We start from the raw sequence: 144,179 nt of genomic DNA on the forward strand, positions 1-144,179 counted from the left end.
GGGATGGGATTGAAAGTTCTTCCTGTTCCTGTTCATAAGGTGTATATTGACTGTGACCTTGTTAAAGGTGAAGTAGCTGTTGGTGTACGTTCAGCTTTGCCAATCGAGGGGATACATTTTATTCTGGGCAACGGTTTGGCAGGTGGCAGAATCTGGACTGATGTTCCCCCTGCGCCTTTAGTGATTGGTGGTCTGATTGAGTCTGGGTTTGAGGAGAGCTCTACAGTGGTGCCAGAGGTCACGTCCTCCTGCGTGATCCCGCGTGCTTTGGCCAAAGCTATGCTGTGTAGAAGCCAGAAGGCCAGGCATTGCTCCACTGGTCAGGGTGGTCGTGGTGGCGGCGGCTTTGATGGTGGTCGTGGTGGTGGTGGCTTTGATGGTGGTCGTGGTGGCGGCGGCTTTGATGGTGGTCGTGGTGGTGGTGGCTTTGATGGTGGTGGCGGCGGATTTGATGGTGGTCGTGGTGGCGGTGGCTTTGATGGTGGTCGTGGCGGCAGCAGGGGTCGAGGACGTGGCAAGGAGATGTTCTGTTATCGGTGTGGAGATCAAGGACATTTGGCCAGGGACTGTGACCAAACGGAGGATGTGTGCTAGATAGATAGATAGATCGTACTTTATTGATCCCAAATTGGGAAATTGTTTTTGTTACAGCAGCATAATAGGCATTTTACAATAAAACAAAATATACAAGAATAGAAATAAAATAAAATAAAATATAAAATAAAATATAAAATATACATGTCAAAATACAAAATAGAAAATATACATACAAATATTATATATATATATATATATATACAAATATATATATATTCAAAATATATGGAATTATGGAGTATTAAATATGAAACAGATTATGTGTGAGTAAAATGTACAAGGTGGTTTTATTTCTAGAGAAACTATGGAGCAGAGAGTTCTCTTCCAGCCAGAGGTGATTTATTGTACAGTGTTATTGCAGTGGGCAGGAATGTTTTCCAGTATCTGTCCTTGTGACAGGGGAGCTGCAGCAGTCTGTTGGAGAAGGAGCTCCACTGACTGTCCAGCTGCAGGTGGAGAGGATGGGTGGGGTTATCCATGATGGACAACAGCCTGTTCAGTGTCCTCCTCTCCACCACAGCTTCAAAGGGTTCCAGCTTGATGCCGATGACTGACCCAGCCAGGCCACATGGCTCGTGACTGTGGGCATGCCAACGACCGGAGGTGCTACTCCTGCGGGGGGCTTGGTCACATCCAGAGACGTTGTGAGAAGGTGGTATATTATAATTAGGGTTCGTTGAGACGGGGTGCCAGATGTATGTTTTGTTTTCTATGACTTTTTGTTTTTGTTTGGGATGGGGTTGGTTCGTTGTGCCGGTGGTCTGGGGGACACCGACTTTAAGGGGGGGGGTGTGACGACCCCTGCTTTAAGGTCTCCTGTGGTGTGTGTGTGTAGGGCCCTTTAATGTTCCTCCTCTGCTTGTGTCCGTCTGATTGAGGACACCTGACGCCCTGATTGAGGACACCTGGCGGCTGGCGGAGGATTAAGAGGGCTGGGCCAGACTCTCGATCTCTCTCTCCCGCAGAGGACCTGACCGCGGAGCAGCCACGTTGCTTAGCCTTTTTGCTAGTTTTTTGTGGTTTACGTTAAACTTTTGTTAATAAATATATTTTTCATATATGTTCTTGTCCTTCCCACGCTTTTTGTTATGGCCAAGAGCCAGGCCATGACAGAGGCAACTGCCGTTATTACACTTCACGTTTTGAAATATGTGTAGCCTAAATTGGTATATTTATTTATCTTGCCAAGCAACGCTTATTGTTTAGGTCCTTTGATAAGCAGGCAGTCATATAATTAACTAGAACTAGCTAGATCTGATAGATTTGGACATAAACGCAACTGAAGTATAACCGGACACGAGAGAGAGATCAGAGATCAGATCAGACGGAGAACGCGCAGCTCTTCCGGATCACAGCTCAGCCGCTGTGACGGACCGTTGAGCTGAGCAAAATACACAGTTAGACCTAACACACTTAGCTAGTTTATCTACTCTGGAACTAGCTAATTATTAATTCTAATATGTATTCTTTACTGTCGGGTCACTTATTACAGGTTCAGCGAGCTGCACGAGACTGACGGGCTGTCAGGAGAGAGAGAGGAAAAGAGAGCACCCCGTTTATTTTTCCCATTTTATTATCCTGAATTACTGTAAACTTTTGAATAAAGTAGTTAATCTACTATTAGTAGTTTGTTTAAATGCATTACTTATGTTTTTTTTCTTTCATTAACATAAAATAAATCTCACGTACCCCCTGCAGTACTCCAACGTACCCCTAGGGGTCCGCGTACCGCCATTTGAGAACCACTGCCTGTGGGAGGGCTCTGTGGAGGTGCGAAAGGGGGGCGGAGGTCGAGGATCTCATTATTTGACCTTAAGGGATATAGGCCTACACTGTGGCCCTAAAGCAACTGCTCCATTATCTGTATCAAATGCACACATTGATGCCACCAAATGTCACAATAAAAATAGAAAGTACCACAAATAAACAGGAATTCATTTACATCTTAAATTATTAATATATATACACAAAAAAAGCTTTACAAATATCCAACCTTCAAATTCCTTTTTTAAATCAACGCTGCTCTGCACAATTGCTAAAGAACATTTGTGTGGAAATCTCAATTCATTTGTAGGGCTGCGTGAGTATGGCCAAAAGTATGGGAGTAAATCTCACTGTAAACTATTTAATCATCACAAAATTCTGTGTGTTATTTATGACCGATCATAACTCAGCTTTATGCAGACATACATTTAGCATGGTGTACAGGGCTGGTTTTTGGCATAGGCGACATAGGCGGTCGCCTAGGGCGCCAGATCTGGGGAGGCGCTGCGCTGGCAGCTCTGGGAGGGGAAAAAACATTTTTGACTGTTTGCGCTCATCCTAATTTTCAGGCTTGATGTAACAACATTCATAATTAAGTAAAGGTAACACCCTTTTCACCCCGGTTACACTTTTCATTTGCCCTGTACGATGGGCGCTGTAAGTGATGAAAGTGGGGGGTGTTGGCTTATCAGGCGTCCGCAGCTCACAGCCAAAGTGGGCGTGGGATCGAGCAAGAGAGATAAATGCAATTTATGTAAACAAATATTTCCAAGGCACTCCTTTATAATTATTTGGATAAACAGGTTTGAAATCATTTCAATGTATACTATAGGACAGTAAACCAAAAATATCGTTTAAAACTTGAGAGATACACAAATATGCATACATAAATGTTAACTAGGTAAAATAAGATATGAATGAACAACAAAAATAGCTAAAATCTCGCCTAGGGCACAGGAAATTGGTTAGAACCGGCCCCTGATGGTGTAGGAAACGGGCTCCGTGTTACAAGACGGGTCGGGGGTTTGGCGGTACCGCTGCAGACTCTCTGCACACGCACACGCACACGCACACGCACACACTGCTGCAGACTCTGCAGAGTCACGTTCACTAAGCGGAAAAACTATATCCTGTCACAGAGATCTGCTATTTTAAAGTGAAATCAACACATATCGACCCTAAATAAAGTCTATATTAAGAACGAGAGATGTTTTAACATATGGCTTAAACAAATGACAAATGAGCGAGGGTGATGACGTCAGAGCATCGTCCTATGTGCCGGGGCTGAGCCCCGGACAGCCCCGGCCCAATTTAACCTCTGCATATATATATATATATACACACACACAAACTAATTTTGCAGACCCTATCCCTCCGTAGTCTTTCAAGTAGGAGGAGAAATGCCAGCGTTCTCCTCCGGTTTACAGGCACTGTGTAAATTATATATATAGAATAATTATGATGATGAATGCATTTTTTTACCACTAAAATACAGCAACACATCTTTGATTTATGTCGTTTATAACTGGAATATTACAGTTATTATTAACTTTGTCTGTACAAAGTAGCCTGTCCAGGACATATGCCCAAATCAACAAAAACTGCGAGCCGGCAGGCAAGACGCTCCGCTTCTGAAATGCTTCTGAAACGCGCCTGGTAGGGTATGACGCCGGAGGAGGCCGGACCAAAACCGCGGCGCAGCCGTAACGCGGCGCAGACGGACACGGTGGAATCTAGGGGTTAGAGATCTAGATTTAGACACTATAGATACTGAAGCCATCATTATCATTACAGATTGCCTACCAGCACGGTAAGGCTACATAAAGGGTTACACTAGCAATGCTAACTGCTAGCTGGCTGGTGAATCTGCAATTAAAAATGTTGTTGAAGGCCTGATAACATTTAAATATTGTCCTCTTCCTGGAGCTTGACTCACTTTTTATTTGGATCATTCCAGAATTGGAGGACATTGATGGCGCGTTTCCACTACAGCGCGGAGCCCCGTTTAAGAGAGCTGTGACGTCAGCGGCCCGTCTTTGGTTGCGTTTCCACTTGGCCTAGTACCGGCTAGCGGGTCCTACTTCACAGTTTTTCTGGCCTCATAAAATCGTGGTTCTAGGGCCAGGAACAACGAGGCTGAGTCGGGCTGAGTATGCTAAACTAGAGAGAGAATCGCTGGCAAGGGGGCTACAACTACAACAAGATGGACATATTTGACCGTGATTTAATTGTAATACACGTTTCAAAATTATGCTGAAGTAACAACATACTGATACCGGTTAGTAAAAACCATGAATTAATGCTTTGACAAGTCTGCAGACAGACGGCAGGCGAAAAACCTTTTAAAATGCGTGTTTTCTAAATGGAGATTGGCTAAGCTAACGCAGTATATGCTCCGACCGTCCACACTCACAACAACGGCCTATACAGACATAAATAAACCAGCGACTGTATTCGCCATGACACAGGCAGTCTGTGGTTTGTACTTGTTTAACTTTTGTCTAGTTTCTGAACAGATATGAGGAGCTGTGAGCTCTGAGTGCTAACAGCTAACGGCTGTGTTGTTTTTCTGGGGTTCTCATTGAAGATGACGTCACGGCTCCGCCTACACTGCGTTACTATAGATACTACCCCAGTTCCTAAACTGTAATGGAAATGCGCCATAAAGTGAGCCAGTCCTAACGAGGCCTAGCCATACCGAGCGAGGCTGTGTCGTGGAAATGCGCCATTAGTCATCAAAACATTGGATTAAATTAGGCCTTTTTTTGTTTTCTGTGTATTCAGTATATTTGAGAAATATTATCAAAAAATTGATCAGTCCAGCTCAGGCATCAATGGTTCACTTTTTATCTAATGTTTCATTTGTTGCTTTTAACAGCGCTCAATGGTGGGTTGAAATCATTAGAAATCAATTTAAAAAAGGTCTATTACCACTTTATCATTCAATTGATCTAACTATAATTTGAAAACAGTTGTGAGCCAGGACATTTTCAGTGGGGTGGCCAGGATGCAGTGGCGGCCGGCCCATAGGGGCGCTAGGGGCGCCGCCCCCCCTCTTCCCACATTAAAAATAAAAAAAATATATTTCAAAAATATATTTTTTATTTTTATTTTTAATAAACAAGGTAAATATTATATAATTGGTATCAGTAAAATGTACAATCTACAATAAAATCTTGTTTAAAATTGTGTTACGATGTCTAAAGTTACTGATAAGTCACATGTTTCCTGCCTGGCCTTGCCCGTGTATCATTACTCCCTCTCGTCTGGGCGCTATGCACAGCGCCCAGACGAGAGTGCAGCAAGTGCAGCAGAAGCCAACTGTTGCTATCTTTAAACTATGCCGCCGAAACATAATTTCAGCCAATCAGCGTCGTCAAATATGATGGTCACAGGGCTCCTACGTGAGCGCCCGGTGCAGTCTGTGAGTTGTTTGGACTCGTATCCAAGGAGACATAACAGGAAGCTGTCATACACTCTGGAAGCTACCATTAGCAGCTAATGAAAACTCAGTTTTTGACATAAAAATTGAATTATGGATCATCAATAATTTTTTCAAAGTGACAGACACATTGGATTAACCTATGGATCAACCTTCAGCTGCGTTTTTCTCGTTTTTGATGAAGGTTCAAGGTTCAAGGTTCAAGGTTCTTTATTGTCAATCTGACATAGCTACAGAGTAATTATGCAGTTGAAAATCTTATGTCACAGGCTTCTCCAACAATGCAACATAATAACATAACATAATAACAATAAGAGCATGAGCAATACAAAAATAATAATAGTTATAAAAATGAAATAAAGTTATGATGTGGAATAGTGCAGTATGAGTCTATATACAAGTTATTGGAATGATATATATATATTAGGTATTAGATACATACTACTGAGTAGCAGTTGAATGTTTGAAGTTTGAAAATGTTTGAAAATGTTTGAAAATGTTTGAATGTTTGAAAAGGTGAGCATATCTCCGTGTTTTGTTACCTAAAGCTACGTCGTGTGATGTCTGTATTTGCTTCCCCTGTTGCGAGTTCTGATCGCTCAGTGATGATACTTATATTTCTAGAATCTGTGGAATCTCAGCTTGTTAGCACAGTTTATGCTATAGAAACTATGTCCAGGACAAGGTGTTTGGAAGTTTTGGAAGATTCATAGCTAACCACACTGAAGTTATGGAGGTATTGATCAGTCTTCTCATATTTTTAAGCCTCAAATTGTCCTTCCCCCCCCCCCCCTCTAACATCATCAGAAGTCATAATTTAGGGGGTCTTTTCTCAAAAAAATGCCCCCTAGTATTGTTTGATCACCATTTCCACAGCCCCACCTAAAATATTTTCCACCAGCCGCCACTGCCAGTGATCATTTTGGGGTGGCATTGAAATCACTATCATATGAACATAAAAAGGGTGAAGTGGGGGGGGGACACAAAACAGGGGGTCCTCCGTAATGAAACATTTTCTCGATTCAATTCCATTTCCTGCATTTCTACAAATATATTAGGGACTATGGTGTTAACAAATCCAAGAAAAATGTGCAGTACATATAATGAGTGTGCACACTTGATCCTATCCATGTGAACCTGTTTTATTTGTGATTACCTCACATCCTCTAGGGGGGTCCGGGGGCATGCACCCCCGGGAAGATTTTTTTCTTTAAAGTGGACCTATCATGCTATATTTAAATGATATATTGTAGGGCCATACCTATATAAGGTATATTTATACGTTTCTGTTTTCAAAATACCAAACAGATCATGCATTTTAGCCATGCCTCATTTCGCTCTATGTGCTGTTTGCTGTCTACGGGTCTGATTCTGCTGACCACGCCCCCCTGCAGGAGAGGGGAGCCGTGCTCTGATCAGCTGCTGGGCTGTCAGAAGAGGGGGAGAAAAAGAGATCTCCGTCCTCCGTGTTTTATTATATAGAGTCGTTATTCATTTGTTTTAAAGCTCAATAAATAACAAAGAAGACCTTTGACCGGCACTTTTCTAATTTTGTCCGGAAGATTTAAACTTTAACGGACATCTTGACCGGCGAAAGTAACTGAAACTGAAACTCTGCCGCACGGTCCCCTCGTTCCTTGGAAGAGGCGGAGAGGTGGGTGTTTGTCATCTGCTGGTGGACTAACCGGAGAGAATTACAGTGCTTGCCTCGACGGGGAGGGATTGCATTGAATTAAAGCAGCGGGAGCAAACGCTTGCCTCGGGGAGGGAGAAAAAAAGCCACAGCGGAGAATAAACAGAAGGGTAACCATGGTAACTATGGGCCGGGAAGTGTTCTTCGCTGCTTTTGTGGCAGACTACAGCGCCACTTACAGGCCTGGCATATGTACTACAGCGTCTCCAGCGCTTTCGAGCGGCAATGGCCGGCCGTGGCCCAACCCCACATTCCCCTGATAGATGGAGAGTTGGCCCAATAGCCGTAGCGCCACCGTCCTGACGTCAGGACAGTGTTCAAATCTGGATCAGTTTTTATCAGATCCGTTGCAGCCCCTTTTTTAGAGATTTGGGTATGGAGGAAAATAGAGAGGGTTGTGTTTTCTGACACTTGGTGAGTTCCCTGGAACACCGGGGACACATATTCATGTATAAAAGACGTACAAAAGTGCATTTTGCATGATAGGTCCCCTTTAAACACAGTTGTGTTCGTCTGGTGCCAATAACAAAAAAGGCAATTCATATTATGGGAAAATACAGTAATATGCAATAAATGCAGCAGGGTTATTAATTCAGAAACAAATATATATATATATATATATATATCAACACAGTCTCACGGCATTTCGTGTTATAGTCACGAAATTAATCTATTGATTCGTGTTCACCAACACGATTTCGCCATTTTTTTCGTGTCACACAGAACGATTTTAAAAGCAATGTAAATAATAACAAATTAGAAGGAAAAAGACATTTAAAAAAATACAGATTTCAGTATTCTGACACAGAACGATTTTAAAAGTAATGTATTTATATTGGTAGTATGTTTCGTGCCTGCACCAAATAATAACAAATTAGAAGGAAAAAAATATGACATAAAATACAGATGTCAGTATTCTGAGGCTCTGAGCCATTTCTTTTCCTCACTGACGGCAAAAAAACTCAGACATTATACAATTTAAAATAAAAGGGATAGGGTTAGGCTTAGGGTAAGATATTGAGTAAGAACATGTTTTTATGAACCACACAGCTTCTGGTCTTCCAAGACCCGACCAGACAAAAAGACGTGGTGCAGGCACGAAACATACTACCAATAGAAATACATTGCATTTAAAATCGTTCTGTGTGACACGAATCAATAGATTAAATTAATTTCGTCACTATAACACGAAATGCCGTGAGACTGGGTTGCAAATATATATATATAGGGAATAATTTAATGCACCATTACCACTAGAGGACTAGTGTACTAAATATCTACACACTTTAACTAAAGTAAGGTTTTGAATGCAGGATGTTTACTGGGTGATTTTCACACTGTGGTTTTAATATGTTTATTTCAATAACTTTGTTGAGCTTGTGTTTAGCTCTATTTCTATCTCACTGAACAAAGTCCCTGTGTGTGAACTGGTTCATCTGGTAAGGCTGGTTATGAATCAAGAGGAGGAGCTGCAGACAGGAAGGGAAGTTGAAAGTGAAAGTATGAAGTCAGACTTGTCAAACTGCCAGAAGCCATTTTACAGCTCGAGGAGCAGGAGGACAACAGGGTGAGTGTTAACACCAGGATCTGCTTTTTAACACATTATTTACTCTGTTTTACTGGATGTCAGAACATCAGCGTCCTAGAGTCCAAAGAGACTTCTACAAGTGGTGTAAACTGTTTGTATTTCCTGTTTTCTGATTCATCCACGCAACATAACATGCGACAGCCCAGCGAGGTCAAAATGGAGAACGGCCTGGCTGTCTGAAGTCTGATTTGATGTATTCTAACCAGGCCCGCCCCTCCCTATACGCAGATCACGCAGACTGCGTGGGGCCTCGCCTCACATCGCGGAGGTGGGCTCACCTCGCGGAGGGGTCCTCACCTCGCGGAGGGAGCCTCATCTCAATCGCAAATGTGTATGAGGTGTGATTTGTGCCAAAGACTGAACTAACTGAGCAGCCAATCGTGTCGATCGTCGCCTACCATGCCGTGAACTATTTGCTGTTCAAGCTAGACTCTATTTCAATATAGTTTTGGTATTAAAATAATGTTACACCTCTTGTATGCCCTGAATGCAAAAACAACCACAATATATATTTTTAATTATCAAAATGATAACAAAGGCTGAAAAAACAGGAGAAGCCTGTCTTCCCTTGGTCTCCAGGAGAAAACGCCACTGTATATCACCAAGTTTTCATATAGTTTTATATATCTGTTCTAAATGTACCTTAGAGGGATATTTTTCAATGTTTTGCGTTAACGCGCTATTAACGTGTTAACTTGATAGCCCTAGTATATATATATATATATTTTGTATAGATGTTGCAACTATACAGAGCTTTGGCAATACTATATGTAACTATGGTCATGCTAATTTAATTGAATTGAGTATACCTTTAAGTGACAGTGTTTCCCCTAGGTTTACTGCCTTGGCAGGGTGAATTAATTTCTTTTTTTTATCCTCTGGAGCAGAGAGGAGCTGTGGATTATTGTTATTGTAATCGTACAGTAACAAAGTATTTGTACATTAAAAAGTAATAAAGTACAGTGCAGAGTTCCCGTTAGAATATTTTTTTGCCGGTCAACATGTCCGTTAAAGTTGAAATCTTCCGGACAAAATGAGAAAAGTGCCGGTCAAAGGTCTTCTTTGTTATTTATTGAGCTTTAAAACAAATTGATATGATTCGATATTAAACAAACTAATTATAGTAGATTAACTACATTATTCAAAAGTGTACAGTAACTTACAAAAACGCGGGAATAATAAACGGAGCGCTCTCTCCTTCTCCTGACAGCCCGTCAGTATCATGCAGCTCGCGGATCCAGTAATGAGTGACCCGACTAACTAAACATATCTATACTGTAACTAGTTTAGGTAGTTTGAGAGGTAATTGAAATAGCTACGTGTGATATTCTAACCTGAAGTGTGTTTTGCTCTGCTCGCCGCTGCAGGGGATCATGCAGAGCTGCGTGTCGACTCGTCAGCAGCAGCCGATCTCTCTCTCCCGTCAGATTAGACTTTACTCGCGTTTATGTCCATATCGATCAGATCTAGCTAGTTCTAGCTAATGATATGACTACCTGCTCATTAAAAGACACCTAAACAATAAGCGTCGCTATGCAACCGGGTGAGGCCACAAAGTATAGCGCAGCATTATGCATTTGTTTACATGCCCACCGGAACCCCGAGGCATTACCAACAGATCAACGCACAATCAACCCATACAGGACATCTCTTTCTCCACATTAAGTGTTAGACATTATAATTGACTATTCTTGTCTGTCACATACTCTTCTTGTCTGTCACATAAGTGGCGCAACTGATGCGGTATTGCGCTAAAGGAAAATTATTTTGACCGGACATTTTGACCGGAGAGATTTAGATTTGCCGGTCTTCAGCATATTTTACCGGTCATATTCGGTAATTACCGGCTAACGGGAACTCTGGTACAGTGTTACACTGTACTGTATTACTTTTATTCAAACTGTATTCCCTTCTTATCATGTAGCCTACACTTCTTCCTTTCATTGATACATTTAAATCACCTGACTACAGCATATAACATACCTGCTGCAACCCTGTGCTGCTGCTGCTTCTCTCTGCCTCATTCTCTATTGCTGGAGGCAGCTCCACCTCATCTGATCTCTGATATGAAAGCAATCGTGTTATGATCATATTGAGCTATCGGTGTGAGTCTAACATTAAACAAGCAGTCTGCTTGTCATACATTGCTGACGATACATTTTAAGAGGCAATTTGTTGAGTCACTGCCGCTAAATGCCGGTAGCATCAAGCTAGCAAATCCTGCATTAGCCTCACATCAACAGGTGTAGACAGAACATCCAAAAAGAGCTAATTTACTGAATAAACCAACTCACATCTCCTGTCTTTTTTTTCACCCAACTCATTAGACTATTCTTCTGCTGGCGTTTCAGTGTTGTTTTCTGTCAAATTCAATACTGTAGTTCAAAACCGCGGTACCTGCTCACCATCTGTGAGCTATTTTTAGAATGCGCACGCTACGTTTGTTGTCGCGTTCGCGCGCGTCCACCTAAGCAGGCTGTGTGTGTCGTCCTCCGTGACACAATAGGCGCGTTCACACCGGAGTACTTTTCCCCGTACTTTTCGCGTTTAGTTCCGTTAGTACCCCTTATGTTGCGTTCACACCAAAAAGAGCACTTAATCCCGGGAATTTTTACCCCCATTTTTAGTGCCTGCTGAGAGATGGTACTTTCCTGGGGGAAAAAAGTGCCCCAGTTCTGATTGGCTGGGCAAATTGCAAACCACGCCCCGTAAAACTCTGAAATGTTTTGTAGAGCCGCCATTTTATTATCCTCACATTAGCATTATTAGCATTAGCATTCGCTAATCCGCATTAAATATAAATAGTATTTGTGGAATACTTTGGGAATGGCTTTCTTGGAAGTTTGTTGTGGGTGGTTGGCTGAGGGCGAGCAAAATAATCAAAAGGCCTCTCTTTGTCAACTTCCTGTGCCTCTCTTTCGCTGTCTTTCTCCTCAGTTGCAATTGCCCTTGTGCTGGACCCTGAATCTTGACTTGTCTTGTCAACCTCCTCAGCATCTGCTGGTACTGAATAAGAACCAGCATTGGGATGGATTAAACTCTGATCAATAACTATATAGTAACTTATTGAGAGAACATGAACATAGCTTGCTTATACTGTTGTCATTACATTTCCTTTGGTTTTGTTTAGTGTTTTCATAGTCATAGCCTATTGAAACAGTTTCCTCTGTACCTGCCAGTTCTGTCCTAGCACTGAGCTCTGCCTGCATCTCTCCCTCAGGGTCATCACCATCAGCATCATCTGATAGTGGAACTGAATAAGGAGAACATGTAATCATTACATTATCAACTATTTATGAAATAACATTATTCAAGAACATATATTATGCAACACTTATTTTATCACTTAGTTGACCCTGTATTTGCATGGCCTAATACCATCATGATTGTCTCCCCTTTTAGACAACATATCCATCTCAAGTTATTCACTCACAGTACTAGGGGTTTGTAGCCCCACAGTTAGCTGCAGTCTAACGGTTATATTACATATATTTGCCTTGAGTAACATTAAGGACATGTTTGGGTTTTTTGTAGCCTTATAAGGCGCGTTCACACCAAGTACTTTTCCCACAATAGTTCATGAGAACTTTAGTTCATGAGAGCTCTTTTAGTTCTGATGAACTAAAGCAGATCGCGTTCACACCAAAATGAGTTCCTGGGGGTGGATTAGGCAAATGAGCTGCTGACGTCACTTCTACTTCTTCTGCTTTGGGTTTACTGGCAGGCCGCAAACAACTTCACGGCGAGTACAGTAGGTGGCGGTATGCACCTTAAAGTTGCAATCCGCCAAAAAAACGAGAGAAAAAGAAGAAGAAAAACCTCCCGCGCCCACTTGCTGTAAATGAGGCGTCTGTTTACCTTCCGACCTCAGACATGAGCTTCGTCTGAGTTATTTAAGCAAACACAAATACAGATCGTCGACCAGTCAAATGCAATAGCAATGCTGATTCGGAAGCGAAGGCGGTTAAGAAGGATTGAAAAAAGGATTGGACGACGACATGCACGCGCTACGCTACGTGTGAAATGAATAAACTGTGCCAGGTGTGTCGTATGCACACTAAATAGGCTCAGCAGCTAACACACCTTTATTATATATCCTCCTGAGAGCAACTGCATCTGTCTGCCATGAACCCTACAGAAACCTACGTGTTAGTTTTGGCCCATAGTGGCCTCCATTTGTGTTGTGTAAAATGGGGGAAATCAAAAGTTAGCAAATGCCCATGACATGTTCATAAAAACATTTAGTTTTAGATCAAATAATTATTACACTGCTCTGAAACTCACTACACTAACTCCTAAGATGTTCCCTTACTATAATTAATAAAAAATATTGAACTCACAACACTGGTAATAACAAACTTAACCATTTCTCTTTCTATAAATAAATAGTGCTTGTGTTGGACGCCATGTTGAAATACAATGAAATTATCTTTTTGAAAGCCACAATAAATAAAGCTTCGCCAGTTTATAACCGATGAAACATGATGGTATCAGAATAATAAGCAAGCTTAGTTACATGAAATGTAATGAAAAATGTAAGATACAGGCTCTGTTTAATCACCATGTAGGTTCTCTTTTATTGCACACTCAAGACAATATCAATAACAGCATCACGCTGTCCCAGGTGTGTCTATGCATGTAAATAGAAGTTAACATTTTCAATATCAAATATAGTGTCAGTAGTATCAAAACATATATATATATATAATAACAATATAATAACAATAGGTAGGCTCAGCAGACACACCTTAGTGCAAAGTGAAGTGTCAGTATTAATAACAGTGGCATATATATAATCACAATAATACAAAATTAACTGTCCCAGGTGTAGGCAATTTGGGGTGAAGTGTCTTGCCCAGGGACACAACGACATGCTGACCAGTGGGGTTTGAACCTGTGCTCCCCTGATCCGAACACCAACGCACCAGACCACTGCACCACACGCCTCCCAACAAGTCATTGTACAGTTTATCAATGACGACAAGTATTTCTTTATTTTTTTATTGAAGGCCTGTTGGATTTAATCAGCTCGCTTAGCACTGCCAGAAGCAGTGGGCCTCGATTCCTGGGCCTTGTGTGAATGTAGCAGCCGTTCGCCGTGCATCTCCTTGGCACGCAGGTCCTCATTCTCCTTGCTGACCATGGCACGGCGGTCCATCGCCATGATGGTGTCAAGGTAGCTGTCATCCCGTGCCCGCTTTCCTAAGGAGAAATAAGCAAGATACAAGATCAGTTTAATCGCCTAGTAGGTTGTCAACAAAGACAACATTGGACATGATGCAGACAGGGACAGTGTACAAAATGCAGGTGTAAAGTAGAAGATAAGATAGGATCAAATAATATCAAATAAATATCAAAGTGCCCTTATTTATTGTTTTGTGCTTAATGTATGCTTGAACTTTGTTTTATAGGGATTAGTGGACATCAGTTAGATGCGTAGCCTTCTTTCAAGGCCAGAGTAGTTACAGTGTAAGTGGATTGACATCTAACATAACATGGCTGAGTACAATTATAACAATCAATAAAAAAAAGGAAAAATAAATTGAATTTCAATTACATTTTTGCTTAAATGTGCAAAATATTAGAACATCAGTCTTTGTGGCATGCAGGTAATCAACTGTTTAAGCTTTTACCATTAACATGTAGAATGAATGTTGCAAATGATGAAATTATAGCAACTACAATGTATTGTTAGAGGTAGCATTATGTCCAGCTAGCATGCTAATTGCTAACGTTATATTATCGTTTTATACCGGAGGGAAAACCTAACTAGTTTCCAATCCAGAGAGAAACACCTCACCTGAAACACACGATTAGTGCCATGAGTTAGTGAAGCAATTACAGAACATTGCACACTTATTCACAAGTCAAAACGTGTTCATAGCGGGCACGGCTGAGAATAGCTAGCTAGCTAGATGTTGTTAGCCAGCTTGGACCTATGTTAGCCAGTTCTAGCATGGCTAGCTCGATCTACTGAGCAAATAAAAGTACATCTGAGACCAGTATTGTGCAGATTAAAACAGTGCAGTGCATGTATTTTAGTTTACCTTCGTCCCGACATGACTTTGCCAGGTCTGCTAACTTTGCTGAACCACGGAAACTGCATTCAGTAGAAGCTTCTGAATGCGGCGCTTCGCGTCCTCCGAGTAAATCGCCAGAAGCGCCGACACATCCTCATCACTCCACCGCTCCGATGATTTATTTAGTGTTGCCATAATAACTGCTTTCACAAAAGTAATCCACTCGTTGGTGCGCTGTGCTGAGCTTAATGCGAGCAAATACAATGGCGGCCTTCAAAAAAGATTCTAGAGATTCACGGGGCGTTGTTTGCATTCCGCACAGCCAATCAGACGTATGAACTATTTTCTCCCACAACAGTCCCTGCTCTCTAGCAGGGACTGAAAAGCGGGTCAGATTTGAACTACTTTAGTTCCTGGGGCTTTTTGGTGTGAACGCAAATATATCGTAGTTCTGATGAACTATTGTGTGAAAAGTACTCCGGTGTGAACGCGCCTATAGTCTCCAGTCACACAGGGCCTGCCACTAACTTAACATTGGACTGAGAAACTGTTTTGTTGACAGTCGATGTGCACATCAGGCTACAATATAGAAAGAAATGTGGCTCATAATGTTCGCTCACTTACTCTCTGCTTCGTCATTCTATACCATACGGGCAATTCTGAATAAATCAGTGATTTTAGCACATTTCGCTACCTTTTGTTGCAGGATGGGGGTCCATCCTTCCACAATAATTAACCTTGCCGTCAGTTTCAGTCGGTCCAGTCCACACTAATGTAAACAGCAGCGCGCTGGTCTCGTGAGAAACGGAGAGTGAACAACCAATCACAATCGCTAGTCTGACAGGTGCGTGGTTCTCACTGCGCTTCATACCGGTGCAACTTTGAACACCTTCAATATATGCCGCATTCATTAATGGATTTGGCCTGCAGTCACCGCATCTGTGCTGAATTAAACACATATTATTTTAGTCCTGTGTGTTTATTAGAGGCCATGTTAGCAGGCCACATCATATTATGCCAGCGTTGCGTTCACAAGACAAGACATACAAGCCACAAACTGGCAATCGAAACATGCCACAACCTGAGGGACAGTGAATGAGACACACAGACACACCAACACACACCTTGAGGGAGGGAGGGACAGCTGATCGCCGTGCAGCGGTCAGCTGTTCCCGAGCAGAGAGAGAGAAAGAGAGCTGCTAGACACAACTCTTATTAATCCCCGTACCGGACAATTGTTATTTGTTCCAAATCGGAACCGGATTTCGGTTCCCGACCCTCATCACATCCCCAGCCACAGCCGTGGTCTTAACCGGTCTTGACATAAAATCTTGAGTCCTATAGGTCCGATACAGAGACAATACGAAACCAAATGCAGTCGATTCCGAGACAAGACCAATACCGTTAAAAAGTGGTCTGGAGACCGGTCTCGAGTACAACACCAGCAAATATTCTCATACTAATGATTATTAATTATTATTCCCCTCTCTTCTGATACCAATACTGTGCCGATGAGAAAGTGTACTGTAACACTCTCCAAACTACTGTAGGAGCAGAATCATTCGAAAAATATAATATAGGATAATGCTATACAATGCTAACGGAGGCGAGACGTATGTTATTCACGCGCTTATCCACACGTACGTTATTCACGCGCCTATCCACACGTACGTTATCAACACGCATATCTAAAATAGCGCTTTCTAAGCTACGCCGCCGCCACGTGAGCGCGTACTTTGAGCGCGTACTTTGAGCGCGTACTTTGAGCGCGTACTTTGAGCGCACCTATGATACGTCGCCGTGACGTCTGACATCTGACATCGTCATGACGTCGCCTGTATTCTACGTCAACCCATTCAAAATTGATGGAGGCGTTGGCGCACGTTGACACGTCAGTTCTCCGCTCAGTTAGCTTAGTTATCTGTTCTTTGGCACAAATCACACCTCATAAATGCGCCGCAGTTGCTCGCAGTTCACGTGCGTGCTCCACTAGCGCCTCCCCCCGTCGACGTTTGCGACACAGAGGGCCTCATCACAAAACTTTGGCCCAATTCCAAACCACACCCTACCCACTCCCACTCCGTGGCGGAGTGACACTGGCAGCTCAATGAGGCTCCCTCCTGTCAGATGGAGGGAGTAAATACAGCGGCAAGCTTTGGGACAAACTCCCCTCTCTCCGGCAGAAACAGGAAATGCCATAACTGTATGTAACAGTTCAGGGTTGCCAACTCTCACGCATCTGGCGTGTGACATGCTTTCACTCTCAATCTCACGCTCTCACGTTGCCCAAACTATTCTCACGCCATAACAAGATGAACCGGCGATCGTTTTTGGTTGGTTATTCACAATGTTGAGTTGACAGCTGCTCAAGCTGTCGGTCCGCTCCCTCCCCACCACTCTTAACAACGTTAACAGACAGCAGAGCGGTGGGAGCCGGTTGGTCAATCCCCGACCCGTATTGCGCATGCGCAGATCTAAGGTCCAGTAGAAATGATAAAAAAGTAAAAGTCTGCTGCTTATTGTTCTACAAGGCCAAAATAGAGTCAAAGAGTATATGACAGTGAGAGTGTGTTAATTAATATATTTGGCAGTTTGGAGTAAGTCTGTAAATTTGTTTGTGTGTGTGTGTTTCATGTATAGGCCTCTCACGATAATTAATTTTGTTGCGAGGACCACTGAGTCCATGAGCAGGTTTGAATGCTACAACCTATTGTTGCTGTTACCTAGTGCAATACAAGAGTAAATAACGATTGTAAATAACCGAATTTGTGTTCTGTGAAACTGAAAAGGATATTACATTGTTTTTGTTACTTTCGTTGCAGTTGTAAATATGTCTTAAATGTAATTTAGGTTAACTTCATGTGTTATTTAGATGCTTTTATTTTGAAGGCAAGTTTACGCTGTTGACAGGAAGTTGTTATGTTGCTATGGAAACAACGTGACGGAGAAAAGGAGCGGAGATTAATCTACATATAAAGACGGAGAAAGTAAAGGATAAAGTTTTTGTTTTTGTTCGACCATTATTCGGAGGGAAATGCTACAACGATGCTTGGCAATGGGCATTATTATATATTATTATTATAGGCCAGGCCTACCTTAAAGTCATTTTTCCCCCTGGAAAAAGCTGGCCCACCCTATTTCATACAGGCCCGCCCTAAAGTACATTTCTGCCTACGCTACTGGTTCAATAACCCACTTTTCAATAAGGCAGACAGGCGAGCTCTTCTTTGGGAGGCCGTTGCATTTATTAAGGTTTTTGTTACAGGTCTAACTTTCAAGACACACAACAGACCTATTTTGCTGCTGCTTCGTTCACTTCAAAAACACATATCACCGCTCGCTCACTCTCGCTCGCTCTACCATGCGCACACACACATGCACGCCCCCCCCCCCCCTCTCTCTTAAAGCTGTCTGACTCTGCATGACCCTAATATCATAACACAAGTTTATTATTATGATGGTTACGATTGAAACAAGTGTGTTATTATAATGTGTGTTTGTGTGTGTCTCCAGTGTTACTGGTTTATCTCTCAGACTGGAGAAGATGAGTGGTTTTAAAGATGAGGAAGAGGACAAATCTTCAGTCTCCAGCTGTCTGTCTCTGAAGAGTGACCGGTCTAAAGAGGAACCTCCAAACTTCAGTAATGAACCTGGACCTTCAGACACAAAGTAAGAGTTTCTGCTGTAACCTGACCTGAAGAGGATCCAGTTTTTCTGTTCTCTGATAATCTAACTTGTTCTTTAATGATCGAAACTTAGTAACAGTACAGTAACAAAGTTTAAACTGTTGATCCCTGGCGTCATCAGCGATAGTAAATAATCTACATACAGACAAAGTCAAAATGTGCTCTCTGAATGAACTAATGATGTTTAAAACATGTGTTGTTTCCACAGACAGAGAGCAGAGTCTCCAGTCCCCAGCTGTCTGTCCCTGAAGAGTGACTGGTCTATATGGGAACCTCCAGACTTCAGTAATGAACCTGGACCCTCAGACACAAAGTAAGAGTTTCTGCTGTAACCTGACCTGAAGAGGATCCAGTTTTTATATAATCTAATATATTAAACTGTTCTTTAATAATATCATGTGTGCAGTATAGCACAGAACAAAGGCAGCAGAGTACAGCAAGCTAACATTATTTGAGGATATTTCAATATGCATTTATAGCATCATTGTATCATTGGCATAAAAAGGTTTTAAAGCTCCCATGTCATGCTTTTCCGGTTATTACCCGTCCCCTTGTGTGTTATGAAGGTTTTTATGCATGTAAACGGTCTGCAGAGTCAAAACCCTCAAAGTACACCCTGTAGCGAGTAAAACTCTAACACAGAAAATACCTCCCCAAAACGCCTCGTTGGAGATACGTCACTGCCCATTTGAGTCTTCCATTTAGTTCCGGGTACGGCCTGATGTCATGCGGTACCCGGAACGAAATGGACCAATCCCGAAGAGCTATGGTCACACCCAGCGGCGCTGGCCGCACCCTCTGCCAGCCTAACATTTACTGTTGGAAGCTCTGGTTCAGTTCACAATCATCCAGTCATGCCGATGCCAAGGACCTGTTTCCTGAAATGTGAGGAGAAATCTGAGCTGTTTGTCCTACCGACGGAAGAACCACGACGAAGTCAGTGGTTGAAATTTCTTTTTAACACTGTTCCTTCAGAGGTTCGAAGAACCGGCATTTCACAGACGAAAGCTTCCAAAACATTGCCCAGTTTGAGGCCGGATATGCACAGCTTGTTTGGACCGTTTGGAGCAGGGGAAGATCCGGGGACACAACCTGTAAGTTTGCATTGTTATTTGTGTATTTATCAAACAAGACTGTTTAAATGTGTAAACTGTGTTGGACTGCTAAGCCATTGACACAGTGCTAACTGTGCTAACTAAGTTGCTAGCGTTTCCATATATCAACTCTAATATCAGCAGATGGCCTTGCATACATGTATCTCATAGCAGGAGAATGTCTGCATTCACACACAAAATACCTATTGACAGTATACTCCGGGTGATTTGCCGTGCGGTCAGTCGCGAAACGTAATTACATTATAGCTGGCGTAGCATGTATGCTACCGATCTAACCCACGGAGCTAGAGCTAGGTTTGGTCGGAAAAACATTTTTGTTATGCTACGTTGCTAGCGTTTAAATATATCAACTACAATGTCAGCAGATGGCCTTACATGTTTGTCATGGCAGGAGAATGTCTGCATTCACACACAAAATACCTATTGACAGTATACTCCGGGTGATTTGCCGTGCGGTCAGTCGCGAAACGTAATTACATTATAGCTGGCGTAGCATGTATGCTACCGATCTAACCCACGGAGCTAGAGCTAGGTTTGGTCGGAAAAACATTTTTGTTATGCTACGTTGCTAGCGTTTAAATATATCAACTACAATGTCAGCAGATGGCCTTACATGTTTGTCATGGCAGGAGAATGTCTGCAGTCACACACACGGAATACTCATACAGTATACTCCGGGTGATTTACCGTACATTGTGACAGTACATATACTGCATTATAGCTAACAAGGCTAGCTGTATGCTAGCGCAAAACAATGTATTCATGCAAGTTACATTGTATGACCGAACGTAGCAGAATACCCGTATACGATTGCAATTATAAACACGTTATTGCTAGCCTAATATGAACCACTAGCTTTTGTTCATAGTAGTTTTATTACACTGCATTATAGTTGCCTTTCCTCCAAGCTAACGTTCATATCGTGTTAGCTACCAAGGTAAACAAAGCTAGGTTAGCATATTAGCAGGCAAGCTGTTCATTACACTCCTACCACAACTACTACTAACGAATCTAAAACAACTAAGTTTCTCTAATGTTTTGTGATTTGCATTTGATTTCGTCCAGCCAGATCCTGGCGGACAATCCATGACGGGGACGGGACTTCTACTACTACTGAGGCCTCGTGCTAAAAGGCACCGGCTGCGCCCAGGCAAGATGCGAGGAGGAATGGATGATATACCATGTATATATGTATATTTATGTTCATTTTGTACATTTCTAAAAATAAAGTTTAATGGAAATACTTAGTAGGCCTATCCTTTCTTCCCTGAATTATTTGTCCCATAACATATCATTCATATATAGCAAACCATGATTTGATTTTGCATCAAACAGTAGTAGTTTATTACAGGTAAAAATAACTTACTCTTTGTTATGACCGGCTCGTAGGCCACAATGGAAAGGCAAGGAGACATACACGAGTTTACAAAACCACGGCACATTTATTGTGGTAAATGCAGAGATAGGTGGTCGGGGAGAGAATTGCCGGGCCGCTGGGATTAATAGCACCGGCTACGGAGGTGTCCGTGATCGCGCTGATTACCCTCTTCAGCTCCACCCCACCGTAAGCCCTGCAACACACCTGCACAAAGGCCCTGGGGCCGTCACACTCTTCTATAACAACAGTTGTAGGTTCAGTTCGGTTAGTTAGCGTATAAAATATCAGCTGTACCGACGCCATTATTACACTGATGTTCCCCGAAAAAAGCGGGCGGAGCCTCTCTGGTGGTTGACTAATCAGAACAGAGTGGCCGAGCTGACCAATCGGAGCACACTAGGCTCACAGGGAGGGGGGGGCAAGAGCTCCAACGAGTCGTTTAGTGGAGAGAGTGAATACTGCTGAATACACATGCTTGACAGAGATGCTGTATGCGAAACCAATGTGAGTTTGGAAAATTGCACAGTATAAATCTATTTTAGTATACCTCAACAATGTAATTATGATCAGTGGAAATGGCCATGACATGGGCCCTTTAAATGGCAAAGATATTGATAAATACTCACTAGAAACTAAATATATCGTCAAAACATTATTTACTACTTGGGCATGTTTATGATATGTATTTAAAAAATGTTTATTGATAATAGTGATAACCTGGTGAGCTGGTTGTGTTTAGCATTAGCAGATATAACAGAGCTTTGTGTGATTACATGTAGAGTCAATGCAAAGACCCAGATCCGTGCCTGGCAACACCAAGAAAGTGAAGAGGTGAAATTCATGTCACCTGCGTATTCGTGCAGCGTGACACATTTCATCTTGAGAGTGACGTTTGTGACGCTCTGCCCATTGGTGAGAATCAGCTCCACTAATGTAACGTGCTGTAAAGGATGTGTTCATCTCCACAGAGGGAAGAGGAAGAGTGGTGTTCCTGTGGAGGAGCAGCTGTCCAGCTGTGCTCTGTGTCAGGACGTCCTGAAGGATCCAGTCTCTACCAGCTGTGGACACTGGTTCTGCAGACAGTGCATCACCTCATACTGGGAGCAGAGACCTCCATCAGGAGACCCCTCCTGTCCCCAGTGTGGAAAGAGATCCAGAACCAGAGCTGGACTGCAGAGAGCCAGTCAGACCAGCTCTGTACGAGGTAAGAGGCCGAACTCATGCAGCGTTTTATTCCTCTTCCTGGTTCATTTGTTTTTGAATAGGTATACTGTTGTAGAGCATAGACAGTAAGCTGTTTATAAAACATTTAAACTCAGTCTGTTTATTGTTGTTTTATTGTTATAATTAGATTCTCAGAGCATTTTCCTCATTCTCTCATGTTTCCTTCTCTTCCAGCAGATAGTGGTCTGCAGGAGGTTTTAGATGAACATAGGCTCAGTCTGAGGAGGAGATGTGAACGTGTGACTGAAGGAACTGATCAAAGTGAAACCCTCCTCAACAGGATCTTCACTGAGCTCTTCATCACACAAGGCCAGAGTGAAGAGGTTAATACCCAACATGAGGTGAGGCAGCTGGAGACAGCTTCCAAGAAGAAGCCCCTCCATGACACTCCAATCAAGTGCCAGGACATCTTTAAAGCCTTACCTGACCAACAGACTCTCATCAGAGCGGTCCTGACCAACGGAGTCGCTGGAGTTGGAAAAACCTTCTCAGTGCAGAAGTTCACTCTGGACTGGGCCGAGGGTTTGGAAAACCAAGATGTCAGTCTGGTGATCCCGCTCTCCTTCAGGGAGCTGAACCTGATCAAAGGTGAGCAGTACAGTCTTCTCAGGCTGCTCCATGTTTTCCATCCAACCTTACAGAAGGTCACAGCAGAGCAGCTGGCTGTCTGCAAAGTGCTGCTCATCTTTGACGGCCTGGATGAAAGCAGACTTTCTCTGGACTTCAGAAACAATGAGGTTGTGTCTGATGTCTCTCAGCAGTCCTCAGTCAACGTGCTGCTGACAAACCTCATCAGGGGGAAGCTGCTTCCCTCGGCTCTCGTCTGGATAACTTCCCGACCTGCAGCGTCCAATCAGATCCCTCCTGAGTGTGTGGACAGGGTAACAGAAGTACGAGGCTTCACTGACGCCCAGAAGGAGGAGTACTTCAGGAGGAGATGGAGTGATGAAGACCTGTCCAGCAGAATCATCTCTCACATCAAGAGCTCCAGGAGCCTCCACATCATGTGTCTGATCCCAGTCTTCTGCTGGATCACTGCTGCAGTTCTGGACCACATGTTGACTACAGACCAGAGAGGAGAGCTGCCCAAGACCCTCACTGACATGTACTCACACTTCCTGCTGGTCCAGACCAAGAGGAAGAAGCAGAAGTATGAAGAGGGACATGAGACGAGTCCACAGCAGCTGACGGAGGCTGACAGGGAGCTTCTTCTGAAGCTGGGGAGGCTGGCGTTTGAGCATCTGGAGAAAGGAGACATCATGTTCTACCAAGAAGACCTGCAGCGCTGTGGTCTTGATGTCACCGAGGCCTTGGTGCACTCAGGAGTTTGTACAGAGATCTTCAAAAGAGAGAGAGTGATCTTTGAGAAAACAGTCTACTGCTTTGTTCATCTGAGCATTCAGGAGTTTCTGGCTGCAATCTACATGTTGCACTGTTACACCAACAGAGACACAGAGGTACTGAAGGACTTCCTGCTGAGAGACTATAACAACAGCAGTGATCAGGATTACCCATCCCTCAATGACTTCCTGAAGGGAGCCATGGAGAAATCCCTCAGAAGTAAAAATGGCCACCTGGACCTGTTTGTCCGCTTTCTCCACGGCCTCTCTCTGGAGTCCAACCAGAGACTGTTAGGAGGCCTGCTGGGTCGCACAGACAACAGACCAGAAATCCTACAGAGAGCCATCAACAACCTGAAGGAGATGAGCAGTGATTATATATCTCCTGACAGGAGCATCAACATCTTCCACTGTCTGACAGAGATGAAGGACCTCTCAGTACATCAGGAGATCACAGAGTTCCTGAAGTCAGAGAACAGATCAGAGAAGGCACTCTCTGGGATCCACTGCTCTGCTCTGGCCTACATGCTGCAGATGTCAGAGGAGGTTCTGGATGAGTTGGACCTGGATCAGTACAACACATCACAGGAGGGACAACTGAGACTGATTCCAGCTTTGAGGAACTGCAGGAAGGCCAAGTAAGTCCAGATGTGATTAACTTTATAAACTAATGTGGATCAGGAGTTTAATTATTCAAATAAACACTATAACATTTCTGCTGTTTAAATACTGAGAAAATAAAACCAACACTGATCTTCTATTTATTTATAATAATAGTTCAACTGAAGCGTTCCTCTCTTCATATTGAGTGATGGAGGCGACATGTCAAACACATGAAGGACTTTAGAGGTTTCTCAGCATGTGATCACACCACACAGCAGGACTTACAGTTATCAGAGAAACATGTTATTATTACTTTCTAGTAGTTTCTTTATCATTAAACACGTTTTTATCACAATGTGTTAGAGTTTAAAATCAGATCTATATCATTTCTCACCAATATCAGAGTTATGTGTTAATGCTGATATACTGGGAACATCTGATGGTATCAAGTTGAACATATTGAAACTTTATTGGTTTGTTAATTGTGTTTGTGTGCACAATACATGTTCAGATGCTCAGAGAAGCAAAAACATCCTTCATCCATCATTCACATCCACATATTAATTAACATTTAAATATGTACATCTCTAATATTGTCAAGTGATTCATTTAATTGTGTTCATCTGTTTCTTTTGGTAACAGTCAGTGACAGCAGGAGCACAGACATGTGATCAGATCACACTGACAACTCATTACACTCTATTATCATATATTATTATATATTATATTAAATGGACTAACAGCAAATGTCTATCAGAACATGTCAAATATTTTTTCATCAAATGCTTGATGTTAATATAATGTTTCCTCTTTTTTAACACATGTTGTAATATATGTTTTATTATAGACTTAGTGATCTCTATGGACTCTCAGAGACTGAATGTGAAGTCGTGGCCTCAGCTCTGAAGTCTGACCCCTCCCATCTGAGAGATCTGGACCTGACTCACAACCCTCTGAAGGATTCAGATGTGGAGCTGCTGAGTTCTGCACTAAAGAGTCCAAACTGCAGACTGGAGGCTCTCAGGTCAGTTCACTGACTGCAGTTCATATTGATCTGTTTGTGTTTATGATTTTCTGAATTTGAACAAATACAATGTTATTTTTATTTTTTCCATGTTTGCTAATTAGTGCGAATGCTGTTTACAGCATTCCACTATAGTACTTCAAATCTTTATTCTTTCTACTTATTATTTCAGCCAATTCTTTGGCTCTCCATAACTTCAGCTTATTTTCAGCTACAGAAACCATTCAAATATTAAACTATTCAGCCTGTTCAGGAATCAATGGGAAACCTTCAAATTTAAAAAAATATGTTATACTTCTTGAAATATTCAGCTTTTTAACCTGTTACGCACGGCCCCCCCCGGTACCGGGCGGATAAACGCGTCATTTGCAGGAAACAACGTCTAAGGAATCTTAATATTTAATAAACTATGAATGTTTTATATCCATGTAACGGGAAGAAACTCAGCTAACTGATCTTTTTAATTTTTTTTTCCAAAAAAACCCCACAATGCTAACACTCAGCCTCTGAATTATCCACGAGCGAAAAAATGTAACCTATCTCTGCACCTAAACTCACTCTAACTCCCTTATTACTTATCCTAGATGCACAGCCAAACCCTTGTTTTGGGTCTCCTGGAGACACAGAATCTGGGGGTGCCCACCTCAACACTCAGTGATAAACATTTGCGACGCTATAAACGAAAGCGTACATCATAACATGTGGAGCTAGGTAGCTAGAAACGCTAACATGGCTTACCTTGGTCAAAACTGGTCTTCAATGGCATTAAAACGATAAAAAAACTATGCTGCAGTTAATCCATAGGTTAATCCAATGTGTTTGTGTCCTCTTTGAAATGATTTCTGATAATCCATAAGCAATAAAACTGCTTTTTCGTTTCCAAATGCCAGAGCTAGAGATAGGTCCACTCTGCTGCAAATTTACATGCGTGCAGCCCCCACCTTTTCTCTTCACAACGTGTGTGTGTGGGGGACTTCCCCTTCGATTCTATTGGCTCTAACGGTCAGAAAGAGGTGTCAACCATCAAAATCGACCAAGGGGAGCCAGAGATATGGAAAAAAAAACATTTTCACCCAAATCACCTCAGAGGTGGGGTGGTTTTGGCTAAACCTCTCTAAAAAGGTCAAATGTCACTTGTTTTGCATCAATCTTGATACAGGGTACTTATTATATGTTGTACTTTGGATTCCTAAAGCTTTTAGTCTACTAACCCATCATCCAAGGGTAGTTTTCACTATCTGTAAAAAAGAATTTTGGACGGACACTATCATTTACAGTTTTTTACTATGTAAAATCTGAATTTTCTATAAAATAAAAAACATCTATATTGATTCTGACACTTCTACATCCAACTCACAGATGTAACCTTGCTTTGATAAAAGAAATTATTCATATAACCCTTTTAGAAGTTAAGTTGTAGTCATTTGTTTTGGGCATGTCATTTTCGAGCCTGAAACATGAAAAACAGGCTTGGTGCTTAACAGGTTAAACTCTTTTTTTAACATGGAAGTCAATGGGAGATGCCTTCAAATCCTCTTTTCACTTTGCGCCAAATGCTACTCTTTCCACATACTTTCAGCTAGAGACTTCATTCCAACTTTCAAATGATCACAAGACCTTCAGCTATTCAAACTTGATTTGTATTTTTGATATCTTTTACACTTTTTGAGATATTTAACTTAGTTTGGAGCTTGGTAGAGAGGCCTTTTTCAGATTTTAACATTAGTGTGGATGGAGCAGCTCGTTAAGTCTAGAGTGCTTTGATCTCAAAACAAAGTGCAGCAGTGCTCCCCAAAAAATGTTTTAAACTTGCCATAATTCCCAAACCCTACACTCCTCAGAAATATTTTTTCATGAAAAACGTAGGAAAACCTCCCCTACAGATGGAGCAGCTTATTTCAGACTCCAGCTTACTGCTTCCTGCCTGCTACCTGCCAGCTACCTGCCTAAGACCAGCCAAAGACCATTATCTGGGAATGTTAAGCCCTCCCACTATTTTCCAAGAGGGCGTTGCCAGATTTTTCAATTCCAGGGTTTAACCAGGAGATGGCGCTTCATTCACAAAAACAGGAAGACAACTTTCATGGACTTTCAGTTTTGTTTAGAAGAGCATTTGAACACATCAATATTTTAGATCAAATAAAGTATATCTAATCTTGTAATTCAATAATATATAGTCTTTATATATTAAATAACTATGGCCAAACTAAGACTTAGTTTTTCAAAAGAGAAAATGCAGATATTATATAAAAAACTAAAGTTAAAATCTTGTTTTTAATGCCCCAAGAGCAATAAAAACACTTGGTAAAAAAATACAAGCTGTAAAAATACTTATATGTATTTAATACTAATAACATAATGATTAATTTCAGATGATAATACTTTTCAGTGTCTGTCTCATGCAGCAGCTGACCCGGCCGACAGTAAAAATAAACATTTATAACTAGTTTAGGTTGTTTGAGAGGTAATTAAAATAGCTAAGGGTGATGATCTGACTTGAAGTGTGTGTTTTTGCTCCTAATTAAATGTGTACACGATGTGAAGTCAACAGGTATTCACTCAGAGGGGGGTACTGTAGCTACTATTTATTTTCAAATGCATATAGGCTCAGTCAAGAATTTGAATGGGATGGGGAGACGTGTGTGATTAAAAATGAGTGTCCAAACTATGGCCAAACTAAGACTTAGTTTTTCAAAAGAGAAAATGCAGATATTATATAAAAAACTAAAGTTAAAATCTTGTTTTTAATGCCCCAAGAGCAATAAAAACACTTGGTAAAAAAAACCTGAGTGAGGCTTTCATAAATTTCATTTAGCTGACGCTTTTATCCAAAGCGACTTACTATTTAATAAATGATAAATGATTATTCATAACAAATATGACTGATGTGTGATTATTATTCATGCTATATACTGATATAGGGCTAAGTAAGCAATCAATCCTGCAAATGAACCCTTAGTTGTTCAATATATTTATTCAGACAATGTGAGTAGAAATACAGAAATTCTGCTCCCACCTAAGGCCAACGTTGCAATATTACAACATTTCCCTAAAAACTTACCAAAACGTAAACATTTGTAAAACTCTTTCATTTCTGCTCCAGAGGCTATACAACAACATCTGAAAGGTCAAAAAAACAAACAGGGCTAGACAGCCATTTGTAGCATATGGGAGAATTTCATTTAATTTCATTTCAAACCTTTATTTATCCAGGTTGTATCCCATTGAGATCATTGATCTCTTTTTCAAGGGAGACCTGCTCAAGTAGGTTCCACATGAAACATTAAAACATAAACAGAACAACAAAAGGACATCATACAGTATCATTACAGGGATTACAATTTACATAACTATCCACATGAACAGGTACCAACAGCTTCCGATTCAGTAGCATCCAACCGAGCTTTAAAAACATTTAGTGGCACCAGATTGCTCAGTTTCCATTTCAATTGCAGACTATTCCAGGACAGTGGAGCTGCGCATCTAAATGCTATCTTCCCTAAGACAGTCCTAGCAGTTGGCACATTTAATAAAACCACAGCATGCGATCTCAGGCAGTAGCCACTTACAATTCGCCGTGAGATCAGGGAGCAGATGTAGGATGGAAGTTTCCCTAACATGGCTTTATATATAAAAATGTACCAGTGACTGAGCCTCCGTACAGTTAGCGAAGGCAAACCAGCCCTTGCATACAGGGTACAGTGATGGGTTAATGCTTTACAGTTTGTCACAAATCTCAGTGCACTGTGATAGGCAGCATCTAACTTGACCAGGCAATTGGCAGGTGCATTCATATAAATCAAATCACCATAGTCCAGCACAGGTAAAAAGGTCACAGTGACTAGCCTTTTCCTGGCCTCGAGCGAGAAACAGGACTTGTTCCTGTAGAAGAAACCTAGCCTAACCCTCAGTTTTTTAAGCAGGTTATTGACATGACCTTTAAAAGTGAGACAATCATCAAGCCAGATACCAAGGTATTTGTAACAGGCAACCACTTCAAGTTTTATTCCTTGCGTAGTTACAATATCTAAAACAGGCTCTGGTGTCTTTTTAGCTTTTGAAAAGAGCATTACCTTGGTTTTATCAACATTTAAAAGAAGCTTTAGTTCAGAGAGCTGAGTCTGAATAATGTTAAAAGCAGCTTGCAATTCAACAACAGCCTCCTTAATGGAGGGACGTGCACAGTACATAACGGTATCGTCCGCATAAAAATGTAAGGTTGCTCCATCGACATTTTCACCTAAACTATTGATGTAGATGGAGAATAAAAGTGGACCTAAAACAGAACCTTGAGGAACACCATTAGTAATGTTTAACCACTCAGAAGACAGCCCATCAAAATGAACACATTGGGACCTTTCAGAGAGGTAGTTCACAAACCACCCCACTGCATGGCTGGATATGCCAATACTGAGTAGCCTCTGCTTTAAGATGCGATGATCGATGGTATCAAACGCTTTGGAAAGGTCAATAAATAGAGCTGCACAGGTCTGCTTATTATCTAAAATACTCGCCACATCATTCACCACTTTCATTGTGGCAGTGATGGTGCTATGTTGCTTTCTGAAGCCTGACTGATGTTTAGACAGGATGTCATTTGTACATAAAAACACCTTTACCTGCTCACTCACTAGGCGTTCAAGAACCTTAGCCAGAACTGATAATTTAGAGATGGGCCTATAATTATTTAATAAAGTGGCCTCCCCACCTTTTAGTAGAGGCAGGACATACGCTGACTTCCACAATTTTGGAATTGTGTTTGTGCTGAGGGAGAGGTTAAAAAGAGTAGTGAGAGGTGGAGCAATAAAATCTGCAGCTATCTTTAAAAAGAAAGGTTCTACGTTGTCCGGGCCGGCCGGTTTCTTAGGATCTAACTTGGTTAAAGCTTCACGAACAACATCAACAGTAAAAGGAGTAAAACTAAAAGGGTTTTCCAAAACACGTTTTTCAGAGTCACAGACTGTGGTGTTCACAGAAGCAGAGTTAGTCACAGAATCAAACAGAGAGCCACAGGACACAAAATGCTCATTAAAACAATTTAACATAGTGGCCCTGTCCGATATAGTGCCAGATGCTGTGGTAATGCACGGAGGTAGCTCATTACGGATATCACCGGTGGATATCGATTTTATGGCTTTCCAAAATTTTCCAGGATTATTCAGGTTCTTTGTGGTAACTGACAGATAATACTTCGACTTAGCACTTTTTATTTGTGATGTGAAGCTATTTCTTAGCTGCCTAAAGCGTAGCCATTCTACCTCTGAGCCTGATTTCCTAGCCTTTGCCCAGGCCTTGTTTCTCTCATGTAGGAGACTAGATAAGTCAGCAGAAAACCAAGGGTTGTCTCGTCCCTTCACTCAAAAAGTGCTCAAACTTCACATATGTGCTAACAGTCCAGCCGTGAAGACATCTACGGGACAGTTTTGAGAAGTCTTCAAATGACGTTGCCATGGCAACACAATGCTCACCATGAAACACGGTTTTCTCATAACTTCAGTGAAAATGCTCGAAATGGCCCAAAACTTCACAGGTTTGGTAACGATGCAGCCATCAACACATCTAAGCGTATTATGGGGTGTCATCAAATGCCGTTGCCATGGCGACAGATAATTCACCATCAAGTTAGTTCCAAAGTTTGCAGTTCAAATATTCTGCTGCTTTTCCAAGCCTTTTTACTTTCTTTTCTCATCTTAATACAAATTCATTCACTACTACTTACATCTGATATTTAACTCCTTCAGCCTATTTTCAGCTGCAGAAACCATTCAACTATTACATTATTCAGCTATTTCAGGACATCAAGGCTATACATGTTGTTGTTTATACCTTTTTTTTAAACCTTTTCTTTTAAATATTAAGCTTTTTCTGCATTTTTGTAGCTAAAAGCAGCTACCATTCAGCTAATAACATATTCAGCTTTTTCTGCATTTTCAGCTAAATTCAGCCACAAATGTTCACAGTTTACAGCATTCGCACGCATTTTCTGCAGGAAATGCATTTTCTAGTGACTGAATATTGATCAGAGTAACAAAGAGAAGGTGAATGTGTGAGGGAGAGTGTTTGAGCTTCCACAGACTCACTCAGTGCTCCATGAGTCAGTGGAGATGCTGTCAGTACTGATGAGCTGTGAGGGAGATGAAGGAGTTGTCAAACATCTGATCAAAGTTAAAGTTCCAGATTATCAGTGGATTGTTTCTACATCATCTCTGACATTAAAACCCTGTTAGACTCTGAACAGATTATTAAACCTGGAGTTATTTCAAACAGGAACATTGTTTTCTAAAGTTACATCATGTTTTCTTTATTCAGACTGAGGCTCTGCAGTTTGTCAGAGATCAGCTGTTCTGCTCTGGTCTCAGCTCTGAAGTCCAACATCCATCTGAGACATCTGGACCTGAGTCTCAGCGATCTGCAGGATTCAGGAGTGGAGCTGCTGAGAGATCTTCTGGAGAGTCCAGACTGCAGACTGGAGACTCTCAGGTCAGTTCACTGACTCTCTGTTACTGCTGGAGATCTCACATGTTCACTTTGTAATTGAACCTCATTTATATTTAGTGCGAATGCTGTGCCACAGCATTCCACTATAGTACTTCAAATCTTTATTCTTTCCACTTATTTCAGCCAATACTTTGGCACTCCATAACTTCAGCTTATTTTCAGCTACAGAAACCATTCAAATATTAAACTATTCAGCCTGTTCAGGAATCAATGGGAAACCTTCACATTTTTTAAAATATGTTATACTTCTTGAAATATTCAGCTTTTTAAACTCTTTTTTTAACATGGAAGTCAATGGGAGAGCTAGACACTTCATTCCAACTTTCAAATGATCACAAGACCTTCAGCTATTCAAACTTGATTTTTATTTTTGATATCTTTTACACTTTTTGAGATATTTAACTTAGTTTGGAGCTTGGTAGAGAGGCCTTTTTCAGATTTTAACATTAGTGTGGATGGTGCAGCTCATTAAGTCTAGAGTGCTTTGATCTCAAAACAGAGTGCAGCAGTGCTCTCCAAAAAATGTTTTAAACTTGCCATAATTCCCAAACCCTACACTCCTCAGACATATTTTTTCATGAAAAACGTAGGAAAACCTCTCCTAGGTTGGAAAATAAAAAAAAATTAAGAAGAAATATTAAACCAAATGCCTCTTGAGGGCATGAAGAGACAAAAAGTCCACCTAGCTCCCAATTGATTCCCATGTTAAATCTTTCCGGAACTTTCTTCAGAACAGAGAGAAGTACACTTTAGACAAACTGCTCGCATCTCCACATTTTACACACAAAACCAAAAACAACAACATATATCAGTTCATTGGGGTTCCCTGATGCTCACGGTCTGGTAATGTTTTGATAGGAGCCATAGTTTTTGAACAGGTGGCAAAAATGTCAGATATAATCCTCAATGCATTCTTAATGGGACTCAGTGCTGCAGTTGGTAAATCGTCATAAGTCGTCATCATGGTAACCTTTCATCTCTGGGTTTACACACACAGGTGTTTGTAAACATTCATTCACTCCTACTTACATTTAATATCTTTATTTAACTCCTTCAGCCTAATTTCAGCTACAGAAACCATTCAAATATCAAACTATTCAGCCTTTTCAGCACATGATGGGACACTTTCAACTTTTTCAAAATATGTTATACTTTTTAAAACATTCAGCTTTTTAACCTGTTTCACGCCTTCCCCCCGGTACCGGGCGGATAAACGCGTCATTTGCAGGAAACAACGTCTAAGGAATCTTAATATTGAATAAAACTATGAATGTGTTATATCCATGTAACGGGAAGAAACTCAGCTAACTGATCTTTTTAAAAAAAAAATTCAAAAAAAACTCACAATGCTAGCACTCAGCCTCTGAATTAGCCTCGATCGAAAAAACGGGACCGACAAAGGCACATAAACTCACTCAGAACTCCCTTATTACTTATCCTAGATGCACAACCAAACACTTTTTTGGTGTCCTGGAGACACTGAATCTAACGGTGCCCACCTCAACACTCAGTGATAAACATTCGCGACGCTATCAACGAAAGCGTACATCATCACATGTGGAGCCAAGAAGCTAAACATGTAAATATGACTTACCTTGGTCAAAAGTGGTCTTCAATGGCATTAAAACGATAAAAAAACGATGCTGCAGTTAATCCATAGGTTCATCCTATGTGTCTGTGCCTTCTTTGAAATTATTTCTGATAATCCATAAGCAATACAACTGCGTTTTAGTTTCCAAACTCCAGAAGGAGACATTCCTCCAGTTTAGTTTCGCTTTCCACACGCGAAGCGGCAACATTTTTTCTTTACAATGTGTGTCTATGTGATTCTCCTCCTTCGATTCTATTGGCTCTAACGGTCACAAGGGTATGTCAACCAACCAGATCGAGCAAGGGGGGCCAGAGATAGGTCAAATCCACCCAAATGACCCCAGATGGCCCAGTTTTTGGCTAAATCTCTCTAAAAAGGTCAAATTTCACTTGTTTTGCATCAATCTTGATACAGGGTACTTATTATATGTTGTACTTTGGATTCCTAAAGCTTTTAGTCTACTAACCCATCATCCAAGGGTAGTTTTCACTATCTGTAAAAAATAATTTTGGACGGACACTATAATTTACAGTTTTTTACTATGTAAAATCTGAATTTTCTTTAAAATAAAAAACATTTATATTGATTCTGACACTTCTACATCCAACTCACAGGTTTATCATTACTTTGAGAAAAGATTATTAATTTAACCCTTTTAGAAGGGAAGATATGGTCATTTGTTCTGGGAATGTCATTTTCGAGCCTGAGACCTGAAAAACAGGCTCAGAGTGGAACAGGTTAAAGGTTTTCTCATAACTTCAGTGAAAATGCTCGAAATGGCCCAAAACTTCACAGGTTTGGTAACGATGCAGCCATCAACACATCTAAGCGTATTATGGGGTGTCATCAAATGCCGTTGCCATGGCGACAGATAATTCACCATCAAGTTAGTTCCAAAGTTTGCAGTTCAAATATTCTGCTGCTTTCCCAAGCCTTTTTACTTTATTTTCTCATCTTAATACAAATTAATTCACTACTACTTACATCTGATATTTAACTCCTTCAGCCTATTTTCAGCTGTAGAAACCATTCAACTATTACATTATTCAGCTATTTCAGGACATCAAGGCTATACATGTTGTTGTTTATACCTTTTTTTAAACCTTTTCTTTTAAATATTAAGCTTTTTCTGCATTTTTGTAGCTAAAAGCAGCTACCATTCAGCTAATAACATATTCAGCTTTTTCTGCATTTTCAGCTAAATTCAGCCACAAATGTTCACAGTTTACAGCATTCGCACGCATTTTCTAGTTCCTTTTAACGTACTGAAGTAAGAACTGCAGACATACATGTTGACTGTTTCTTAAAGTAACTGTAATAGATGTTAGTTGTAAAAAGTAAATCTATTTATTTAATATTTAGTAAACAATAACGTCTGAATAAAGGTCATCTGAAGCCATTTTAGTTTTACATGATAAAGTTTACTTTCTGAAGTAGACATCATTTTCTGTTCAGATTCATTTAAATGTTGAGTAACATCTGATTGGATTATAAACAGATTTGTATCCTCATCATGTTTTCTTTATTCAGACTGAGGGACTGCAGGCTGTCAGAGATCAGCTGTTCTGCTCTGATCTCAGCTCTGAAGTCCAACATCCATCTGAGAGATCTGGACCTGAGTCACAACACTCTGCAGGATTCAGGAGAGGAGCTGCTGAGAGATCTTCTGGAGAGTCCAGACTGCAGACTGGAGACCCTCAGGTCAGTAAGGGGTCTCTGCTGGTTCAGCAGTATTGTATTAAACACAGGGAGGCGTTTCTCTCACTGGGGAATCACAACAGATCAGTGATGTTACCCACTGACTGCAGGCTCTTTCATTCTTCCATCAACTATAGAAGGCCAGCTGAAAATGCAAAGCCACATTTAGTAAGTAATCAACTTTCCACCAGACATATGGGATTTGACAGAAGAGTGGAAAAGGTAGTCTGTTTTTGATGGGATGTTTTTAGTTCCTTGACTAATGACTGTTACTTCCTGTAACGCAGCTGAGAGCTGTGGCAGTCAGTCGTAGTGTTTGCAGAGAAGATATGATGGGATGTAAAGCATGAGATCAGTCAGGACTCTGAAGCTGACTCAAAGAACAAACACTTATTTTAAACTGGATCCATAACTGTTGGATTGTGTTCATCCCTGCAGGATCAGAGATGATGAGACGATCAGAGCCAAGATCCAGAAGAACTGTGAGTACTGAATATCCTCCATTCATCAAGATATGAAACTCTTCAATGGAGCATGTCCTCAGAGGAAAACAACACTCTTGTTTTTCTCTCTTCATCATTTTGGCTCTTTCTCTTCACAAGAACTGTCTATCAAAACAGTGACGCGTGAGTAAAAGTAGAAGTACAAGAGTGTAGGAATACTCTGTTACAGTAAAAGGCCTGCATTCAAATGTTACTCAATACAAGTAGAAAAGTATTAGCATCAAAATATAGTTAAAGTACCAAAAGTAGTCATTGTGCAGATTGGTCCATTTCAGAATAATATAAGTTTAAGATAAGTTTTATAATTATTGATCATATCAGGTATTAAATACATGTAGTGGAGTAAAAGTACACCATGTACCTCTGAACTGTAGTGGAGTAGAAGTACAAAGTAGCATAAAATGGAAATAGTCAGGAAAGGTACAAGTACCTCAACATTGTATTTAAGTGTGGAGGCGTGTGGCGCAGTGGCTAGAGCGTTGGTGTTCGGATCAAGGGAGCACAGATTCAAACCCCACTGCAGTCAGCATGTCGTTGTGTCCCTGAGACACTTCACCCCAAATTGCTTCTGTGGGGATTGCCCACAGTATTGAGTATGTTAGTCGCTTTGGATAAAAGCGTCTAACAAATAACATGTAATGTAAAAGTACAGTACTTGAGTAAATGTACTTAGTTCCTCTCCTGGTCTGTAAAGCTCTCCCAACATATGCAGGTTAGCATTCGGCAGCTTCTATGTGCTGGGGACCCGTACTGTACATTTCTCTCATCACACTTTGGGCTCCTCAACATGTGTGGGTTCCCAGCAGGACTCTCTGAGCTGCAGACACATTCTTTCTGTGACTTTGTTCCAGATATTTGGAGCATAATAACTGAAGCTGTTTCTCCATGTTCAGGAACTCCCATCCCCCGAGTCCTGCGGCAGGAAGCGCTCCTTCTCTCCAAGAACTCCTGGACCCTGCAAGCTGGTCCAGAACCAGAGTCCCAGTGAGGAGTCCAGCCAGTCCACCTCTCAGAGTTAAACTAAACTACAACATTATTAAAGATCATGTTTAAAGTTAAAAAAGGATGCTTTCAGACTGAATCCAGAAGTTTCTCAAGCTGCAGTCAAAGCAGGTCATTTGAGGAATATATAAAACAATTATAAAACTGTAATAAGAATTACTCTGAATACTTTCTTTGGACATTTTATTTACATTTCTTTTAAACAAATATTTCAAATGTTTCTGACTTTCTATCCGAGTGCTTTTCTCATGAATTAACGACTTCATTTCATTTCCATCTTTATTTCGAACAGATTAAAAAAACAAATAAAAAATAACAAATGTGAAAAGCAGAATACCGTATTGTTAGAATACAGTATTTATCAATATTCATATTAATAATAATAATAAATCATATGTGTCCGAAAGGGAGCGGGAGGAAGCAAATGCTTATTAATTCCCACCCCTTACTTACCGCTGATCAATGATTATCCTTTAAATCATTTCTGCAAGTTATTCCTACTTACATATTTACATTTATACATACATTTACAATAATCTCTCATCTTCAATCACCTTAATTCATTCTCATAGTTTTCCAAGAAAGTGTTTCTGTACATCCTTTTAAAGTGAATTATATTTGTGCTTTGTTTGAACTCCTGCTCCAAACCGTTCCATCAAATCACCCCACAGATTGTTCTACTCATACTTCTCACAGTTGTTCTGACCTTGAGTTGTTTCAAATGTAGATTTCCTCTCAAATTATACCCGCCCTCTCTGTCTATGAACAATGTTTGTAATTTCCTAGGAAGTAGATTATGTCTTGCATGATTTGTGCCGTTTTAAATGTAACCAGATCAGTAAACTTCAGTGTGTGTGACTTCAAGAATAATGAATGAGTGTGTTCAAGATATCCAACATTATTGATTATTCTTATAGCCCTTTTTTGTAATGTGCATAACGGCTGTAGGTTGGTTTTGTAAGTGTTTCCCCAAATCTCCACACAGTAACTCAGACATGGCAATATGAGTGTATTATACAGAGCATAATGAGTTGTAGTCCAGAATGTGTCTTGCTTTCCCCAATATTGAGATAGTCTTAGCCAGTTTAGCTTTTACATGATTGATATGAGGTTTCCAGCTGATCTTGTGGTCTCAAACCACACCAAGGAACTTCATTTCATATACTCTTTCTATGTTTATGTTATCTAGTATTAATTGCACCTGAGGATTTGTTTTATGTTTTCCAAATAGCATAATATTTGTTTTGCTTATATTTAATGTTAATTTGTTCTTAAATCTTTTTTTTTTTCTTGTGTATTTCATAAACAGGATATTTGATTTTTTTATAATAAATATTATTTTCTCAGCTCTGTGATAAAAAACAGATTTTTAGAATAAATATCCCACTTCTTGTACTTATATCCTGATTGATGAGTCAGCAGTAAAGCAGCCAGGCGTTATTGGTCAGCTGGCATGTGTATCTGTTCATTGGCTCATATGTGTAGCATGTTTAATGGCAGTGTGTTGAAAATGGCTGACAGGTGAATATGTCAGATCTCTGTGTGTTACTCAGAGAACCGTGTGCAGTGTTTTATAAAGTGCAGAGTTGAATTGCAGATTGTGTGCAGAGCTGAAAATGTGTTTAGAGTTCTGTTTGATTTGATCCAGCCAGTTCTGCCACAGCAAAGCATAAGGGCTCAGAGCTTGGACCTATTGTGTTCACATTATATACGCTTCCTTTAGGCAATAAGGAATCACTCGGGACATTTTCATTGTTATGCGGATGATAGTCAATTACACACAATGTAGACAAAAGTATTGGACCACCTACACATTAGAGAGATACCGCAGGTCCTTCCTTCCTGCAGCGGTCAGACTATATAACCACCACGACCCCTAGTAGACCCCCCACACAACAACACAGACTACAACACCTATTATCATTTATTTTTTAAATCTTTAATACTTTGTTGTATGCATGCTTTAGGTAACATGAAGCTGTCTCTGGCTCTTTCTGCTGTAACAATGTACATGTATCCTCTGTGGGACTAATAAAGGTATTCTGATCTGATTCTGATTCTGATTACACCTACAGGAGCTTTCAGGACATCCCATTCCAAACTCTTAGGCATTCATTTGAAGTTGGTCCCCCTTTGCAGCTATAACAGCTTCCACTCTTCTGGGAAGGCTTTCTACAGATCTTGGAGTGTGTCTGTGGGAATTGTTGCTCATCCAGAAGAGCATTAGTGAGGCCAGTGGCGGTTTTATATGTACAAAAGGGGTGGGGCACGAACGGCGGGGGGGGGGAATTACATAATGTCGGAAGCCATGAATGAAGAACACGGAGCAACACTGTCAGCGCATACATTTACATGCACAGCGTGGGGATGTCATATTGTAATGCACCTTAATACATGCAGTAAAGGGCACCATCACAAAGCAATACTTAACAATAACAACAACCGTAATGCTTCAGCATTAAACACCAGACTGTAAATATAAGTATCACCGAGGTCACAATATCAATGGATCCAGCAGAGCAATAGCCTAAAGGCAAAACACAGAAGATCAACAAAATATATGACATAAAATGAACTTACCAAAGCTGAAGTCGATAGTCAACTTCATTCATTTTCTTTCCGTTTGACTGATTTTAATCGCTCTACGCTGCTCTCTCTCGTCTCCTCTTCACAACTACACTTTTCGCGGCACACGTACTTACAGCCAATCAGCTCTGAATTATGAGATGACATTTTGGTGGGGCTGCCAGCACTCTGCCCCACTTGTGATTATTTTTTTGCCGCACACATTAAATACAAAAATACTCTGAGCAGGCGCAGTGTAGTTTTTACATTCATTCATTTCTACAGCGAGAGAGGGGCTAGATCGAGGCTTGTCCCACATCGCTCTACACGGCACAATAGGTACACTGTAGACACTAATTAGCAAAATAGCAATGTACAGACGAATCAGATGACTAAACATGATCTTAAAATATATTTTAAGATGTATATTCTTTGCATATTTTTGGAATTATTATTTTAATTACTTTCTGCTGACACTAGGTGGGGCTGTGTCCCTAATGACGAGTCACCACTGGTGAGGTCAGACACTGATGTTGGACGAGAGGCTGGCTCTCCGTTCTAGTTCATCCCTAAGGTGTTCAGTGGGGTTCAGGTCAAGTTCTTCCACACCAAACTCATCCACCCAGGCCTTGATGGAGCTGCTTTGTGGGGCTACGTCATGCTGGAACAGAAAGGTTCTTCCTCCCCAGACTGTTTCCACAAAGTTGGAAGCATAGAATTGTCCAAAACGACTTGGTAAGATGAAGCTTTAAGAATCCTCTTCACTGGAGCTAAGGGGCCGAGGCCAACCCCAGAAAAACAACCATAGCATTACCCCTCCTCCACCAAACTTTACAGTTGGCACGATGCAGTCAGGCAGGTAACGTTCTCCTGCATTCCCCTAACCCAGCCTGGTCCATCAGAGGTCCTTCACATGCTGATATACAAGAGAGGGAGTTACACAGTCACAAGATGGAGGAATATAAAGCAGTATTCAATGTTTAGTTCAGATTAGCTCCACGTCAGAAATGATCATGCTTGTCATATGTCTATCTCCATCGAGGCTGAATCATCATGTTAATCACATAGCTATAAGCTATCATATGCCTAAAACAGTCCTGATGCTCTTCTAGGTAATCATACATCCTGTCATGTACACAGCTACAGTTGGGATACCTTTGTTATCATGTTACTCTCATGTTGGAAGAGGACATTCAGTATTTTCCAAACAGTGGAATATCTAGGAGAGAAGACATTTCACAAACTGACTTGTTGCAACGGTGGCCTCCTATTACAGAACCATGTTGGAATTCAGCGATCTCTTTAGAACGACCCATTCTTTCACAAATGTTTGTAAAGGCAGACTGCATGGCAAGGTGCTTGATTGTATACAGCTGTGGCAATGGGACTGAATGAAACACCTGAGTTCATTGATTAAAACCTGTTTCACACCTTCCCCCCGGTACCGGGCGGATAAACGCGTAATTTGCAGGAAACAACGTCTAAGGAATCTTAATATTGAATAAAACTATGAATGTGTTATATCCATGTAACGGGAAGAAACTCAGCTAACTGATCTTTTTAATTTTTTTTTTCAAAAAAAAACCACATTGCTAGCACTCAGCCTCTGAATTAGCCTCAAGCGAAAAAAACGTAACATACTAAGGCAACTAAACTCACTCTAACTCCCTTATTACTTATCCTAGATGCACAACCAACCACTCTTTTTTGGTGTCCTGGAGACACTGAATCTAACGGTGCCCTCCTCAACACTCAGTGATAAACATTCGCGACGCTATAAACGAAAGCGTACATCATCACATGTGGAGCTAAGAAGCTAAACAGTACTATGGCTTACCTTGGTCAAAAGTGGTCTTCAATGGCATTAAAACGATAAAAAAACGATGCTGCAGTTAATCCATAGGTTCATCCTATGTGTCTGTGCCTTCTTTGAAATTATTTCTGATAATCCATAAGCAATACAACTGCGTTTTAGTTTCCAAACTCCAGAAGGAGACATTCCTCCACTTTGGTTTCGTTTTCCACACGCGAAGCAACCACATTTTTTATTTACAACATGTGTTGGTGGGAGCCTCCCCCTTCGATTCTATTGGCTCTAACGGTCACAAGGGTATGTCAACCAACCAAATCGAGCAAGGGGGGCCAGAGATAGGTCAAATCCACCCAAATGACCCCAGATGGCCCAGTTTTTGGCTAAATCTCTCTAAAAAGGTCAAATTTCACTTGTTTTGCATCAATCTTGATACAGGGTACTTATTATATGTTGTACTTTGGATTCCTAAAGCTTTTAGTCTACTAACCCATCATCCAAGGGTAGTTTTCACTATCTGTAAAAAATAATTTTTGGACGGACACTATAATTTACAGTTTTTTACTATGTAAAATCTGAATTTTCTTTAAAATAAAAAACATTTATATTGATTCTGACACTTCTACATCCAACTCACAGGTTTATCATTACTTTGAGAACAAAGATTATTAATTTAACCCTTTTAGAAGGGAAGATATGGTCATTTGTTCTGGGAATGTCATTTTCGAGCCTGAGACCTGAAAAACAGGCTCAGAGTGGAACAGGTTAAGAGGAGTGTCCCAATACTTTTGTCTATAGTGTGTGTCAGTGTATAATGTTGAAAAAATAAATCTAAAAGTCAATCATCTTCCACAGCAAACACCAATCTAGGAGTTACTGACAGAACCAGGTATTTTGTCATTTTTGAACAATATAATAATTATTACGATAATACTTTATTTTGAAGGATTGTCTTTTAGATTAATTTTTTCATCATACTATACTTTGACTTTTTTTGTCGTACTGTAATGTGTAATGTTTTCTCAGCTCTTTTTACATACTATACTATTAATTATATTAATATACTATTAGTTAATGGCAGTGGCGAGCCGTGAGCTTTATACCTAGGCCCTCTGACCCCCACCCCTTCCCTCGAAAAAAAGAAAAAAAAAGAGTTATTACGTCACAGCGTATACTTCAGCGGAATATCAAAACAACGGCCCAGGGTGCAAAACGCATCAATGACAGCGACCCTCTACCACACAAAACAACACCTGTGAACCCAATTTGTGTTCTTTGACATTGAAAAGGATATTGCATTGTGTTTGTTACTTTCGTTGCAGTTGTATGTCTTAAATGTAATTTGGCATGCTTTTATTTTGAAGGCGAGTTCACGCTGTTGACAGGAAGTTGTTGTTGCTATGGAAACAAGAAACGTTTCACAGCGGGCGGAACTCGTCATAAAGTCCGCGATAATAAAACCCACCCATTTAGAGGGAAGATATGATTGGTCAATTGTTGTGTCATTTGACATTACTCTCTCGTTCAGTTACTATAGCGGGCCCTCTGTGAATCGCAGAGAGGCCCGCTATAGTAACTGACATTCAAACAGAGACTGAACAGGCAGATTCGAAGGATTTATTTCTTTGGAAATGTTATTTTATTAAATCAAGTTTTTTTTCGGTAAAACTAATGAAAAATATAACAAAAATAATATTAAAAAAATATATATTTAAAAAAAAAATATATATTTTTAATGTTTTTAAATATTATTTTTTGGAATATCTTAGGCCCTCACAGAGGGCCTAGAGGGCCCTGACGGCTCGCCACTGGTTAATGGGTTAAAAACGATTACAAAGGGTTTAACACAAGAACATATGTAGGCGAATCATCACAGATGAGAGAGGGGGGGGGGGGTCTTATATAATGGAGACTTTACTGTAGAATCAACAGCTTCATAAACTTTATTAATTATTCAATGTTTACTTAAAGGGGACCTATCATGCAAAATGCACTTTTGTACATCTTTTATACATGAATATGTGTCCCCGGTGTTCCAGGGAACTCACCAAGTGTCAGAAAACACAACCCTCTCTATTTTCCTCCATACCCAAATCTCTAAAAAAGGGGCTGCAACGGATCTGATAAAAACTGATCCAGATTTGAACACTGTCCTGACGTCAGGACAGTGGCGCTACGGCTATTGGGCCAACTCCACCAATCAGGAGGAGACCGCCACGGCCATTGCCGTTCGAAAGCGCTGGAGACGCTGTAGTACATATGCCAGGCCTGTAGATGGTGCTGTTCTCACAGAATCAGCCCTTGCAAAAACAGGGGTAAAAAAGTGCAAATTGAGCAAAATGAGGCATGGCTAAAATGCATGATCTGTTTGGTATTTAAAAAAAAAAAAAAGTATAAATATGCCTTATATAGGTATGGTCCTACACTATATTATTATAATATAGCATGATAGGTCCACTTTAAAAACAAACACAAAAATCAGGACGACTGTGCAGTTTCTGAACATTTGATTTAAAAAACATTTATTAGTGTAACAATGATTTTTCACCCATTTGACACCATACAAGTACAACATGAGCAGTTATATATCTGGACGTTGATCGTAATACATGTATTTTACCACTGCAAACAATAACATCATCAACATTTAATCAGCAAGACTCTGAAATGCCAACATTAAATATGACATCAAAGAATAATAAAGTACGTGTCATTTAAATAGAAGTAATTACAGAAGATGATTGAATTTAGATTTCTTTTTTAAATACTATGTTTTTTTCCTGGTATTTTCATCATTGTACACAATATATATGACATTTCTCTCATCTCTATTTACATACTACATTATGACTTTTAGTTAAAGCTCACCTATTATGCAAAATCCACTTTTTAATGTCTTTTCTACATCAACATGCACTGTAAAAACAGTTCCGATGGTGAAGTCAACAAAACTCAATTTTTTTATGTAATTTACTTGCCCTAAATGAGTTTTTTTTCAATGTGCGTTTAAATAAGTAACACGTAAGCAACAATGAGAAAATGTTTTAAGAACTCATTAATTTGTAAATTAATATCACATTTTTTGAACTTTCTTTAAAAAGACGTTTTGGAAAACGTAATAAAAATGCTTTTATCAACGCCACGGTCATGCCACGCCCTCAAACGAGAATACCGCGGTGTGAGACTTCCTGTTCCTCTTTGCAGCGGTTCTTCAGCAGTTGGACACGTGTTTGCGTTGGATCCTCCTCAAACCATCGTAAAACAAGTAAGCATGCCACCTGAGTTATTAATTACTGCTTTTTAACTAGAAAGTGTATTTACTTTTCTTGTATTCACTGTTTTGAACGAAACATCGACATTTTAATGCATGCCAGCGCCATTACTGCTGTTAAAGTTAGACTCAGCCCTGTCGTGCTCATGTAGTCTATTTCTTCACGCAAAGTTGTTGGGCAAAGTTTGCATCAAGTGCTTACCGACGCAATTCTGTTAAAAGTGGTTAAGTTAAGAGTACGTATTAAGAATCAACTCCGCAAACTGTTCCCCTATGCCGCTCTAAGCGTTGGCCCGGGCACCGTGATGCGGCCGCGGGGCTCAGAGGCTCTCCTGCCGTGCATGTTGTGCGGTAAAATACCTCCGTTAAAACTATTCCCTAATACTTTATAACCCAGCGGTTATGTAAGAGTAAGTTACTAATGCGCCTATTTGATATTAATTCCTCTATATGTATTTCGCCGTTTGTTTTACTGTGAGCAATGAATTATCTTTCAACAATCTTAGTGTACCCAATTTAAACTCATAGTCTGCAGTTACAGCATCGAGTTGTTATTATACAAAATTAAGTGCAAACTATATTTTTCATGCTTATGCAACGCTATCCATGTTGGAATCTGCAGGAGAGTTAACGTTAGCTCTCAGTAGAAAGTGACGGAGGTGATTTCAGTTAAGGTGCATTCAGGCGCAATTCAGTAAAAGTGTGTATTGGGCGAGGAGGCATGTATAACGTCAGCAAGATGTGTTCAATGTAGTCCAGTAAAATGCAGTCTTTAGCGAGAAATATCAATAAATACAGTTTTATTAAGGAGATGTTTTACTACAACATAAAGTAGATATTAGACAGTATGCAAACGAGATAAAGGAGTGTATATTGAAGTAATTAGGATCTGCTGTGTAGAGAATCATGGAATTGTACTGGTATCTAACAATGCCATCCTTATAAATGTATATAAATACAATACCGTTTTAAATGATACTTGTGTTTTAATGTTTGATTCCATTAATTGAATTAAATATGTTTTAATGAATTCTACTGAAATGATTGTTACATTGTCATCATGTAACTATTTTGTTCTTTCATTTGCCTCACCAGAAAACAGTCACACCTCCTGTTGAAGACATTTTACCTCCTGCTATGGACTTCAGGTTCACATTAGGTAAGCCCTTGAGTGTGTCAGAGTTGTTGTTTCAGAGGTTAATTCAAGACGTGTTATGTTTACATACTAATATAATGAGCATCAGGTAAACGTACCCATTTCTATTTTTTGAATCACAGATGGGATGGAGATGTAAACTATGCAGCACTAGTGTCACCACTCAAAGTGATATTTTAAAACATTATCGACTCCATCATGGAAACTTTGGACAGAAACGTGCCTTGCCCTGCATTCATGTAGACTGGCCTGCGCTCTCACTTATCAAGATAAAAGTTGAAATAATCGTCTGTTCTTTTTATTCTAGGACCCATGTGCCACTTTATATACATCTCTGAGCATGAGGTGGGGTTACAAAGAAGTAGTTGGACATTTTATGAACTATATCAATATCATGACTATTTGGTTCATTTTCTTGCAAACCAGCCTATTTTTGATGGCTTAAACCCCGTGTAATGCATGTGAATAGCACCTCTGTTACCATCTGTTAACAGCTAATGTAAACTGGCTCGTTATGATTTCAAGACGGATTTGATTTTTGTTTTGAGGAAAACACATGGTGTGTCCTGATTTGTACTCAATTTAGTGTTTCATTTGTATTTACAGGGAACAGCAGAGGTCGAAGTGCAACAGGCTCGTGATGCACAGCATGAAGTGATACGTTGCCCAAGAGCCAGATGCAGTTATAACCATCAAGTAATAACCATGTGTCTCCATGTATGTTAATGTGTTGTGCTTTTAAACAAACTTGTTACTCTTTTATGACAACTGTTTTGAAATAATCACATTTTAATAAAATGTATTAACATGTCCATAATGTTCCCTTTTTTAATTTATTTGTTTAATCTGCAATGTTTCAATGCTATCAAATATTTTAAAGGGTTGGATTGAAATCAGGAAGAGTTTGTCGTATATAGGTTCCGGCAACTCAATTGTGTTTTATAATTTACTTTATTCTCGTGTGGTTCTTAGCAGATTGTTATTTGCATTGGTTACACTTAATATCTGGGCTTTTAATTGTAGGCTCATCTCATCTTTTCATATACAGAAAAAATCACATTAGTGAGTTTACCCAACTCCTATAATTGCTTGGAACCACTTGACACATATTTTTTAAGTTTTAGCAAAGTAACACATTCTTGAGTAGAGGAAAACTAAAAAAAGTACATTTCACCAACTCAAAAATTGCAAAAGTTGACTAAACTCTTAAAATTGCTTGGAATCGCTTGACACATATTTTTTAAGTTTTACCAAAGCAACAGTTTTTACAGTGTGTGTCCCCTCTTCTTCATGTCTCTTCTACATCAACATGTGTCCCCTCTTCTTCATGTCTCTTCTACATCAACATGTGTCCCCTCTTCTTCATGTCTCTTCTACATCAACATGTGTCCCCTCTTCTTCATGTCTCTCCTACATCAACATGTGTCCCCTCTTCTTCATGTCTCTTCTACATCAACATGTGTCCCCTCTTCTTCATGTCTCTTCTACATCAACATGTGTCCCCTCTTCTTCATGTCTCTTCTTCCTCTGTGTAAAGAGACTATGAAAGTTTCAGGAACAAATATTTACTCTCTTTTTGTCCTGATCCATTTATATAAAAACCTGTCTGAAAATGAGCTGATCAGATTTTGGCCACTTGTGTAACCATTAGCCAAAGCCCCCCCCCCCGCCACCTTATCATATTATATATATTGTGTTGCCATAAGTTAGTCTCTCTCCGTTGGTTCCCTGGGCTAATACTAATGCTAATAATGCTAATAATGCTAATGCGAGGAAATAAAATGGCGGCTTCACAAAACTTTTCTGAGTTTTACGGGGCGTGGTTTGCAATTCGCCCAGCCAATCAGAAATTGGAACTTTTTTCTCCCCAGGATAGTACCACCTCTCTGGCAGGCACTAAAAAGGGGGGAACAAGTTTGCATGAACTAAGTTCTAATTCCAGATTTTTTTGGTGTGAACACAAAATCCCAGGAACTATCGGTACTATTCCGGGGAAAAGTACTCCGGTGTGAAAGCGCCTATTGTGTTCTTTGTAACCAAATATCTCTCAGAGGGGCGTGGGGAGTGGCTCCTTATTTTCATCTAAAGTAACAGACAGAGAATCAGCACTTTTGAAACAGGGCTGAAACAGAGGGGATTATGGGATGCTGCAATGATCTGTTTGGTGTTTCAGCCAATCAGAGACATGTTCTGTATATATCTGAGACCTATAATATATTGATGAAAAACAGTATAATAGGGGACCTTTAACAACCTATATAGTGATATTATTTACAAACTTTAATATGGACTTTTTTCATTTTTCCCCTACTTTTTTCCGAAATGTCCAGGAATCTAAATAAATCTTCCTCCACAGCAAACGTCACTCGAGATGTTATTGACAGTTGTAGATATTTTGTAATTTAACACAGTATTTTTTACGAAATACGATAATACTTTAATGTCAGATCAAGTCTGATATGTTTCCTGCATCACAGCAGCTCCATTTGCGCTTCAAACAAGGACAAATATAAAGAGAAGACATCCCAACCACTGAAGAGAAACACGCTCAAGAACTCTAACATTTGGGATTTAACTCTTTATTTAACTTGAGGATTGACTGGTGCACAAAGGAGTGCTTCAGTCTGACTTTATTAAATGGTGGAACGCTGAATCAGAATCAGAATACCTTTATTCGTCCCACAGAGTGGAAATTTACATTTGTTACAGCAGAAAAGAGCCAAAGACAGCTTAATGTTAACAAAGCGAGGTTAATATGTTGTTATGGTCGGCTGATTCATGACGTCTCTCCCAGGGTTGACCTACAATCTTTGAGCAGATTTCCCACTGTTTGTGATTAAACTACAGCACAGCTTACCTGTATCTCCTGCTGGAATGGAGGTGAGGTCTGTCCTTCCCTGTAACCGTTTCAGATGGAGACGCAGAGAGACTCTGAGCACTAGCAGAAAGCGCTCACCCTCGGAGAGAGGACACTGAACATCTGTTCCTCCACACTCCTCCACACAGAAACACACTCCCCACCCCAAGAACACTGATTTCAAATGGTGCTAGATAGATGATGAGACTCTAAGCCACCACATGAAACCAGCTTCCAAGGGGGGCCGCTCTGATGGGGGGGGGGGCGCTCTGAGGGGGGACGCCGAGGATCTGAACACAGAAAGAGGAGAATGACTGTTGTTGTATTTTTGGTTTGGTTTGTAAGTAAGAGTTTCCGAAGAACGCTTTAATTTTGGCACTAACTTTTATAATTGTTTTTTTAATTTTTCTGAATTTAATTTAAAACGCTTTTAAATTAAGGATACCAAATATATTTCTATAAAAACCTGTCTGAAAATTAGCTGATCAGATTTTTGCCACTATTTTTTTTTGGCTTGTGTAACCATTAGCCAATCAACAACCAAGGTAACCCCCCCCACCTTATCACCTGAATCTCCTCCGAGAGCACCATTGTGTTTTTTTAAACCAATCATCTCTCAGAGGGGCGTGGCCAGCAGCAGCTCATTAGCATTTAAAGCTACAGACAGAGAATCAGCACTTTTGAAACAGGGTGAATAGCCTGAACAGACATCAATCTAAATGAAAGCTTCAGGAGGAGAATCGTTTAGTTTGAGTTGTAATTTAACAACATGGTGTTGTTGTGAAACAAAGAGCACAGCTAACTTTTAAACTTGAATTTACCTGTTTTCTGATATTTTCAACATATTATACTAAGTAGTTTTTCGGAATTTGAATTTTTTTTTATTTTTAAAAACAATTTCAACATAAAATACTGAGTCTTTTTTCCTGACAATCTGACTTTGAAGTGACATTTTTTAGCGTACTATACTATGTACTTTTTTCCTATTTTTAGACATTCTATGCTATGATTGTTTTTTCTACATACGATACTGCTCACTGGCGCCGGCTAGACTGGCTGCCTCTGCTCTGACCTCTCAACTGCATGTGCATGTGTGCATATAACTGTGTGTATTTGTATATGTATGTGCATGATGTAAAAAGTGTGTACTGTGTGTACTGTATGTACCTGTATAAAAAACACGTGTGTGTGTACAACAGAGTGGAAACTGAATTTCCCCCTCGGGGGATTAATAAAGGTCCATCTTCTTCTTCTTCTATATTATGAACATTTTCAACAAATTATATTTTCTATTTTTGGACATATTTAATTTCAATGTTTTATGGTTTTATTGACATACTATATACTTATTTTCGCATATCAACATTGTATAATATGTTTATTTTTCTGATTTTTTGTCATACTATTTATGACTTTTTCGTATTTTCTACAACATATACAAGGATTTTTGTCTGCATGTATCAACAAACTATATACGACTTTGTTTACGTCAGAAATGTCAGGGTATAAAAAGCTAAGAGAAATTTGATAAAATAATCATAGTGTACTTAAATACATAGCATCTGAACATTTGTACTTTCGCAAAATATAAAACATATTGACAGATCCTGGTATTTTGCAATTAAACTACAGTATTCTGTAATTAAACTACAGTATATTGTAATTAAACTACAGTATTTTGTAATTAAACTACAGTATTTTGTAATTGTAATTAAACTACAGTATTTTGTAATTAAACTACAGTATTTTGTAATTAAACTACAGTATCAGTAATCAAACCAGAGTATTTTGTTATTAAACTACAATATTATAGTATTTTGTAATTAAACTACTACAGTATTTTGTAATTAAACTAGAGTATTTTGTAATTAAACTAGAGTATTTTGTTATTAAACTACAGTATTTTGTTATTAAACTACTAAAGTATTTTGTAATCAAACTGCAGTATTTTGTAATCAAACTACAGTATTTTGTAATTTAACTACTAGAGTATTTTGTAATCAAACTGCAGTATTTTGTAATTAAACTAGAGTATTTTGTAGATAAACTACAGTATTTTGTAAAGAAACCACAGTATTTTGTAAATAAACTAGAGTATTTTGTAATTTAACTACTAGAGTATTTTGTAATTTAACTACAGTATTCTGTAATTAAACTACAGTATTTTGTAATTAAACTACAGTATTTTGTAATTGTAATTAAACTACAGTATTTTGTAATTAAACTACAGTATTTTGTAATTAAACTACAGTATCAGTAATCAAACCAGAGTATTTTGTTATTAAACTACAATATTATAGTATTTTGTAATTAAACTACTACAGTATTTTGTAATTAAACTAGAGTATTTTGTTATTAAACTACAGTATTTTGTTATTAAACTACTAAAGTATTTTGTAATCAAACTGCAGTATTTTGTAATCAAACTACAGTATTTTGTAATTTAACTACTAGAGTATTTTGTAATCAAACTGCAGTATTTTGTAATTAAACTAGAGTATTTTGTAGATAAACTACAGTATTTTGTAAAGAAACCACAGTATTTTGTAAATAAACTAGAGTATTTTGTAATTTAACTACTAGAGTATTTTGTAATTTAACTACAGTATTCTGTAATTAAACTACAGTATTTTGTAATTAAACTACAGTATTTTGTAATTGTAATTAAACTACAGTATTTTGTAATTAAACTACAGTATTTTGTAATTAAACTACAGTATCAGTAATCAAACCAGAGTATTTTGTTATTAAACTACAATATTATAGTATTTTGTAATTTAACTACAGTATTCTGTAGATAAACTACAGTATTTTGTAATTAAACTACTAAAGTATTTTATAATTAAAATACTACAGTATTTTGTAAAGAAACTACAGTTTTTTGTTATTAAACTACAAATTACAGTATTTTGTAAAGAAACCACAGTATTTTGTAATTTCACTACTAGAGTATTTTGTAATTAAACTACAATATTACAGTATTTTGTAATTAAACTTCAGTATTTTGTAATTCAACGACAATATTACAGTATTTTGTAATTAAAATACAGTATTACAGTATTTTGTAATTAAACTACAGTATTTTGTAATTAAACTACAATATTACAGTATTTTGTAATTAAAATACAGTATTACAGTATTTTGTAATTAAACTACAGTATTTTGTAATTAAACTACAATATTACAGTATTTTGTAATTAAACCACAGTATTTTAATATTAAACTACAAATTACAGTATTTTGTAAAGAAACTACAGTATTCTGTAGATAAACTACAGTATTTTGTAATTAAAATACTACAGTATTTTGTAAAGAAACCACAGTATTTTAATATTAAACTACAAATTACAGTATTTTGTAATTAAACTAGAGTATGTTGTAATTTAACTACAGTATTCTGTAGATAAACTACAGTATTTTGTAATTAAACTACTACATATTTTATAATTAAAATACTACAGTATTTTGTTATTAAACTACAAATTACAGTATTTTGTAAAGAAACCACAGTATTTTGTAATTTCACTACTAGAGTATTTTGTAATTAAACTAGAGTATTTTGTAATTAAACTACTAAAGTATTTTCTAATTAAACTACTACAGTATTTTGTAATTAAACTACTACAGTACTTTGTAATCAAACACTACAGTATTTCTTATTAAACTACTTAGTATTTTGTAATTAAACTACAATATTACAGTATTTTGTAATTAAACTACAGTATTACAGTATTTTGTAATTAAACTACAGTATTTAGTAATTAAACTACAATATTACAGTATTTTTTCTAATTAAACTACTACAGTATTTTGTAATTAAACTAGAGTATTTTGTTATTAAACTGCAGTATTTTGTAATCAAACTACAGTATTTTGTAATTTAACTACTGGAGTATTTTGTAATCAAACTGCAGTATTTTGTAATCAAACTACAGTATTTTGTAATTAAATTAGAGTATTTTGCAATCAAACTGCAGTATTTACTTAATCAGACTTTAGTATTTTGTAATTAAACTACAGTATTTAGTGATTAAACTACAGCACAGCTTACCTGTATCTCCTGCTGGAGGGGGGGATGACGTCTGTCCTCCCCTGTAACCGTTTCAGATGGAGACGCAGAGAGACTCTGAGCACCAGCAGAAAGCGCTCACCCTCGGAGAGAGGACACTGAACATCTGTTCCTCCACACTCCTCCACACAGAAACACACTCCCCACCCCAAGACCACTGATTTCAAATGGTGCTAGAAAGATGATGAGACTCTAAGCCACCACATGAAACCAGCTTCCAAGGGGGAATTTTGTCATTAAACCACAGTATTTTGTAATTAAATTACAAATTACAATATTTTGTAAAGAAACTACAGTATTTTGTAATTAAACTACAGTATTTTGATATTAAACTACAAATTACAGTATTTTGTAAAGAAACCACAGTATTTTGTAATTTAACTAATAGAGTATTTTATAATTAAAATACTACAGTATTTTGTAAAGAAACCACAGTATTTTGTAATTAAACTAGAGTATTTTGTAATTTAACTACAGTATTCTGTAGATAAACTACAGTATTTTGTAATTAAACTACTAAAGTATTTTCTAATTAAACTACAATATTACAGTATTTTGTAATTAAACTACAATATTACAGTATTTTGTAATTAAACTACAGTATTTTGTAATGAAACTACAATATTACAGTATTTTGTAATTAAACTACAGTATTTTGTCATTAATCTACAATATTACAGTATTTTGTAATTAAACTACAGTATTTAGTAATTAAACTACAATATTACAGTGTTTTGTAATTAAACTACAGTATTTTGTCATTAATCTACAATATTACAGTATTTTGTAATTAAACTACAGTATTTTATAATTAAACTACAATATTACAGTATTTTTTTATTAAACCACAGTATTTTGTAATTAAACTACAATATTACAGTATTTTTTTATTAAACTACAGTATTTTGTAATTAAACTTCAGTATTTTGTAAATAAACTACAATATTACAGCATTTTGTAATTTAACTACAATATTATTTAATTGAACTGCAGTATTTTGTAATGACATTTTTGTATTTTGTAATTTTGTAATTGAACTACAATATTATTTAATTAAACTACATTATTTAGTGATTAAACTACAGCACAGCTTACCTGTATCTCCTGCTGGAGGGGAGGTGAGGTCTGTCCTTCCCTGTAACCGTTTCAGATGGAGACGCAGAGAGACTCTGAGCACCAGCAGAAAGCGCTCACCCTCGGAGAGAGGACACTGAACATCTGTTCCTCCACACTCCTCCACACAGAAACACACTCCCCACCCCAAGACCACTGATTTCAAATGGTGCTAGAAAGATGATGAGACTCTAAGCCACCACATGAAACCAGCTTCCAAGGGAGAATTTTGTAATGAAACCACAGTATTTTGTAATGAATTGCAAATTACAGTATTTTTTAATTAAACTACAAATTACAGTATTTTGTAAAGAAACTACAGTATTCTGTAATTAAACTATAGTATTTTGTAATTAAACTACTATAGTATTTTGTAATTAAACTACTAAAGTATTTTGTAATTAAACTACTACAGTATTTTGTAATTCAACTACTACAGTAATTTGTAATCAAACAGTACAGTATTTTGTAATTAAAATACTACAGTATTTTATAATTAAACTACTACAGTACTTTGTAATCAAACACAGTATTTTGTCATTGAACTACTACAGTTTTTTGGATTCAAACTACTACAGTATTTCGTAATGAAACTAAAATATTTTGTAATTTAAGTACTCAGTATTTTGTAATTAAACTACTACATTATTTTGTAATCAAATTACAGTATTTTGTAATTAAACTACAGCATTTTGTAATTAAACTCAATATTAGAAATCAAAGCACAGTATTTTGTAATTAAACTACAATATTAAAGTATTTTGTGAATGAACTACAGTATTTTGTAATTAAACTACAATATTACAGTATTTCGTAATTAAACTACAATATTACAGTATTTCGTAATTAATATTACAGTATTTTGTAATTAAACTACAATATTTTGTAATTCAACTTCAGTATTTTGTAATTAAACTACAGTATTTTGTAAATAAACTACAGTATTTGTAATTAAACTGCAATATTACAGTATTTTGTAAATAAACTACAATATTACATTATTTTATAATCAAACTGCAGTATTTTGCAATCAAACTTCAGTATTTTGTAATTAAACTACAATATTACAGTATTTTATAATTAAACTACAGTATTTTGTAATCAAACTGCAGTATTTTGTAATCAAACTGCAGTATTTTGTAATCAAACTTCAGTATTTTGTAATTAAACTACAGTATTTTGTGATTAAACTACAGCACAGCTTACCTGTATCTCCTGCTGGAGGGGGGATGAGGTCTGTCCCTCCCTGTAACCGTTTCAGATGGAGACGCAGAGAGACTCTGAGCACCAGCAGAAAGCGCTCACCCTCGGAGAGAGGACACTGAACATCTGTTCCTCCACACTCCTCCACACAGAAACACACTCCCCACCCCAAGACCACTGATTTCAAATGGTGCTAGAAAGATGATGAGACTCTAAGCCACCACATGAAACCAGCTTCCAAGGGGGAATTTTGTCATTAAACCACAGTATTTTGTAATTAAATTACAAACTACAGTATTTTGTAATTAAACTACAGTATTTTGTTATTAAACTACAAATTATAGTATTTTGTAAAGAAACCACAGTATTTTGTAATTAAACTACAGTATTTTGTAATTTAACTACTAGAGTATTTTGTAATTAAACTAGAGTATTTTGTAATTAAATGACAGTATTCTGTATTTAAACTACAGTATTTTCTAATGAAACTACTACAGTATTTTGTGATTAAATTACTACAGTATTTCTTAATTAAACTACTACAGTATTTTGTAATTAAACTACTACAGTACTTTGTAATCAAACACTACAGTATTTTGTAATTAAAATAGTACAGTATTTTGTAATTAAACTACAGAACTTTGTAATCAAACACAGTATTTTAGAATCAAACTACTACAGTATTTCGTAATTAAACTACAATATTTTGTAATCAAACTACTACAGTACTTTGTAATCAAACACAGTATTTTGTCATTGAACTACTACAGTATTTTGTAATTAAACTACTAGAGTTTTTTGTAATCAAACTACTACATTATTTTGAAATCAAACCACATTATTTTGTAATTAAACTACAATATTAAAGTATTTTGTAATTAAACTTCAGTATTTTGTAATTAAACTACAATATTACAGTATTTTGCAATTAAACTTCAGTATTTTGTAATTAAACTACAGTATTTTTTAAATAAACCACAGGATTTCTAATTAAACTACAATATTACAGTATTTTGTAATTAAACTTCACTATTTTGTAATCAAACTTCAGTATTTTGTAATTAAACTACAGTGTTTAGTGATTAAACTACAGCACAGCTTACCTGTATCTCCTGCTGGAGTGGAGGTGAGGTCTGTCCCTCCCTGTAACCGTTTCAGATGGAGACGCAGAGAGACTCTGAGCACCAGCAGAAAGCGCTCACCCTCGGAGAGAGGACACTGAACATCTGTTCCTCCACACTCCTCCACACAGAAACACACTACCCACCCCAAGACCACCGATTTCAAATGGTGCTAGAAAGATGATGAGACTCTAAGCCACCACATGAAACCAGCTTCCAAGGGGGGCCGCTCTGAGGAGGAACACCTGCTGTGACGCCCGCTAATCTGAAATAAAATTATGGGAAATATCGTTAAATATAGCGTCAAAACAGTGGGACAGAAAGAAAGTGATTCTCCGTTAGATAGATACTTTATTGATCCCAATTTGGGAAATTCTGTCATCACAGAAGCAGAAGTGTGTTCAGACATTAAAATACAATACTTAAAATACTTTAAAAAGTGGAAATGAACAATTAAAAATGAAATGAAAAATATGCAATCAAATATAAACAAAACAACATGAAATATTCTGGATAATTAAAATATAAAGTAACAAATGTAGGATAAAGAACCGCCAGAACAAGTCAGTTAGACTAATGAAACAGACAGATATGAACATTGCTTTACATCTGGATTCACTGTAATGAAAATAGGGTTAATCACTGTGAATATGAAGCATTTATACAGAAGTAGCCGAATCTGCGACACGTACATCTGATCTTTAAGGAGTGTTTCATTATTGGATTAAACGGCCTCTAAAGACTGACCTGCAGTCGTCTCTCTCTGCCGCTCCCAGGTAAGGTGAGGAGGAGGAAGGTGTGTTACGCTTCAGTTCCAACAGGAGAGGAAGACAGGAAGTGATGAGTGCATGCATTTCAGTAAACACATATACACACACACACACAACCTCACACACACACATCCTCTTTCTGAGTGCAATTATGCCTCCCACAGAGTCTGCGACAAACTAGGGCTGAGCTATATTTGTTTATTATATCAATATCGTCATATGAGACTAGATGTGTTCGATATCAAATTAATTTAATATAAGTTTAGTCTTTTCCTGGTTTAAAAGGCTGTGTTACAGTGAAGTTAAGTCATTCTATAATTACATTAGCCGCTTTCACACCAAGTACTTTGCTGTACTTAGTTCCCAGTACTTATTCCCGCCAAACTCTTTAGTCCCGGAACTGTCCTAGTAGATCGCGTTCACACCGGAATAAGTCCCTGAGGGAGGATTACGCAAATGAAGCCGCTGACGTCACTTCTTCTTCTTCTGCTTTGGGTTTACTGGCAGGCCGCAAACAACTTCACAGCATATACTGCCACCCGAAGTCCCGGAGTCCCCCGGAGTTGAGGACTGGGCCAGTCCGACTGGCTTCAGTAGAAGCCTTCCGAGTAAATCGCCAGAAGCGCCGACACCTCCTCATCACTCCACCACTCCCATGGTTTCTTTTGTGTTGCCATAAGTTAGTCTCTCTCTGTTGGTGCACTGGGCTAATGCTAATGCTAATAATGGCGGCTTCACAAAACTTTTCGGAGTTATACGGGGCGTGGTTTGCAATTCGCCCAGCCAATAAAAAATGTGAACCTTTTTCTCCTCAGGAAAGTCTCTGCTCTCTAGCAGGGACTATCTGGGGGTGAAAAGGTTAGCAAAAACTAGGTTCTAGTTCCAGATATTTTTGGTGTGAACCAGTGGCGTCGCCTGGCCTGGGCATTCGGGGCATGCCGTGAGCTGATTATCGAGCCTTCATTGTAACAGTCGCGGGTGTACTGTGTATGTGCGTGTGGGGAGTGTTACAGTAGAAAATTCCACTGTAGCGACGCGGCCGCTGCCACTGTGGGCTAAGCCCCGAATGTTTTCAGGTCCAGGCGACGCCCCTGGTGTGAACGCAAAATCCCAAGAACTATCGGAACTATTCCTGGGAAAAGTACTCCGGTGTGAAAGCGCCTATAGTTTTCATTCTGCTGATGTTCAGGTGTATATCAGTATGTAGTGTCTCTACTTTAAAGAGTCCTCTCCTGCTGATGTTCAGGTGTATATCAGTATGTAGTGTCTCTACTTTAAAGAGTCCTCTCCTGCTGATGTTCAGGTGTATGTCAGTATGTAGTGTCTCTACTTTAAAGAGTCCTCTCCTGCTGATGTTCAGGTGTATATCAGTATGTAGTGTCTCTACTTTAAAGAGTCCTCTCCTGCTGATGTTCAGGTGTATATCAGTATGTAGTGTCTCTACTTTAAAGAGTCCTCTCCTGCTGATGTTCAGGTGTATGTCAGTATGTAGTGTCTCTACTTTAAAGAGTCCTCTCCTGCTGATGTTCAGGTGTATATCAGTATGTAGTGTCTCTACTTTAAAGAGTCCTCTCCTGCTGATGTTCAGGTGTATATCAGTATGTAGTGTCTCTACTTTAAAGAGTCCTCTCCTGCTGATGTTCAGGTGTATGTCAGTATGTAGTGTCTCTACTTTAAAGAGTCCTCTCCTGCTGATGTTCAGGTGTATATCAGTATGTAGTGTCTCTACTTTAAAGAGTCCTATCCTGCTGATGTTCAGGTGTATATCAGTATGTAGTGTCTCTACTTTAAAGAGTCCTCTCCTGCTGATGTTCAGGTGTATATCAGTATGTAGTGTCTCTACTTTAAAGAGTCCTCTCCTGCTGATGTTCAGGTGTATACCAGTATGTAGTGTCTCTACTTTAAAGAGTCCTCTCCTGCTGATGTTCAGGTGTATATCAGTATGTAATGTCTCTACTTTAAAGAGTCCTCTCCTGCTGATGTTCAGGTGTATACCAGTATGTAGTGTCTCTACTTTAAAGAGTCCTCTCCTGCTGATGTTCAGGTGCATATCAGTATGTAGTGTCTCTACTTTAAAGAGTCCTCTCCTGCTGATGTTCAGGTGTATATCAGTATGTAATCTCTCTACTTTAAAGAGTCCTCTCCTGCTGATGTTCAGGTGTATACCAGTATGTAGTGTCTCTACTTTAAAGAGTCCTCTCCTGCTGATGTTCAGGTGCATATCAGTATGTAGTGTCTCTACTTTAAAGAGTCCTCTCCTGCTGATGTTCAGGTGTATACCAGTATGTAGTGTCTCTACTTTAAAGAGTCCTCTCCTGCTGATGTTCAGGTGTATATCAGTATGTAATGTCTCTACTTTAAAGAGTCCTCTCCTGCTGATGTTCAGGTGTATACCAGTATGTAGTGTCTCTACTTTAAAGAGTCCTCTCCTGCTGATGTTCAGGTGCATATCAGTATGTAGTGTCTCTACTTTAAAGAGTCCTCTCCTGCTGATGTTCAGGTGTATATCAGTATGTAATCTCTCTACTTTAAAGAGTCCTCTCCTGCTGATGTTCAGGTGTATACCAGTATGTAGTGTCTCTACTTTAAAGAGTCCTCTCCTGCTGATGTTCAGGTGCATATCAGTATGTAGTGTCTCTACTTTAAAGAGTCCTCTCCTGCTGATGTTCAGGTGTATATCAGTATGTAGTGTCTCTACTTTAAAGAGTCCTCTGATACTGATTTGTACGAACATAATATTTAATTAGATATGAACCCTTGGAAGAACTGAGACAGTGTCTGTTGGTAATGAATTCCCTCTGGTTAATTGCCGATGCAGCATAAAGCCTGCAGGTCACATGCAAAAAAAAAGGTGAGAATATGAAGAACAAACCTTGTCATTAAATATTTACTGTAGTTTAAACGGCTAGATTTTCCAGTAATTAATAGTTAAGCAGTTATTCTTAATGTCAACTAATCTTGAAATCAAAACCTGCTTAAAACACAAAGTAAAATCATTTCGGAAGAGGATAATCTCTCCTCGCAGTAGTTACACATTTGGGGCTATTTTAAGGGAATTATTAGTAATATGTAAAAGAGGCCGGAATAGGTAGACATGTCAGTATCTGCGTGGTCTCGATTCTTCCTGCACTAAGTTCATGTTTTATGGCTCTTTTTATGGAAATGATTCAGGAGATTACAGCACCTGTCGGACAATATGTACCCACTGCATCATAAGAGGCAGATATAGATAGAAATATCAGGTGATAAATGTAAAATAACCACTTAATAAACTCAGAAATTCCGTGCAAATATCAGCATATCCACCCGCATAAACACACACTACACACTCATGTTTCCATGGAAAACATGTTGTTCCTGCAACTGCAAAAAGACAATTATGCTTTCTAACCAATCAGAGGCTTAGCTCCGGCTGCTAGCCAATCAGAATGGAGCCCCATGGCCTGTGATGCAGCAGCTTTAGGAAGGGCAGTGCATGTGAACTGGAGAGGAGCCAGAGCAGAGTCAGAGAGAGAAAGGTAAACAAGTTCCTGTCTGTCTCTCTGTCTCTCTCTCTCTCTGTCTGTCTCTCTCTCTCTCTCTCTGTCTCTCTCTCTCTCTCTCTGTCTCTCTCTCTGCCTCTGCCTCTGTGACACTCTGCGGATCGCTTCCTCTCAAACAAACCGTGAGATAAACAAGATACAGAGATATATAAGATACAGAGACAAAGACCAGGCCGGAGAAACGCACACTGCGTCACCTCCTCTGACTACGCAGAATCAAACCTGGGGAAGGGTTTCAGCCCTGGAGGGTGACGACAAGTCACATGACACAGAAGCAACAAAAAAACACACACACACACACACACACACACACACACACACACACACACACACACACACACACACACACACACACACACACACACACACACACACACACACACACACACACACACACACACACACACACACACACACACACACACACGCGTCAAGACGTCAGACAAACTTCTCCTGCCGAACAAATGTGTCTCTATTAGCTCCATGCATCACCTCCGTATTCCTGTACGTGATGGTGGTGAGAAGAAAGTCGATATTTGTCGGTTAAAAAAAGCCCTCGAGCTTCGCCGTGATATTCACAACACTCCAGAATATTCTCAGGTTAACCCGTTTGACGCACCTCTGCACACCAGCAAGAACTAGAGGCACACACAGCTTCAGCATCCATGTTGGAACTCCGATAACAGCACACACACACACACTGACACACACACACACATACTGACACACACACACACACACATACATACATACTGACACACACACACATACTGATACACACACACACACACACACACACACACACACACACACACACACACACACACACACACACACACACACACACACACACACACACACACACACACACACACACACACACACACACACACACACACACACACACACACACACACACACACACAGGCAGAGAGGATCAAAACTACCAAGGAGGAAGAGGAGGAGGAGAAGCCGAGGTTGTCTCCGGAAACCCATTGCGTGTCCGATCTTCAGGAGGAAACTCGATGGAATTCTCAGCTTCTGTTTCTCCTGACATGAAAAAGTGACGAAGCAACTAATCCGAAATCTCTCCCTCCCTCTCCCTCTCCCCTCTCTCCCCTCTCCCTCCCCCCCTCCTCCCTCCCTCCCTCTCTCTCTCTCCACTCGCCTCTAAAAACACACGCACTCCTTATTTTCATCTTGTTGCACCAGCAGAACTGCTATTAGACACAGAGATCCCTCACACATGCACGTGCACGCTGCTCTCCGACTGTGTGTGTGTGTGTGTGTGTGTGTGTGTGTGTGTGTGTGTGTGTGTGTGTGTGTGTGTGTGTGTGACGCAGCATTTAATTCTCTCTGATTTGACACCGCCTGCACACAAAAAAAAAGCAACTTCTGGATCCAGCAAACACACACAGGGACCCTGACTCCCCCCCCCCTCACCCACGGCTGTCACACACACCCTCTACCGTGTCTTGGTTTCGCCCCGTCTCCCTCACACACTCGGTGTGTGTGTGGCCTCCTCTCGGCTGGAGTAGACGCTGCTGTCTGAGCTGCTCCTGGATCAGCTGACCGATGCGTTTAAAGGAACATCATCTCTGTTGCATCAGCTCCAACACCCCGGATTTGAAACACAGGAAGATGAGAAGGGAGGAGGAGGCAATCGATTCAGAAGAATGGAGAATTTTCTCTTTTGAATCGATTCACAACTTGCTAAATGTATTTCTAAAAGGCTTTTTGGTTCGAATTTGAGCTAACTATTTTTTTATTTTTTGAAATATATATATATTTTTTTAATGCACATTCTTACTTTAGCTTCATTAGATTATATAAATACTTTAATTTAATTTTTTTATTTGTATTACATTTTCTTACTTTACATTGCTATTTATATATATATTTTTTTATTTTAGATAGATTCTCCCTCTTTCAGTTCCTGGTGCCGCCTACCTCAACTACTCAAAATAATACTTTCATCCAGCTAAACTATTCATAAACAACGTGAGAAACCGTAAACACATTGAGTGTAATAAATGATGCAGCGGCTCCTTTAAAGGCCTGAGTTCCTGTTTTATAAATAGTCTGTTTAGTTTCAGACGGACATTAGCAGAAGTTATTTTAAGGACTGGAGTGTTTGCAGTTTTATCTGATTGTTCACGTACCTCCTTCAGAGGGTCTTCATCAGTAATGTAAATCACACCGAGGGACATCACATGAAGGAGAAAGGAAAAACACTAATAATAACAAACAATCGTGGACAAGGTTTTTATAGCTTTTTTTGCTACAGTGGAGTTATTGTTATTTTACGGACATATTGCAGAGTTTAGTTTTGATGCTGACGCACTCTGTCTTTAAAGTCCGTCCTCTCAGCTATTTCCGCTCCTCTTGCACCGTGTGTTAATTTTGGCCGAGTCATCTATCAGCTGCTCCACTTCCTGAACCCTAATCCCTCCTGGAAAGGTGCCCGGCCGGCTCCAGTCATATTGTTACATTACATTACATTACATTACATGTCACTTGTTAGACGCTTTTATCCAAAGCGACTTACATACATTCAATACTCTGGGCAATCCCCACAGGAGCAATTTGGGGTGAAGTGTCTTGTCCAAGGACACAGCGGAATGTTGACTGCAGTGGGATTCGACCCAGTGCCCCTGTGATCCGAAGATCAGCGCACTAACCACTGACCCACAACCTCCTTTGTTTAGGGATGGATTAGGAAACAGAGCTTCTAAATGCACCTACATTTACATTAATGCTAAAATATGTTTTAGGTGTCAGTGTTTTATTGGATGTGTTTCTGTAGTTACCTGTGTGCAGTGAATATGAATGGCTCTCTCTGAGGATGCAAGTGTCCCAGCTTCATTCCCTGTAGGATTAAAAAGAAAGAAGATTTTTAATGTGAGATTTTATTTTGAGACATGATATTACACTGGGAATTTCCCTTAGCTCAGCACTCACAGTGTTTGACAAAGTCAGAGAAAAGTGACCTTTATTCAGATATAATCACACAATGCTGCTTATCATTTTTGTTTTATGTATACGACTTCATTTATTAAATTATTAATTAACACACATAACACTTATTTTCATTATGGATTAATCTGCAGATTATTTTGGACATTAATGGTTTGGTGTATAAAAAGTCGGACAATAGTGAAAATGTCCAAGGTGATGTCTTCAAATGTCCAAAGATATTCACTTGAATGTGAGGGACAGGAAACTGTGTTTTATGCAGGAAACATTTATTCATAACCAAAATCTATTAGCTAACTATTTGATTTTAGTGAAGTGAAATGGCACATACAGTAAGAAAACTATGTACGTTTAATGATGAGAATCACAGTTGAAAAAAACAGAAACATAATAATATTTTAACCTACAAAAAACCCCAAATAAAAATATATAAAATGGGGGTGGGGTCGAGAAAAGTTATGAAAAGGTTGCTAATGGTTGCAGCTCTTAATAAAATAAGACAAAGTCAAATGTGAGACAACCTCAGGTAAGGCAAAAGATCAAATAAAGATACAAATAAATAATAAAATAAAAAATAAAAAGGGAGTGGGAGTAAAGTGAGAGACAAACTCTGTGTAATAAAGAAAAAACAAGAAAATTAATTAATTTGAAATGAATTGTAAAGAAAAGGTCGGGTGGAGTAACATATGAGACACTTTTAAAAATTAAAAAAGGGATGAAGAGAGAGACAAACTCATTTAAATAAAGGACAACACAAATATTAATAAATAAATAAATAAGGGGGGTTATGTATTCCAACACATGCAATTCCTTACAGGCCATACAGCCTTTTTTCTTACTCACCCTCTGAAGCAGTCAGATAAACGAACAGACTGACGCCATTTTTGTTTGTATTCCAGATGCATGTACTCTTCCTCCTGTGAAGAAAGCCACAAAATAAATAAAAACAAACACACACTTTGTCTCCTGTAGACGTGAGAAAGCTCTGTAGTGTTGCCTGAATATATTCCATTATCTGACTTATTCATGATAACTGCAGGATGAAACCTGCACAAGCCCGCCCCCCTGTGTTCAGAAAGGGTACTGCAGCGCCCCTGTGTTCAGAGAGGGTTCAGAGAGAGTACTGCAGCCCCTGTGTTCAGAGAGGGTACTACAGCGCCCCTGTGTTCAGAGAGGGAACTGCAGCCCCCCTTTGGTCAGAGAGAGTACTGCAGCCCCCTGTGTTCAGAGAGGGTACTACAGCGCCCCTGTGTTCAGAGAGGGAACTGCAGCCCCCCTTTGGTCAGAGAGAGTACTGCAGCCCCCTGTGTTCAGAGAGGGTACTACAGCGCCCCTGTGTTCAGAGAGGGAACTGCAGCCCCCCTGTGTTCAGAGAGGGAACTGCAGCCCCCCTTTGGTCAGAGAGAGTACTGCAGCCCCCTGTGTTCAGACAGAGTACTGCAGCCCCCTGTGTTCAGAGAGGGAACTGCAGCCCCCCTTTGGTCAGAGAGAGTACTGCAGCCCCCTGTGTTCAGAGAGAGTACTGCAGCCCCCCTTTGGTCAGAGAGAGTACTGCAGCCTCCTGTGTTCAGAGAGGGTACTGCAGCCCCCTGTGCTCAGAGAGGGAACTGCAGCAACCCCCTGTGTTCAGAGACAGTACTGCAGCTGAAGGGTTTGTTTACATCAGAAATAAAAAGTGCGTATGATAGAAACCTCTGGATGGAAGCAGCTGAGGCAGAAACCTGTCAGCAGGTGTACGCACAACTAAATAAATATCATTACAAACATGATATTATACTTTTTAAACAAAAACTCACACAAATAAACACATTTCTGCCTCTGAAAAAGGGGAAAACATCCATTTACCTTCAGGAACATATGCAGCAAAATGGTGAATAGTGCATAACATATCTTTACATATCTTATTATTTAAATACAGTATGCTGAGGAGGAAATGGGACAACATGACACAGCATGACACACAACAAGTACAAGGTGTTCCCCTATGGCATCTAAGATATTTAAAATAAAGACAAAGCATAAATGTAAACCAAGGCTGAATTTAAGGCTGTATGTCTACCTAATATTATATATTGATCATGTAATCCTGTTAGTAATCCCAATTTCTGGTGACTGTGGCTGGAAGGTAGAAAAAGCAGCAACAAGACACTCAGTTTAAAATAATATCTCTCAGTGCAACTTTGACATTAAGGGATAAAATACTTATAATAATAATAATACAAACTGACTTTAGCCATACACAATAACAACACGCAGCACATGCATTAAATCAACATGCAGCAGCACATGGATGCAAAGACTACTCACTGCTGAGGAAAAGTGAAGTGCGCAACATCCTCCTGCAGAACACACGCACACACACACACGCACACACACACACACACACACACACACACTCGTCCTCTCCCTCCTCCTGTTCGGCTGCTCTGCCCTCTCTCTGACTCCAGCACAATGATCCATACACCCCCCCCCCCCCCCCCCCCCCCCCCTCCCCTGATTTATCAGGAAACAGCTGAGAGAGGTTGCTTATTTCCGGGTAACGTTGGAAACAACGCTGGAAACTGCGCAGTACATCGCAATAACCAAATCACGCTCATGCGTAATCCTCAGTGGCCTTTAGAGAAGAAGAGTCCAGCTCGAACAGCAGTTGGAAAATATTAATAATACAAATGAATCAGCGCACTTTGCTACTTCCTATAATATAATATCCATTAAAAGGTGGTGTATATTTGAGAGCATGCATGTAAATAAACTCCTCTTCTTTTACCGACAGGCTCCCGGTTTCTGTCTCGGCTCCATCACCGTTTCTTCTCCGTTAATGTCATAATTATTAAGATTACATCCACGGTTTTAATTCGCTTTATGGGAATATAAAAAAGCCAAAACACGACCATCGACATTTTCACAGCAACACAAACAAGCCCCTCCCACTGGCACACACACCCCCGCTTCCTGATTGGACGACGCTCGGAAAGGCGTCAGTAGGGTCACGTGGTTTTGACAGGGTTACAAACATGCGCAGAGAGGAAGGCGGGACAAGAGGATGCCCTGCTCTCTACTTCCGGTTTAGGGGAGCACAACAAAAGGGTTATACAATTAAAGAGATTTGATAAATTAGATTGTTGCGTAATATTTACTGCTGGCTTTAAAATAGATATTAAAAAAATAATAAAATAATAAAATAAAACCTTCAAAAATAAAACACATGTATTTATTGTTGTTTATATTTTCTATGTGTTTTTTCTTTTTTGTTATTATATTATATATACCTGTTTTCTTTTGATTAATCTTAGTTTTCTTAACTTTGTATATTATTATTGTTATTATTATTTATTGCTTCTGTGTGTCTGTCATGTGTCTAAGCTGTATGACATTGATTTGACTAAAATCAGATCATGAGAATAATAATATCAATATTAGGTCAAATATTATTCGTATTACTTTTCCAATAACATTGCCATTATTTTCTATATGATGTGTAATATTTTTCTATATCAGTTTTCTTATGATATCTAATCCTACCAAGTACATTAAATCAAGTACTTTAGGCTACTTTATACTTTTTACTACACTATATTTATTTCACAGATTTAGTAGCTTCTTTGCAGATTTCGAGTATATACAGTAATTAAAATAAACTTTACTTTTACCAAATGATGAACACATTAATGCATCAAGAATTATAACACAATCATTTAAAATGTATGTTGCTTAAATGGGCGATCTGTTTAATGAGTACTTTCACTTTTCAGTACCTAAAGTTTATTTTGATGCTAATTCTTTGGTACATGTTGAATGCTGGACTTTTGTAACTGAGTATGTTTACCCTAAAGCCACAGCAGGGGGCATCCTAACCCAACAATAACATCAGACGTCCCTCTTTCTAAAGTCGGATATATCAGAGTTTGCTAGATCACATCCATTACATTACATGTTGCTTGTTAGACGCTTTTATCCAACGCGACTTACATACTCAATACTGTGGACAATCCCCACAGGAGCAATTTGGGGTGAAGTGTCTCAGGGACACAACGACATGCTGACTGCAGTGGGGTTTGAACCTGTGCCCCCCTGATCCGAACACCAACGCACGAGCCCACTGCGCCACACGCCTCCATAATACTAGGTTTTGTGTCCGTTTAAAACACATTTCAATTTATAGAGTGAATTTTCTTGCAGATGCCACAGACTCATTTATTTGCAGAGGTGCAAGAAGTACTATAATTTATAGAAGCAAAAGTAGTAAAAGTACAGTGTGACAAGTAAAGGTATTTAATTCATAATGAAGTAAGAGTAGGCTACCAAACAGCATTTGCAGATTTTGCAGAATGTGTTTTACATCTTAAACCCAAGTTGAATTGTTTTTGTTGATTATATTTTGTTTTAATAATCAGAATCTGAAAAGTAAGATAGATAAATAGACACTTTATTGATCCCAATTTGGGACATTCTTAGAAGCAGAAGTGTGTTAAGACATTTAAATACAATTCTTAAAATACTTTAAAAAGTGGAAAAGAGAGTTAACAATTAAAAATAAAATGAAAAATAATATATTAAACAAAACAATATAGAATATTCTGGATAATAAAACAAAAAGTCAAAAGTACTACGAGAAAACAAAAATAAAACTGTCAGTAAAATTAATAAGATAAGATATTTGCCTCTAAGATGCAGTGCACTAAAGGGAAATATTCACGTAAGTTATCTTAAATGTGTGCTTAAGTACAGTTTAGTTAAAGGTCCCCTATTATACTGTTTCTCATCAATATATCACAGGTCTCTGATATATACAGAGCTAGTCTCTGATTGGCTGAAACACCAAACAGATCATTGCAGCATTACCCATAATCCCCTCTGTTTCAGCCCTGTTTCCAAAGTGCTGATTCTCTGTCTGTTACTTTAGATGAAAATAAGGAGCCCCTCCCCACGCCCCTCTGAGAGAGATTTGGTTAAAAAGAACACAATGGTGCTCTAGGAGGAGATTCAGGTGATAAGGGGGGGGGTTACCTTGGTTGCTGATTGGCTAATGGTTACACAAGACAAAACATCGTTATGACATCATAAAGTGGCCAAAATCTGATCAGCTCATTTTCAGACAGGTTTTTATATAAATGGATCAGGACAAAAAGTGAGAGAATCTTTGTTCCTGAAACTTTCAGAGTCTCTTTACACAGAGGGGACACATGTTGATGTAGAAGAGACATGAAGAAGAGGGGACACATGTTGATGTAGAAGAGACATGAAGAAGAGGGGACACATGTTGATGTAGAAGAGACATGAAGAAGAGGGGACACATGTTGATGTAGAAGAGACATGAAGAAGAGGGGACACATGTTGATGTAGAAGAGACATGAAGAAGAGGGGACACATGTTGATGTAGAAGAGACATGAAGAAGAGGGGACACATGTTGATGTAGAAGAGACATGAAGAAGAGGGGACACATGTTGATGTAGAAGAGACATGAAGAAGAGGGGACACATGTTGATGTAGAAGAGACATGAAGAAGAGGGGACACATGTTGATGAAGAAGAGACATGAAGAAGAGGGGACACATGTTGATGTAGAAGAGACATGAGGAAGAGGGGACACATGTTGATGTAGAAGAGACATGAAGAAGGGGGGACACATGTTGATGTAGAAGAGACATGAAGAAGAGGGGACACATGTTGATGTAGAAGAGACATGGAGAAGAGGGGACACATGTTGATGTAGAAGAGACATGAAGAAGAGGGGACACATGTTGATGTAGAAGAGACATGAAGAAGAGGGGACACATGTTGATGTAGAAGAGACATGAGGAAGAGGGGACACATGTTGATGTAGAAGAGACATGAAGAAGGGGGGACACATGTTGATGTAGAAGAGACATGAAGAAGAGGGGACACATGTTGATGTAGAAGAGACATGGAGAAGAGGGGACACATGTTGATGTAGAAGAGACATGGAGAAGAGGGGACACATGTTGATGTAGAAGAGACATGAAGAAGTGGATTTTGCATAATAGGGGACCTTTAAATGATTACACAGCCCCGTGTTGTCCTCAGTTTACTGCAGGGTGTGATGAGTTGCATCATTGGAAAAAGAGACAATGCTTTCCAGATTGTTTCCCTGCACAGATGTTGGGAAGAGACAACGACAGCAAAGAGAAATGTGCAGGAAACCGACCGGATATCACTTCAACTTTCCGTAGTTTACTGCCATTTAGGAGTCCATGGAAACACAATATTACATCTGCAATTTCATCGTGCAACCATTGGTGGCTTTTATAATTCATCACAGCTTCTGCTAACAGTAATACAAAATGTCCACTGGCTGTCCTTTACACACAGCTGTCAGTCACTCCCTATCGTTACTCCCTTAATGTGGATCCCAGCTTTGAATAGCACATTTCCCATGATGCATGTTTGCGTACATTGCATTTCTCCCCGGTCGGTCGTCATGCATTTTTGGATATTTGAGAGAGTGGGTGCAAAAAGAATAATAACTCAAAACACTTCCATGCTGCCAAAAACACAGATCATTTCATCGAGTTCAAGCGGAGGACATTTCTGAAACTCGACTGTATTTGTTCGTTTATGAATCAGTGAGTGGACTTAGTGTTAAACACCTCACAGAGCCGTGTTATTGAAACCAGGTTAGATCAAAGGTTCCTCAGTCAGCATGTTTTCCATTTTTTCCCTCAGATCTCAGATATTTATCCTCATCTGACCCTCCTGCTTTGTTGAATGAAAGAACGTTCAATGAGATTAAATGTTCCTCTGCATTTGATTCTAACAAGTGTTTGGTTTGCTCTGCTCCACAGTAACAGTGTGTTTACAGATTTATGAATTAACTTCCTCTCCAAATCCGAGCATGCAGCCAATTCTCTTTTCCCTCTAACTGAGGATCCTGCAACCGTCCTGCACCGTTATATTATATTATATTATACTATAGTATATTATAGTTTGTTATATGATATGATATTATACTGAAAATGATTAGGGACACATTTTTGGGGGATCTTACCAAGAGTGATTTGGGGATTTCGATTTCTTAGATTTAAGTCAGCATTATTAAGAAACAAGTCAGGTTTTTGCAATTTTCTCAGAATTTTGTCATTTTTTCCTCAGAATATAAAAAATGTCTCAGAATTTGAATTTTTCCTGAGAATTCTTTTTTTTAATTCGGACTTTACATTTTTTTTTTCGTTTTAATTAATTAGGTTCATTATGAACAAATATAATTAGGAAAAAAGTCAAATATTTGCTTTTAATTTCTGTGTAAAAACAGGAAGGTTTATGCTGTAAACCTACTTATCATTTCAACAGGTTTCAAAGCTTCCAAAAATAATAATCCGGTTACATTACTTTTATTTGTTTTAAAGGTCTCCTATTATGCTATTTTCAGGCATATATTATGGGTCGCTGATATATAAAATAATTTAAAAACATGTCCATGATGTGTTTTGCTCAAAATACCGAACAGATCATGCATTTTAGAAATCCCTCATGTCCCTATATTTCAGGCCTGCAATACACTTAAAGGTCCCCTATTATACTGTTTTTAATCAATATAGTACAGGTCACAGATATATACAGAGCCTGTCTCTGATTGGCTGAAGAGGGGACACATGTTGATGTAGAAGAGACATGAAGAAGTGGATTTTGCATAATAGGTCCCCTTTAATATAATACTCATTAAATATAATGTGTTTTCACGGCAGGAAACATGTTGATCTTGTTAGTGTCTCGGCTCCAGAGGTCATGTTGTGTTTTCACAGTTTTCCAGTCGGTATCAGTGGTGTTCAGAGAGGAAGGAAGCCGCTACACATTCCTTATTCTATATTTCCTTGAGCAGGAAACCAACGAAGAAGAGAAACAGAACGAGGAGTTTAAAATGGTTTAAATTGATGCTAATACAGTCTGCTGGCGTTCACCTTCACCTGAACTTCATCAGGTTTAATTCCCTTCCCCTCCCTTCTGACCTGACCCCATTTATCTCCCCCTCCTCACTCCCTCCCTATATTATCTTACCATCAGTTTAGGAGGGCGTGCTTTGGCAATGAGGAGGAAACATGACGTATTTGGCAGCTTTTAGGGGGGAGCCTCCCCACAATAAAAACAACCAGCTGCTTCATAATCCAGATTCCTCTACAGTGACACATGGAGGGGGGGGGGTGTGGGGAGCAATGGATTACATTTAACAGCATTACATAATCAGGATTCAACTAAAAAGTTACTGTATTCGCTTGCTGTTACATTTCTAAACATTGGGGATTACTTGGTAACATTTGGGGAAACAACTATGAGAGATAATTCAGAGGAGAAGATTTGGAGTGATGCATTATGGGATTACAGTGGATGGAAAACACAAACAGTAATTGCACAAAAAACCTATTTTGTTTAGCATCAGAAAGCATTGTTTATATTTGTTAGCACCACAACACAGTGGAGTTTAATAGAGTTTTAATACAAAGCAGAGGCGGGTGAAGTACTCAGATGATTTGCACATGTAGAAATACTATAAAATACTTCATTCAAGTAATTAAAGAGAAGCTGTGGAGGAGAAAATATTAGGTAATTGACAGTGGGGCTGCAGGGGTCGATGGGTGGAAATAAAAAGGGTTAATTCACAAAAAAACACTTACTTACTAATCGGGCCAGTTAAACCAGGGAAGTGTATTGTAATTCTTTTTATAGAAATCTGTTCCAGTGAAGAATGTCCAGAGGCCTTGTTGTGATCGGTGCTTTTGTTTTTTTACACACAGTGAATTCCATGTATCTTAATTATTTTGGGGTATACTTTTGAGATGCATATCAGACAAACTGAGCAAATACAGCTCTGCAGGGCCCCACTGTGTTATGGTTCAGTGAAAAAAAAGGGTTATTTTGTGATTAATTGGATTGAAGTTGGACAGACCGTAGACTCAGTGGTGGAAAGTAACTAAGTACATTTACGCTGTACTTAAGTATTATTTTTGACATAATTTTACTTTACTGTACTGTCTCCACTACACTTTCAGACGCAGTTTTGTACGTTTTAACTCGTTATTACTTTTATTTAACACTCATAGTTACTACCTCCCCACCCTGGTGACAACAGGACTTCTCTGCAGCTCGATGGCCTTTAAGCAAATATTTTCCTCTGGGTTTGGAGGAGACGAGGATCCACATGGGACTTGCTCTCGTGATGAGAGGAGGGTGTGAAGTCCCAGTCAGTGTATGGTGACAGGAAGTGGATTTAAGCGTGTATATGAACATGATGATGGGTGGTGTCCTGCGTCTGTTAAACAGAGACAGCTGCGGGATGTTTTCCCTGCCACACCCTCAACGTGAAAAAGAAAACAGTGACGTGAGGTCATTACTACAACTAATGTAAACCAGCTGTGAGGCCTGATGGGCTGCATGGCCTTTAAATGCAGAGTGAATGTGGTTAAAGGGGACATATGCTGCTGCTGTTCAGGTGTATATCAGTATAGTGTCTCTACTTTAAAGAGTCCTCTCCTGCTGATGTTCAGGTGTATATCAGTATGTAGTGTCTCTACTTTAAAGAGTCCTCTCCTGCTGATGTTCAGGTGTATATCAGTATGTAATGTCTCTACTTTAAATAGTCCTCTCCTGCTGATGTTCAGGAGTATATCAGTATGTAGTGTCTCTACTTTAAAGAGTCCTCTCCTGCTGATGTTCAGGTGTATATCAGTATGTAGTGTCTCTACTTTAAAGAGTCCTCTCCTGCTGATGTTCAGGTGTATATCAGTATGTTGTGTCTCTACTTTAAAGAGTCCTCTCCTGCTGATGTTCAGGTGTATATCAGTATGTAGTGTCTCTACTTTAAAGAGTCCTCTCCTGCTGATGTTCAGGTGTATATCAGTATGTAGTGTCTCTACTTTAAAGAGTCCTCTCCTGCTGATGTTCAGGTGTATATCAGTATGTAGTGTCTCTACTTTAAAGAGTCCTCTCCTGCTGATGTTCAGGTGTATATCAGTATGTTGTGTCTCTACTTTAAAGAGTCCTCTCCTGCTGATGTTCAGGTGTATATCAGTATGTAGTGTCTCTACTTTAAAGAGTCCTCTCCTGCTGATGTTCAGGTGTATATCAGTATGTAGTGTCTCTACTTTAAAGAGTCCTCTCCTGCTGATGTTCAGGTGTATATCAGTATGTAGTGTCTCTACTTTAAAGAGTCCTCTCCTGCTGATGTTCAGGTGTATATCAGTATGTAGTGTCTCTACTTTAAAGAGTCCTCTCCTGCTGATGTTCAGGTGTATATCAGTATGTAGTGTCTCTACTTTAAAGAGTCCTCTCCTGCTGATGTTCAGGTGTATATCAGTATGTAGTGTCTCTACTTTAAAGAGTCCTCTCCTGCTGATGTTCAGGTGTATATCAGTATGTAGTGTCTCTACTTTAAAGAGTCCTCTCCTGCTGATGTTCAGGTGTATATCAGTTTGTAGTGTCTCTACTTTAAAGAGTCCTCTCCTGCTGATGTTCAGGTGTATATCAGTATGTAATGTCTCTACTTTAAATAGTCCTCTCCTGCTGATGTTCAGGAGTATATCAGTATGTAGTGTCTCTACTTTAAAGAGTCCTCTCCTGCTGATGTTCAGGTGTATATCAGTATGTAGTGTCTCTACTTTAAAGAGTCCTCTCCTGCTGATGTTCAGGTGTATATCAGCATGTAGTGTCTCTACTTTAAAGAGTCCTTTCCTGCTGATGTTCAGGTGTATATCAGCATGTAGTGTCTCTACTTTAAAGAGTCCTCTCCTGCTGATGTTCAGGTGTATATCAGCATGTAGTGTCTCTACTTTAAAGAGTCCTCTCCTGCTGATGTTCAGGTGTATATCAGTATGTAGTGTCTCTACTTTAAAGAGTCCTCTCCTGCTGATGTTCAGGTGTATATCAGTATGTAGTGTCTCTACTTTAAAGAGTCCTCTCCTGCTGATGTTCAGGTGTATATCAGTATGTAGTGTCTCTACTTTAAAGAGTCCTCTCCTGCTGATGTTCAGGTGTATATCAGCATGTAGTGTCTCTACTTTAAAGAGTCCTCTCCTGCTGATGTTCAGGTGTATATCAGTATGTAGTGTCTCTACTTTAAAGAGTCCTCTCCTGCTCATGTTCAGGTGTATATCAGTATGTAGTGTCTCTACTTTAAAGAGTCCTCTCCTGCTGATGTTCAGGACTGACTGTATATCAGTATGTAGTGTCACTGTGACATGTCCCCATGCTTTAATGTTCAAAAAGCTGCTCTGATTGGTTAGCTGGCCGGCTCTGTTGTGATTGGTCAACCGCTTGGAGATGTCCCGCCCCTTAGCCTATCACGTACAATGTGTTGGAGCGCCAGCTAATAGAGTGGTGCAGTGACGAGTCCTAAAACCCGGAAGTGAGTTAGCATTTTACCACTTCCTGTTCCCTCGTCTCAGAGCCAATGGGATCTCTCTATAGGATTTAGGAAAATAGCTGGAACTAAGGTCTGTGGTTGAGACACATTGAAGAGACGGATCACGTTTTGTTCTACCACATTAAATCCATCAGCAGTGACCCCACTGGTGATTTCTGAAGAGTTGACGTGTCTGAAAAATGATGGTTGTTACCAAGTGGCTGAGTAGGACTACAGAAGTTGTCGAGGCCGTTGTACGTCATTACGCCGAACACGTAAACACTCCTCTAAGTTTGTTTGCCCTGTTCTGCTTGAAAGCAAGTCCCTGCCTCCTGCTAACTGTTCAAACAAACGCTTCAACTCGTACCATTTAGAATCTGTATGTTTGAATATGGATCTGAAGTTGGCGTGATGTTGAAGTCGTGCTGCTGGACTCGGCTGTAGTTCCTTTATAGCATAACGTTAGCATTTTGCTTCTGGCCATTAGATTTATGATTCGAAAAATGATAAAAGTAGGGTAGACATGTGGAGATTATCCGGCTGAACAAAACGTGCATTTATCAAACAGGTTCGTTTTCTACAGATCTTTTTTCGAGCTATTTTCCAAAATCTTATAGAGAAATCCCGTTGCTTTTTTTTCGAGGGCACCAGCAGCTTACTTCCGGGTATATACGTCATCCCTGCACCGCTCTATAGGAGCGCGAGTGTTCCATAGTGATGTCACCATGCTTTGTAACTAAACAAAGGACATGCACAAAAACCTAGATAACCCACTGCAGGAAAGGAACAACCCAAAAAGCAGAATTGGGCCCCTTAATGGATTTGATGTGCTGACATCAAGAAAATGTAAATATTTTCAAAACATAATAAACTAAGACAAATACGTTTGAGAAAAAATATTCAATATATGTTCCTCTGATCTAAACTAATTCAAATTGTTTGCTTTTTTTAAACTCTAAAATAAGGTACATTTTACGTAAATGAGGTCATACATTTGAAAAAGTTTAGTACAGGTAATCTTTTTCTAATGTATTTATAAGAAAAAAATCTCCATAACAAGTCAAAGTACTGCATTGAGTATATTGTAGTACTTAACAAACTAAGGTACAACGAATCAAGTTCGATTACAAGGTGTAACACATATTTGGGTGACGTTTTATACTTTGTGCTTCATAAACTGTCAAACAGGGACAAAAGTTGCACCGTTTACACAAAAAAATCAGTCTGAAAACACGACGATTCATAAAAAGTTATTCATCTTTTATTTGTTCATGTTTATTCCAATTTAAAACAGGCTGCTAGTAAAAAAAGTCATATTGGAATGTTAGCAATGAAAAAGTTAAAAAATTAGAATTTATTTATAAGAACACTTTTCTGCAGTTGGATCAAGTTCTATAAAAATGTGCCAAATATTTTAATACACAACATAAGACATGACATCAGAAACTTTGGCACCTTAAAAGTGTTGGTACACAACTTAAAAAAAACAAGACAGAAACTATACACACTGCTCAATAGAGTACAAACAGTAAAAAGAGAGTATACAAAATATTACACGGCTTAGTTGAATACTGGACTGCGATTGGTCAATTTGAACATTCCGTTGCTGCTTGGAAAAACAGACCGTTGCTAAGGAGAACAGACCGTTGCTAAGGAGGCTCAAGGGACTTTGTGCAGTCATATAAATCTGCAGAAAGTAGTACGGTCAGCTGTTGACAACAAATATGACTTTCCTCCATCAGAAAACACGTGGAATAGTTTTTAAATATTATTTTTGTCTTGGCAGACGCGATACGATCAATTTAAATCAATAAAATAATTTTTGAATCAATATTGTGAGTCAAGTCGTTGGTGTATTTAGCACGTGGCCGTGTAATAAGCGGGATAATGTGCAGCGAGGCGTCATTAATGAAGAAAGACAAGGAGATCACAACTTAAAGTAACTTATTTTACAAAGTTTACACTGGCTAATGTCACACTCATTCGTTCACTCGATTACAACAGCACACGTATAATACAGTAAAGCAAGGGAAGCCTCTATGCACATGCACGGTAACACACACATGCAGGATTTAAAGCACATGTTCACACACTTTCAATAACTCCATATGGATTTCTCTCTGAGTTTGTAAACAGATTTCAAGGCAGCGTGGTTTGTTTCCTCTCCGTCTGTCATGGCTGCAGAGGAGCAGGTGTTTACTGTGGAGGGTTTGTGGGTAAATGTGACGCCATGCAGAGAGTCTGCAGGGCGGATTGTGAGACAGAAAGCCACACCTGGATAAAAACATGCAGACTTAAGAGTCGCTGAGGCTTTTGTTGGTGCGTTTTTTGGCATTCTGTGGTCATTTTGAGACTTTTTGTACATGTTTTGTGTTTCTTGGTCACTTGGAAGTAGTTTTGTTGCTTTTTGTATTTGTTTTCTGTCTCTGTTGTTGAGTAGTTTATTTTCACTAATTGGTCGAATTAGCTTGAATCCAAAGTGACCTACAATAATCATTTTCACTAATTGGTCTCTTTATATAAATCATCTCTAGTAGTCAGGATCTGTCTGTTTGAACCTCATATTTTCTTTTGTCTATTCTTTTCATATTTGTGGTTGTTTTGTTCCTCTTCGTGTCATTTTTTGAGTGTTTTTTTATTCATTTTGTGTCTCTTTTGTTGTTATTCTGTCCCCACGTTGGTTTTCTCCCTTTTTAAAGTCTCTCTGTGTGTCTCTGCAGATGGTTCTCCTCTCTCTTTATTTGTTTTGTGGCTCTTTTCAGTATTTCGGCCCCTGTAGTCCTTCAGTAATCCATGCATGCTGCAGGGTGTTGACATGCAGTCATCATGGGAACAGAGTGATGCTTCTCTCCACACCCACAATCCTCTGCTGCCTGCGTCAACAACCAGGGACTCAGCCTTCGTCATCGTCTTCATCATCATCATCATCTTCATCATCATCATCAGACTTCCTCCCCTGATGTTTACGAGGCTCACAGATGGTGTGTGTGTGTGTGTGTGTGTGTGTGTGTGTGTGTGTGTGTGTGTGTGTTTGTGTGTGTGTGTGTGTTGTTGTTTCACAGCTCGGTGTCTGCAGTCAGACAAAATATTACCCGGCTTAGTTGAATACTGGACTGCGATTGGTCAATTTCAACATTCCGTTGTTGTCCGGAAAAACTGACCGTTGCTAAGGTTAGTTTATTTGTAATAGCACATTTTAATACACAGAGGCAATTCAAAGTGCTAAGGAACACAGACCGTTGCTAAGGAGGCTCAAGGGACTATGTGCAGTCATATCAATCCACAGAAAGTAGTCCGGTCTGTGGACTGCAACTATGAGTTTCCTATCCACGATACGATCAATTTAAATCAATCAAATAATTTCGTGTCATTTTGATGTCCACGTTTGTTGTGGTCAGAAAGTGAGTTTGTGTGTGTGTGTGTGTTTATGGGTGTGTGTGTGTGTGTGTGTGTGTGTGTTTATGGGTGTGTGTGTGTGTGTGTTTGTGTGTGTGTGTGTGTGTGTTGTTGTTTCACAGCTCGGTGTCTGCAGTCTTGGTGGTGGAGTGACCGTTGGTGGGTGGGGGGGGTTGGTCTGGCTTTTCGGCCTCGGGGGTTTCTCCGTTGATGCTGGGTTTCTCCAGGGTTTCCTGAGGGGGGTTCAGGGGCGCCTCGGAGGCCAGAGTGTTCCCCTGGTTCTCCTGATCCGCCGGGAACGCCTCCTCCGCCTGCAGAGACACAGAAACAATGCATCATGGGAGTGAAAGACACCTCAATTTACAAAATGTCCTTTCTTTTAAAAGTTTAAAGCTTCTTTTGAGGCTTTAAACTTTTGTTTTGTTTACATAATCCAGTTGCATCTATTCCGTTAGTCTGATATTACATGTAGGCTGATAATAAAGTAAAACAGCTGCTTATGGCTCCATGTTGAATCACTGATGAATAATAAGCAGAATAAAGCAGCGAGCAGGGATCAGGGGTCTTTGGATAACGCTCTCTCTCTCTGTCTGTATTCTCTCTGAACGCTGGCCAGAAACTTTCCCTGATCAAAACGTTGGCAGTGTTTGATCCCAGAGGAAGGAAAGGGTTCTGTTTTGATTTCAGACGCAAGGAAACATAAACCGGACTGAGAAAAAAATCCATGCATACCGTTAGTGAGTGTTTAACGTGACTGCAGATGTGAAACACGCACAGGTCACACTGTAACGGATCGTCTCCACAGCAGCGTTAAAAAAATCTTGGAGGTGGGCGTATCTGAGGCTTGGGGATTTTTTTGCGATCAACCAATCACATGAATCTCCCGCCCGCGACATACGAAGCCAAAAAGCCCGAAGTAAACTGGATATAAACTCCCCAAAACAGGCGAAAACATACCACTGTCTCTGCCACCTCCCTCCATGCCTGGCTCCTCCGGTTTATATCCCAGTAGGTCTGGTCATAAAGCACCGGGTGATTGATTCGCTACCGCTAATTTCTCCTCCATTTTTTGGAATATGAGGAAATGACCTGCGGTATGTCTCTCCCAGAATACACGCCGTTTGATTGGCTAGAGCTTGAACTGCCAGATTTGCGTACACGGGATTTGATTGGCTGCCGCTTCCACCTCAGCTTCAAAAGTTGAACATTGTTCAACTTTGAATCTTGAAAATCCTGAGAATCTCCGCTCGCCTGTCCACAATGCATTTCGGCGAAAAGTGAGGGAAAGTGACGTCACCCCATTCAAAGTGAATGGGCAGAAGCGTTTCAAGATTTTTTAACGCTGCTGTGGAGACGGCCCGTAAGGGCGCTCTCGTCAGTGTTAAAAAAAAAGCCACAGATTCCAATATTGACTTTCAGTAGTTATCACGAACAATGTGCTGGAGCGCTAGCCAATAGAAGAGTGAGTGTTCCATAGTGATGTCACAAATGGCTCTAACAAAGCTTTAATGTTCATAAAGCTCTTTATTTTTCTCATACTGCCTGTGCTGCAGCACCTCTTTTCACCCTCTGTCTGAAACCAGAGCCCAGTCTGCTCTGATTGGTTAGCTGGCCGGCTCTGTTGTGATTGGTCAACCGCTTAGAGATGTCCCGCCCATTAGCCTATCACGTACTGTGATGGAAACTTCTGAAGCAATGGAGACTCAGAGAGACACGAGGAGAGCAGGAACTTTGATGGCAACACTGATGGTTTATTTGGAGCTTCGGCCGGAGAATTCACAAGACATGTTCTGAAGATCTCTACCCCAGACCCTTAGCTCAGAGAGAATAATCAACATTGTGCATAACAAGATAAAGCACTATAACCTCTATCAGCTGACGCCAACAGGCAGGAACAGGGAGACAAAACACTGAGAGTAGCCCGAGGTGCAGGCCTGTGCTCAGTGAGGGCAGTACAGACTGATAAACTGGGTCAAAGTTATGGGCCTAGGAAAATATTTCCCCAACACGTACAATGTGTTGGAGCGCTAGCCAATAGCAGAGCGAGTGTTACGTAGTGATGTCTCACCAGCCTGACTCCCTTGCCGCTGGTCCTGCGGGGACACTTCAGGTACCCCACAGTGATGGCGACAGCGGCGAGCAGACCGCTGACCAGGATCCCCACAAACACCGAGGACCCGGACGAGGAGGGGGTCTCCGTCTTTGTGACTCCCAGCTGCAGAAAAGAAGATTGTGGTCAGAGAAAATACAGTATGTGATTGAATTCAACACCATGCATCCATTATAAGACATTATTACACGGCTTTGTTGAATACTCCATTCTGATTGGTCAATTTGGACATTCGAGAGGTCTGCACATTTTCGCTGGCAGACCGTTGCTAAGGAGAACAGACTTTTACTACAGAGAGCAGACTGTTGCTAAGGAGAGCAGACTGTTGCTAAGGAGAGCAGACTGTTACTAAGGAGAGCAGACTGTTGCTAATGAGAGCAGACTGTTGCTAAGGAGAGCAGACTGTTGCTAAGGAGAGCCAACTGTTACTAAGGAGAGAAGACTGTTGCTAAGGAGAGCCGACTGTTGCTAAGGAGAGCAGACTGTTACTAAGGAGAGCTGACTGTTACTAAGGAGAGCAGACTGTTGCTAAGAGAGCCAACTGTTGCTAAGGAGAGCAGACTGTTGCTAAGGAGAGCAGACCAATGCTAAGGAGGATAAAGGGACTATGTGCACTCATATCAATCCGCAGAAAGAAGTCCGGTCGATTTAGCGTCAGCTGTGGACAACAAATATTAGCTTTCCTTCACCAGAAAACACTTTTTGAATATTTATTTTTATATTTGTGGAGAGCAAAAGACTCTGGATTCATGACGACTAAACGGTCCCCAGTAAAGAGAAGGAAAGAGGTGACACTATTACCTGATTCTGTATAGAGTTATTAGGAACTGTAGATGGATTTAGTGAAATAAATCATGGTTATCTTTCCTCTACTTGAAACTATATCACAAGACTATAACACCTGCCATCATCTCACCTTTTCTTTCAAGTGTTCGCTGTTCAGGGCGTCGGCTAGCGTAGCCAGGTCAGCTGCAGGGAGGAGAATATCAGAAATATGTATCAGTACTTTATAAATCAGAGCCATGTAAACCAGGGGTGTCCAAACTACGCCCATTTTGAAACGGCCCCCAGCTAATAAAACAAGTATAATTAAATATGGCTCACAAATGAAACTTGTGCTTGTCATATTTCGTACTTCTGAAATATATATGTAAAAATATATTACACAGTATTCATGTGTTAATAAGTCCACTTTTCAAATAATTTCAGTTAATTAAAGTTGGAAACATTTTCAAACAAATGTTAGTTGATAAAAAAAGCCCAATAACTTATTTACATTACAAGCTTGAAATCTACCATTTATATTTCCTCTTTTTTTTTAAAGCAATCTAAGGCTTCTGTTTTAAGGAATGAGCTGTGATGTAGACTGTTGTGTTTCTTGAAGCATTTTCAAGTATCAAGCATGCACCTACATTTGATTGATTTTGTTAACTTATAACTTCACTGATAAGACGATATAACTCTAGTGATCGACCCAGACCTTCGTATATTTTTCTGTATGTGGCCCTCTCTGAAAAAAGTTTGGACACCCCTGATGTAAAGTGTGCATGTCTGTGTTGTGCATGTCTTCTCACCGTCGTCACTGGACACCAGCACTGTGTTGCCCTCCTGGAAGATTTTGAGGTTACAGTTGTCTTTGCTGCACCAGCTTGCAGGGTTCTCCTCGATGATGCGCTTTGTTGTTTCCTGCAGAAAAAAGCATGTTTAAAGTCAAAGAGAAATAAGCCAATACATGCCGTGCTGCGTCACAACAGCAGTCTGACAAATATGAGAATTAAAGCAGTGACATCATGATTCTTACAGTGCAAACTAGAAAGAAAAAAATATTTATTTGAGCTGTGAACATGGTAGCCACAGTTAAAGGTAAGTTAGATTATGAGTTTTTTAAATGTCATTCAAAATTAAATTTAAGGCACATTTTAAGTGTAAAACCTTCGCTGTAATGATCTACGACGAGACGCTAGCGTGAGAGGTGTTACGTTGAATATATATATATAAAAATAATAGATGTTCCAAATTGTTTTCGAAGTATAGCTTGTAAGTCCGAAAAAAAACCTATTAATTCCAATATCTTTGCATTATTAAGACATATTAATTACTATAAAAATGAAGTTTATTACTTAATTTCGGATCAATTAGAAATAATAAATAAAAAATAAATACATAGTAAACTATAAATAATACATAATAAATAAAAAAGTTTAATATCAGAATCCAAAATCCTTTATTAGTCCCACAGCGGGGACATTTACAAATAAAATAAATTAATAAATTAAATGGTTTTAACAGTTTCAAAAGATCTGCGGGGACAATGTATGAATATTTTGAAAATACACGACCTTCCTGATTGTGGCTTCGTGAGCAGGAACTTAAAACTTGAAAAAAGCCTGAACAGATTTCACATTCCTGCACAGCTTCCTGCATTGTATCTCCTCTGCTTCATCACTGCAGCCAAAAATCCAATGTGTGTGTTTTCCTGAATTTCCCCCCGTTGACCATCAGTGTACGTATGTGAGTAATGGAGACGAAATGCAGATGGATGGAAAACTTTCTGACCACACCTTCTTCTTCTCTCCACCTTAACCCCCAACTATGACATCACTGCGTTACACAACTTTGCAACATGGGAACTCTCAGTGCTCTCAGAGGATTACAAAAATCCTCCTTCCTCCGTCAGCAGGGAGGAGAAACACTCCTTTCTGCATCTGTGGGACCGTCACATGTTCCTCCAGGAATCCTGCATGATGTAGTGTCTCTACTTTAAAGAGTCCTCTCCTGCTGATGTTCAGGTGTATATCAGTATGTAGTGTCTCTACTTTAAAGAGTCCTCTCCTGCTGATGTTCAGGTGTATATCAGTATGTAGTGTCTCTACTTTAAAGAGTCCTCTCCTGCTGATGTTCAGGTGTATATCAGTATGTAGTGTCTCTACTTTAAAGAGTCCTCTCCTGCTGATGTTCAGGTGTATATCAGTATGTAGTGTCTCTACTTTAAAGAGTCCTCTCCTGCTGATGTTCAGGTGTATATCAGTATGTAGTGTCTCTACTTTAAAGAGTCCTCTCCTGCTGATGTTCAGGTGTATATCAGTATGTAGTGTCTCTACTTTAAAGAGTCCTCTCCTGCTGATGTTCAGGTGTATATCAGTATGTAGTGTCTCTACTTTAAAGAGTCCTCTCCTGCTGATGTTCAGGTGTATATCAGTATGTAGTGTCTCCACTTTAAAGAGTCCTTTACATGCACTAAAACATATAACACAGGAGAGGGAACACAGAATATAACACCTACAATAAAAACGGTTAAGCCCCCCACCCTGGATGTCCCACCTCTAAAGACCCCGGAGAGGAAACTCCTCTTTGTCTCCGGCCTGTCTGAAGACTTACGTCTGAGGAATGTCTCAGCGCCATATTTCCTACTGTAGCTCTTTTAAAAACACATCCATCCTCCCCCTCTGAGTGGAGGAAGCCCCTTCCTCTGGACCCCAGTGTGTGTAGATAAAGCTTTATATATATATATTCTATTTTGACAGTGACATTGTAGAGTGGGAGGTAAAGGAGATTGAACTGATACTCACACAATCGGTTGTGGACAAGGAGACCTTCACTGCGTTGCTTTCAGAAACGTCTTCTTTCCCGACACACGCCACACCCGGCTGTGGAGACATGAACAGGTTTAATACAAACGATGCCATATTCTTCAAAAACACTCAAAATTATAAAGTACCAAAACCTACAGTGATGACGAAACGTAAGAAAATCAAGAAACCAAAAAGAGACAAAGATTATTTTTACATTTCAAGCAAACTTATCATATTTACATGGACCTTAACATGTTCTACTGTTATGAGCAATACACACATTACTTTTACAATGTATTATTGATATTACTGGCTGCTACTTCGATCCTTTTATCTGGTTACTTACTTCTTTATAGTGCTGCTACTCAATTTTTACCATGAAGTGTCCATACAGTATTTCATTTTAATTTGATCAATGTGTGCTTGTCTCTTTATTATGTTAGCCTTTTATCTGCACTGTCCCCTTTGCTGCAACACCGTAAAGGGATTTCTGATTCTATATTTCACAAACAAATACAGACACACAGCTTTCCTCACATGACGCCATTGGGCCAATAAGGACTATTTCCAATGGACTAACGTTGGGAAAAAGAGTTTTGAAGATCAGAGGATAATTGTTTCTGTGGTAAATATCTTTCTACGATGAACCCTTAAAAACGGGAATTTAAAAAAAGCAGATTTTATACCCAGAGGCTACGCCATTTTGCTTCACAGAAATTGAAGTAGATTTATTAGACTTAGAAGTATAGTAGGATAAACATATATTGAAAATGGTGTTTGTTGGAGGAATGTCTTCTTCTTGTCTTGTGAAAAATGTCTAAGAATAACTGTTTATTCTGTGCCATTAAAACGGATTTGTTCTCCTAAAGTTTATAAATGTTTCCGGGGCTTAACTAAATATCGCCGTGGTGCAGGAAACACATTTTTCCTGTGATTGCAGAATAGTTTTGGTTAGATGTGAAACTGTTTAAGTTGGTTTCCTTCCACGTGGAGTATTTGGACATGATGCTGCAGGGAAGTTACAATCCTTCTTATCCTCTGATTTATACAAGTTTTTAATAGACAGCGTGATTTAAGCAAGTACTCTTTTTAACTAACTTTATTTATATGGTTATTAAAATAAAATACTTCAGCAGAGAGTTTTTATTCAAATATTAAGTTAGATTTTGAAAACTTTTAATGACACTTTCCCAAGTTAGCATTAGCAGAGATGGCAAAAGTACACACATCTTTTACTCAAGTAGAAGTACAGATACTCATGTTTAAAAATACTCTGGTGAAAGTAGAAGTACTGACTAAACTTCTTTACTCAAGTCAAAGTAAAGAGGGCTTTGAAATGTACTTCAGTAAAAAGTACCCATAACTAGCAGCTGTTTTAAAGAGTACCTGACCTCCCTTTATATTAATAGAACAATAATGTCATTGTTAGCTAATGAATGTTTCCATGCTGAACAACGGCAACATGACAACGTTTTCATTGGTCCCTCTTCTTTAGAGAAGACCAGGAAATGATGGATACACGGATCGTGTTCAAATCAATAGGCACGCAATGACTCTAAATAATAATGATCACGCCACCAAACACACATTCAAACTAAAGGAACCAGCCTGTTTGGAAAATGTAAGAAGTAGAAAGTACAGGTATTTGTGTTCAACATGTAAGAAGTAGAAAGTACAGGTATTTGTGTTCAAAATGTGAGAAGTAGAAAGTACAGGTATTTGTGTTCAACATGTAAGAAGTAGAAAGTACAGGTATTTGTGTTCAAAATGTGAGAAGTAGAAAGTACAGGTATTTGTGTTCAACATGTAAGAAGTAGAAAGTACAGGTATTTGTGTTCAACATGTAAGAAGTAGAAAGTACAGGTATTTGTGTTCAACATGTAAGAAGTAGAAAGTACAGGTATTTGGGTTCAACATGTAAGAAGTAGAAAGTACAGGTATTTGTGTTCAAAATGTGAGAAGTAGAAAGTACAGGTATTTGTGTTCAACATGTAAGAAGTAGAAAGTACAGGTATTTGTGTTCAACATGTAAGAAGTAGAAAGTACAGGTATTTGTGTTCAACATGTAAGAAGTAGAAAGTACAGGTATTTGGGTTCAACATGTAAGAAGTAGAAAGTACAGGTATTTGGGTTCAACATGTAAGAAGTAGAAAGTACAGGTATTTGGGTTCAACATGTAAGAAGTAGAAAGTACAGGTATTTGTGTTCAACATGTAAGAAGTCAAAGTAAAAAGTCGTCAGAAAAATAAGTACTTTACAGTAACAAAGTATTTGTACTCCACTACTTCCCACATCTGAGCATTAGTAATCTCCGAGCTTTGTAGAAAATGTACAGAATTCAACAACGAAAAAACAGTTTGCAATGGCTCTTTATCAAGTTTCCTTCTTGCATCCTAGCAGGTACTCACCACCACCGTCCTCCCAGGTTTGGGTGCTTCTTTCGGGGTGGTGTTCTTCGTTACATCGGGGGCAGCAGTGGGTCCTGAGGTTGCTCCACCCAGTACTTTATCAACTGCATCCATAGAAATGATGGTGGCTGGAAATGTTTGATCTCCAAGAGCAGCAGTAGGAAGAGTTTTACCGTCGTCAGCGACAGTGATAGCATCCCCAGATACTGGAGAGGGGGAGGCAGCGAGGTCATCTACAGCTGTCACTAAAAACACAACGCAATGGCTTTATATCTTAGAAGACAAGTATAAATACTACTGAGTATCAGGTCTAAAACCACCAGACTCAGCGACAGTTTCATCCATTTAAGACTGCTAAACACCTGAACTTTTGAAAGAACATCCATAACATTCATTCGTTTGCATCTTGCATATATTTATCTAATATATCATAATCCATTTACTTGTATATAGACTCTTCTTGCACTATTTCTATTTTATTTGTATTTACTTGCACTCATTTATCTGTTTTATTTGTTGCACGTCCTATATATATGTTGCACTGTTGGAGGAGCCTGTGACCTTCGTTTTTCATTGACAGATCTACACTGTAGCTACCAGTGGCGTAACACTGTTGTGATTGGCCCCGGTGCAAATATTGTTTTGGCCCCCCCCCCCATCGCCCCAAACATAAGCGCACGCTGATGCGCTCACACACGCACGGACACACACAACCACTCATAAGCGCCACATGTAGGCTATCAACAACAGCCTGACCCGATTACTTGATCCATCCCTCCTACTCCTAACTTTCTCATAATATAAAAATAAACCCCGTTAATGCCGCTCCCCCCACAGCCTTTCAAATGAAACCCTCCAGGATGCAGAATTCATTTAAGGGTTAAAGGTGTTTACTATATGGAAATTAACACAAACTAGAAAACGTATAACATATCGAGTTGATTCAATCCAAAACTACAGAATAAGAGGCAGATTCCTTCAGGGGTCAATGTCTGTAATTTCACCTGGTTACAAAACTGACAATTTAGATTTGTGGTCCCGTTCCTTACGATATTGATCAGATGACAATTTCTCAAAGTCACTTACCAGCGTTGATGACTGTGATAACAACAGGTGCTTCTGTTGTTGCATCCTGACACTTCACCTCACCTGCAAGTAGGGAGACAGAGAGAGAGGTAATAAGAAAAACGTTCATCTGATGAATATATTCTCTTCAATTCATGCAAAATGTCAAGTTCTGGTCCGCAAATTAAATATTTAAGCCCCCTTTATACAAAAATGATCATGCTCTGTGAAAGAAAACTCAAACTAGAGATTGAGACCATAAACTCTTCAGGAAAATGTTTACCGAGGTAATAAATAGAGGGAGAAGTAGGCAACTTTTCTCATAGACTTCTATACAATATAAGTTCATAAACCAAGAGAGAAGTAGGCTAATTTTCTCATAGACTTCTATACAATCTGAGGTAGTTAATCAAGACAGAAGTAGGCACATTTTCTTATAGATCCAAGATAATAAATCAAGAGAGAAGTAGGCTAATTTTCTTATAAACGTCTATACAATCTGAGGTAGTAAATAAAAGAGAAGTAGGACCATTTTCTCATAGACTTCTATACAATGTAAGGTCATAAATCGAGAGAGAATTATTCAAATTTTCTTACAGACTTCTATACAATCTGAGGTAGTAAATCAAGAGAGAAGTAGGCTAACTTTCTCATAGACTTCTATACAATCTAAGCTAACACATCAAGAGAGAAGTAGACTAACTTTCTCATAGACTTCTATACAATCTAAGCTAACACATCAAGAAAGAAGTAGGCTAACTTTCTCATAGACTTCTATACAATATAAGTTCATAAACCAAGAGAGAAGTTGTAACATTTTCTCATAGACTTCTATACAATCTGAGGTAGTAAATCAAGAGAGAAGTAGGCTAAATTTCTCATAGACTTCTATCCAATCTAAGCTAACACATCAAGAGAGAAGTAGACTTGTGTTGTTATAGACCTCCTCTATAGTATCTGAGGAAGAGAGAAGTATACACATTTTTCCATAGACTTCTATACAATATAACTTCTTTGTGCAACCTTTGCTGGAAGTTAGATAGATTGGAGACCCAGTTTTGTGGCTGTTTTACTATAAGATGTGTGGTATCTTTGAATTAAAATGACCTTTCTCAGTGAATGAGTTGGAACAGCTTGACCCGGTGAACTAAACTGCACGCTTGACCCAGAGAAGCCAGACTCTTTTTAACTCATTAGTCGTCACATACGAGCTAATTCTCTCCGTCTGTGGCGCTGTGCAAATAAACATCTCAGGCCAAAAGTTTGTGACCTCCTGACTTCACATCCATCCTCCAGGAGAGATCCTGTTCCTGTAATAATCTGGGGATTATGTTTGGGTGGTGCTGAAAACCTTCTGACAGAGGAAGGTGGAGAAAAGTAGGAAAGCTTTTCGGAGTTCAAGTGAGGGGATTCTGGGTTATTGAAGGAACGCCATCACTGGGTTAAATAGCCTAAAGTCAAGTGGTAGATTTATATTATGAAGAGTAGATATCCATAAAATAGCAGTGTTTGTCATAAAACAAGCGTTCAAGGGTTGTTGTAGGGTAAGTTAATAAGAATATAATTATATCACAGAGTCATTAGGCGCTTTCACACCGGAGTACTTTTCCCGTTTAGTTCCGATAGTGCCTGGAATTTTGCGTTCACACCAAAAAGAGAACTTAGTTCATGAGAACTTTTACCCCCATTTTTAGTGCCTGCTAGAGAGGTGGTACTTTCCTGGGGAGAAAAAGTACCAATTTCTGATTGGCTGGGCGAATTGCAAAGCACGCCCCGTAAAACGTTTTGTGAAGCCGCCATTGTATTTGCTGGCATTAGCATTATTAGCATTAGCCCCGCGCACCAATGGAGAGAGAATAACTTATGGCAACACAAAAAAGAACATGGGAGCGGTGGAGTGATGAGGAGGTGTCGGCGTTCTGGCGATTTACTCGGAAGGCTTCAGTAGAAGCTGCTGGGAGTCCCAGCAGCTTCTACTGAAGCCAGTCCCCAACTCCGGGGACTTCCGGCCGGGGGCTTCGGGTGGCAGTATACGCCGTGAAGTTGTTTGCGGCCTGCCAGTAAACCCAAAGCAGAAGAAGAAGAAGTGACGTCAGCGGCTTCATTTGCCTAATCCTCCCTCAGGGAACTTATTCCGGTGTGAACGCGATCGACTCTTAGTTCCATGGGGGAACTAAGTGCTGGGAACTAAGTACGGCAAATGACTTGGTGTGAAAGCGGTTTATGTGAAAGGAATCAGAATTTACGGGATTAAATGGCAAGTAAAAAAATCACACATTTGTGAGTAAAATCGAAGAGATTCTATGAGATTTATGTCACAAATAGCGATAATAAACCCCTTAAAGAAAATGTTTTGTTTAGCGAGTAACCTTATCAATTCCTCACAAATGTACCACTTTAATCTTTACTCGTCATCATGTCTGTTTGTTTTGTAAAAGAGGAGAAATGTGTGGGTAATTCGGCCGCTTGTAAAATCCTCATGAACGCCTCGATCTGAAGTTATCAGAGAAACAAGCTGAGCAAACGCTGGGAGAAAAACTCGGATTTTAAAAGTCAAACTAAAACTTTATTCAGTGTTTTTATATTGGGGAGGGGAGAAAGAGATGCTAAAAAAATCTCCTCTGAAATGTTTTCTTTTAAAACCCATCTGCATAACGTTAAGTAAAAGAGAAGTGGCATCCATTACGCTGTCATAAAAAAAAAGACATGTATAAATCACAGGATAACAAGGCGTTTTTATTTCCCGCAGCATAATTTCTCCTCTCCACATGGACGCAAACCAGCGCAGAGTGTAAACTGTTTAACTTCTAACCCAAACTATTCTGCTATCACAGGAAACATGTGTTTCCTGCACCACTATGTTATTTAGTTAAGCTCCAAATCCAGTCATATAAATGAGAGTTTAGGTGGTTTGTGTGCAGTCCTTTAAACGCCACTCACTCTGGATTAAGTCCTCTGTGGGAATGTTAGCACGTTAACCCTCTTTTTTTCCCAGTAGTACCAGATATGTGATGTTCTGCATGTTAACTGGTGTAAGTGTGTATACATGTTTCACTGATGTTAGACCGTGCTATTAGAGCCTTCATCTAATTGCCTGTTTAAAGAGCTTTAATGTGGAAAGTGTTTAGCCTCTACAGTAGGTGTAAGTATTTTATTAAGATAGTATATAAGAAAGCTTCTTAAAGCACTTGTCCAACCAGTAAAGTATTAAGTGTATTCTGGATGTTTTATAATGCTGGTTTAACCCCAGTTTCTTAGAAAGCAAGATTCAATTAGGAAACTAAGACTAAAACTACCAAGCGACCACCAAGAGAGGTGGTAAATAAAGGCCTTCTTTTTTGTAGATAAACACGTTTGAGATGAGGTTTTTTAATGATCTGTTTAGATGTGAACCACACACAGTTTCCTGCTCAGTCTGTGCAGATTTACACAACCACAACATAGTTTGTTTGACATGCTGGAATCTGCTGCAGTCTGATCCAACTGTGCTTCATATTAAAGAAATATGAGGTGCTTAAATAAAGAAGTCTGATCCTTTGGAGGACGGTCAGGAATTCCACATTTCTGACCGTCGTGGATTATATATCACAAAGACATCATATTTGAACATTATAGCTTGTATTCACACTATAAATCATTCTACAAGGCTCTTTTGGCACTGATGCACATGAGGAATGAGATCAGTGTTGCAGAGGTGTAATAAAACACTAGAGGACTGGGGGGAGCAGGGAGAGAGATGATGAGGTGGAGGGGGAGACAGTTTCATCCTCTTTGTTTATAATGAAGATGTTTTTAAAGCCAGATCGTAGGTTTCTATTTACATGACTGACAACCTCCTTCAACCTCACACACTGACAGACTCACCGAAACTCAGTTCATAAACACACTGACAATCGCACCACTCCAACACACTGATAAACTACCTCACTAAATACGATAGGAAGTTGCAAACAAGTGTCTAAATGAGACGACTACACGTCATCACGGCCAACATTAGCCACCTTTAGCTTAGCGGTGGTGACGTGAAGTCATGTGACCGTGCTGTAGTTCCTTTATAGCCCAACATTAGCCACCTTTAACTTAGCGGTGGTGACGTGAAGTCATGTGACCGTGCTGTAGTTCCTTTATAGCCCAACATTAGCCACCTTTAGCTTAGCGGTGGTGATGTGAAGTCATGTGACCGTGCTGTAGTTCCTTTATAGCCCAACATTAGCCTCCTTTAGCTTAGCGGTGGTGACGTGAAGTCATGTGACCGTGCTGTAGTTCCTTTATAGCCCAACATTAGTTTTTAAAATTCATAAAGTCATTAATATTATCCTGCTGAACAAAACGTGTAAGTATCATAGCTACTCCATTCAGATTTAGGGAGGTGCAGAGGGAGGGTATCAGCCCCTCTCCCCCTGATTAAAGGGGTGCAGTCAGTTTGAGCAGCTGCAGAATGACATCATGTTCACGGGGGAAAAGCCTCGGCTCTAAATCCTCCATCTGACCTCCACCCAGACTACAGAGACTCTCCCTGGCTGTCATAACGAGCCCCACCCTCCTTCTCCAGCTACTCTGCTTCCAGATGTCCACAGCAGACCCTCACATGTCCCCTCACCCCTTCCTCCTCACTCCCTACAAGGAGAAATGTCTCCTCAGCTTAACGCAGGAATTCATAATTCTATCTGGGACGAAGAAATGCAGAGGGAGAAATGAGGCCAATCATTTTAATATAGATTAATCTGTCAGGGCTTTTTTTTTTTTATTATTGTTGAGTCTATAACATTTCCTTACTTTTCATAAACCCAGAGGTTTTCAAAAGGAAAAAGGCAGAAGTATGCTTGGCATTTTTACTTGAATTTCTCTTGATTTATTCCAACATGTATACAAAAAGGACCCCTTCCTAATCCCTGACTAAGTGACATATTTTATGGATTTATCATTTTATTCAATGCATAACAAAAAACTGTTCAAAACACCTGATAAACTGAACAATAAATGCAGGAAGTTTGTGTAAAAGGAGCAGATTATTTCCTGTAAATATTGCATCAGAGGCGAGTTTTACTGTAATCTTTTCAAGTCGAAGCTTTGATACGATTCTCTGTCTGCGTTGTTAGAAACTCATTAAAAGGCACTCTTATATTTCTTGGGGTTTTCCCTTTCCTGCAGGTTTTGGTGCATGTAAACGGTCTGCAGAGGCTAAAATCCTTGTGCAAAATGACCCTGAAAATGAGCAGTAATATTTTGTACATCTATAAAAGTTCCTAAGTTTTAATCGAACAATCTATAACTTTTATAAACAAAAAATTATCTACAGCCTTTTAAATGTATATTGTGTTGTTATCTAATATAACTAGAGCAAGATACATTTAAAAAACAACAAATTATTCCGTCCGACATACATGAAGGCGCCCATGATTTAATCTCTACATAATTGACATCTGGTTGTATTAATAGTGTGGTCTCTTAGCACACCACAAATTATACACGGTCTGTACAAAGAAACCAAAAGAGTTTGTCACTAAATGCATCCAAAACAGATCGTAGTACTACAGCTCAATACTTCCCAGGAATACTGCAACAAACGTGATCATTATTTTAGTTTCTGCACAGACGGGTGGTGAACGTTTTCATCCTGACCACGCCCCGTTGTGTTTTTAATCAAAACACTCGATAGTTTTGAAAAACAGAAACTCTAAAAGTAATTAACAACAGGTTAGGAATGTCATCCGTGCACATCCTCAGACAGGAAGTGGCTGTAAGAGCAGACAGCGTGCAGCGACCTCAAACTGTGGAGGGAACACAGATAACACTCTGCAAAACACACACTGTGGGCGCACACTCCTGCAGTGGAAACACACACACTCCTGCAGTGGAAACACACACACTCCTGCAGGGGAAACACACACTCTTACGGGCCGTCTCCACGGCAGCGTTAAAAAATCTTGAAACGCTTCTGCCCATTCACTTTGAATGGGGTGACGTCACTTTTTTTCGCTTTCGCCGAAATGCATTGTGGGCAGGCGAGCGGAGATTCTCAGGATTTTCAAGATCCAAAGTTGAACAATGTTCAACTTTTGAAGCTGAGGAGGAAGCGTCAGCCAATCAAATCCCGTGTACGCAAATCTGACAGTTCAAGCTCTAGCCAATCAAACGGCGTGTATGCTGGGAGAGACAGACCGCAGGTCATTTCCTCATATTCCAAAACATGGAGGAGAAATTAGCGGTAGCGAATCAATCACCCGGTGCTTTATGACCAGACCTACCGGGATATAAACCGGAGGAGCCAGGCATGGAGGGAGGTGGCAGAGACAGTGGTATGTTTTCGCCTGTTTTGGGGAGTTTATATCCAGTTTACTTCGGGCTTTTTGGCTTCGTATGTCGCGGGCGGGAGATTCATGTGATTGGTTGATCGCAAAAAAATCCCCAAGCTTCAGATACGCCCACCTCCAAGATTTTTTTAACGCTGCCGTGGAGACGGCCCGTTACAGTGGAAACACACACTCTTACAGTGGAAACACACACTCCTCACACACACTAGTGGAGTGGAAACACACACTCCTGCAGTGGAAACACACACTCTTACAGTGGAAACACACACTCCTCACACACACTCCTGCAGTGGAAACACACACTCCTGCAGGGGTAACGTAACACACACTCCTGCAGGGGTAACACACACACTCTTACAGTGGAAACACACACCTTCAGTGGAAACACACACCTTCAGTGGAAACACACACCTTCAGTGGAAACACACACCATGCTCCTAAAGTTGTAGAAATGTTAAATTTAAGAGATACAAAATTCAGAATTTAATAAAGTAGGACTGAATTACACTAACCCAAATTAAAAGAAATCCAACTTTAAAGGGGCCTTTTATTTCCCTCTCCTGTAGTGTGTTCTATAGGTTTTTAGTGCATGTAAATGGTCTGCAAAGGCTAAAATTCACGTGTTCCCTCCAGAGGGAGTTTCTCTCCTGAAACGCCTCTATTGGACTCCTTCGATTACTTCCAATACACAGTCACATCACTTTGGAACACTTCTATTGGCTAGCGCACCAACACATTGTACGTGATAGGCTGAGGGGCGGGACATCTCTAAGAGGTTGACCAATCACAACCGAGCTAACAGCCACATCTCTAAGGCTTTCACATTATCACTATTATCTCTCAGTCTTCCTCTCCCACTTTGAGCTCCTGAGCTTCAGTCAGACGCAGATTATTTCAGGCTTAAGGTCTTGATATCTTTTTACAACCTTTTCTCTCACTCTGATGTAGAAACAGCAGCTGGAGTCGCTCCACGAACATCTGCAGAGGAAAGAGCAGCTGCACGCTCTCTGATCCGCTGACAACATGTTTTGGAAACAGGTTTAAAGTTTCACTGCCTTGCTGAAACTATTTTAATGAGATAATTAAGGGGTGGATAAAACAATGGGTAGAAGCTGCTATCACTCATGATGCTACCTCCTTTTATTATTTTCTCCTTCTTCAGCAGGAATACCGTATGTTTAAGATTCATTTTTTGTGTTAATTATGAGATCATCTGTGCTGCACGTCAATGACAACAGTAAGTTAGCAGGGCATCATTCATATGAGAAATCTGGCTTTAATTGGTCTAACATTTCTAGAATCAATATCAAAAGTCTTCAAAATGCTGACATGGGTAGGAAGATATTTAAAAATCTAGCAGATTCTAGCCTTTGCAGACCATTTACATGCACACAAACCTATATAAGAAGAAGAGGAGAGATGAAACCCTCTCTCAATGGTCTCACATGCAGAGCACACAGTGACATGTGTTCTCTGCCTTTAACCCATCCTAGTACCAGGAGTCTAGTACTAGGAGCAGTGGGCAGCTATTGTACAGCGCCCGGGGAGCAATGGGAGTGAGGGGGGAAGGGGGATGTCTGGTGCTCAAGGGCACCACGGCAGGGCAGGAGGTGAACTGGGACCTCTCCAAGTAGCAGTCCACACTCTATATTTAGGTCTGGTCGGGGACTTGAACCGGCGACCCTACGGCTCCCAGTCCAAGCCCCTACTGACTGAGCCAGTGCCCTAAAGGACAGGAAAGGACAAACCACTAAAAGCGTAATTGGGCCTCTTTGACAAAATGACCCCATCAGTGGTGAAAAACAAATGTTTAGTGGACAAAATAGCTGCAGTGCTCGTACAATTTCAAATATCAGTATAGCCATTAGTCACTTACACACAAAAACATGTGAAAAGACAACCAAAAACCGGCAGAAAACACGCTGTTATTGATGCAAACACACACGCGCAGTACAAATGAGTCCAGCCCCAGGACCCTGTGCAGAAGGTCAGTCTTGTGTTTTAAATTAGGAAGTATAAGGCCGGGCTCCAGCGAGCAAACATTAATTACCAGGAGCAATTACTCTGGCAGTCCAAAGGCCTCGGCTAAGGCTCATTACGGGCTTTTATTCGCAGAGTAAACATGCAAACCCCTCCATAAAGACACGCCGTTTACTACGCTTTGTGTTTGGCTTCACATCAGCCTAACCTCGGATCAGACAGTGCGAGGAGGATCACTGGAGTTCAGTTTGGCGTGAAGAACAAAAAGAGGACACAACAAGGCGCCTTCCAACTTCTTGCTTTGGAGGTCACACTAAAATCTCATTAACTAGCAGCGATATATATGTGGAGTTTCTCGAAGCCTTGTCCCGCCAAATTTGCTGGGCTGAAAATGAAGGAGAAACAGGAGGAGAGGTTTTATTTTCCCCTTGCTGGTAAAAAGCAAACAGCTGTAAAATTGCAGCAGGGTGCCGGGGGAACGAGGAACAACAAGCTGCTGTAATTGGGAAAGGACGATCTGAACAAGGCGCCTGCTTTTCATTAGGATTGTTTTACAGAGTAAATATTGTTGCTAGATGATCGACTCGTCCAACTTTCTCTATTTTCCTGGACGATCATTTAGTTAGTGTGTTTGTTTTTCTCATCGGTAATATGTTTTTCTTTTGGAAGAAGAAAAAACACTTACTGTAGAAAGTCCTTTTGTTATCGTGGCTGTTAAGCAGACAAGGAGGTATTTTTTAGGTTATTTTGCAAACATTTAAGGCCCAATTTACCAGAGATTTCAAATGGTGGGGATATACGGTGGGAGAGAAGTGCAAACAAGGTCACAAAACATTTCCATCAGGAGAAACGGAGGCCAGGGGACACTAAAGAGCGACGCACACAGCTGGGAGACCAGGGGACACTAAAGAGCGACGCACACAGCTGGGAGACCAGGGGACACTAAAGAGTGAGGCACACAGCTGGGAGACCAGGGGACACTAAAAAGTGACGCACACAGCTGGGAGACCAGGGGACACTAAAGAGTGAGGCACACAGCTGGGAGACCAGGGGACACTAAAAAGTGACGCACACAGCTGGGAGACCAGGGGACACTAAAAAGTGACGCACAAAGGTGGGAGACCAGGGGACACTAAAGAGTGACACACACAGCTGGGAGACCAGGGGACACTAAAGAGTGACGCACAAAGGTGGGAGACCAGGGGACACTAAAGAGTGACACACACAGCTGGGAGACCAGGGGACACTAAAGAGTGACGCACACAGCTGGGAGACCAGGGGACACTAAAGAGTGACGCACACAGCTGGGAGACCAGGGGACACTAAAAAGTGACGCACACAGCTGGGAGACCAGGGGACACTAAAAAGTGACACACACAGCTGGGAGACCAGGGGACACTAAAGAGTGACGCACACAGCTGGGAGGCCAGGGGACACTAAAAAGTGACGCACACAGCTGGGAGACCAGGGGACACTAAAGAGTGACGCACACAGCTGGGAGACCAGGGGACACTAAAAAGTGACGCACACAGCTGGGAGGCCAGGGGACACTAAAAAGTGACGCACACAGCTGGGAGACCAGGGGACACTAAAGAGTGACGCACACAGCTGGGAGACCAGGGGACACTAAAAAGTGACGCACACAGCTGGGAGACCAGGGGACACTAAAAAGTGACGCACACAGCTGGGAGACCAGGGGACACTAAAGAGTGACGCACACAGCTGGGACCGGTGTTTTTATATTTGCATCGTTTCTGAAGCTGCAGCGTGTTTCTGCTAATGAAATGTTTTGGACTGTTGTAGCTCGTTTGCACCTGTCGGCCACCGTAGAGGATTAAGTATGGGGGGGGCGTGTGGCGCAGTGGACTAGTGCGTTGGTGAATCAGGGGAGCACAGGTTCAAACCCCACTGCAGTCAGCATGTCGTTGTGTCCCTGAGACACTTCACCCCAAAGTGCTCCTGTGGGGATTGTCCACAGTACTGAGTATGTTAGTCGCTTTGGATAAAAGCGTCTAACAAGTGACATGTCGTGAAATGTAAAGTATAGATACTAATAAAATAAATAGCTTACAAAAACCAATCTTCAAACAATGATGTCTTGCTCTAACAGAAGAGTTAGGGTCTACTCCAGCAACATCAATAGTGTGGAGTGATTTTGCAGAGTTGTTCTATCTGTTGAGGTGACGATTCAATATTTGCAGACGAGGAGTGGACTCCCAAATATTTCCAGCTGTTTTTCTCTCCTGCAGAAATCAGTGCAGCCAACGGGCGCTTTGACAGGACGCAGGCTCCAGGTTTAATTACTCCTCAGCCATAACTCTGGACACACACCCTCGCTGACATCAGACGTCTTTCTGCCAGCGCTTACGTAACGCAGACCCACACCCTGCAGGATGACGTGGATCCCACCTCAGCATCTCAGCGCTGGGACCGAAGGAATGCTGCTCCATAACCTCAGACCATGAGAAACAGAGAGAGACGCTGCCATGTTGACGTTGGCAGGGCGAGAAACAGAGACGTATGAGAAACATTTCGGTGCAGCAGATATATCATCTCATGCACTGTCGAGACCCCTGCAATAATGTTTGGATAAAATTACGATGATGACAACTTGAGAAAGGCTATCATTTGAAACTTTTACAAAATGCTCTCATCTTTTGAATTTGAGATCTCCAAATGTAAGTTGAATGCATGGTAGGTGGGGACATATTCTGCTCTTTTTTAGGTTGATATAAGTATTCTGTGCCTCTACTCTGGAGGGAGAACAGGGATTTGAGCCTTCGCAGACCATTTACATGCACTAAAACCTATAAAACACACTACAGGAGAGGGAGATAGAATACTATGCTTTGAATTTGGCGTGAAGAAGAAAAGAGGACACAACAAGGCGCCTTCCTTTAGCTGATCCTGCTGCAGAGACTTGTCATCAGAAGCCTTGCAGATAACACCCTGAATGTATTATATGAAAGCAAGCCTCCATGTTTCCCCCCTTCTCCTCCACAGCAGATTTAAAGCCTTGGGTTTTCCCCTGAAATCTTGGGAGACAGAAAGCTTACAACATACTCCAAAGAGGCGTTCAATGACATCACCCGACACTCCATTTCAGGGCCGCATATTTGCACGACTGCATCACTCCTGACTGACAGCCATGGGAAGTGGGAGCAGAAAAACAAACTGCTTAAACATGACGGGGATGTTCGCATTAAAAGAGTCAAACACGTTCGCTTATCAAGTTGTTATCAAAGCGCTCTTCCTCTTCCTGCTCATCAGAGCTTCAAATCCAAACTGAGATGTTTGTAACTTCGGGCGGGAATCGCAGAGTCCCTGTAGTTCTAAATTAAATATTACTGCAGTTTTAAAACACTTTAGTAGAGTATTGGGTTAACGTATTGAGATGAATACCCCTTTTTTCAAATGCAAATGATGCGGTTTGTCCACATCTGTTTTATCCAATAAGATGTTTTACCTAAAAGGAGCCCCATTCCCTTTCCTGTAGTGCGTTCTATAGGTTTGTGTGCATGTCAATGGTCTGCAAAGACTACAATTCCTGTGTTTGTTTACTTCCGGAACATAGATACATCACCACGTAAAACTCTTTGCTAGCCCTCCAACAAATTGTACATTATATAGACCTGAACATCAGCAGGAGAGGACTCTTTAAAGTAGAGACACTACATACTGATATACACCTGAACATCAGCAGGAGAGGACTCTTTAAAGTAGAGACACTACATACTGATATACACCTGAACATCAGCAGGAGAGGACTCTTTAAAGTAGATGCACTACATACTGATATACACCTGAATATCAGCAGGAGAGGACTCTTTAAAGTAGAGACACGACATACTGATATTCACCTGAACATCAGCAGGAGAGGACTCTTTAAAGTAGAGACACTACATACTGATATACACCTGAACATCAGCAGGAGAGGACTCTTTAAAGTAGAGACACTACATACTGATATACACCTGAAGATGAGCAGGAGAGGACTCTTTAAAGTAGAGACACTACATACTGATATACACCTGAACATCAGCAGGAGAGCACTCTTTAAAGTAGAGACACTACATACTGATATACACCTGAACATCAGCAGGAGAGCACTCTTTAAAGTAGAGACACTACATACTGATATATACCTGAAGATGAGCAGGAGAGGACTCTTTAAAGTAGAGACACTACATACTGATATACACCTGAACATCAGCAGGAGAGCACTCTTTAAAGTAGAGACACTACATACTGATATACACCTGAACATCAGCAGCAGAGGACTCTTTAAAGTAGAGACACTACATACTGATATACACCTGAACATCAGCAGGAGAGGACTCTTTAAAGTAGAGACACTACATACTGATATACACCTGAACATCAGCAGGAGAGGACTCTTTAAAGTAGAGACACTACATACTGATATACACCTGAACATCAGCAGGAGAGGACTCTTTAAAGTAGAGACACTACATACTGATATACACCTGAAGATGAGCAGGAGAGGACTCTTTAAAGTAGAGACACTAAATACTGATATACACCTGAAGATGAGCAGGAGAGGACTCTTTAAAGTAGAGACACTACATACTGATATACACCTGAACATCAGCAGGAGAGGACTCTTTAAAGTAGAGACACTACATACTGATATACGCCTGAACATCAGCAGGAGAGGACTCTTTAAAGTAGAGGCACTACATACTGATATACACCTGAACATCAGCAGGAGAGGACTCTTTAAAGTAGAGACACTACATACTGATATACACCTGAACATCAGCAGGAGAGGACTCTTTAAAGTAGAGACACTACATACTGATATACACCTGAAGATGAGCAGGAGAGGACTCTTTAAAGTAGAGACACTACATACTGATATACACCTGAACATCAGCAGGAGAGGACTCTTTAAAGTAGAGACACTACATACTGATATACACCTGAACATCAGCAGGAGAGGACTCTTTAAAGTAAAGACACTACATACTGATATACACCTGAACATCAGCAGGAGAGGACTCTTTAAAGTAGAGACACTACTTACTGATATACACCTGAACATCAGCAGGAGAGGACTCTTTAAAGTAGAGACACTACATACTGATATACACCTGAACATCAGCTGGAGAGGACTCTTTAAAGTAGAGGCACTACATACTGATATACACCTGAACATCAGCTGGAGAGGACTCTTTAAAGTAGAGACACTACATACTGATATACACCTGAACATCAGCAGGAGAGGACTCTTTAAAGTAGAGACACTACATACTGATATACACCTGAACATCAGCAGGAGAGGACTCTTTAAAGTAGAGACACTACATACTGATATACACCTGAACATCAGCAGGAGAGGACTCTTTAAAGTAAAGACACTACATACTGATATACACCTGAACATCAGCAGGAGAGGACTCTTTAAAGTAGAGACACTACATACTGATATACACCTGAACATCAGCAGGAGAGGACTGTTTAAAGTAGAGACACTACATACTGATATACACCTGAACATCAGCAGGAGAGGACTCTTTAAAGTAGAGACACTACATACTGATATACACCTGAACATCAGCAGGAGAGGACTCTTTAAAGTAGAGACACTACATACTGATATACACCTGAACATCAGCAGGAGAGGACTCTTTAAAGTAGAGACACTACATACTGATATACACCTGAAGATGAGCAGGAGAGGACTCTTTAAAGTAGAGACACTACATACTGATATGAACCTGAACATCAGCAGGAGAGGACTCTTTAAAGTAGAGACACTACATACTGATATACACCTGAAGATGAGCAGGAGAGGACTCTTTAAAGTAGAGACACTACATACTGATATACACCTGAAGATGAGCAAGAGAGGACTCTTTAAAGTAGAGACACTACATACTGATATACACCTGAAGATGAGCAAGAGAGGACTCTTTAATGTAGAGACACTACATACTGATATACACCTGAAGATGAGCAGCATGTGTCTGTATACCAATCCCATAACCCCATCAGAGACAAACTCAGCACCATCTAGTGGAGTCATTTGTATTTATATGATAAAAGCTATTTGTTTCAAATAAGCAATGTCCCTTTCGAACTAACCGAGATATAATGCTATACCAAATTAATTTCAAATGTATTAATTTTTCTACATGAACAACATTCAAGGTTAAATATTAAGAACATAATTTACATACATTTGTGCACACTATCTGAGTCCATAAACAAGCTGCAGGCCTTTCATAAATGAGTTCTCCAAATGTGAGACAAAGAGAGAAAAAGACATTGCTTAGGCTCTTCTCCATTTTGCAGACATACTACAAAGCATGTTTTTAAGACTGGCCTCCGATCAGCTGCCACACCCCAAGGCCCTCTGGGTAATGACATCACTTCCACCAAATCTAATGTGGCATTGATTAAACTCCCCCGACACACTACGACCTCCAAAAAGACGCTCTGCATGCATCAGAGTAACAAAGAGTGTTCTTCATGCAGGAGACAGACTTAATGAAGCGTGAAACATCGGAAATGTTTTGAAGCATAAAGACATCATCGAGGGGCAGACCCTCTGACCCGCAGTCCTTATAATTTGGGAGTCTTGTGACCAGACCAGAGATGGAAGAAATACTCACATCCTTTATCAAGTAAAAGTAGAAATGCTATGGTCTTAAAAAACTCCATTATAATTGAAAGTCCTGAATTCAAAATGTCACTAAAGCATCACCAGAGAAATGTGCTTTAAGTACTGAGTATGGCTCTTTCTACGTTATCAACATTACTTATTACTTATTACTTCAAGCCAACAACCAAAAACACAATCAAAAACCATTGACTTCCAGACCAAGGGGACAGGAAGTGATGACATGCTAAGCAATTTCCGGGTTTTAGGACTCATTCCTGCATCCATTCCTTTCTATCAGTGGTCAGTTGTTTTGCATCAGAAATGATTAAAGTGTATGCAAAATGAAAATATTAGGCATAGGGGCGAAATGTTTTAATTAATAAATGAAGAGAAAAATGGTCAAATGATCCTGACAACCTGCCTTCGATCACCGTTACTGAAACGCCTGTTCGGTGTTAGCGCCTACACCTGTCTGCAGCTTAACAATATGAAATCTGTGGACGCTCATGTGTTATTTACAAACAAGGCGTACAGGACCTTCAAATCGACAGGTTTAATGACAGCTTTAACATCATGAGCGAAACAGCTAATGCTTTGCTAACTGAATGCTAACAAAACGTATATTTGTGAATACTCCAATCTTTCAGGGCTCCGTCTCCATTGTAAGGTTTTCCTTTTAAAAAACATTATCCCATGGTCCTTCTTTTGTTTTGTAGTTGGTCGTGGGATTGGCTGCATACCGACCAATGTTCAAACGTTTAAATTCATCGGATTAAAACCACTTTGCTCGCCTTACAGGTTAAATCAATATGTTGGTGGTATCCTCCAAAGATGGCAGACTTGCTGTTGTTGACGTCACATTCCCTCTACTGTATACAAACATCGATGCATTTACAGGAGGGCTTTTCCAGTATTGTGTTTATTCTTGCAGCCACTTGTGACCCTGCCTCTGGAAGATAGCACCACATTGACAGTTGGACGTGTGTGAGTGTGTGTGTGTGTGCGTGCACGTGTGCGTGTGTGTGAATAATATCACAGGTGTGTGTGAGCATAGTGCCGAGTTAGCAGACCTCAGACTGCACTGATGTTTTCCAGAATGATTTACTTTGGCAAAAAACATGCACACTACAATCAAAGACATCCTGAAGAGGTGTGCACTTTGGAAATATAAACCATTTTAGTGAAATACTGATAGATATTTAACCAAGGTACTGTTGGTTACAAGCAAGAAGACAACAACTAACCAGAGACTGGCGTGAGGCTGAGCCCCCACTAAAAGGGCAGTGGATGGAGATTATTATTACTAATTAAAATAGAGGTTTTTAAATGGGAATCATGAAGTACCAACCAACTAAAAGTGAGAGAACCTTTTTTATTATTATTTTTCATTTGTATTTCTTCTTTTTTGTAATTTTTATTATTTTTGGTTATTATTATTATGATATTTTTTATATTTAATATTATTATTATTATTATTATTATTATTATTTGTATTTATACATTTTAAGATGAATATTATTATTCAATTTTATTTTATTATTTTTTCTTCTTCTAAATACTATTATTATTTATAATTTGTATTATTAATAATAATGTACAAAATGTGTGAGCATGGTGGCTGAATTTCATCTTGTTTATTTATTTGATGTGTTTTTATTTTATATCGCTAGGGAACATGTGCAATACTTTTTGTTGAAAATACAAAAAAAACATCATAAAAAAAGTAATAAAAGTTTGAAAAACTCTGTAAACCAGATGTTTGGCGACGAAGACCCTGTTTCCCATCAGTAAAACTAACCCCTAATTACAGAGAGAAATGTTTTTCAATCAACAAAATAACCTGATTATTATGTGTGTCTCTGTATCGTGGCTTTTACTCCTCGATGGGGCGTGTCCACTCCACAGTTATTAGATTTACCGTAAATCTAATCACCGTGTGTTAGCTGCTGATGCACACGCCTTTTTATGTGCACACTGCCACCGTGTTCCCCCGTCTCATGATCGTTTCCCCTTTTAAAATAAACCTTAAAGTTATTCTCATCTCACCCCCTCTCCTCCCAAAGGTCACCTCTCTCGCCCCGAGGCTCTGCAGAAGTCGTTACACCGAGCTGATCCAGAACCAGTCATACATCACCTTGCAATTAGCAGCCTGCCCGTGATCACACACACATGATCACACACACACACGTGCACACACACACACACACAGGGAGGGAACTCTGAATCCACTGCTGTATACTGTCTATCCTTTTGACTTTGAATTCTCGTGTGCAAAGCCTTGTTTACATGCTGCTGTACCAAAAACCCAAATCTAGATCAATAAAGTGCATCTAATTAAAAAAAAAAAACTCTTTTGTGGTCAAGCAGCTCATATTTACATGGATATATCTTCCCTGAAGGCATAAACATACATACATCTGTGGTTTCATGCTTGGTTTTACCCCTTTTACACACATTCAAACATGCATTCAAACACTTTCCTGTGTTCAAGCAGCCTATATTTACATTAAATACATTCACTGGAGTCATAAAAACACATGAATCTGTTGTTTTTTGCTTGGTTTTATCCCTTTTACACACATTCAAACATGCATCAGCTCCACCCAGATGCACTGCAGGATGAAAAGCATAATTATTCCCAACTTTCCACTCCTCAGCAGAGCCTTTGTGTCTGTGTGCAGCCTCATGGCATCAAAGCAAACCCCCCCGCCAGCGTGTAAAGAAAACCCCTCAGTGTGACGTTAAATAAAATGCAATATCGCCCACGTTCAGGTTAAAAACACAAACGAAGGAAGAGCAAAGGGTTGCACACTCAACGTAAAACTCTGAGGGAACTTTTTTTAAAGAAGTTTTATGAATGAAGTTGTACTCACAGCTGAGCAGCAGAGCGCCGAGCAGCAGGGTCATCCTCCACATGGCCATCCTCTCACTGGGTCACACTGATACTGGAGAGGGTAAAGGAGTGTGTGTGAGGAGTGTGTGTGTGAGGAGTGTGTTCAGAGGTGGAGGAGGTGAGGAGTGTGTGTTTCCTGTGAGGTCTGAGTGAGGCAGGATGCAGTCTGGCTGTGTTGAGTGGCTCTTTATACGGCCCCTCTCTCTCTTTCTGAGTCCACACCCCCTCTCTAACTGCCTGCCGTTAGCCCGCTTCCCCCAGAGCAACCTCCTCCCATGCGTGTGTGAGGGTGTGTGTGTGTGTGTGTGTGTGTGTGTGTGTGTGTGTGTGTGTGTGTGTGTGTGTGTGTGTGTGTGTGTGTGTGTGTGTGTGTGTGTGTGTGTGTGTGTGTGTGTGTGCGTGCAGCGAGCAGCTCCAGATGTTAGCTGCTGATGTCCCGTTGAGCTTTATCTTAACTGCCGCTTTGTTTCCTGGAGAACATTTATCATAAAGTTTGTTTCCAACGGTTTCTGCACTGGGGGGCTTCCGGGGAAGTTTCTTCATTTTGAGTTGTTGATTAATTGCAATTCAAGTTTCAAGGCTTTTATTGTCATTTGTAGCTACAGTGTAGATATGTCAATGAAAATCTGAGGTCACAGGCTCCTCCAACAGAGCAACACAATACAACAGATAAAATAGTGCAAGTTAATACAAATAAATCTATTGCATCATTGTTTGCAATATATAAGAGAAGGATCATTTAAACATCATTATTCTATGAACAGGTTTATTACCAAGTAGGTTTACGTATAAAAGGACTTTGCTTTGTGTGTATAATGGTGCATTTCCACTACAGCGCGGAGCGCGGTTTAAGCGTGCCGTGCGCGGCCCGTTTTTTGGTTGCGTTTCCACTTGGCATAGTAGCCTACCGGCTAGCGGGTACTATTTCACAGTTTTTCTGGCCCCATAAAATCGAGGTTCTTAGCGGGCCAACAACCAGGCTGAGTCGGGCTGAGTATGCTAAACTAGAGAGAGAGAATCGATGGCAAGGGGGCTACAACTACAACAAGATGGACATATTTGACCGTGATTTAATTGTAATACACGTTTCAAAATGATGCCGAAGTAACAACATACTGATACCGGTTAGTAAAAACCATGAATTAATGCTTTGTCAAGTCTGCAGACAGACGGCAGGCGAAAAACCTTTTAAAATGCGTGTTTTCTGAATGGAGATCGGCTAAGCTAACGTTGTATATGCTCCGACCGTCCACACTCACAACAACGGCCTATACAGACATAAATAAACCAGCGACTGTATTCACCATGACACAGGCAGTCTGTGGTTTGTACTTGTTTAACTTTTGTCTAGTTTCTGAACAGATATGAGGAGCTGTGAGCTCTGAGTGCTAACAGCTAACGGCTGATGTTGGTTTTGTGGTGCTCATTGAAGATGACGTCACGGCTCCGCCTACACTGCGTTACTATAGTTACTGCCCCAGCTACTAAACTGTAATGGATACGCAGCATAAAGTGAGCCAGTCCTAACAAGGCCTAACAAGGCCTAACTATACCGTACTAAGCTGAGCGAGCAGGGACGTGCACAGACAGTTGGAGGGGCTATTGCTCTAAACTGGAAAAAGGGCCTCCCCCCCGATAAAAAATATAAGACCAAAACGATTATTACATTAACTAATTTGAACAGTAATTCACATCATCTCATAACAGAATAAGCTAAGGCAACTACTTGCATTCAGTGACTTGATTTTTAAAATGAAAACCAGGGACATTTTTTGTTTTGCGGTCCATATCTCATTAAAATATCTAATGTTAGTAACTATTAAAGAAAACATGGGGACAATTCCGTTTTAATGTAGTTTGCCCTTTGTAACTGCTGTGCAGACAAACTGATAAAATAGGGCTTCTAACTAATTACCTTAAATAAACTCACTAATGAAACCAGTTCAATACGCATTATTCTTATTCTTATCATTCTTTATGAGCGCAGTAACGGTAAGGTATCTAATTACTTATTTATTTAGTATTCCATAACTTAATAACAGAGATGGTCAAACTGGAGACATGGCAGAAATCCTACAATGCAGCGGGACAGTGAAGTGTTCTCCTGAGAGAGGGCGATCAAGAGAAGAGAGCGAGCGGCGCATTGAGGGAGTTTACCATGGATGTTTAATAGGAGTTTACGGAGCAGATGGAAAGACACAGAAAGACAGAAGCACAATAACAAGTATACGTAGGTGTTTTTTTGTAAATAACCGACGGTGTCAAGAGGAAGTAAAGTCCCTGCCATGACAAAACTCAAAATCCATTTTCCAAAATCCGACACTAGAGGTGGTCTTAACGCACCGGCACCAATACAGTAGCCTATAATACATATTATATATATAATACGTAACATGTGTAATCACACACTTAGCAATATAGAACATACATAATAAAAATATAGGCCTACCTGGTTTAAAACACTTTTGTGGTCATACTGTGGAATGAGTTCATACTGAAACCCAGTGGCGGCCGGTGGTCTTTTTTTTTGGTGGGGCTCTTGACGTACCGCAAGTGACCTACCCGGGGGGTTTCCCCCCGAATTTTTTTTTCGAGAAATGACCCCTTAAATGATGACTTCTGGTGATGTTAGAGGGGGGGGGAAGGAGAAATCGAGGCTTAAAAATATGAGAAGACTGATCAATACCTCCATAATCTTCAGTGTGGAAAATATTATTTATCAACCTGAACATCTACTACTTTACCAGGAATTTGTGTTCTCAGAACTGGTCTGTTTTTTTCTTTCTTAAAACTGTTCATGTTTTATGAACCAACACCTTCACCAAGTAGCTTTACAGTGAACTGCATGTGAGATATAAAATTAATAGCATCTTTTCAGTAGCATTAATTATAAATATTTAAGTGGTTCAATACAAGTCACTACAGCATTTCAAACTGAACTGTGAATAAATGCAATTTAAAAAAAATAACCACAGCACAAAATGTCATAAATTGTGTTTTTTCTTTGTTTCTCTGAGGATTATTTACAAACAGGCTTATTTACATATATCAATAACTCAGAAATGAAAAAGCTACATCGTCTAACACGAACAACCAGTTAGCATAATGATAATATATGTGTTATGTACAATGTATCTGGCAAGGCTAGAGCAAGAAAGAACATAAAGTTTGCAAAAGGTTTAAATAACTTCAAGTATCTGTCTTCAGATTACGTGGAGGTTTTAGTCCGATGGGAAGCAGATTTTAAGCGACACCGAAGATAAACCAAAAATGTGGTGGAGCTGCAAACCGTGTAGTGTTGCTGGGACAGAACAGGAGCTATAACCGTTGGAAAATACATCACAGACAATGCAACAAACGTGGAGACAGAACAATCACTTCTGTGATAAATGCCCACTTATTAATAAACTTCTAACAACCATGGGAAACCTCCTCTCTACATATAAAGTGATATCCAAGCATGGGAAACAAAAGACAGCATTTACCTGTTTGCATCCAGCTAGCCAAGCCTTTCTTGTGTACCAGCTACTTGTGAAGCCTCGTGTATAAATGTTGTCTTTTTCACGAGATTGCTGCGATATATTCAAATCGGGTTGGTCCGGTGCAAGGTCTTTAAGCAACAATTTATCTGCCAAACTTCTCCTTTCGAAAGGATTGGAGATTAGCTCTTGAACAGAATTAGGCGCGGACCGAGGTCCGGAGACTCCACCTGCACACGAAGCCATCCTCATCAACTACTGCGTCAACCGGATACGAGTCACTGTCCAAACTACTCACAGACTGCACTGGGCGCTGACATTGGCGCCCGGTGACCGTCATCTTTGACGACGCTAATTGGCTGAAATTATATTTTCGCGGCATAGTTTACACGTTACAGATAGCAACAGTCAGCTGCTGGTGGCTGCTGCTGCACTGGTTGAAGGCTCCTCTCTTAGCGCCCAGACGAGAGAAGGTGCATGGGCAAGGCCAGGCAGGAAACATGTGACTTATCAGTAACTTTAGACATCGTAACACAATTTTAAACGAGATTTTATTGTAGATTATACATTTTACTGATACCAATTATATAATATTTACCTTGTTCATTAAAAATAAAAATAAAAACATATATATTTTTTTAAACATATTTTTTTTTTTTATTTTAATTTTAATTATTATTTATTTTTATCAATATGGGAAGAGGTGGGGCGGCGCCCCTAGCGCCCCTATGGACCGGCCGCCACTGCTGAAACCAATGAGTTCTTCATTCAACATTTCGCGGGCAATTACATGTAAGAAGAAGGAGAAGAAGAAGTAAAATAAGTAGTAGAAGAAGAATGAAGCTGGTGTGTTTCCCGCAGCGAGACACTACAATACTAATTGTGGCTTATCATGTTGATTCGACCACAACAGAAAGACAAATAAAACCTCTCGCTCTCTCCAGACGGGCAGGTCAGCCAAAAAGGGAAAACGGGCCGTTGCCCAGGCAACATTAGCCCGTACCTGTGCACGTCCCTGCGAGCGAGGCCCTGCAATGGAAATGCGCCATTATATAACTAAACAGTAAACATACGGTGGTCTGCAAGTGTGAATGTGCTACAACGGCCTGAAGCTTTTCCATTTGGAGAAACACTTTGCAGCTTCAGAAACAATGAAGATATAAACACCCATATGTGCCAAAACACATTAAGATGAAGGAACATCTTCACTAACTCGAGGAAACATGCGCAGCGTTTACTAAAAGTGCAATTGCAGTAATTATTCAGATATTTGTTGGCACTTGTCGACCATGTTTCCTCAAGTAGGTCCAGAAAAAAAATCAATTGAACACACATTTGTAATAACTACAACACAGAAGTCTTCATTTTACCAGGATGTGTTTAAAGGGATTAGAGTTAAGTGAGAGTGTTATTATTCTCTCTCTAAGATGCACCTGGTAAACAGGAAGCCCCCCCCCTCCACTTTCTACATGTTGTGTACATAGCTGAGAGCCTGGAAAAGCACATGGCGTCTCACACACACACACACACACACACACACACACACACACACACACACACTTGGCGCTGAGTTTAGTGCGTCCCAGGACAGATGACTAACAATGAGTCATACACTCAAACCGCACAACTGCACATGTACTAACTACACTGTATACACACTTTGAAAAAATGCTGTACACTAACATCATGGACACACACACACACACACACACACACACAAACAAACACACACACACACACACACACACACACACACACTGTTTGTAATTGCTAAGCATCAGCAGAAAGGGAGAGTTGTTTGAGCAGTGTGATGTAGGCAGGGTTGGGAAGTAATGGATTACAACAGGATTATGTACTCAAGAAAAAGTAACTGTAATCCTTGCTGTAGGAGTGTGTGGCAGCTGTGTGTACAGGAGTGTGTATAGGAGTGTGTGTATGAGTGTGTTGCAGCAGTGTGTATAGGAGTGTGTTGCAGCAGTGTGTATAGGAGTGTGTAGGAGTGTGCAGGAGTGTGTATAGGAGTGTGTTGCAGCAGTGGGTTATAGGAGTGCGTAGGAGTGTGCATAGGAGTGTGTTAGAGGGTGTTCACCATGTTCACAGAGGATCCAGCACACATCTGGAAGCGCTGAAATCCCACAGTGGGCTTTCTGAGGACAGCCTGGAGACGCTGTTAAAACTCTGCAGGCAGATGGTCCTCCTGATCACCCTGCGTTTAAGACCAGAGATAAGAGGACATATTCTGCTGATGTTCAGGTGCATATCAGTATTTAGGGTCTCTACTTTAAAGAGTCCTCTCCTGCTGATGTTCAGGTGTATATCAGTAGGTAGTGTCTCTACTTTAAAGAGTCCTCTCCTGCTGATGTTCAGGTGTATATCAGTATGTAGTGTCTCTACTTTAAAGAGTCCTCTCCTGCTGATGTTCAGGTGTATATCAGTATGTAGTGTCTCTACTTTAAAGAGTCCTCTCCTGCTGATGTTCAGGTGTATATCAGTAGGTAGTGTCTCTACTTTAAAGAGTCCTCTCCTGCTGATGTTCAGGTGTATATCAGTATGTAGTGTCTACTTTAAAGAGTCCTCTCCTGCTGATGTTCAGGTGTATATCAGTATTTAGTGTCTCTACTTTAAAGAGTCCTCTCCGGCTGATGTTCAGGTGGATATCAGTATGTAGTGTCTCTACTTTAAAGAGTCCTCTCCTGCTGATGTTCATGTGTATATCAGTATGTAGTGTCTCTACTTTAAAGAGTCCTCTCCTGCTGATGTTCAGGTGTATATCAGTATGTAGTGTCTCTACTTTAAAGAGTCCTCTCCTGCTGATGTTCAGGTGTATATCAGTATGTAGTGTCTCTACTTTAAAGAGTCCTCTCCTGCTGATGTTCAGGTGTATATCAGTATGTAGTGTCTCTACTTTAAAGAGTCTGCTGATGTTCAGGTGTATATCAGTGTATCACTGATATACGAGTCACCACTTTGGACTCGACTTGACAAAATCACAAAACACTTGCGACTCGACTTGGACTTGAACACCAATGACTCGGGACTTGACTTGGACTTGAGCCTTCTGACTTGAGGTGACTTGATAATTTAATTCAGGGGTCTCCAACACGCCGATCGCGAGCTGCCGCTAGAAGAGCAGACTCCCGTCGGGGAGAGCAGAATCTTCAGCCGCTGCAACTCTTGCTGAGAATCCATGCAGGCAGGGGCGGGACTTTATTTTGCTGAGCCACCATGCGGCCAATCATATGCGAGGACACACTAGGATCATACCATTATTTGAAAGAAGGGTGGGGGGCAGACGCTCCAAAGACAGCAGGTGTAGTGGTACAGGCCAGCTACACAGAGCCACGGGGAGACGGGGAGCCGGATTTTAAATGCAAGCGCGTCGGAAAAGGTCAAGAAATTTGCGAAAACCGAAAAAAGAAGCAGCATCTGGTTGCATTTCAATGATATTGGAGAAATCAAAGCTGAGTGCAGGATTTGTAAAATGAAAATAACCTTCAGAGCAGGGTTTTCTTTTGGTAACCACTCAGGATTTATTGCCAGAGGTGGGAGAAGTTCAGATCTTGTACTTGAGTAACAGTACCAGAGTGTAGGAATACTCGGTTACAATAAAAAGTCCTGCATTCAAAATGTTACTCAAGTAAAAGTAGAAAAGTATTATCATCAAAATATACTTAAAGTACCACTTGCAAAGGGATCTAGATTCAGGTGTTCTTTTCCCCATAGAGACCGGCTCGCTGCACATTATCCCTTGCATAAAGATAGATTGTGGGTCCCTTATAGCATGTACACAGTGGAAATAAACATTCTGGTCACCTCAACATCAGGGATCTTATACATTAAACTCCTTCTGAATCAAACCGTCACGGTAGCCTTACCTTACTGATCCCTCTTACAATAGAAGAAAACACGTTACTTTACCAGCAGAGAGAAAATTGATTATTAAATTATTAATGTGACTAATAAAGAGCAGTTTGATAATTAAGTATTATTCTGTTGATCGATGTCATTACATTTGGTGAAAAGCACATAATGACTTGTTTAAGACTCGTTTTGTCAAAGTTTAGGACTTGGACTTGACTTGAACTTTCCCATCCTGACTTGAGACTTGACTTGGACTTGAGCGCAAAGACTTGAGACTTGACTCGGACTTGCAAAACAATGACTTGGTCCCACCTCTGGTATGTAGTGTCTCTACTCTATGCAGTATTTTCAAATGTACACAGGGTTTAAACTTGTACACTAAATATAAACATATAAACATAAGAATTATTTTCAACATGCTTCCTATTGGTTTGCGGCAGATAGCAGTGCAGTCATGGGATGTATGTAAAGCTGCAGGATGCTGATTAGCTGAGCCTGACAGTGGAGTACTTCTGTTGAGTTAACTTATAATAAAGTTATAAAAAAATGAACTTAGTGATGCAATGTTCACTTGCAGAAAAATATATTTTTTTTAAATATATTTTCCATTACAACTGCAACTTGGTTATTACAACCTCTCAAATCAGTCATTACAACTTCATGAATCTGCTCTGTGGCAGTATAAATCGACGAATCTGCGGCCTTGACTTTTGCTACACTTCTTGCGATGAATGTGTCGCTAAAGTAATTTTCACCTGTAGATGTGGGGGGAGGGAACGACGAGGCGCAAGCACGGGTCAGTCACACACAAGTGACGACTGTTGCCCCTTTCACCGATAGAGAGGCGAAGTCCCTCCCTTTCCGGTGGACCTCCATGGGACCTTATTTCGGAAAAATTATGTATTGAAGTCAATGGGGAGAGAAAACGTATCTTTCGATCCCGTTTGAATTGTGCCACGAATTACACATATGATGTTTGTCAATTTAAAAGATAATTTTGCAAGTTAAAACAATTAAAATGTGTCGTAAAACTGTGAAGTAACACTTTTTTTTGTGAAACCGCAATGAACTACATCTCCCGTCTCGCACCACACACCAAGATGGCCGTCACGTTGGCACATTTCACTTCTTTCTTTCAGAATGAGGCGGAAAGTATTAAAAGAGGTGAAAATCACTCCAAGTCTGGGCATGTTGAGAGCTGTACATACACACAAGGGGAGTGAGTCGGTTCCGTAAGAGCCAGCATGCGGGACCGGCTCTACAAGGTTTCGGTGAGTAACACGAGTGTAATGTGTAACGTTAATGACATCACTTACGCGACTCTGGGATTTGTAGTCTTTCTAGTTGTGTATTTTTCATAGTCTTATATTTCAACAGTTTTACGACAAACTGTGACTTTTTTGACATGGAAATTATTATTTAAGATTGACAAACATCACATGTGTAATTCATGGCACAATTCAAACGGGATCGAAAGATCATCTTTCTCTCCCCATTGACTTCAATACATAATTTTTCCGAAATAAGGTCCCATGAGTCGGAAGAAGAAGGCACTTTTGTGATTTTAGTAAGACAATCCAGTTTTGTTAACATTAATGCTTTTTTGCTTTTGTTTGTGTTACTAAGATACTTTTAGATACACTTTGAAGTGTGCAACACTTAGAACTGGTAGAATATGAAGTACTTTGTAAGGAATTGGGTTTCTTTAAAGGCAGTTTGTGATTTTTAGGGCTGTTTCAGTGAGACAATGCCATTTTTGACCATTTCAAGTTTCAAGTTTCAAGGCTTTATTGTAATCGGCCCAATGAAAAACACAAGTCACAGGCTCCTCCAACAGTGCAACATATATATATATATATATATAAGGACATAAAACAGATAGAATACTGCAATAGAATGTTTTGAGATGACAGATTTGTGCGTAATTCTCTCACAAAGGAACTGTAAGATACACGTTTATTTATGCAAAAAGTTCAAACTAGAAAAATGAAATACTTTGTCTAAATAGATGTTATTTAAGAATGTGACTCTTATTGGTAGTTTTTGATTTAAGTAAGACAATCCAGTTAAACAATGTAGTTGTTGATGACTTTACTGATTTGATTCTGCTACCGAGATACTTTTAGATACAGTTTGTAAAACTTTACAACTGGTAGAATGTCAATCACTTGGTAACACATTTACTTTCTTAAAGACTGTGACTCTAAAAGGCAAGTTTTGTGATTTTAACACTTATTTACTGACACTAGGCAGATTTTCACTTTTGTCTCTCACCAAGATACTTTGAGACACACTTTGAGGTATGCAAAACCTTAAAACTAGAAAATGAAGTACAATGTCTGAATAGATTTTCTTGAAGACTGTTTCTCTAAAAGGCAAGTTTGTGATTTTAACACTTTATTTTTTTACTGACACTCTGCAGGTTTGTGTGTAATTCTCTCACAGAGGAACTGTAAGATACACTTGTATGTATGCCTTTTATGTAAACCTTAAAAACTAGAAAATAAAATATTTTGTCTGAATAGATTTTCTTTGAAGTCACTTTGATTGTAACGCTATTTCAGTGGAACAATCCAGTGTTAACATCAATGCTTTTTTATGCAACTTGATTTGAAGCGTGTGTGTGTGTGTGTGTGTGTGTGTGTGTGAGGGGCAGCACCGTGTGTGTGTGAGGGACAGCACCGTGTGTGTGTGAGGGGCAGCACCGTGTGTGTGTGAGGGGCAGCACCGTGTGTGTGTGAGGGGCAGCACTGTGTGTGTGTGAGGGGCAGCACCGTGTGTGTGTGAGGGGCAGCACCGTGTGTGTGTGAGGGGCAGCACTGTGTGTGTGTGTGTGTGTGTGTGTGTGTGTGTGTGTGTGTGTGTGTGTGTGTGTGTGTGTGTGTGTGTGTGTGTGTGTGTGTGTGTGTGTGTGTGTGTGTGTGTGTGTGTGTGTGTGTGTGTGTGTGTGTGTGTGTGTGTAGAAGTGTGTGTGGTTAACACATAGCAGCCTGCAGTCACTCTTAAGCTGTTCTGAAGAAGGTAAACACAGTGAAGGCGGTGCGTAAAAAGGCACAGCTCTTTACGCGCTGTACACGTCCCGCTGCCTCCTGATGCTGCAGCCATTTCATGAAGTGAAGGAGGGTTTCCTTCTATAAAACAGCTGCGGGCAGCAGATACCGTGACAGTCCCGGACATGAATTCATAGATCAAGGCAGACTGGTTTACAGACTCTCCTGTTTTGCCAATCCGGTGCTTAAACAAATAGCTCTACACCCCTGGCTGACTTGTCCTTAAAATGAAGTCCGAGTTTGAAATATATCTCAAATAATGTATGCACCACCATTTCCCCACATAAACATAACAGCGTTTGCGCTCCCGTGTAAATGGGGTCTAACACATGCAGCTCAAAGTGCTTTACAAAATGAAGTTAAAAACAAACAACAAGAAATTCCCCTCAGATTATTTGTTAAAGGTACGTGCAGCAACATATAACATTTGATCAGATAGACACAAGGAGGTCAAAGGTATGATAATAAAATAAATTAAAATAAATAATGATTTCTCTCTGACAGATAAGACACAAGACAACTGAATCGATGCAACAATATAAAACCCCATAACATAAAGGTACAACAGAAATACAAATACAAATATAATAGTAATAAAAATGCCATAATTCTAATAAAGGTTAAATGATTAAAATATAAAAAAAGGTAACACTTTATTTTGATAGTCCATAGTTGACACGCTATAAGTCATCAGTTGACATTTAGTAGCATGTCAACAGTGCATCAGTTGACATGTATCAGTTGACATTCAACAGCACCATTCAAACAGACAAGTAACGTGTTTTTTGCAACAGGTTATTAACCGATATTCAACCTTACTATCTGTAGATTGTGTCAACATCTTCAAAATTGACAATCAACTACTCAAAATCAATCTGTCAGTTGAAAGTCAACAGGGTCATGTCGACTATCTGTTGATAATCTGTTGAGAGTCAAGATGTCAACTAAAGATTACATTAAAGGTGGGGTAGGTAAGTTTGAGAAACCGGCTCGAGATCGCTAGAATTTGAAAATACACAGGGTGTTTCTCAATCGCGAGTAAAGCTGCTTCAGAGCCACTATTTCAAGCATACTACGTCATCGAGTGCCGCCGAAGTACTGTTCCAATCTCCATCATACTTGGAAATCTACTGAGCCCGGCGTACTCCGTTTGGAGAAATATCGAGTCTGCACATGAGTAGACTCCGCGGTCTTAAAATCCCCACAATGCTTTGCGCACGGACCAATTTCCCCAAATCTGTGGCGGAAGATGTAAGGCGGGGCCTCTCATATGACGCACACCTGCACACTTGCTAGCGTGTTCCACTCTTCGTTTTCCAAATGCCAGGAAGTATTCTTGACTCGCTTCTGAAGCAAGATGCTCGGCAGACATGTGCTACCAAGCAAGCGATTGAGAAACACCCAGAGCCGGAAAAAATCTGCCACTTCCTTACAGAGCCCCTCCTCCAACACACACGAACGCGCACATGACCAATGAGGGCACGAGATAAGTTTGTGCACAGATGGAAGGCTGACAGGCAGGTAGGCCATCCAGTTATTTTAGCCGGGCCGGCTAAAATGATTGGTCGTGCTTTTTACAGTACTACGGCTTCCACAGATGAAACTATTTTATGGATTTTTTGTCAAAGCACTTCAGATATTCATTGCTATCAGGATGTTAAGAGCATTCCATGGAATATAACAAAAAGTGTATCTCGAGCCGGTTTCTCAAACTTACCTACCCCACCTTTAAGCATTAGTTGATGATCAACAGATAAGCAGCTTTAGAGTTTAGTTGACTATCTGTTGATCATCAACTAAACTAGAGTTGACTATCAGCATACTTTTAGTAGGCATTCTCCACTAAGCGTTTGTAGGCATGTGTTAGGACTATCCAATTCAAGTGAAAAACAGTTGAGAACAGTAGAAAGTCTATAACCTATCAACAGAACACATGCATTCATCCACTAATTATATGCAACAGACATGGGAATAAAGCGAAATGTTTTGCACAACTGATCACGAACACAAAATAAAGTGTTACCTAAAAAAAACCAACGTTATATCTCTTCCTCCCCCCCTTTACTCCCCTCTGTCTAGTGTTTTGGTTGAGATGCACAAACATAAACACAGCACATCACAAGGATCGGCGCATGGCAGAGGGGCGGGGGAGGGGGTGTTTATTCTTGGGAGTTTTGGGTGTTCGTGACTCTTAAAAGTCCGCTGATAGACGCATGATAGCATGTGACTGCACGAACAAACAGGGGTCATATTCACATCATCAAAAACTCCTATTTTGCTTAATTATATGCTTTTAAAAACACTGCACTGGTTCGACTTATGTTCCCGATACCAGTCCTGCTGGTGGCTTTATTTCCCTCCTCTGTCCGGATAAAAAGACGCTGCATTTCCTGTAGACCAGCGGTTCCCAACCTGTGGGCCGAGGCCCCCTAGTGGTCCGCGAAGGCATTGCAAGTGGGCCGCCAAATAATTTCTTTTTTTTTGCAAAACATTATGATTTGTGTGGAAACATTTTCATTATTACAATTTTTGTTTAATTTGAACCTCTTTTCCTTTCTCTTTCTTGATCCTCCTTAGCAACGGTCATTACAGTCATTGACAGCGGTCTGTTCTACTGGATTAACAACGTGTCACATGTTCTGAATCGACCAATCAGAACTTTATTTAGCCTCCATATTGTTTATGGTTGAATGTGCCGCGCGAAAATTGTTTTGATTCTTACTGTAAGTGGGCCCTGAGTTGAAAAAGGTTGGGAACCGCTGCTGTAGACAGTAGTACAATCCTAAAAATGATTTAATTTATTTTTGTGAACCTGCATAGCTTTCAACTTGAATGAATAAAGTGTACAATTACCAGATATAAAAAGGAGTACAAATGACTTAATCAATACAAAAACAAACTAAGAAACGTGCCTGAGTGTTTGCCTGAGATATGGGGGAAATAAAATGTAAAAAAGCAGTCGATAAAACAATCAAATAATTAAGAAACTAATAAATACAAAATAAATTGAAATACACAAATAACTATAATTAAATCATGGGGAGATAAATATAATAATAATAACAAATTCAAATATGAAAAGTTAATTAAAAGTTGAAGGTGATTGTAAGAAGATAATACATAAAGGGTGCCTTATATAACCCTCCTTTATTTTCCTAAAACGACTATATTCAAGGGAATATCGTGTTTTTATTAAACATCTATCAGGGCTATTGTAAAGAAATACAAATGTATTTAAAAAAAACACAGAACATGCAGAGGGGGCTAAAACTGGTAAATTACCTATTTAAAAACTGTAAGAAATTATCTGAAATTAGAGTCACATATTATGCTTTCACAGCTTCATATTTAGGAGAAACTATAAACCTCAACTCTGAACGAATCCTAACGAGGAGAGGGTGAACACTACAACTCCCATGATGCCACACTGCTCAACCACCACACCAAACCCAAGCTTTTTACTGTTGTATTACGTGAGAGTGTAAAGTACAAATGCAGATTGAAAGCAATTAGTTGTTGTTAACTCTCTGTTGTTGTTGATAACATCTGAGAGCTCAATGTGAGGTCACAATAATCCAATCAATTTATCAAAAACAAACATTCCTGGAAGCAACGAGGATTTCCTGTTTTCATTTTTGAGTGGTTGTAGTTTATTAGGAGGGACTTGGTTTGGAAAGACTTCCCAGGGATATCCGTTATGATTTGACCGATGGAGAGGGTGAGAATCCTCCCTCTCGATGTAATGTCTATTCATCCAGCATCTCCATTCCTCTTCTGTTTCCTGCCATTCTCCTCCGGCGTGATGTTTCCTCCCTGCGAGGCCCGATGTGTGCAGACAGACTGACCCCAGAGCTGGGAAGTAGTGGAGTACAAATACTTCGTTACTTCTGGTATCAGTACTTTACTCCACTTCTTATTTTTCTGACGACTTTTAACTTTTACTTCTTACATTTTGAACACAAATACCTGTACTTTCTACTTCTTACATTTTGAACCCAAATACCTGTACTTTCTACTTCTTACATTTTGAACTCAAATACCTGTACTTTCTACTTCTTACATTTTGAACTCAAATACCTGTACTTTCTACTTCTTACATGTTGAACACAAATACCTGTACTTTCTACTTCTTACATGTTGAACACAAATACCTGTACTTTCTACTTCTTACATTTTGAACTCAAATACCTGTACTTTCTACTTCTTACATTTTGAACTCAAATACCTGTACTTTCTACTTCTTACATGTTGAACACAAATACCTGTACTTTCTACTTCTTACATTTTGAACCCAAATACCTGTACTTTCTACTTCTTACATTTTGAACACAAATACCTGTACTTTCTACTTCTTACATGTTGAACCCAAATACCTGTACTTTCTACTTCTTACATTTTGAACTCAAATACCTGTACTTTCTACTTCTTACTTTTGAACACAAATACCTGTACTTTCTACTTCTTACATGTTGAACACAAATACCTGTACTTTCTACTTCTTACATGTTGAACACAAATACCTGTACTTTCTACTTCTTACATGTTGAACACAAATACCTGTACTTTCTACTTCTTACATGTTGAACACAAATACCTGTACTTTCTACTTCTTACATGTTGAACACAAATACCTGTACTTTCTACTTCTTACATTTCCCAAACAGGCTGGTTCCTTTAGTTTGAATGTGTGTTTGGTGGCGTGATCATTATTATTTAGAGTCATTGCGTGCCTATTGATTTGAACACGATCCGTGTATCCATCATTTCCTGGTCTTCTCTAAAGAAGAGGGACCAATGAAAACGTTGTCATGTTGCCGTTGTTCAGCATGGAAACATTCATTAGCTAACAATGACATTATTGTTCTATTAATATAAAGGGAGGTCAGGTACTCTTTAAAACAGCTGCTAGTTATGGGTACTTTTTACTGAAGTACATTTCAAAGCCTCTTTAAGTTTTTCCTTGTACGATGTGAGGGTCTAAGGACAGAGGGTGTCGTGTTTTCTCATACTGATATTCTGAATAAACTGTGCTGTTGTATTAGCTGTAAAATGTCTTTACTGTAGGGTATTTTTACTATTTGTACAGCACTTTGGCTCGACCAAAAATCGTTTATAAATGTGCTATATAAATAAAACTTGATTTGATTTACTTTTACTTGAGTAAAGAAGTTTAGTCAGTACTTCTACTTTTACCAGAGTATTTTTAAACATGAGTATCTTTACTTCTACTTGAGTAAAGGATGTGTGTACTTTTGCCCTCTCTGGCTGACCCCCAACCACAGCAACACAAACATGGAAGTGTATTTATATTCACCTCTAACCCCAAGGCGGCTGCTATCTCCGTGCCAGGCTTCCCCGTCTGTTACATAAGATCGTTAGGACTAATGTTTCCGAACCATGAGTCCAGTTTCCCAACGACGGGTGGAAAAAGCAACACAAGACAATGAAGGTATGACCTAACAGCCAGAATACTATATCACTGTAAAGAACACCCTTCAGTTCCAGGGCTGCAAAAATGTGTGAACACACATCCATCGTCAACTTCTTATCCTGGGTGGACTGACTCCTTTACACACATAGGATCATCGGATCTACTCCAAACAACTAACGTTTATTATACTTACACCAGGATAATCTCCACATATTAACACAACTAGAGTAAAAGGCTAATACTGTGCTTTAAATGAACTACAGCACGGTCACATGACTTCACGTCACCACCGCTAAGCTAAAGGCGGCTAATTTTGGGCTATGAAGGAACTACAGCACGGTCACATGACTTCACGTCACCACCGCTAAGCTAAAGGCGGCTAATGTTGGGCTTTAAAGGAACTACAGCCAACCCAGTCTCACGGCATTTCGTGTTATTAGTCACGACATTTTTAATAATAATTTAATCTATTGATTCGTGTTCACCAACACGATTTTCACCTTTTTTTCGTGTCACACAGAACGATTTTAAATGCAATGTATTTCTATTGGTAGTATGTTTCGTGCCTGCAACACGTCTTTTTGTCCGGTCGGGTCTTGGAAGACCAGAAGCTGTGTGGTTCATAAAAACATGTTCTTACTCAATATCTTACCCTAAGCCTAACCCTATCCCTTTTATTGTAAATTGTATAATGTCTGAGTTTTTTTGCCGTCAGTGAGGAAAAGAAATGGCTCAGAGCCTCAGAATACTGACATCTGTATTTTATGTCATCTTTTTTTCCTTCTAATTTGTTATTATTTGGTGCAGGCACGAAACATACTACCAATAGAAATACATTGCTTCTAAAATCGTTCTGTGTCAGAATACTTAAATCTGTATTTTTTAAATGTCTTTTTCCTTCTAATTTGTTATTATTTACATTGCTTTTAAAATCGTTCTGTGTGACACGAAAAAAATGGCGAAATCGTGTTGGTGAACACGAATCAATAGATTAATTTCGTGACTATAACACGAAATGCCGTGAGACTGTGTTGCTACAGCACAGTCACATGACTTCACGTCACCACCGCTAAGCTAAAGGCGGCTAATGTTGGGCTTTAAAGGAACTACAGCACAGTCACATGACTTCACGTCACCACCGCTAAGCTAAAGGTGGCTAATGTTGGGCTATAAAGGAACTACAGCACGGTCACATGACTTCACGTCACCACCGCTAAGCTAAAGGTGGCTAATGTTGGGCTATGAAGGAACTACAGCACGGTCACATGACTTCACGTCACCACCGCTAAGCTAAATGCGGCTAATGTTGGGCAATAAAGGAACTACAGCATGGTCACATGACTTCAAGTCACCACCGCTAAGCTAAAGGCGGCTAATGTTGGGCTATAAAGGAACTACAGCACGGTCACATGACTTCACGTCACCTCCGCTAAGCTAAAGGCGGCTAATGTTGGGCGTGATGACGTTTAGTCATCTCATTTAGACACTTAGCAACCGCCTTTTTTAAATAACCAGCGGGGTACTATTTACTGACGTATTTTATGTCGTAGAACAAACGTTAAAATCTCTTGCGCTAACCACAGACTTTATTTCAGGCTAACAACGAAAAACACAATCAGACAAACTTCCAGCCAAAGGGGACAGAAAGTGGTAAAATTCTCATGTGAGGGTTTTAAGACTCAATCCTGCAACACTCTGTTTTAATTTCACTTTGAGTAAATGTAAATGGTGCTGGGAGAAGTTATCAAACCAAAAGAAAAACAACTGTCTGCAGCTCTGAGTCATGAGGTCACCATCACATAACGTTACAGCACTGAGGAGTCGTGTGGAGGAAAGCAGCAAACAGTTCATATAACACACTCAACCTCCTTTGTTATTACTTCAACCCAAAGAATGTCTCTGTGTAAACACACACAATACTGCTGAATGTGTCCTGCAGGAACAATAAACTGCATATTTGACGGAGGCTGTGGATAATCTCGTGTAGAGCCGGGGAAACTTTCCCTCTCTTATTCGTTTACTCCTGATCTGCATGACCTGATTGCTTCATTGATTGAGAGTTATTGCACTTTCCAAAACACGGATCTTGGAGCCAAAAATCCTCCCCCGCCCTTCTCCTCCCACCTTAACTCCCCCCCACCCCCCGTTCTCTCATTGTCTTGATCCCATACAGATGTTCTGCTTTAGCACTCCCCTTTGGAGGCAGCCTCCTCCTATTGTTCACTGAATCAATCCCAGGGCCCCCGACCCACCCCAAAGCACCAAACATGAACTTATGTGCTGTACTTAAAGGGACTCTATTTTGATTTTGGGGGGGTTTTCTCTCTCCTGTAGTGTGTTATACAGGTTATAGTGCATGTAAATGGTCTGCAAAGGCTAAAATCCCTGTGTTCCTCTCTCCCACACACTCCCCCCCCGGCCTGAAACGCCTCCATTGGACTCCTTTCTTTGCTTCCTGAACATAATGACATCACAACAGAACAATTGCGCTTCTATTGGCTAGAACTCCAACAAATTGTACGTGATAGGCTAAGGGGCGGGACATCTCTAAGCGGTTGACCAATCAAAACATTGGGCTCTGGTTTCGGACATATTCCAAATGTTTACTTACATGTTCGTAAAAGTATAGAAGTATTATCAGCAAAATGTACTTAAAAAGTCTTAATTCTGAAGAAAAATTGCCTCCATATATTATTATAAATATGACATTATCAGATTGTTAATATTTTTTGATTAAGGAGCATTTTACTACATTTTTTAATACACAAATAATTCATGTTTAGGACTCTCTTTTGGTAAGAAGTATAGCGTTAAATGGAAATACTCAAGTACCTCAAAACAACCTGAATGCTTCTTCCACCACTGACGCTAACACACACTTTTATGAGCAAACACACACTGAGTCCTGGACAGATATGATGGGAAACAGCGAGGACTCAATACAGCAACAACACTATTTGGAAAACCCCAACTCAGAGGAGAGCGTATTCAAATAAAAACGTCTCACTCTGCATCTCACTTTCTGTCCCTCCTCGTCCTCACTTCCTCAGCTTCCTCGTGTCCTTTCTCTTGTATTTTTTTTTTTTGGAGAGGTCAGACTCCACAGGCCTGTAACTGGCTCTAATTAGCTCTGATTGGATGACATCTTGAAGTGATTTATGCTCAAGGTTGAGAGGCTGGTGAAGGTTGTATGAGCTCGGGGTCTCAGAGATCCTCCATCTAAACCCCGGGAGCTTTAAACCCCGATCCAGATTTCCCTTCTGGAGTGCATCTATTAAAAGTCTATGCATATTAATGCAGACGAAGCACTCGCAGAGAAAGAGAGCAGAGCACTTCAAAAGGCAACCTACATATCCCCCGCTTCATATTTCTGATTTGTGTTTCTGCAATAACATTGAGCAATCATTTATTTAATGTCCAAGTTATATAACTGTATTTTATTTGCCACAAAAGGCTAAAAGTGAGAAGAACAAGGACGAGAAATTAAAGAATGTCGTCATGTATTTTTCATCAGCAGCAGCTCTCGTTCTGGTGCCAGATAAATATTCTGTTTTTGAACTTTGGGGACTCTTCGTTCATCCATCACCACTAAGAGGCAGTGCAGCAAATGAGAGAGCACCCACGGTGGCGTTGGCATCCAGCAAGGACGTAATAAAGTGTGTGTGTGTGTGTGTGTGTGTGTGTGTGTGTGTGTGTGTGTGTGTGTGTGTGTGTGTGTGTGTGTGTGTGTGTGTGTGTGTGTGTGTGTGTGTGTGTGTGTGTGTGTGTGTGTGTGTGTGTGTGTGTGTGTGTGTGTGTGTGTGTGTGTGTGTGTGTGGCCAGATAAGGTCTGTGGGATTAATTCATCAGAGTGCTGGCAGCCACATGGCTCTCATTACATGAATCTGCAGGACTCGTCTCTGCAGCTCACATAAGTCACTGTCTGGAGGAAAGTGGGTAACTCTCGCCTCTTGTATTGACTGATATTATTATGGTCTCTGAGGGCCCCATTAAAAACCATCATAAAAGGTCAAATAACGCTTAACTGAAACAGATGTTTAACACTTTGATTATTCATTTGTAATGCATCAATATGAAGAACTGGATTTGTTTTTAAAGTGACTTTCTGACTTTTTTTAAACTGCACAATACTTGTATTACTTTGGATTATTACTGAATTAAACCTTTCGAGCAATAATCCGTTTTATCATAGCATTATTGATATTATTTAGTAAACATTTTGTAGTATTATTTATGTAATTATTGTTTTATTTGATAATGGAGCAACTGTTTTAACATTTTTAATTTCTTTCTTTTTTATTTATTAATATTATATATATATTATTTTTTTAGTAGCTGGGAATGTAAAATATTTCTATTTTTCAAAATGTTATTTATAAAATACATTTTTACTTTACTTTTCCTTCTTAATTTGTATTACAAAATATATTTGTATTATTATTATTTTTAAATGGAGCAACTGTGTCGAAATCCAATTCCCTGGAAAAATAAACAATAACAATATTTTTTATTAATTAAATTAATCTTGCAATCGGCTTATTTGAATGCTGTAGGTAAGAATAGAGAAACCAGCTCGAGTGCGCTAGAATTTGAAAGTGCGCTAGAATTTAAAAGTACGCAGCCGAAACAAATCTGCCCCTTCCTTCAGACTTCCTTACAGAGCCCCTCCTCCAACACACACGAACGCGCACATGACCAATGAGGGCACGAGATAAGTTTGTGCACAGATGGAAGGCTGACAGGCAGGTAGGCCATCCAGTTATTTTAGCCGGGCCGGCTCAGATGATTGGTCGTGCTTTTTACAGTACTACGGCTTCCACAGATGACATTTATTATGGATTTATTGTCAAAGCATTTAATATATTCATTGCTATCAGGATGTTCAGAGCATTCCATGGAATATAACAAAAAGTGTTTCTGAAGTGAATTACTTACCCCACCTTTACGTTTTTCAATATTTTATTAAATGGAGGAACTGTGATAATCCAATTTCCCTCCTGGGGATAAATAAACCATTTATTTTGAATTATTTATTTATTTATTTATATAAATAACTCTTGAAATCTTCTAACATTAACTGCTTTAAATTCTGCTGTGTTTCATTTTACGAGGAAATGTGACCCATGTGCTATTCCACACAGCAGCCAGGAGAGGGCACTGCAGGACCAGATGTAATCATCACAAACAGAGGAGAGATTCCTGAATGACTCCACGCTGCCCTCTTGTGGCGACAGGAACCACTGAACACATCCTCCTGTGTGACATTTCCTCAACTCCTGCTATAAAAAAAACCCCATAAAGAGTTATTTAATGCCATGCCATAAACCTGTCAGCACTGATGTAAAGATTGAAACGTGAGAACATGCCAAAAAGTCAAAGAAAAATGCCAATATTTAAAGGTTTCAGAGAACATCAGGTCTGTTAGCCACATGACTTCTCATCCAATAACTCGTCATAAAGTGTCTGCACTGTCTTCTGGAGATGGTGATTAGCTGACGAGGTGTGTATGTGTGTGTGTGTGTGTGTGTGTGTGTGTGTGTGTGTGTGTGTGTGTGTGTGTGTGTGTGTGTGTGTGTGTGTGTGTGTGTGTGTGTGTGTGTGTGTGTGTGTGTGTGTGTGTGGTTGAATCAGGTGGGGGTGGGGTGGGGTACACCTCAGCCCCGCCGTTCTCTGAAGTTTTGCTGAGGGCTCGTGGGAGACGCTCAGGTCCTCAGCATCAAATATTCATTTCACAGAAACTCCTGAGCCTTAAATAATTCTCAAAGAAGTGTGCCAAAAAGCGAGCCCTTGCAATCCCGGGCACGTTTCTATCTGGACAATAGATTCTGAGGAGGAGGAGGAGGAGGAGGAGGAGGAGGAGGAGGAGGAGGTAGGCAGACAGACAGACGGGGGGAGACAGAGAGAAGAGGGTGAGTGGATCTATTGTGTCGGCCAATAACAGATGGGTCGCTTTAAGAGGCATCAACTGAGCATACAGTGAGCAACATGTTCAATAAAAACAGTTAAATGAAGAAATGTAATGTAATGTTTGAGATGTTGCATTGTAATGACAAATGAAAAACTACACACGATGTATGATGTATAAACAATGCAAATATACCTGCCTGCAAAACAAATATGTGGGCTTTTATTGAGAAAGGTAACGATAAAGAGTAAGTGTGACATTTTAGACATGTCGCTTTGTAATGACAAAATAAGTATTACATAGTGATGTCACCGTGTTCCGGAAGTAAACAAAGGAGTCCAATGGAGGCGTTTCAGTCAGGTTAGGGTATGTGTGGAAACCCCCAAAAAGCAGACTATGGCCTCTTTGATTATTCATAACAAATAAAACAACGGGTCAGAAAATATATTGACAATTAAATGACCCTGGTGTGTGAAGGTAGAAGTGGAAGTCAATGTGAAATATTCTGACTAATCACCATTGAACGGTGATCACTTCCCATGAGGTGCACTGAAATGGTTTCAGGATAAACCACAACATTTCAGTCCCATGGATACTATCTATGTATTCAGCAGATTGAGTCTTAGCGCCAATGTTGTTGAGTCTGTGTGATAACAACCGTCACCTGATCCCGTCTGATCTGACCACCTCTTCATCCCAAGCTGAATTACACCATACCGGATGGATGATCTCTCACTCATTACCCTCCGTATCTCTCACTGAACGAGTGTGTGTTCCCTCCGGTCAGTGTGTGTGTTCCCTCCGGTCAGTGTGTGTGTTCCCTCCGGTCAGTGTGTGTGTTCCCTCCGGTCAGTGTGTGAAGCAGGTGGTGTGTTTGGACTTGCCCCCCCTCCCCCCAAATGTTCTAATATACAAACAATGTTTTATAGGATAAGGAAAACCCCTATTACCATCAAATTATATATGTATTTTTGTTCAATAACCGTTCTGCAAGTTACATTATATCTGAGGCTGTCTGACAGCAAGATAAGGGTTTTTTAAAGGGACTAAAACACCTCACACAACCCAATAAAAACATCTGAACTATCCCTTTATCCCTTTTGTTCCCTCCGGTGAGTGTGTGTGTGTGTTCCCTCCGGTGAGTGTGTGTGTGTGTGTTCCCTCCGGTGAGTGTGTGTGTGTGTGTTCCCTCCGGTGAGTGTGTGGCAGGTGGTGTGTTTTGACTTGCCCCCCCCCCACCCCGGTGATAAGAGCTCGCCGTGGAGAATCAGAATCTGGCCTTTCAGAAGCGAGCAGGAGAGAAAATGAGCCATGAAGGAAATCGGAGGTGATTATCTTTATTATCAGCCAGGGGAGTAACTGTGGAAATGGCGACCTGTGGGGGGGGGGGACACACACACACACACACAAGCTGTTCCAGGAGCATGCTGATTGGCCCATACAAGCTCCAGTGGTAATTAACATCTGCATATGCAAACCAGGGCTCCAGCTAGGGAAATATGGCAGGCGTTTCTCACCTGAGCCTGAAAGCAGCGGGGTAGTGTGTGTCATGTGTGTCGTGTGTGTGTGTGTGTGTGTGTGTGTGTGTGTGTGTGTGTGTGTGTGGTGTGTGTGTGTGTGTGTGTGTGTGTGTGTGTGTGGTGTGTGTGTGTGTGTGTGTGTGTGTGTGTTCTGTGACTTCATATGCAACACACGACCCTGCAGCTTGCATGTGTGTTTTAATGTCCCAGTGCATTTGCAGGACTGTAAAATACTGACGCCTGCACTTTCTTGGAAGCACAGTTGGAACGGGTGCACCGGGGGCGGGGGGGTCGAATGGACGCCATCTTTGTTTTCTGCTGCCACTGCTAAAAGAGATGAGGCCACGCAACAGGAGGCTGTCAGAGGACCTGCAGGGAGCCTCATTACCATCTGAGGGAGGAGGACAAGTCCAGAGAAACACACTGATGGTCACTCAGCGCTCAAATCCCACTTTTCAGTAAAGTGAGTTCATAGTTCGGTGCTGGGGGCTGGTTTGGTTCAACTTTCAAACCACTTAAAGAGGCCATATTCTGCTTTTTGGGGTTTTCCCATAGGTTGTTGTGAAAGCATCTAAATGCTCTGAAAAGGCTAAAATCCCTTTGTTTCCTCCAGAGGGAGTTTCTCTCCCACACACTCCCCCCTCCCCACCTGAAACGCCTGTTTTATTTACTTCCGGAAGATGTCTTCACTATGGCACACTCGCGTTCCTATTGGCTAGCGCTCCAACACATTGTACGTGATAGGCTAAGGGGCGGGACATCTCCAAGCGGTTGACCAATCACGATATATAGTCTGAGAAAAATAGACCTTTTTTGGACATTAAAGCATGGAAACATGTCACAATAGAGGCACAGAATACAAATATGGACCTGAGAGTGAGTATAATATGTCCTTTTTTTAAAATGTACTAAGGCAGATTGAATTGCAACGACTTATCCAACTTTTTGCAGGTGAAAAAAAACGGTTGTTTCTTACAAGTGTCTAAATGAGACGACTAAACATCATCAGGCCCAACATTAGCCACTGTTAGCTTAGCGGTGGTGACGTGAAGTCATGTGACCGAGCTGTAGTTCCTTTAAAATAAGCTTTTTAATTCAAAAATCATAAAGTCTAGTTGATATCTGTAGATGATCCTGCTGAACAAAACGTGTAAATATCATAAACGTTTGTTTGCCCACTATTCCAAAATCCAATGGACAAATCCCATTGGCTTTTTGTGGAGGGAACCAGAGAGATGCTAACTTCCTGTCAGCCATCACTGCACCACTCTATAGGGCTACGATAACATATACATGCTGCTTTCCTTTTTTCTTGAACATGCATGATTTCCGTGTCTCATTTGTTTGTTTATGTATGTGCTGTTTTCATCCATGCTACTACTTCCTGTCTGAGTGAGGCTAACATAACTGTGAGTTGTGCAGGCGTGTTGCAGATCTAATGAGAGCTGCAGAGACTCTCAGACTGACAGCTCTAGCAGCGGGGAGCCGGGCTATAAATAAAGCCGCGCTGAGACTTTCTGACACCTGGATTCACATTCGCTCACAATTTCCCCTCCGACCGACTTCCAGCAGCACCCGCATCTCTTCCTGTGTTCTGCTCAGCCTCGGTGCTGCTCCTCATGTCTTTCTCTCTGTCAAAAGTAGTTTCTGTTGGTGTCTCTCTTTACTTTCACTGACTCCTGCTCAGAGGTGGGAAGTAGTGGAGTACAAATACTTTTTCTGGTATCAGTACTTTGCTCCACGACTTACGACTTTTTACTTTGACTTCTTACATGTTGAACACAAATACCTGTACTTCCTACTTCTTACATGTTGAACACAAATACCTGTACTTTCTACTTCTTACATGTTGAACACAAATACCTGTACTTTCTACTTCTTACATGTTGAACACAAATACCTGAACTTCCTACTTCTTACATGTTGAACACAAATACCTGTACTTCCTACTTCTTACATGTTGAACACAAATACCTGTACTTTCTACTTGTTACATGTTGAACACAAATACCTGTACTTTCTACTTCTTACATGTTGAACACAAATACCTGTACTTTCTACTTGTTACATGTTGAACACAAATACCTGTACTTCCTACTTCTTACATGTTGAACACAAATACCTGTACTTTCTACTTCTTACATTTTGAACACAAATATCTGTACTTTCTACTTCTCACATTTTGAACACAAATACCTGTACTTTCTACTTCTTACATTTTGAACACAAATACCTGTACTTTCTACTTCTTACATGTTGAACACAAATACCTGTACTTTCTACTTCTTACATTTTGAACACAAATATCTGTACTTTCTACTTCTCACATTTTGAACACAAATACCTGTACTTTCTACTTCTTACATTTTGAACACAAATACCTGTACTTTCTACTTCTTACATGTTGAACACAAATACCTGTACTTTCTACTTCTCACATTTTCCAAACAGGCTGGTTCCTTTAGTTTGAATGTGTGTTTGGTGGCGTGATCATTATTATTTAGAGTCATTGCGTGCCTATTGATTTGAACACGATCCGTGTATCCATCATTTCCTGGTCTTCTCTAAAGAAGAGGGACCAATGAAAACGTTGTCATGTTGCCGTTGTTCAGCATGGAAACATTCATTAGCTAACAATGACATTATTGTTCTATTAATATAAAGGGAGGTCAGGTACTCTTTAAAACAGCTGCTAGTTATGGGTACTTTTTACTGAAGTACATTTCACAGCCCTCTTTACTTTTACTTGAGTAAAGAAGTTTAGTCAGTACTTCTACTTTTACCAGAGTATTTTTAAACACCAGTATTTGTACTTCTACTTGAGTAAAGGAAGTGTGTACTTTTGCCATCTCTGACTCCTGCTCAGATGGGTTGTATTGCCCCTCTCTTCCTCACTATATGCCTCAATAACCTCCATCAGTTCTATTTAAACAGAGTTCAAACGGACCTTAACATACATTTTAGTCTCATTACTAAATTCAACATGAATACTTACAGTGCACATCATAGTAAGCATTTCAAATTACACGAAAGTAATGCAAGAGATCATTTCGGTGTCTTTGAAGATGAAGATACTTCTTCAATACGATGTGAATATAACCAGAAACATCAAACTGCATATTAATACACAGCTACATAATGTCCCTAACAAATGCACTTTTAAGTTTTGAACAAGGCTTTCTATTGACTACTGTTCCCAGTAGTTTTTAAAACTATTTAGGCTTTAACATTTTGGGTAATGGGCTCCACATTTCTGGAGTTTCAGTGCAGTCAGAACTATAGCCTGAACAACAGTCAGAAATACAGTCAGGACTACAGTGAGGACTAGAGTCAGAAATATAGCCTGAACTACAGTCACTACTACAGTCAGGTCTACAGTCACAACTACAGTCGCAACTAAAGGACCACAGTCAGAAATTCATTCACAACTACAGTCACAACTAGACAAAAAAATAAAGTCAAAACCACAACAAGAATGACACTCAAATACAGTCAGAACTACACAAAGAACTGCAACCACAAATAGACTAAGAATTACAACCAGAACTACAGTCAGAAATAAAACCACAAAAACACCTAGAACGACACTCAAATACAGTCAGAACTACCTTCAGAAACACAACCAGAACTACATTCAGAAACACAAAAAGAAATACACTCAGGACTCAAGTCACAACTACAACCAAAACTACAGCCAGAACTACACTCACTACTACAGTCAGAACTACAGTGAGAACTTCAGTGTGGACTACAGTCAGAACTACAGTGAGAACTTCAGTGTGGACTACAGTCAGAACTACAGTGAGAACTTCAGTGTGGACTGCAGTCAGAACTACAGTGAGAACTTCAGTGTGGACTACAGTCAGAACTACAGTGAGAACTTCAGTGTGGACTACAGTCAGAACTACAGTGAGAACTTCAGTGTGGACTACAGTCAGAACTACAGTCGCAACCAAAGGACTACAGTCAGACATTCATTCACAACTACAGTCACACATAGACTAAGAAATACAGTCAGAAATACAGTCAGAACTAGACTAAAAAATACAGTCAGAACTATAGCCTGAACAACAGTCAGACATACAGTCAGGACTACAATCAGAAATATAGCATGAACTACAGTCAAAACTACAGTCAGAACTACAGTCAGAACTACAGTCAGAACGTCAGTGTGGACTACCGCCAGAACTACAGTCGCAACTAAAGGACTACAGTCAGAAATTCATTCACAACTACAGTCACAACTAGACTAAGAAATACAGTCAGAAATACAGTCAAAACCACAACAAGAATGACACTCAAATACAGTCAGAACTACACAAAGAATTGCAACCACAAATAGACTCAGAAATACAAGTAGATCTACCATGAGGATGAGAGTCAGAACTACAACCAGAACTACAGTCAGAAATAAAACCACAAAAACACCTAGAACGACACTCAAATACAGTCAGAACTACCTTCAGAAACACAACCAGAACTACCTTCAGAAACACAACCAGAACTACCTTCAGAAACACAACCAGAACTACCTTCAGAAACACAACCAGAACTACATTCAGAAACACAAAAAGAAATACACTCAGGACTCAAGTCAGAACTACAACCAGAACTACAGCCAGAACCACACTCAGAATATCTCAACTTGCAGCATGTTTTAATTGAGATATTAATACCTGACCCGACTATTCTTTAAAAACTGAGCAGAACTCCCCCCTGACATCCCCCCCCACCCCTTTTTTTTTTTTTTTTTTTTGCCGACTCATATTACCCTAATTATTTCAGAATCTGCCTTGTAATCCAGGCTGAGAATCCTACCCAGAACGAATGGGATGTCAGCTTTTATGCAGCTACTTGTAAAGGCATTACAGCGCGTTAAGTCCCGCCTGGATGTGAATTGGTCTCAGCAGTACAGGATTAGAAGCTGCGGGGATTAAACCATCCCAGAGGAAATACAGGAGCAGGGTGGCCGGGGGACTCAGATATAGAATATATATTTCATGATCAACTGACTGCATCAGGAGAGAAGCATTTAAAGGGGACCTATCATGCAAAATGCCCTTTTTGATGCCTTTTATATACAAATATGTGTCCCCGGTGTGTCAGGGAACTCAAAAAGTGTCCGAAAATAAAACCCTCTCTCTTTTCCTCCGTACAGACATCTCTAAAAACGGGGGGAACAACGGAGCTGATCCAGATTTGCGTCCGATATGACGTAATATCTGAAATGTGGGCGGGCTTTACACCCACGGCCCTATCAGAAACGTTGCTATCAGAAACCAGAAACAATGCACAACGTGTTTGGAAGTAATATGGTTTTTGTTTACATTAGCAAGCATCGCTAACACTCAGAGCTAACCTGTACTGGAGAGAGTGTGTGTAAAGAAGCAGGAAATAAAAAGGAACTCACCTTGTGGTAAACCTGAGAGAGAAAAAGCCTTTGAGCTCCATACTGTTTTAGAAATAATCCTTGATGTGGTTTTGGAACATGATGGCGTTTAATCACAGCAGCATTTCGCTGAGTATCTGCCGGTACAATTCTGAGCAGGCATTAGCTCTCCCTCCTCTTTTTTTTTCTTTCAAGCTAAGGACCCAGAATCAGCGTTTCTCTAACAGCTGAAACAGAGGGATATGAGGGATTTCTAAAATGCATGATCTGATTGGTATTTTGAGCAAAACACTTCATAGACATGTTTTTTACTTATTTTTATATATCTGAGACCCATAATATATGCCTAAAAATAGCATAATAGGAGACCTTTAAACCACTAGTCCACTAAGACCGAACTGTGTCAAACCATACTTTAATTTATGTCAATTAAAAGGAATATATAAACAGTGGTGAAATATTACTAAGTACATTTACTAAAGTACTGTACTTAATGGCAAATTTTAGGTACTTGTACTGCAACTCAAGTACCACTAAACGGGACATTTTGTAATTTTTACAATGATACAAGTGAAAGTACACGGCATCAAAATATACTTAAGTACCAAATGTTAAAGTACTCGTTATCCACAGCCACTTTTAGAACAACATATATATATATATATATATATATATTATTACTGGATCATGATCATTGGTTGAAGAAGTACTCAGATCCCTTGCCTAAGTAAAATTAGCAATACAGTATATACATAAAAGTCCTGTCCAAACGTACAGATCAGCTAAATGTACTTTAATTATAAAAAGTAAAAGAAGTAACCAAAACTAAACTATGGCCTCCAAATGTGATGCATTATAATATATGACATAATAGAGTGCCACAGTGACGCGTCATAAATCTATCGATTAGATTTATGATTCAAAATTATAAAAGTAGGGTAGACATGTGGATATTATCCGGCTGAACAAAACGTGATCCGTCTCTTCAATGTGTCTCAACCACAGACCTTATTTCGAGCTGTTTTCCAAAATCCTATGGAGAAATTGCATTGGTTTTTGTCGAAGGAACCAGAAGTGGTAAAATGCTAATTTACTTCCGGGTTTTAGGATGCGTCACTGTGGCACTCTCTTAGATTGTTAATATGGTTGCATCATGCAGCATTTTACTGAGTGTTGATATTGATAATATTGATGTTTCAAACTTTTTGTAACAGTTAGTCCACTAGTACAGCGGTTCCCAACCTTTTTCAACTCAGGGCCCACTTAAGAATCTACATTTTTTTCGCGGCCCACATTCAACCATATACAATACGGAGGCTAAATAAAGTACTTTTTATTTGTATTAGAATAGGAGCTGGCCATCAGTTACAAACAGACATTTTGATCACACAGTTTAGTTGAATACTCGAATCTGATTGGTCGATTCAGAACATGTGACACATTGTTAATCCAGTAGAACAGACCGTTGTCAAGAACTGCAATGACCGTTGCTAAGGAGGATCAAGAAAGAGAAAGGAAAAGAGGTTAAAATAAAAAAAAATCTTAATAATGAAATGTTTCCACACAAATCATAATGTTTTGCAAATTATTTGGCGGCCCACTTGCAATGTCTCCGCGGACCACTAGGGGGCCGCAGGCCACAGGTTGGGAACCGCTGCACTAGTAGATCTTTTAGAGATGCATTATGTTAAAAGTTTGATGCAAAATCTTCATCTGAAAAGCTGTTTAATAAATGTAGTGGAGTAAAAGTAAAAAGTAGCATTTAATTTAAATTAAATTGTACTTAAGTACTTGGTTAATACATTAGTCACTTTCCACCACCGATGTAGAATCATAATTGTTTCTGACGACAAAGAGACACGAATACAGATTTCAGCTCTATGCAATTTTTAACCAGCAAAGTTTATTTATATATAACAACAGTACAAAGTGAATCCTTGGCTTGCAAAATAGGTGTGCTTCATATTTACAATAGGTACACAATAATATCTTATCATAACAAAATCAAAGCAAATAAAAAAACAAAACAAGAGAACAACCTTTTTTTAAATACTTTAAGTTTCTTACAATTTTCACAACACTTTTATAAAACAAGAACAGACAGCCATTATTATTATCATCGTCATCATTGCCATTAATTACTATATTACAGAACTCCAGTGTCTACAAAGGGCTTGTTTACAACGTGTTAAAAATGGAAGGATTTTATACTTGATGATATTTTGAATTGAGAGTAATACAATGATTGGGATTTCAATTCCTCTGTCTGATACCGGAAAGCAAACAAAACAAAAACTGCTGATTAAATGCTTTGTTTTGTAAAAGCAGAAACACCATCTCTCCAGCAAAGTGCACGTAGCATCTTCCATTAGCAATCAGCTGAAATGAGATTACGTTTACGAGCATCTATCTCACACCACCGCCAGTCAAATGGGATTCCACGCTGCAGAAAGAGTAAACAAACTTTCCTCATTTCAAATTGAATTAAAATGAGAAATGAGTTTACAGCATGGATCATTAAGAGCTATATCTAGTAACAAAAAAAATCTCTTTCACAAATAAAAACAAGGTGCTTTCAGCTGCGATGCGAGACGTTGTACAGATGGGAATAAATTCAGTCCGTGTGGATCGATATGGAATACCAGGCAGAACAAAAGCATGAATTAAAACGCATGCAAAATCTCACACAAGATAAAAAGAAAACGTCCTGATATAAATGATCCGTGAGAGGAAAATCAAAGCCACTTTAAAAACAATTTGCGAGCCTCTGATTACGTCTGTCACAATCTGAATACAGCGGAGAGTTGGAAAGACTAATAAACGTACATTTGTTTCATCCCTTGCAAAAAGGAAAAAGGCATTTAGGTCCTGTTTAAAATGATAAAAAGCATTACTCCATACAAGCAATGTGAGGTATGAGGATACATTTCTATTTGCTGAGCTTGGGAAGACACCTTAATCAAAAGAAGGAAGCTTCATGTTAAGTGTTTGCAGACCTACTGTATGGGTGTGTCTATAGAGTGGTGCGGGAATGAGTCAAAATCCTGGAAATGAGTCAGCATTTCTTGTTCCCTCGTAGGAATGTTTTCTGATTGTGTTTCTGGTTGCCTGAAATAAGGTCTGTGGTTAACACAAGCTGAAGAGATTTTAACGTTTTGTTCTACGACATGAAATACGTCAGTAAATACCCCACTGGTGGATTTAAAAAACGTGGTTGCTAACAAGTGTCTAAATGCCGCCTTTAGCTTAGCGGTGGAGACGTGAAGTCATGTGACCGTGCTGTAGTTCCTTTATAGCCCAACATTAGCCACCTTTATCTTAGCGGTGGTGACGTGAAGTCATGTGACCGTGCTGTAGTTCCTTTATAGCCTAACATTAGCCGCCTTTAGCTTAGCGGTGGTGACGTGAAGTCATGTGACCGTACTGCAGTTCCTTTATAGCCCAACATTAGCCACCTTTAGCTTAGCGGTGGTGACGTGAAGTCATGTGACCGTGCTGTAGTTCCTTTATAGCCCAATGTTAGCTTTTTACTTCAGAAATCATCAAGTGGTGTTAATATGTGGAGATTATCCTGCTGAACTCAACGTGTATTTGCCACAGAAATTATTTTCTGACATTAACCAAAATCACATGGAGAAATCCCATTGGTTTTTAGTGAGCGGAACCAGGGAGATGCTGCCTTCAGGGTCCACTAGAAATAAATAAATCCCCGCACCACTCTTTAGGTGTTAATTGGGAGAAGGTGCTTGTTTCAGATGAGGGAACAAATATCAGCTCCTCTTCGCCTCTGCTGCCCCCGCTGGCTGGACTCAGTAACTGCATGTCCAACTACACCTCATCCTACATGCCTCCTCGCCTGTTAGTTTGATGTTTCTTCTTTCCATCTCCTGATCACACTGTGCACACACACACACACACACACACACACACACACACACACACACACACACACACACACACACACACACACACACACACACACACACACACACACACACACACACACACACACACACACACCACACACACACACACACACACACACACACACACACACACCGCCTCAGATCAAAGAGCAGCTTCAAAGCCGGAGCAGGAAACTAGAGCTAAAGGGCTTCTCTCTCTTTCTCAACACTTCCTCTTCAAACAGCTCAGGAGAGCCGAGTGCAGAGCGAGGCGATGTCCGCCGTACCCTCTTCACCTTTTCTACCTTATCTCGCTAAGACGCTTCTCAGCAGAGTTGCCGGATCAGAGGACTAATAAGATCAGGTGGGTATCTAAGGCCACGGAGAAAAGAAGAAGCACCTTGGACCCACTACTGGTGTTGGTCATGCTCTCAACACACACTGTGCAAACCTTTAATACTACCTATTGTTCAAGTACTTGATGTAAACAACAAGCAGACACATATATATCCCGGAAGAAAACGAGTCCAGACGGCGAAATCTACAGTTTGCTGTCATGCAGCTCGCAGGTCAGCCTCTTAGGTTTAAGTCAGCAGACGCAGCATGAAACACTTTTATATTTATCACCTTATGTTTCGTACCTTTAAAAAAAAAAAACTCACTGTATTCCAGTTCTGTATAAGCTCTAACCGGCTCCAACATGACAGCTCTGCTCCCTCTGTAAAGCATAAACCGAATCATGACACATTAGAGGACAATTTGAAACGACGGGATCTTTTGGCACTTGTTTAAACTGAATCTTATTGTCAGTGCGAGGAACATCTCAGCTGGCCAACCGGAGCTGGCAGGACTCGTTGGCACTTGATCAAATCAAAGATGGCCCCTGGATAGCATGCAAATACACAGGAAGTTGATCCCAAAGAGATACAGTCTGTGGTTATGTGAACACACACACTCTGCTCTAGAGAAGTGTGGTTCAGTGTGGATAATGACACAGATTTTTAAACGTTATCAGGTGATGAAATCTGCAGAATGAGTGATAATCAGCCACATAGATGTTTATAAATAGTTCATTTAATTGCTTTAAACACAGACTACTTATAGGAGCAATCGGTGTGTGTAAACAAACGTTCCTGTGGGCTAAAGCTACATGCTAATCACGTTAAATACAGCACTAGGAAGGTAGCGCGTTAGCATGGTGAGCTATAAAGCCCCACAGATCGATACAAAATGACTAATCAACTGAAGAGGTGATCGACCCACTCTGAGGAAGATTTAAATCACCTGGTTGTAATATTGTTTAACTTGATTAAAGTGAATCAATTACTAGACAGCTTTTAGACGACGTTAGCTAGCTAGCCTCTCTGTTTCCAACTGTGTACCGATTATTTAAAAACAGTATTGTTGTCGGTGCTGCCTGTGTTTCGCCAACCAGTGACGTCAGATTGTTAACTACTTTTTAAACAAGTAGTTGTTAGTTTTAGGAAAAGGTAATGGTTTGCGTGTAAATAAGGGCTCTTGTCAAACGAAGTCTTTTTGTTCCATACATCTCCCCCGTTTTTCTTGCTCTTTATGAAAGATGATTGGGTTATATTTACAGCATTCTGCAGGATTAGAGAAACACTACCAGCCCGATTTAAATGAAATTTGTTGGAAGATTGTGGCATGGGCTCAGGAAAAACATAGTACATTTTGGAGCGGATCTCAATCAGTGGGGCGGATACACAACATTGCAAAGAAAAGGAAATTGTTCTGTATTTTCGTAGTACAGAAATAACCACAACAATTGTTTCCTGACCATCAGAAGTCAACTAAATAGATCCTTAAGTCGAAACAGCACCATGGAAAGTCTGCGGAAACGTTGGTACACATTCATAGCCCATCTGAATATAAAAAGGCTGATTACCACTAATAAATAACACCAGTTTAATCCCCTGATAACGCGTTAAACCTGGGGATAATGTTTGGGAAGCGGTCTGACGAATGGACTTCACTCAGCTCAACTGAGCCCCTTTGTGTTTGCAAATAGACGTAAAGACAAACAGAAAAGAAAACATCTGTACATTCACAGACACTGATTGGTAACCGGTACATACACAGATGACCAAAGAAAAAAGAAAGCCTTGGACTCCAGATTGATTCTCCTAAATATGTCCTCTCCTCTGTTCAGGTGCATGCCGGCTGAAGTCCTCCAGAGACTCTGAGATGACGAGCTTCATGTTTCACGATCGGATCGGATTCATGATTCGTGATAAAGAGCGGAGGTTTAGTCCGAGGAAAAGTGAGAGGAGACCCTGATGTCGTCTTCTTTGTCTTTGCACAACAACAGGGTCCTCCTGGGTGGGACTGCAACTGATAATATTCAAATGTACAAGTACAAAAATAAAAATCTGGATGCGACGCGAGATCTGCTCCTCCGGTTCACACTGGAGGATTCATCTAGTCCTCCCCACACACAGACACACACACACAGACAGACACACACGCACACACACACACACACACACGCACACACACAGGAATATTCTTTGAGAAAAATAAAATAAATAGGGGCCATGTTCTCTGCTGACGGTCCTCCAGCTGCAGGGTTTCTGTTTCTCAGTCTGTGGCCCTGAGCGGATCCGTGTGAGGAGGAAATAATATGAGTGTGGATGTGGAGTGTGTTGGGGGTCCTCAGCTCTCCTGAGACATGGCGGCGATCAGCTGCTCCAGCTTGTAGGCCAACTTCTGCTTCCTCGCCTGCTCGTCCTGCTCCAGCGCCGCCGTGATCTGTGGGGGACAGAAAAATAGCGTAAAAATTCAAGCAAAATACATGAGGTCGATGCACCTTGCAACCGAGGGGCCCAAAGTGCCCTTCCCTGGACTTCACCTACAAAATGTGGCTTGGAGAGACAAGTACCAACCAGGGAGACGCTCACAATGACCACAAAGAGACTTTAAGGGACTACAAAAACAGCCCATTGTCTTTGTCAGAGCCATCACATGAAAGAGAGGAACATTGTTACATCAGGGTCTCTGTCTTCGACAACACGGAGCAACATTTGTGTTTAATCCTTCCTCGTTTTATCTTTCCGAGACGCCATCGTGTAAACGCGGCGTTTGTCAAGTCGAGTTGAAAAGGATGAGACAGAATCTGTGTGTCTCGCCTGTCATCTCTGACAGTTTCACACGTGTACAGCCTTCCATATTAAATATGACAACATCCTTTGATATGGATATATGCAGCGGTGGAAAGTAACTGAGTACATTTACTCAAGTCTTGTACTTTGAGGAAGGTCATTCTCATTACACTTACTCTTAATTACAGGACTTGTACCAGAGTATTGGTACAGTGTAGTATTCATACTTCTACTGAAGCAAACTATCTAAATACTATCTGAAGTAATACAAATATTGCATGATTTTTATACAGCTCTCTTCCTAGTGCTCAAAGACACTTTACAAACTAACTAAACATCATTAATTGACCTCTCTTACACAATGTGTACTTTCAATTATTCTGAGGTAATGGATAAATAATAAATGAACACAGGGTAAAAACCGTCGCCCACAATGCGCCATTTATTCCCTAGGAGAAGCACTTTGGATTAATCTAAAGTCATTTTCCTCCACTCGTTCAAGTGCTCTGTGTTCATACGCAAGGTCACTATGAGGCTCAGCAATTTATAAATCATGCATAATATATATAATGTCAGTTTTACAGGCATTTAACGAGCCGTTTTTCATGCCTTTTAACAGTTTTATTGGACGTTTTGGTGTCCTTCAGGTTTTCTGTTCAGTCCTCAGTTATTCTGCAGCGCACGGTGAGTCTCCTTTCATTCACCAAGCTCACCATGAGGCTCAGCAATTTATAATATTGGTCAAATATCTGCATTTAATGAGCCATTCTTTGTGCTTTTAACTATTTTATTTGTCATTTCTTTGTGCCCTTCAGTCGATTAGAAACACATCTAATATTTTTCCTGAGGTTTTCTTTGTTGGTGTTTCAGTTTCCCGGCAGCTCTTTGTGTGCAGCAGAGCCTCCCTTCTGCCTCTCGTCTGCTTAAGTGCTCTTAAAGGCTGGCAGCTACAGCGCTTCCTCCTCCTCCTCCTCATCCTCCTCTTCATCGCAGCAATGTATTATTAATCTGCAGCGCTGTATGCAGGTGCATCTCTCCCCAAATCCATTTAAGTATCCGCAGCTCGGCCCCTTTGTGCAGAGCCGTAAATATGAGGTTTTTAACGCACGGTCTTTGGGACTGATGGGCTGCATGTGTGGAGTAAATGTGTTCTGCTACACGAGGAAGAGTTTGCATCAGACAGCTGAGGCAGCAGAGTGTGAGATTCATGGAGAGCAAAGGGGAGGCTGACTGGATAATGGCTTGAAAAGAGGAGGAAGGTACAGGAAGTAGAGAGCGAGGAAATAAAAAGGAGAGCAACACAAAGGTCAGACTAATGCCTCCCAGAGGATCAGCTGACATTAGAGGCACCACGTCTCCATAAATGCACTCTCTTCCTCCTCCCTCCTTCTTCCTTCTTCCTGTGATCTGACAGTGTGTGTGTGTGTTTCCGCTCAGCAGAGAGCATGCTGGGAGCTTGTAGACATCACTTTCTGCTGCAGATCAGACGCCGCCTTGTTAACGCTCACCTCAGGGAAGTCTGCTGAAGACTCTGATCTGACCTCGCTAACCTCTGCGCGCTGCGTGCGAAACACAGAGGAGGCACAGTACATTTCTGGAGCACAACTTTTCTGCAATCTGCCCGTGATTAGCGTCTGATTTTGGAACGGATGTCAACCATGGGGCGGATTCACCACATTGCAAAAAAAGGCCATTATTGATGAATTCACTTTGAGACGTAACACCCCGTAAATGAAACAACATCTCGGAAAGTCAGCGGAAAGTCCGTCTGATCCGTCTTCTGTGCTCTTTGTGCAAAAACTGGATTAGATAAACAAGTCTTCATCATAGCATTCAAGTTGTTTCCACATTACAACTTAGAGCTCATGAACACACCGTTAACCGCTGGAAGAATGACTTTCTAACTTGGGAAATGGGGCCATCCCAGAAGCACCTGAATGCACCACTCGTCCTGCCAGAGCTCGCTCTAAATTAAAAATGAATAGTTAAATTACAGCTCTAAGTTTCTTTCTCTCTATCAGAATAGGTGTGTGAGATTCAGTTAGTCAGCTGCAGTCTTTAAGGGGATTGAAGTTTCTCTTTTTCTTTTAAATACACAGCAGAACTTTCGGTCCAAACCTTCTCTTGTAAGGACACAGACCTCAGTATTTCCTGCAGAATGCATCATAAAGACACTTGTTCTGTGCGAGTACATGTGTTGCTCACCTCCTCGCTGTACTTGCTGATGTAGGAGTAGATCTCGTTGAGCGCGCTGAGCATGTTGAACTCGTTGGAGTGAAGCCTGGCCTGCTCCGCCAGGTAGGCGTTCATGTCCTGATCGCTGATGGCCGGCAGACGGCTGATGTCAGCGTAGTACCTGACGGAGAAACACAGGAGACACCTTGTTATAGAGACAGCTTTCTAAAGCATCATACCACCTTCAGGAACAATAACTGTCTGCTAACATGACGGCAACATGTATACTGGGGACACTGGAGACATGTCTACACCACTTGTGGAAATGGCCAGTTTTTTACCCAGCACTTTGCATCAGGATAACTTGTTAAAAATGTTCTGAAAATAGCGTGCACAATTAATTGTACACTTTGAGAACAAAAGTGACGCCCACGTTAAGAGGCAGAGATGGCAAAAGTACACACATCCTTTACTCAAGTAGAAGTACAGATATTCGTGTTTAAAAATACTCTGGTGAAAGTAGAAGTACTGACTAAACTTCTTTACTCAAGTAAAAGTAAAGAGGGCTTTGAAATGTACTTCAGTAAAAAGTACCCATAACTAGCAGCTGTTTTAAAGAGTACCTGACCTCCCTTTATATTAATAGAACAATAATGTCATTGTTAGCTAATGAATGTTTCCATGCTGAACAACGGCAACATGACAACGTTTTCATTGGTCCCTCTTCTTTAGAGAAGACCAGGAAATGATGGATACACGGATCGTGTTCAAATCAATAGGCACGCAATGACTCTAAATAATAATGATCACGCCACCAAACACACATTCAAACTAAAGGAGAAGTAGAAAGTACAGGTATTTGTGTTCAACATGTAAGAAGTAGAAAGTACAGGTATTTGTGTTCAACATGTAAGAAGTAGAAAGTACAGGTATTTGTGTTCAAAATGTAAGAAGTAGAAAGTACAGGTATTTGTGTTCAACATGTAAGAAGTAGAAAGTACAGGTATTTGTGTTCAAAATGTAAGAAGTAGAAAGTACAGGTATTTGTGTTCAACATGTAAGAAGTAGAAAGTACAGGTATTTGTGTTCAACATGTAAGAAGTAGAAAGTACAGGTATTTGTGTTCAACATGTAAGAAGTAGAAAGTACAGGTATTTGTGTTCAACATGTAAGAAGTAGAAAGTACAGGTATTTGTGTTCAAAATGTAAGAAGTAGAAAGTACAGGTATTTGTGTTCAACATGTAAGAAGTAGAAAGTACAGGTATTTGTGTTCAAAATGTAAGAAGTAGAAAGTACAGGTATTTGTGTTCAACATGTAAGAAGTAGAAAGTACAGGTATTTGGGTTCAACATGTAAGAAGTAGAAAGTACAGGTATTTGTGTTCAAAATGTAAGAAGTCAAAGTAAAAA

The 144,179-nt window shown here is 40.0% G+C and overlaps 3 protein-coding genes and 2 long non-coding RNA genes across 6 annotated transcripts in view; 2 read left to right on the forward strand and 3 right to left on the reverse strand.

Moving 5' to 3' along the window:
- Positions 1-1,165: 1,165 nt before the first annotated feature.
- LOC117484369 (protein NLRC3-like) lies at positions 1,166-31,802 on the forward strand (the record flags this gene model as incomplete). Its single annotated transcript, XM_034132826.1, has 4 exons — positions 1,166-1,252; positions 22,699-24,485; positions 25,298-25,474; positions 31,784-31,802. Coding segments are annotated over exons 1-4 (2,070 nt in total), but the record flags the coding sequence as incomplete, so codon positions are not given.
- Positions 31,803-31,865: 63 nt separating this feature from the next.
- LOC117484370 lies at positions 31,866-36,953 on the forward strand. Of its 2 annotated transcripts, none has more exons than XR_004556131.1 (3): positions 31,866-31,954; positions 35,700-35,743; positions 36,658-36,953. It is a non-coding gene; the product is annotated as an uncharacterized LOC117484370 (long non-coding RNA). The 2 variants fall into 2 exon arrangements; XR_004556132.1 differs by lacking the exon at positions 31,866-31,954 and adding an exon at positions 35,146-35,264.
- Positions 36,954-62,831: 25,878 nt separating this feature from the next.
- LOC117484346 lies at positions 62,832-65,603 on the reverse strand. The gene is made up of 3 exons (XR_004556119.1): positions 65,527-65,603; positions 64,063-64,136; positions 62,832-63,112 (listed from the first exon to the last, which is right to left on the reverse strand). It is a non-coding gene; the product is annotated as an uncharacterized LOC117484346 (long non-coding RNA).
- A 10,205-nt stretch (positions 65,604-75,808) lies between these two features.
- LOC117484363 lies at positions 75,809-105,106 on the reverse strand. Its single transcript, XM_034132822.1, has 8 exons — positions 104,916-105,106; positions 87,142-87,204; positions 86,056-86,300; positions 83,645-83,722; positions 81,650-81,761; positions 80,992-81,044; positions 80,034-80,180; positions 75,809-78,276 (listed from the first exon to the last, which is right to left on the reverse strand). The coding sequence occupies exons 1-8, from the start codon at positions 104,962-104,964 to the stop codon at positions 78,082-78,084; spliced, it is 942 nt and encodes a 313-aa protein (XP_033988713.1). The 5' UTR covers positions 104,965-105,106; the 3' UTR covers positions 75,809-78,081.
- A 32,498-nt stretch (positions 105,107-137,604) lies between these two features.
- The window catches only part of LOC117484344 (plexin-A2-like), a gene marked incomplete at its 5' end in the record, with an annotated part of 77,886 nt that continues 71,311 nt past the window's right edge, over positions 137,605-144,179 (reverse strand). The window contains 2 exon segments of the mRNA XM_034132816.1: positions 137,605-140,244; positions 142,800-142,950. Of these exon segments, the coding sequence (XP_033988707.1) occupies positions 140,149-140,244; positions 142,800-142,950 (247 nt within the window). The 3' untranslated portion in view covers positions 137,605-140,148.

Source organism: Trematomus bernacchii, unplaced genomic scaffold (genome assembly GCF_902827165.1).
Source record: "Trematomus bernacchii unplaced genomic scaffold, fTreBer1.1, whole genome shotgun sequence".
NCBI classification, from domain to species: Eukaryota; Metazoa; Chordata; class Actinopteri; order Perciformes; family Nototheniidae; genus Trematomus; species Trematomus bernacchii.

What these genes read in the sequence shown, in the direction of transcription:
- LOC117484363 (XM_034132822.1), bottom strand. Translation starts at nt 104,964, where the DNA reads ATGGCCATGTGGAGGATGACCCTGCTGCTCGGCGCTCTGCTGCTCAGC. An exon ending in CGGCGCTCTGCTGCTCAGCT is followed by an intron (nt 87,205 to 104,915) that starts GTGAGTACAACT and finishes CCCTACTTGCAG; the next exon opens with GTGAGGTGAAGTGTCAGGAT. An exon ending in GCGGCAAGGGAGTCAGGCTG is followed by an intron (nt 78,277 to 80,033) that starts GTGAGACATCAC and finishes GTGTCTCTGCAG; the next exon opens with GCGGAGGAGGCGTTCCCGGC.